The 119,864-nt window shown below is 35.7% G+C and overlaps 8 protein-coding genes and 1 long non-coding RNA gene across 10 annotated transcripts; 8 read left to right on the forward strand and 1 right to left on the reverse strand.

Moving 5' to 3' along the window:
- Positions 1-2,053: 2,053 nt before the first annotated feature.
- On the forward strand, positions 2,054-4,442 carry LOC108996691 (L-type lectin-domain containing receptor kinase IV.1-like). Its single transcript, XM_018972716.2, has one exon. It carries the CDS (start codon positions 2,093-2,095, stop codon positions 4,127-4,129), a length of 2,037 nt encoding a protein of 678 aa, XP_018828261.2. The 5' UTR covers positions 2,054-2,092; the 3' UTR covers positions 4,130-4,442.
- Positions 4,443-15,892: 11,450 nt separating this feature from the next.
- On the reverse strand, positions 15,893-23,831 carry LOC109017778. The gene is made up of 4 exons (XR_002000440.2): positions 23,746-23,831; positions 23,488-23,531; positions 23,261-23,385; positions 15,893-16,131 (listed from the first exon to the last, which is right to left on the reverse strand). It is a non-coding gene; the product is annotated as an uncharacterized LOC109017778 (long non-coding RNA).
- Positions 23,832-31,740: 7,909 nt separating this feature from the next.
- Positions 31,741-37,191, forward strand: LOC109006812 (L-type lectin-domain containing receptor kinase IV.1-like). The gene is made up of 2 exons (XM_035689794.1): positions 31,741-32,206; positions 36,664-37,191. Exons 1-2 carry the CDS (start codon positions 31,876-31,878, stop codon positions 37,152-37,154), a joined length of 822 nt encoding a protein of 273 aa, XP_035545687.1. The 5' UTR covers positions 31,741-31,875; the 3' UTR covers positions 37,155-37,191.
- A 2,596-nt stretch (positions 37,192-39,787) lies between these two features.
- LOC109006760 (light-harvesting complex-like protein OHP1, chloroplastic) lies at positions 39,788-40,689 on the forward strand. The gene is made up of 3 exons (XM_018986135.2): positions 39,788-40,032; positions 40,145-40,267; positions 40,394-40,689. The coding sequence occupies exons 1-3, from the start codon at positions 39,868-39,870 to the stop codon at positions 40,460-40,462; spliced, it is 357 nt and encodes a 118-aa protein (XP_018841680.2). The 5' UTR covers positions 39,788-39,867; the 3' UTR covers positions 40,463-40,689.
- Positions 40,690-51,448: 10,759 nt separating this feature from the next.
- Positions 51,449-57,693, forward strand: LOC109006810 (amino acid transporter AVT1D-like). The gene is made up of 12 exons (XM_018986205.2): positions 51,449-51,580; positions 51,710-51,926; positions 53,091-53,383; positions 55,141-55,355; positions 55,516-55,539; positions 55,643-55,823; positions 55,903-56,122; positions 56,356-56,491; positions 56,572-56,737; positions 56,957-57,000; positions 57,099-57,161; positions 57,272-57,693. The coding sequence occupies exons 2-12, from the start codon at positions 51,736-51,738 to the stop codon at positions 57,365-57,367; spliced, it is 1,629 nt and encodes a 542-aa protein (XP_018841750.1). The 5' UTR covers positions 51,449-51,580; positions 51,710-51,735; the 3' UTR covers positions 57,368-57,693.
- Positions 57,694-61,119: 3,426 nt separating this feature from the next.
- Positions 61,120-63,275, forward strand: LOC109006811 (protein FAR-RED-ELONGATED HYPOCOTYL 1-LIKE-like). Of its 2 annotated transcripts, none has more exons than XM_018986210.2 (4): positions 61,120-61,249; positions 62,431-62,742; positions 62,835-63,079; positions 63,168-63,275. In XM_018986210.2, exons 1-4 carry the CDS (start codon positions 61,212-61,214, stop codon positions 63,239-63,241), a joined length of 669 nt encoding a protein of 222 aa, XP_018841755.1. In that variant the 5' UTR covers positions 61,120-61,211; the 3' UTR covers positions 63,242-63,275. The 2 variants fall into 2 exon arrangements, with proteins under 2 accessions (XP_018841755.1, XP_018841753.1); XM_018986208.2 differs by lacking the exon at positions 61,120-61,249 and adding an exon at positions 62,007-62,311.
- A 4,867-nt stretch (positions 63,276-68,142) lies between these two features.
- Positions 68,143-70,733, forward strand: LOC109006768 (probable WRKY transcription factor 49). Its single transcript, XM_018986143.2, has 3 exons — positions 68,143-68,480; positions 68,606-68,752; positions 70,142-70,733. Exons 1-3 carry the CDS (start codon positions 68,230-68,232, stop codon positions 70,650-70,652), a joined length of 909 nt encoding a protein of 302 aa, XP_018841688.1. The 5' UTR covers positions 68,143-68,229; the 3' UTR covers positions 70,653-70,733.
- Positions 70,734-83,153: 12,420 nt separating this feature from the next.
- On the forward strand, positions 83,154-89,817 carry LOC109006807 (ATP-dependent zinc metalloprotease FTSH 10, mitochondrial-like). Its single transcript, XM_035689508.1, has 8 exons — positions 83,154-83,387; positions 83,508-83,739; positions 83,859-83,930; positions 84,223-84,356; positions 85,436-85,915; positions 86,035-86,802; positions 87,824-88,051; positions 89,089-89,817. Exons 1-8 carry the CDS (start codon positions 83,328-83,330, stop codon positions 89,575-89,577), a joined length of 2,463 nt encoding a protein of 820 aa, XP_035545401.1. The 5' UTR covers positions 83,154-83,327; the 3' UTR covers positions 89,578-89,817.
- A 21,653-nt stretch (positions 89,818-111,470) lies between these two features.
- LOC109006806 lies at positions 111,471-114,752 on the forward strand. The gene is made up of 9 exons (XM_035689314.1): positions 111,471-111,608; positions 112,525-112,602; positions 112,685-112,750; positions 113,210-113,307; positions 113,393-113,430; positions 113,581-113,668; positions 113,763-114,101; positions 114,216-114,281; positions 114,373-114,752. The coding sequence occupies exons 2-9, from the start codon at positions 112,542-112,544 to the stop codon at positions 114,523-114,525; spliced, it is 909 nt and encodes a 302-aa protein (XP_035545207.1). The 5' UTR covers positions 111,471-111,608; positions 112,525-112,541; the 3' UTR covers positions 114,526-114,752.
- Positions 114,753-119,864: the final 5,112 nt, after the last annotated feature.

Here is a 119,864-nt window from a genome sequence, read left to right on the forward strand (position 1 = left end):
ATTTTTTATTTTTGGGTAAACATTGCTAGTATTTGCATGTGGTATGTATGGTAGCTAATACTTGGCAGTTTTTTTATTTGATACTAGAACTGGACAGTTTTGTATTTAGATGGAACAACTAGACAAAGTTGAGTTCATTGAAATCAGAGGGTTAAAACCTTAAGTAAGGCATGTAAGCTTGTTGGGTTTTTGTGCTCCCTTCAGACAATCATATAGTTCACTATGACCAGTTCTTAGAGAGATTCAGATTTTGAGGAACAACTCAAATAACCCCAGTAGAGAAGTAAATAAAATCAGATGTTAAATATTAAGTAACCATGCCAAAAAGTTTAATATATAAACTGGACTAATAGCTTTGTAATGTCATATTTTCAATGACATTACCATTTACATGTACACTTGTTGCAAGCTAAATTTGAAACTCATTTGTCAATGTATATGTGATAGTTGATGTTATTCAACGCATAAAGTCATATATGCAGTATATTAGTAAGTGATAATTGAACATCACTTATTAAATTCCAATGCTATTCACATTTTCACCCTCACTACCTCTACTCCTTTATGGTTTCTTCCCACATAATTCTTTTTTATGTTACTATCTTGTGTAAATGTTCTTATTTTCTTTTTCATGCCTGAATCTTTAACTTATATCTTCATTTGAGTATTTATTTTTGTTGATAATCCAGCTTGGGTATAGTTCATCTCTGTTTTTGTGCTTTTTTTTTTTTTTTCGTTTTTGAAAAAGTATTTCCGGCGAGTAAAGGTCGTCGGAAATACTTTTATTTCGCCGATATTTTTTGTTCTGGCGAATTTTAATCGCCGCAAATAATGTATTTAGCTTAGCGACGATAATTTTTAATCGTTGGGAAAAATAATGAGACTTTGTGGCGATTTTATCACAGTTTGCGGCGATATATATCACCGCAATTACTTTTTCTCAACGATTTAATAAGCGAACTGAATGGCTATTTTCGTCGATCTTTTGGACAATTGCGACGTAGAAAAATCGCTGGAAATAGTAGTCTTTGTGACGATTTTTGCCTATCGCTGAAATTGATAAAAAAAGGCACTTTAATTTCATCGAAGATGCAGGAAATTAAAAATCGCCGAAAATGTTCAAATGCAACGATTAACAGTGGTATTTGCAACAATTTTAAACGCTGAGAAAAACCTGATTTCTTATAGTGCGTAAACCGAACGGCAAAATTCATTGAGTAATGACATCACATAATATATTTTATAATATATTTCCCAAAATATATTTTATAATATATTTTATAATGCATTCTTAACATAAACTATTAGGATAATACTACTCTTGCCATTCAATTTTATCTCTCTACTCTACCACTTTTATTTTTTAATTCTTTTTTAGTTAATGATTAAGAAAATATTTTTTAATAATATTATAATTTTTTTAGTTTTTAAAAAATATTTAAAAGTATTAAAAAATACATGTATAAAAAAAAATATAATAAAATTCTATAACTAACGGTAGCTTCCATCAATAGTTGAGAGCAATGACTATAACATTGTCCAAAATATTTTTATAAAATAATATTAATTTAATAAGACATTTTACAAACATGTGTTTATTATATAAAATATTGTAAAAAATAATATGTGTTTATCATTTATAATTTAGTTGTCTAATCCTGCTTCAGCATTTACAAAATTTTCAAAATTAGTGTGAATCAATTCGATTCTAAAAAATATACAAAATCGAATCAAACCGAACGGATTACATTACTAATGCGGAGAGAGTGTTCGGACGGCCGGACGGGTGCTTTCTAATTTTCTACCATAATTATATTATAACTTTTTGTTTTGTTATTTTGTTATTAATTATATTTTATTCCAACGTATGCAAATTTTTACGATTAAATCATACAAAATTTAAATTAGATAAAATAATTAAATTATTTGTTTTTAAAAAACTCATTAACCTTTTTCCCGTCGGTCAAGTTGCATAAGTTGACTGATTGTTGGTCTCCAATGGCGGCTACCATCAATATGTTTCTCTGCCAAGCTTGCGAAAATGGAACTGAGAAAATTAAGAGTGAGATCAGGAGAGAGGTGCATCCAAAATATGGCCGTCTCCCCCAACCTAATAATGGCGCTGCCTCTAATACTGATACTTAGTTTAGTAGCCTCTCAAGATACCAGTTTCAGCTACCATGGGTTTAGATCGGCGAATCTAAGCCTAGACGGCATGGCCAATATCACTTCTGATGGTCTTTTGGAGCTCACCAATACGTCCACGTTCCAAACTGGTCATGCTTTCTATCCCAGTCCAATAAGCCTCAAGAACTCTTCAAATGGCAATGCTTTCTCCTTCTCCTCCACTTTTGTCTTTGCCATCATTCCTAATCCTGACTATTCCATTCCAATCGGTCATGGGCTTGCTTTAGTGATTGCTCCAACAAGAGGGCTCCCAGGAGGAGCTTCTGCCCAGTACCTTGGCCTTTTCAATTTTACCAATAATGGTAATTCCAGTAATCATGTGGTTGCCATAGAGCTCGATACATTCCACAACCAGGAGTTTGGAGACATCAATAATAACCATGTTGGGATTGATATAAATGGGTTGAGGTCCAATATATCTGCTCCAGTAGAGTATTACGTTGACGACAATAGTCGAGTGAGGAGTTCTTTAGACCTTGTCAGTGGCCAACAAATGCAAGTTTGGGTGGAATATGATGGTGTCAAGAAGGAAATCACTGTTACTTTAGCTCCAATTAATGCCACAAAACCCGAAAATCCGCTGTTGTATTTATACTGTGATCTTTCGCCAATACTTCACCAGAACATGTATATTGGCTTCTCCGCCTCAACTGGAAGATTGGTTTCAAACCATTATATTGTGGGATGGAGCTTTAGAATCAATGGCCAGGCTCCAGAACTTGTCCGCTCTCGGCTTCCCGTCTCTCCACTTCTCGGTACTGTGCCTCAGTCAGGAGGTAAAAAGAGATTAAAGTTTTTTACAATTGGGTTGCCCGTGATTATAGTTAGTTTAGCCGTGGGAGCAATTTCAAGTTTAGTTTATGTCGTAAGAAGGAAGAGGCAGTTTGCAGAATTGCAAGAAGATTGGGAGCTTGACTATGGAGCTCACAGATTCACATACAAAGATCTTTATATGGCCACAGGTGGATTTAGGGAAAAAGAGCTATTGGGAAGTGGTGGATTTGGTAGAGTCTATAGAGGGATACTACCTACTTCAAAAATTGAGATTGCAGTGAAAAGGGTTTCCCATGAATCAAGGCAGGGCATGAGAGAATTTGTAGCAGAAATTGTGAGCATTGGTCGGCTTCGCCACAGGAATTTAGTTCCGCTATTGGGCTATTGCCGGCGCAAGGAAGAGCTGCTTTTGGTGTACGAATACATGCCCAATGGAAGCCTGGACAAGTACCTATTTGGCCAACCAAAAGTCACCCTGGGCTGGGGCCAGAGATTTCGAGCGGTAAAAGGTGTAGCAACGGGGCTGTTTTATCTACACGAACAATGGGAACAAGTAGTTGTTCACAGAGATGTTAAGGCAAGTAATGTCTTGCTCGATGGTGAGCTGAATGGTAGATTAGGAGACTTCGGCCTTGCAAGATTATATGACCATGGAACAGATCCTCAGACTACCCATCTGGCAGGAACTATCGGGTATCTTGCGCCAGAAAATTTTAGAGGCGGCAAGGCCACAACAAACACTGATGTGTTTGCTTTTGGGGCCTTTTTGCTTGAGGTTGCTTGTGGAAGAAGACCAATAGAACAAAATAGGCCAACGGAGGATGTGCTTTTGGTTAATTGGGTATTTTCTCATTGGAAACGAGGCGATATTCTTGGGGCAAGGGATCCAAATTTGGGGGAAGAGTATGTGGCGGAGGAAGTAGAGCTGGTATTGAAACTTGGGTTGTTATGCTCTCATTCGGCACCAGCAGCTAGGCCTAGCATGCGCCAAATCTTGCAGTACTTGGAGGCCGATGTTCCTCCTCCTCCAGAGTTTTGTGCCAGCAGCTTAGCATTTGCACATTGCGAAGCTTTCGATGATTTTTACTTGGCATATCAGGCTTCTGTGGACAATGCAGCTGTTCGTTCCTCTTTTGTTGCAGAATCAGTTCTATCCGGAGGTCGCTGATTCCGAATGCTTTTGTTTGAGAACGTAGATCGTGGCCTTTTGTGCAAGATCTTAGATAGAGTTGTGGTACTAGAATACAGTTGCTTTTTGAGGTTTTGCAGTATAGGGATTATTATAGATTGATATAATTCAAAGAAAATAAACACGTATAATTCAATTTGTATTAGTGGACATGGCTCTCTGTGGCTGGTTGGGGCTTTCTCTCATGGTCGGCAACTAGAGTATATCATTGAGTTGATAAAATTCGTCATGTAAATTCAAAGTATTGATTGTTATTTCTACAATATGAAGAAATTAGTAGCACTATGTTCCATGATTTTTTTCCACCACTTAAAATGACTTGCATACACGATGCACTTCCATTGTTGTGATCTCTGCAAGAGTAATGCTATATACAATTATAGAGTGCGCAAGAGCCATGCAGTCGCTTTGAAAAAAGAGTGGTGTCCATTATTAAAAATTTAATTTTTTTTCATGTGGGTTTCGTATTTATTCACTTTTTTCAAAATAATTGCACAATACTTGCATACTTACGACTGTAACTATCATTTCTCTTTTTGAGTCTCTAATATCCTTTTGGGTTCCTCCAGTAAATACGACTATTGATTTCTAACTAGAGACCCTGCTGCATAAATGGTCGAATATGATTAGTTGGCTAATCAATATAATTAGGGGTGAACAAAAAGACCGAATACTCGACCCGACCGAATTACCGACACGACCCGAATTACCCGACCCGGTTGTGTTTTAAAGCGGAAACGGAATACCCATTACCTGATTCGTTTTTAAACGGGTATTACCCGTTTTCCCGATTTCATCTAAAATCTCATGGAATACCCGCTCGAGTCGACACTCTCCCTCGCAGCCGCTCTCCTCCTCGCAAGCTCACTCTCTCCATCGCAGCTGACTCTCGCAGATCTCACTCTCTCCATCGCAACTCAGAATCAAGGTTAGTGGGTTAAACCCATTAATTCTTCTACTTTGCTGTCGTAGATTTCAGCTTTCTCGAAATTTTTGTTCTATTATGCTCGTGGTAAAATTTGGTATTTGGTTTAGGGTTTTCTTCTCCTTTTCTTTTCGTAGCAATGCATAAAGATAAATGATTTTGTGTTTAGGGTTTTAGTTGTGAGATTTGAGATCTGTTTTATTTTAATGATTGTGTCGATTTTGTTTTGTTTGTTCTTATATTTTTGGTTGAGTTTTCAGTGTGATAATGAACCCAATCACACACTGTTTTGGTACTCTGGTACTTCAAGAATTTGATTACCAGTTTCGTAGTCTGGGTTTATGTTAGAACATATTCCTGAGCATGAAATGTGTCTCTGTAGAGGCAGAGTCGCTATGATGGAGGTTGTAATGTGTCTAAACATGGGAAAGCCGTGGATTTGGTTTGAGTTTCACTTCAGTTTAGAGCATGCATGTATAATGGGAGAAGTGGTGGGGGAGAATCATGATCATAGCAAATTGAAAAAAGGCATATATGCTTAAGTTCACAGATTGCTTGACTAACAGTAACAATTAGAACTGATGATTAAATAAATTAGTTAAAGCAACGTTCCTAACATCTGGTTTGGTTTGTAGTTGAGTTAGAGTTGAAACAAGATTCTTTATATTAGGCTGCTCTCTAGGTTCATATTGCAGTCACTGAGAGGCAAGATTAACCACAACTGTTGCTTCTTCTATGTAAAATTTTCCCTCCAAATGTGAATACATTAAGCTAATGATATTTTTTTCCCATATAATGTCAAGAGCCTGCACATATTAGTGGAGAAATTATCCTTTTGGGCCATCATGGTTTTTAAGCTTTTAAGACCCCACTCCCACTCTTAGTGGCATCATTACAAATTTACAGTTGAGGTGCCACCTTAAAAAGGATAATTTGTCTATCCTCTTATCCTCAGAGGTGGTGGACCAATTATGGCCCGTTTCCTATACATCCCAAATAGGGGAACTATGGAATTTATGGCCTGTTTCCTAGCACTTTTGATCAGTTGGATGCTAAATGAGGCCAGTTACCTAGAATTGGGTCCCATCTAACTGGGTCCTAGTTTAGAGACCAATGCTACACTTTAACATTTTTGCACAAAGTGACTGTTGTAAGACTCAAACCTGTGCACTCATGCTTGAGGGCCCAAAACCCGACCACTGCAACAAACAATGGCCCTAACGATGGATAAGTAAAATGTTTTACAAAGGGAGATTTGTTAATATACAGATATCTCCTTCATTTGTTAATCCATAAAACTGTCCATATTCTGTTCAAAAGCAACTGCGTATGTCAGCAGGAACTGCTGCTTGCATATATAATTTGCTTTAATGTAAATGCTTAACAAAGGGCAAATAGGCAGCATCTTCATACCTCTTCAGCTCCAAATCCATGATACAATCCCAATGTTCATTTGATTCTATGTAACTGAATCATGTCCAGTGTAGGATATACAGAAAAAGTACTTGGGCTTCTACTTATAGCAAATCCACCTTCTTCCCTCTAACCAGTGTTGGAACTGAATCTGATCTTTTGCTCTGAAATGACCTCTGAGCACTAGCACTCATCGATTGGGGCATTTGATCTGATGGTGGAGTTCCTTTATGCCCGAACCCCCTGAAAGAATTTTCCAAAATGGTCATTTCTTTTGTGTACATGTAATCTAGGGAAGTTCTGTTGCTTCTATTCAACAATTTCTCCCTTTGTATAACCTTAAATGCAAAAGATGATTTTCCTATCAGCTCTTAGATCAGTGCTACTCTTCGATCCCTTTCTCCCCACTTTCAATGGCAAGAATGTCAGAACCTCTATGTAACTTATATGAGCATGATTCAGTTAACATATTCAGTGGCATTCTCCACTGCCACTGAATATGATCTGAATTAGGATAATTATATATATGGCATATATATCCTCTCTTTTTGGATTTGATCAATGAAAAAGGAGTTGAAACGGATCAATTTTTTGGATAGTTATTATGTGCTTGAGTCTCTCTTTGCATCCTTTTAAGGGAATATGTTTTCTTTAATTTGCAGGTATCTTACTCTATTTTTTTTTTCTTTAATTTGCAGGGAATATGCCTTCATCTGGGTCTGAATCAGTGCTCAATGTGATTCATTTGGATAGTACTCAACCTCCAACTTTGGATAGCTCTCTCCCAACAACTAGTCCTCAAGTTCGCTCTCCTATCACAAGAAAACGGAGAAGATCAGATGTATGACAACACTTTATGAGAATTGAGAATGTTGAGGATCCCAATGAGCCCAAAGCCACGTGCGATTATTGTGGTAAGGTTTTGTTATGTCATCCTAAAAAACAAGGTACTTCATCTTTGAAGTACCATCATCAGACATGTAAAGTCTTTAATGCTAGTGGAGTTGGAAAGGATAACCCCCAATAAAAAATGACCGGGACTAGGAAGACGGGGGAGGATGGTACAACTAGCAGTCCTAGTGTTGGACTTGCTAATTACAATGAACAGAAAATACGATCGGCGGTAGCTAAAATGATAATCATGGATGAGCTACCATTTAGATTTGTAGAAAAACAAGGTTTTAAAGACTTTATGGCCGTAGTTGAGCCTAGATTTCCAATCCCCTCTCGCATTACTATTATGCGAGATTGTATGAAGATGTACATGTTAGAAAAAGATAAGTTGAAGAACATGTTCATGGCATCTGATTATAAGATTTGCATCACTACTGACATGTGGACATCAATTCAAAATCTTAACTATATGTGCATAACAGCCCATTTTATTGATGATGATTGGATCTTGCATAAGAGGATTATAGATTTTAAGAAAGTTCCTGATCACAAAGGAATAACAATAGGAAAAGAGATTGAGTCATCTGTACTTGGATGGGGCATAAAGAAGATATTTACAATCACAGTCGACAATGCATCCTCTAATACTACGGCCATTGATTATCTGAGGAAAATTGCCAAACTTAGGGATTGTATGGTATTAGAGAATAAACTTATGCATATAAGATGTTGTGCACATATTTTGAATCTCATTGTTCAAGATGGATTGAAAGAAGTTGATAAATCAATTGTCAAGATTCGAAATGCAGTAAAATATGTGAAATCTTCCCCTGCAAGACTTAATAAGTTCAAGTCATGTGTAGAGAAGCAAAATATTTTGGGTGGTGGGCTTTTTTGTCTTGATGTTCCAACTAGGTGGAACTCAACATATCTAATGTTGAGTGCGGCTCTCAAATATTATGCGGCGTTTGAGGTGATGCAAGATGAAGACAATGAGTTTGGCCCATATTTACGTGAGGTTGGACAAGGAATACCAACTTTACATGATTGGGAAACTATTAAGGTTTTTGTAAAATTTTTGAAGCTTTTTTATGATACGACTTCGCGGGTTTCAGTCTCAATTTATGCAACTTCAAATTTGTTAATTAGAGAAGTATTTACAGTCTATAATTATTTGAACAAATTTTCTGAGTGAGAGTAATATGTTGAAAACCATGTCGGAGAGGATGTTGTTGAAATATGACAAGTATTGGGGGGATTTTGAGAAATTGAACAAAATGTTGTTTATTGTATCTATGCTTGATCCGCGCTTCAAGTTAGAAGTTTTAGAATTTTGTTTTAGAAATTTTCTTGAGAATGAGCGAGCGTCTGAACTTGTTGATTGGTTAAGGAGGATCATTGAGCGGATGTATAAGCAATATTCAAAATCTAGTGTAGGTTCAAGTAGGAGCCAATCAAGTGTTGGTGAGACCCAAAGCAATACTTCTTTTGATATTATATAATGCATAATAACACAGGCACCACTTCTAAGATATAGTAACACTTAACATATTCCGGAATGTCATGGTAATCCATAATTGATAGAAGACCTGAGGTCTTCCATGTGAATCATTAAAATACGAATACAAGAAGGTCAAGCTCGGAGAGTTGGTATGTACAAGGCGGTCACCTTGAACATGGCTATCCATGTGGCACCTTGAACATGGTCATTTTTTTTAAAGAAAGTGGGGTATCTTGTACATGTCAAGCTAAATAAATGGATGAAGCTGCTACTGAGTTCATTGAGAAATGAGAACAACTGTCTAGTGGTTTCTTTCTCCACTTGCCTTTTCAATTGTTGCATGAGACTTTATAATTGCATGCATCACCATATTCACCTGATTGATAATTTGTTGTCATAAATGCATAGTTCATCTTCTTTCGTTGCAACAGCCATAAATTAAAGCTTCCCAACTTTTCATAATTTGCTCTTTGTTTCAGTCTTCTTTTTCCCAGTATTATACAGACATGAATGTTCTGTCACAGAAAACATGTTAAATTCATGAATGTCTTCAAACCAGTCTTAAAAGAAAAAAACAAAAACATAGACTTTTCAAAAAGAAGGAAAAGCCTTGTGCATTTCAATACACGTGGGATAGAACTAAAAAAGCTGGGCCGTTAGCTTACGGCATTAAATTCATACTTTTTAATATTGAAAAGTATGTTTGGACCTTTTCTACCCTTCTGGATGCTTGAAGACGGCGTTTTGAAAAAATAAGTTGAGTGGAGTTGAGTTGAGTTGAGTTGAATTGAGATGATAAAATATTATTAGAATATTATTTTTTTATAATATTATTATTATTTTAAAATTTAAAAAAATTGAATTATTTATTATATTTTATATTTAAATTTAAAAAAATTATAATAATAAATTGAGATAAATTAAGATAACAAACGTTAGTCTGAATTGGATGTGATCGATGAACGTGTATCAAAATGGGACAGGAAAAAAAGAAAGATAAAAAAAAAAAACAGAGATAAAGGCTTCTTTGATTTAGATGGAAATGAATGAAAATAAAAAATAAAAATAGAATAAAATATTTTAAAATATATTTTTTTAATATTATTTTTATTTTAACATTTATAAAAGTTAAATTATTCCTTTTATTTTATATAAAAATTTAAAAAAATTATATTAATAAAATGAGATGAAAATAATTATGAAACAATCGATACCAAATCACATCAACACAATATCAATCTGTACATATAAGATAAGGTGGCCGAAAAACAAATCGAAAAAAGAAAGATAAGGTGGATGAAGAAGCAACGGTTACGGTCGTAGAACCAAAACAATAGCAACTTCTTCTTCCACATTACCGTCCCCTCTCCTCCCTTCCGCAGCTCCGATAAACCGTCAGAACCAGCAACTCGCACTTTTCTGTAATCGTAAGCTGAATGGTGCAACCTTTAAGAAGCACGTATCCTTTAGGATCCATGCTGCAAAGCTTCCTGCTGGAGTATGTTCTTGTTTCAGCGCTTGCTTTTCATTTTAAATCTTCTTTTTTTTTGTTTGTTTGTCTAGAAATTCTAGTTAGGAAAATGAAATGGGTTTGGGAAATTTCAGTTGGAAGTGCCGAAAACAGAGCCTAAATTCAGCGCCACTTTTCTTGGTTTCACAAGGACGACTGAAATTTGGAATTCTAGAGCATGTATGATTGGTTTCATAAACTGGAAATGGAAAGAATGTAAAGCAGAAAAATATCATACGTTGACTATCTGAAATGGAAAGTATTGAATGAATCAAGTAGTTCTATTTATACTAAAAATAGAAAATAACTAACTAATGTATACCATCTACATTAGCCTTCTAATTAATGTATATTGTCTACTTTAACCTTGGCCTTTCCTTTTTTAGATTTTAACTCCATGTTTTTCTATATAGGATGCTATACTCCAACACCCCTCTCAAGATGAACATGAATATTGAGAATGTTCATCTTGCGTTGAGTGTGATGAAATGGAAATGAATCCAGTGGCTTGGTGAGTATGTCTACCAACTGTAACCAAGAGGGAATGTAAAACAGCTTAATAAGCTTCTCTTGCAATTTCTCTCGAACCAAGTGACAATCAATTTGTATATGCTTAGTTCTTTCATGCCGAATTGGGTTGGTGGCAATAGACATTGCTGATTTCCTATCTGTGTATAGAGCTGTTGATGATCAATCTGCAAGTCCAACAAGGCATAGACTAACCATTGCACCTCACATGTTGCAGCTGCAAGAGCTAGATACTTTGCTTCAGCAAATGATCTACTAATTGTGGCTTGCTTTTTGGACTTTCAAGAAATTAGTGAATTGTCCAAAAATATTGCAAAACCTGTTATGCTTCTGTTGGTGTCGAGGCAGCCTATCCAATCATTATCTGAGAAGGCTTTGAGTTGAAGTTCTGATGATGATGAGAAAAACAAACCCTGCCTTGGTGTAGCTTTCAGATATCTGAGGACCCTCATTGCTGCTTTGTGATGGCTGACAACTGGTTTTGCTAGAAAATGACTTAACACTTGGACAGAATAGGCAAGATCTGTTCTGGTGATTGTCAAAATATAACAATCTACCGACTTTTCTCCTATATTCTGATGGATCTTCATAAAACACTGGATCATCAGCAGTGAGTTTGAGATTTGATTCCATTGGAAAAGCAGCAGGCTTTGAGCCTAGGTTACCAGTGTCTTGTAATATGTCCAAGGCATATATTCGTTGGCAAAGTGAAATTCCAGTTTTAGATCTTGCTATTTCTAGGCCAAGAAAATATTTCAATGGTCCCAAGTCTTGAATTATAAATTGATCATGTAAGAACTTCTTCAAGAGCTTAATTTGTTCCAAATCATCACTTACTAGCAACACATCTTCAACATAAACAAGCAATGCCACAAAAGAGGTTGCTGACTTTTTGATAAACAATGAGTAGTTAGATTTTCCTTGAGTGAAACCATAGGTGATAAGAGAGTTAGACAATTTCTCAAACCATTGTCTAGATGCCCGTTTAAGTCTACGGAGACTTTTTAAAAGTCTGCAAACTTTGTTGTTCTGATTAGGCAGTCCAGGGGGCAAGTCCATGTAAACATCTTCATATAATTCACCATGTAAAAATGCATTATTTACATCTAGTTGGTGATTGTGCCAATTTTTAATAGCAACAACAACAAGTAGAAGTCGAATGGAAGTAATCTTGGCAACAGGTGAGAAGGTATCAAAAAAATCTAACCCTTCTTGTTGAGTGTAACCTTTTGCCACTAACCTTGCTTTGTGTCTTTCTATGGTTTCATCAGATTTGTATTTGATTCTGAATACCAATTTACAACCAATTGTTTGTTTATTTTTAGGTAAAGTTACAAGCTCCCATGTTTTACTTAACTGTAAAGCATGTAATTCATTTTTCATAACTTGTTGACATACTGGAAATTGGACAACTTGTTTATATGTGTTGGGTTCATATGAAGTTGTTATTGAGGCAAGAAAAGCTTTATGAGAAGATGATAATTTGCTGGAAGAAAGAAAAGGAGAAATGGGATAGAAGTTACCTTTAGTAGAACCATCATTAGAAGAAGTTGAATGGGCTGCATTAGAGGTAACTTGACTGCAATAGTAATCTTGCAGAAGAATAGATGGTTTTCGTACTCTAGTGGATTTTCTAAGTTGTGGTAGATCATTGGAAATTGTATTATTCTGAGACATAGACACATCTTGGTCAGTGTATGAATGAAGGTTATCATCATGAGAAGTTGATGATATAGATTGATTACGAAGAGCAGTAGGATTGGTGGAAAAATAATGGTTGTTTTCTGGTGGTGGGAATATGAATGTATGACTTCGTAAATTAGAATGTGTCTGTAAAAGGGAGAATATTTTCATGGAATATGACATTTATGGAGATGAACACTTTATTAGTGTTGAGATCTATGACTTTATAACCCTTTACATCAGAGGGGTACCCGACGAATAAGCATTTGACAGCTCTGGGATCAAACTTATGTCTGTGATTTTGAAGTGTAGAGGCAAAGCAAAGACAACCAAACACCTTTAAATGAGATAGTTTTGGTGTTTTGTTGAAAAGCATTTCATAAGGGGTTTTATTATTAAGAAGAGGGGTAGGTATTCTGTTGATTATATGAGCTGCTGTAAGAACACAGTCACTCCAAAAAGACAACAGAATATTTGATTGAAATGTTAGTGCTCTAGCTGTACTAAGTAAATGTTGATGCTTTCTTTCAACTGTTCCATTTTGCTGTGGGGTTTCAACACAGCTTTTTTGATGTAAAATTCCATTTTTACTATAAAAATCTGTGAGAAAAAATCCAGGTCCATTATCTGACTTTATGGTTTTGACAGCAACATTAAATTGAGTTTTTATCATTATACAAAAGGTTTTTAGCAGAAATGGAACTTCAGACTTAGCTTTAAGCATGTAAACCCAAGTGTATCGTGTGAAATCATCAACAATTGTCAAGAAATATTTATAACCTGAATAAGAAATAGTAGCAAATGGACCCCATATGTCACAGTGCACCAAATCAAAAATTTTATTAGATTTTGTATGTGATACAGGAAAAGGTAATCTTCTTTGCTTTGCCAAAGGACATATATCATATATCACATGTATGTTGACAATCCATAGAGATGGAAGAGTAAGTGTTTGAGGGAAGAAATTCTAGAAAAAGATACATGGCCTAATCTATAGTGCCATAGGTCTAAGGGTTTTTGAGAAATAGCAGAAAATTGAATTGAATTGGATTTAGAGATTGTGCAGGAAGGTACAAAACAATATAGTCCTTGTTTCTCAAATGCAATCCCAATCATCCTCCTCTTTGATTGGTCCTGCAAAAGACAATGAGTTCTAAAGAAAGACAAAGAAAGATTAGACTATTGTGTTAGCTTAGAAACAGATAAAAGGTTAAAAGAGAATGAGGGTACACACAAGACATTTTGCAAGAAAAGATTATTGGAAATGCAAATTGTACCAATGTGTGGCTGGTATAATTTGTCCATTAGGTAGGTTTATAGATATGTTGATTGGTTTAGGAGGAGAACAATAGAAATATGGTGAACAGATCATGTGATCTATTGCACCAGTATCTAATATCCAAGAGTGATCTGGTATAGCAGAAACAGAATTGCAGAAAAAATTACCCGAGAACTGGGCAGAAGTAACAAGTTATAGGCTAAGGAATTCTTGATATTTGAAGAAGGCTAAGAAGATTGTGAAGAATTGGCAAGAGCTAAAAGTTTATTAAATTCTTCATAGGTTAAAGAAACCATGTGAGACTCGTCTGTATTTTGATCACAAACTTCATTGGTTGAAATGGCAGCATGAATAGAAGAATAGTTTCTTTTTCCTTTTGGTCCAGTCCAGCCTGGAGGATATCCATGAAGTTGGAAGCACTTGTCAATAGTGTGTCCATAATACCCACAATGTGTACAATGGAGTGAAGACTTCATGGCCTTTTCTTTTGAGAACTTATACTGGTTTGCTGCTGGAGTAGAAAACTGTTTTACCATCAATGCATGAGTTTCAGTTGAGACTGAGTTGGCCAGTTGCCTTTGGCTCTCTTCTTGAAGTAGCAAAGAAAAAACCTTTGCCATAGTTGGTAATGGTATGGAAAGAAGCAATTGACTTCTGATAGATGCATAAGACTCCTTTAAACCAATAAGGAATTTCAAAACATAATCTGACTGCTGCCTCTGTAACAGAAAATGAAAAATATCACATGTGCAACTTGACATTTTTCCACAAGTGCAGTTGGGAAAGGATGAAAACTAACATATTCATCCCATAATGCTTTGAAGATACTAAAATACTCAGTAATGGATGAAGAACCTTGGTTTATTGAACTCAAAGATTTTTCAATGGAAAACTCTTGGTCCATCACTTCTTAAGTAACGTGTGTTCAATTCATTCCAAAGATCAAGAGCTGAATAAACATACAACAAGCTATTCGAATAGCTTTGGAAATTGAATTTATCAACCAAGAAAGTACCAAATTATTGGCCCTCATCCATGTTGTGTAAAGAACTGACTGAGAAAGCTTTGGAGGTCGAATTGAGCCATCAATGAATGCTACTTTATTCTTGACAGATAAAGCAATGATGATCAAGCGGCTCCAAGCAACATAGTTATCACCACTAAAAATTTTTGAGACAAGAAGGGCACCAGGCTTTTCACTCGGAGGCAGATAATATGGACTTGATGAATCTTCTGATGGATTATTTTGTGGAATGGAAGGACTTTGGCAGTTTGATGGATTAGTTTGTGGAACTGAATTGACAGAATCTATAGAGCTGATAGAAGCCATTTCAAGAAAAGCAAGAATAGCAAAGAATCAAAAGAACAACAGAGGAATCACTATAAAATTAAATGTAGTGCATAAAATCTTGAAGAAAGAACAAGAAAGAATCAATTTCTAGTAGAGAAAATGAGTTGCGAAATTTTACTAATATGATACCATGTCAAGAGTTTCATAAATTGGTAATGAAAATGATGAAAAGCAGAAAAATATCATATGTAGACTATCTGAAATGGAAAGAATTGAATGAATCAAGTAGTTGATCATTTGTGTTTATATCTATTTATACTAAAAATAGAAAATAACTAACTAATGTATATTGTCTACTTTAACCTTCTAATTAATGTATATTGTCTACTTTAGCTTTGGCCTTTCTATTTTTGGATTTTAACTCCATGTTTTCTATATGGGATGCTATACTCCGACAGCCTCATTGGAAATTTTGTAGTAGAATTGGTGAGTTCTTCTCCTCCTTTTTTTTTTTCTCCCCTGAATTTCAATGTTCTGCTCTTCTTCTTATTGTAAACCAAAAATCCTTTTGTGCAAGTATTCATCCCTGGAGTTGTGATTTTTTAGATTTTGAACAATTTTTCAGATTTTGAACAAGTTAAAATGATAGCTTGTGCTACCAACCCAGTTTCATCAACATAAATTGAAAATTGTTTCAAATTAGTTCAATATACAAAACGTTGTCTACAATACAAATTTCATGTATCAAAATCAACGTCATTCCATTCCATTACATTACATTAATGTATATGTAATCAATTTCAGAAAGCTGTCCTTTTTTATCAATGTCATTCCAAGCTACCAGCATACAAGCAACAACCAACCAGCAGTTCCAACCATCAATCAGCTTCCAGCAAACAATAAAACTCCTCTCGCATACAACAAGCAACCAGCTTCCAGGTTCCAAGCAGCAACCAGCTTCCAAGCAGCAACCAAGCAGCAATTCCATTAAGTCCAGTACAATAAAAAACCAATAAGTCTAGCACAATAAAAAAAAACCTAGTCGACCCACAAGCAAGTCAAAAAACATATCACCACACAATGAAAAAACAACTACAAAATCACCCAACAACATATGCACCAGCAAGTCTACCACCAATCAAAATAAACCAAAACCAAGCATACAACTATGTACAAGATATGACCTTATTCGTTTGCTCCTCAATGATTTCCATTTAAAAATTATAGAAATACTCTTATTGCACAGAATTCATGGAATCAATATCCAATTTCAAAATTTTTATATGAATTTTCCTCTTCTTAAGAATTATTAAATCCAATCTATCATTGTTAGCCTTAATTTCTATATCAAGTTTTCTCTTCCTAAGAAGTATAACTCAAATCTATCATTGCCAACCTTGATTATTGCTTATCTTCTTTCCATCATACAAGTCTTCTTATAATCACTCATGTGCCTTAAGGCTTCATTAAACTCATTAACTTGTGATTCCTTACCTTTTCTTCGTCTCTCTCTTTCTTTTTCAGCCTTATTGCCTGGAGGTTTCTCACATCCACAGGCACATTTTCCATGTCTTCCCCTAATCGTATTGAGTTTGGAGTAATACCTAAACGTGACACATTATCTTTTCTTCTTATGGGTTCCATGTGCGCTTGCTATATCGGTTGTTACCTCAAAAGATTCCAACAATATTTCATGTTGAAGTTGGTTTTTTGGATCTCTCAGTACAAAATTCTCACCTTATTAGTCTACAAAATTGCTCCACAATTAGTATACTCTATCAGTGCAAAGACTTAAAAATTGCAACAATAATAATGGAAAAAAACATTATACCTTGTCTAGCTCAGTCGCACCGCTTGGATGCATTCCTTCAACTTGAGGCATGGAACTATAAAATTTATTGTTACATTTTTGAATGCTTGACCACTGATTGATCAAAGAGGGTACAAATTGTTCTGGACTGTTAAGTTTTTTATAGGTGTTATAGTAATCATAAATCCTACTCCATAATTATGTGGAGGTTTGGTCAGTCCCCCATATGGATTATGTACTAATGTTAAGCCAAACTGAAACGAGGAGAGTATCTTCCTCTGCAGTAAATGACACACTCCGTTGAAATTTTTTAATAGGTGCCCTTGTTTTCTGTTGGGGTTGTATCGTTTGGACATCAACATTTGCACTATCCATAAGAGATTGTTAATATCACCCTCACCACTTTGCAATTATGTGGTGAAGAAGGGATCATCATCAACTAAAGTATTCATCCTTTAACAAAATATTGAAAGACAAAATGTTGCTAAACAGTTCAGAAATATATGCTTCATCGTTATCAAGATGAAGCATATGAAATCATAAAATCACATGCTTACTCATACTCCCATTGTTTGTACTATTGTATTATTCATAGTCATATTGGAAATGACAACAGCAAATTATAACAGGGAATTAGCAAAACAAACAGCAAAGTTGAAGCATAAATCATTAGAACAAAGACAATTTGTATCCCAAGCATCCATTTTTTACAATACATTTAATATACTTATCCCAAGAATCCAAGAATTGATTTATACATTTTTTCATATACAAAACATTTAATATACAAACATCCATTTTTTACAGCCACCTTAAAAGCAAGAACAATACATATCATTTACAAGCATTATACATATCCCAAGCATCCAACCCACCTTAATAGCAAGAACAGAAAATCGAAACCTAATCTAAATTAAGCAAAACTAGAATACCACCCTCTTGCTCCTACATGTTTACAAAAATCAAGGGACCCATTAAAAACAAAAAATTGAAATCCTAAATTCATCCCTAAAATCACCCTTGAAATCAAAACCCTAATCTAGATTAAGCAAAGCATCCAAACAACAATTACAACAAGCTGAAATCTATGTAATAAAAATCCCTAGGCGAAACAAAGAGTGTTTCATTTACCCTAGCTAAGTCGATAGTAAGAACACCAATTAAGTGAAGCGGCAATGGTGATGAATAGTGACAACGATGAAGGAAATGTAGCGTCCTCGTGGGAGACCGAAAACCTAGAAATCATCACATGATCAAGAGCTTTGGGAGGGAGAAATAGCAAACTGTCACTTGGCTAGAGCGAGAGAGAATGAAGAAATAGAGAATAGAGGGAAAAAATCATTCATGAACTGTCGCGAGATCCATTGAGACCCGTCGAGAGAGAGAGAGAGAGAGTTGCGATGGTTTTTTTTCTAGAGAAAGGGTTCTGTCGAGGGAGGAAAGGAAATGATTCGAGTGAGAGAAAAAAATAAAGACATTGTGTTGAGAGAGAGTGAGAATGGGAGGAGAGAGAAAAAAGTAATAAAATAAAATTTAAAAGGTGACTAGTCCATCTGGAAGTATGTAGTAACACTGTTCATAGTAAGGAAAACATTTACATATGGCTTATCCAATTTAGTTAATTTAATGGTGTAACTAGCTAAATATGTGTTTGCATTTGCATTTGGCTACACCATTGTCAATGCTCAAAATGGCTAGGTTTTGCACTGATCAAAAGATCTTGATTCACCATCCTGGCCATCAGGACTCCTATCATGTGTCCTATGGAAGTGTTTCATGCCATTATCTCAAGGCCACTTGATTTAATTTGTTGGTCTCCTACGTGTGTGGAGCCTGGTTATATGTTTGTGTGTAGCTTGATTTGATGAATCGATCCGATATAGATTCGTTGTGGTTTTGACCTGTTTGACTCTTAAACCGATCTAACCTGACCCGTTAATTAAGATTTACTATATATTGTATTAAACCATGTCCGGCCGCCATATTGCCTCATTGCATCTTTATTTTTCATCTGCATCAAATATTTTGCAACTCCGGTGGACATATGCATATTGCCGAACTACATGAACCTTATGTCATGTGTTGATTGATTCCACTTTTTATTTGACTTTTTTTTTACTACTCCTAACATAATTAATAGAGAAGTGTTTTAGCCACAAAAAGATCACATAAAAGTAAACCTGCAAATTGACATGGCTTAATGTGGTACATTAGGATATAAAATTACTTTTATTGTAAAGTAGGTATGACAAATCATATAAAATCATGTCAGTTTGTAGATTTACTTTTGTAGGATCTCTTTGTAGAGTAATTTAGGTAATTATATTTCAATCTTAAGAAGATCTTCTCATACCAATATTTTGGAGTAATTATTATTATATTTTAAGTTGAAACCAACTACATATCCAAACGGGGCCTAAGTATTTTTTCAAAGGAGTTATAAAATTAATTTTCCCTATAAAATGATTATTCTAATGATTGAAGAAAAATTCAGAGATTAAATTAGATTTTACATGAAGTGGAGAAAAATGAAATCACATTAGATGAAACCTTTATATGTCGCGATTTCAAAAGTAATGGCGTGATTGACACGTGGCATCTGCATACCATATGTCAATCTCTAAATGGTTGGCATGGATATTAATGCCACGTATTAGTCAATCAGAGGCTAACACGTGATTTGCATTGAATTTTCTAACAGAGAATTGACAAAGATATTGAATTTTTCAATTTCTTAAAATCGAAGTATCAATTTTATAGAAGTTAAAAACTGAGGTCTTGAATTGCAAAAAAAAAACTTAAAAAATCAGCTACTAATTTTGCAATTCATTATTATAATAATTTAAATGATAATTGTATATAAAATGCCATGTGACCTATTATGATTTAGGAAATTGATCATTTTTAAAAAAAAAATTGTCATCATTGATTTATCAAAGAAACTTACATCAATAACCGTATACATTCGGGGGTGTTCACATATTAAACATGATATCATAAACTATAATAATGCATTTTGAGCTCCACTAGTACACTACTTTCTTTTGTAATTGGTTTGATTTTCATTATTACTGATATTCTCTACAAACAAGCGTCCAAGATACAACACTCTCTACCTGGGTAGACTCTGATATTTAAATCAGTAACAATATAAGGATAAGTGTATATGAAAATGAAGATGGAGATATTTGTTATCTGTAGCAAATTATTTATAGAAGAATGTGACATGATGGCGATTAACTCTGATCCTTCATGATCCCTTACTAACTAGAGAAGTTATCTCCTGTTTTGTAGGAGTCATCTTGCTTAAGATAATGGTATCCAATTGTAAGCCTATCTCCAGCTCTTTGGAGTTATCTTGTCTCATGATTGTGGTTACGAACCCTTGTCGGTGAGGCTCCTAATCCTAAGTATCGTGCTAACCTTCTTAATTTTAGTATGGGCTTAGTCTTAGAGATAGGCTCGAAGTCCAAGGGGTCTAAATGTCTCCAGTGAAGTTCCTATTGAATACCTATTATTCTATTATGAGATAAAGCATCTTTATCTTGTTCTCACTTAATCCATGGTCATTGATCTGCATTTGGTCTCAATTTAATTATGATCAGGTTCTCGATAAGCATTGATCAGTTTAATGCTCTCTGTTTCAAGTGGACTTGGAACTTTGTCACGAAGAAAATTCGAAGGGGTGGGTCCGTTTTTAATTTTTTTTATTTTATTTTGACGTACATTGTGCATTCACTTTAAAAAAGAGTGGGATCCACTATTAAGAAATTAATTTCTTTTCATACGAGTCCCATATTTATTTACTTTTTTTAAAGCGACTGCATGATACTTGCACACTCACGACTATAAGTATTATTTCTCCTTTTTTTTTTTTTATTTCCCTTTAAGAAAGCAATAGTTCTATAGACAGTCGTCTCGTGCAGTTGGTTGTGCAGTCGGCTGATATTTAAAAAAAAAAGGAGGAGAAATACGAAAGAGACGACACACTACAAGAAAAGTCATTTTTACCGGTGAATTTATAATCGCTACAACAAAAATCGCCGCTAATGTTACTTTTTCGCAGCGAGTTTGGAATCGTCGCAAGTTTTTAACACCATGTGCCGAATTCTACCCCTGACTTTTTTATTCCATTCTTTGCAGCGATTATGTATGTAATAGCGTCAATATTTTTCGCCACTATAGGTTTTAGTCTGTTGCAACGATGTAATTTGCGTCGTAACACTATGTGCGGGCGCCAAAACACAAAACTTTGTCTTAATTTCCCCCCAATCTTTTTTCCCCCACCATGCTTCTCCTCTTTGACAAAGCCCAGACCAAAACCAGAAAACCCATTTCCCCACTAGCCATTGCCGACAGTCACCGCATTTTTGGACGGACGGAAGGCGACTTTAAGGCTTTACTTCGGTAACTATGCCGTTCAGCTTCGGAGTCCCTTCTTCCCACACCCTTCTCCCCCTAGTTCGTGTTTCTCCATGAACAGCCCACCTGTAAATCCACATTCCTCCTAGAATGAATACTTTTTTCGTGCCTTTCATTTGATGGTGGCATCACTTCATTTTCGAGTCATTTCCTGCCCCTAGAAAGTCGCCACACACCTCCATATTCGGCTTGGAGCTAAGTTTTTGGGATTCATTTTCCAGTCAATCGAGTCTGCTTTTCAGGGAATATATTCCCTTTCGGGTATATTTTATTGTCTAATTTGTCTATTACATTGCAGCGAATGCATATCTTTTTGGGCTTCATTCCCATGTTCTTCCTTTCAGATTTATTTTTGCTTGTACAAGAATTTTTTTACACTGTCAATCTCATTCCCATGTTCTTCCTTTAGGTTTAATTTTTGTATATCTGCGCATTGTCTGTTTGTGGTGGTCTAAGCTGTGTAATAAGTAGCAGTTGGCAAAATTTGTGGGTGATACAGAAATTCTGAAACAGAGTCTTATTGCTTGTAGCGTTTATGGCAAATTTTGGTACCTTCTAATATGTAGTTAACTGATTTCTGTGAATTCTGTTGCTTTGTTTGAATGTGCATATAAAATTGTTTAAAAACTAGGAATTTTTGTCACTGATCATTATTTAAACCATTGAACTAGTTATTTGGTACCCTCTACAACATGATTTTTCCTGGACATGAAGAAGCCATAGCAAATATTGCTAAAAGCATAAATCATACCTACTTTACATGAAGTTATGCCTATTTCATCAATAAAGTTCTCGTTTACTGATAAAAAAACACCTACTTTACAAGTTAGGACTTTACAGTGTCATAAATCAATGCATAAGCTCAGCACAATGTAATATACCACATGTAAATTAATTGACCCCCAGTCCCCTAGTCTTACACAACCTGGTCACTTTACAACCACAAACTAGATTTCTTCACAAAAATGTAGTAAAAGCCCCCTAAAACAACTGATTTTCAAGATTCAAGAGTCCCTGGTCCACAATCTCAATGGTCCACACTCACAGTTTACCTTAGAACAAAAAAAAAATAGAGGCACAACTCTCTACCTGCTTTAGGCAGAAATATTGTCTCTATAGCAAATCATAATGATAATCAATCAACTGAATCAAGCCACAGATAAAGAAGGGTTGTGGTAGGTTGATAGACAACATAAATCTTGAAAATCTCTTTTTTTTTTTACAAGAATGTTTTATTGATTTAAAAGCGGCATTGCCCAAGTGCCATTGTGGTGTATACACGCATTACACATTGCAGCAACTAGGAACTAGAAAAGGATTCTTTGTCAATATCTCCCAAACTACTGACCTTAATTAGATGGGATTAAAGTATAGTTGAATTTAGAATGTTAACCTTGTTATGACCATTTCCCCTTTCGAAGAAAATCAACTGTATTAACATGAAATGGATATATCCATATAGTATAAGATATACGAAATCATTGTTACAAGGCAACTTATACCAAGAATTGAATCATGTAGGGATGTGCATTTTGGTTTACACGAGAATGAGCGCTTAAGCTCTATTTTTAGTGCACTTAGTATGAGAATGTTAAGATCAATTTCAGGAACCTGGAGAATATAATGCCAATTAAAAAGTGATAATTGAATTCAATCAATTATTAACTAATTGCTATGCCAATGCGAAACTCAAAAACCCAACCTAGTGTGCGAAATCCCTTTAATTTTGAGTAGGTTTCATGATTCACATACCTGTGCAACTATGGAACCCAAAAGAACAAATGCTCTATATAAGGAAATTAAGATTTAAAAGATAACAAAAATACATCTTGAGCAAGAGCAAGAGCCTCTGACCTTTTCCTTAAGTCTATCTAGTTGCTTCATCTGCGCTCTCGCTTGAGTCCTAGATTTAGAAGTCGTGCTCCTACCGGTTTCTTCTTCCTCTTGTTCATCATTCAGCTCAGGTTCCAAACTCTTCACTGAGATCACAAAAAGGAGAAAAGATGAACAACAAATTCAAGCAGAACATTCAATGAAAACTGCTTGAATAAACAAATTTGGAATGGGAAAAAAGAAAAAACCTGCGCCTTTCGCACCCATGTTGAGAATGGTCAGTAAGTTATTCCTGAAAAGGAGAAAGAAATTACAATAAACGGTCAAGAGATGTATCTGTAAGAAGTGCTAACCTTGCTATCTTAACACCCAGATTTTCGGGGGAACGAAACAGAAAATTACAAATTTGCGAGGAAATATGAGTATGGATATCAAGCACATGAAAGTAGGATATAAATTAAGAAAGAGTGGGTATAGAGTTCCAAAAAGTGGGAAAATTGACGTACCTCTGAGACCCATTGACATGAAACCCCTAACCCAGGGCGCTTCAGTTTTTAGGGTTTAACCCCTTTTTTATTTTTATTTTTATTTTTATTTTTATTTTTATTTTGGGGGGACAACTTTTAGAGCATTTGAGGAACAGTACTGCTTCATACAGGCACAAGTTGTGCTTGCACGCCGTCAGCATTAATATTATTAAAAAAAACACCTGAGGCTTGTTAGGTTGAACTGAATAAACTTCTAACTACTTCGCAGTTATATCATACTAAAAAGCGTGTTGATGCCAGTATAAATATGGACCACAATATTGTGAAGGATCCAGAGGGATGGGATGGCAGAACAAGAAGGAAACAACCAGCAACATTGACACAAAATACATTCATTCTTCATTCGAAAATAAGCATTTTGGATGGGGGATTGCTTAACAACACCCTCAAATTCAGTGGTAGAGCAATAAGAATGAGAAAAAAAAAACAAAGAGGTGGGATTTGGGAAGAAGCGTGAGAACTAGAACTGCCAAAGAACCTGTATAGGGAAAACTACCAATAATAACAATTTATGTGATTTAAAATTCAATAGTAAACGCAACTGGTAAGTTCAGAAGGATTCCCCACTAAAAGGTGGGATTTATGTGATTTTTTCGATAGCTAAGAACCTATTCTTCAATAAATTTTGGCGAAAGCCTTTGAAGAACGTGGATCTTTGCTCCACAAACATCCATACATTGATGTTCCTATCTACGAGAACAAGCATTGCATATAATAGAAGGTGAATATAATTTTCTGTCAAATTGTATCTCATGAACCTACCAAGCTATTTGACAACGTAGATGAGAGGCATATAGTAGGTCTGTCCTGTGTTATTGCTTTGTTTGGTGCTTTTCTTTTAGAAGTTAAGAGGTCATACTTTATTAAGTAAGAGTATATCTAGGTGCATTTTCTCAAGGTGCAAGCACATGTACACTTATTTTACAGTTAGATTAGTAACCAATATTTCCTCTATCGTTGTTACGAGGAGCTTATACCTTGCTATTTATGCCATATATATGAGGTACGTAAGCAGCCGGCTGACCATGTGATATATATATATATGCAAATTGTCGCTCTTTATTTTGTTCTTATCCACATTTTGCCTTTTCTTATTCAAGGCCTTGCATGATTGACGATCCCCATCCTTTGTCGGGGTCATCTTCCTCACTCTCATGTCACTTCATCCTTTGCAAAATACTAATTTTCTTGTTTCATGTCCTATTAGTTTCTCTTTCAAGAAATAGAAAATAAAAAAAACATTTTAACCCAATTTTATACATGTGACAGTGGTGCTGTCCATTAACACCACACATATATAGATAGCAAGAACTGGGATCTTGCTGTTTGATACCTAGGAATATATAATAGCCAATCTCTACTTGGTTTTTGCATGCCCAGGAATGTAAACATCTATATACTCAAACAATATTTCCAATACGGATGGTACGTACACCACAAACAATTAATGTTGATGACTGAGCCCAGATGTTGAACGCAACACTAGAAGAAAATTGGTCTTTACCTGTGAGTTTTTAGTCGCTGCAATTTAAACCCCTAAAAGCGAATATTTTTGCCAACTTCAGGTGAGGCTATCTCATATAAGTGATACATTTAGGAAGCTTAAAAACTGTTTCAGCTTTATTATACGTCTATAATCATATTTGGTCTATTTTTATAAGATCATAATAGTTAATTCCTAGTTACAAAGTTAGGAGCAAGTTTAAATATATCATAATGTTATTAGTGTGTATAAGTCTTGCATAGTCTCACTGAAAACCATAAGATTCATTATTAGAAAAATAAAAAACTTCTTATAATAGCAATTCCCTTGAGGAGAACATGAATGGAAATCTCTAGACAAACTCTAGAGAATATGATTGATCCAGATATTTTCCCAAATCTGTTATTATTATAAAAAAAAAGGGAAAAACTTGAAACTTCTACGAAACCCAACTCTTTAACACATAAATGCTGTGACCTAATAACTTAAAATAAAAAAAAGCAAAGGCAAACAACATATGTAGTTTACTGGAACTCTCTGCTCATCTATTGGCACTACAAGAAAATAGAGTTTTCCCTTTATATTAGTTATAATCGATCTGCAATCTTAGCTATGGTTATGGTATATATAAAGCCTAATTTGCACAAAGTGGACGTTGAATGTTAATCTGTAAAATTAACATGTAGGATATTCATGAGACAGACTTAGGCTGTCAGTTTCTGTATAAATATGGCTATATATTTATATTATATCCTTGCTATCTAGCTCTCTCTCTCTCTCTCTCTCTCTCTCTCTCTCTCTCTCCCCTATATATATATATATATATATATTACATGCATGCATGGTTAATTAAATCAACTATTAGATAATGCACTTCGATCTTCCCATTTGCTGATCATGTTTTCTGGATGGAGTATTGGTTTCTGATATAACAATATGTAGCATGCTGTATATCTAATTTAAGATTCTAGCCAAACAACTTTACATGTAATGTCAATATATGTATATATATGTATGTATATATACATATATGCTATAAATCACCTAGAAACAGATTATATGCCTTCTGAATACATAAGATCATCCCTTACAACTTGATGTGGGCTATATGTTCGTCTATGCCTTCCATATCTCCCTCATTCATCACATTTGTTGGGGATATCAATTCCCAGGTAGCCTTCTAGTAACATATATATTAGCCCCGAAGCAATCAATAGCTGAGTACTACTTATCCAGGTAGATAAAGCCGTGATATGCATAAATGGAGGCTGGTCATATATCATTTTTACTTGACCATTAATTTTCATTTTTTTTTTATTATAAACCCATGCAATCACATGGGTTTAGTGTAATTATTTAAATAAATGGAATACACTAAATACTTACTTATATTCTAATATATATATATTATCTCATGGATATATATATACTACTTATCCATGCTAGTCACATATTAATTGAAGAATATAATTAACTCTACCCAACATATTAGATATTGGTATTACGCAATAATACCAAGTTCTTTCTACTGCAATGGATGATATAGCCAAAAATGGCATATATTTAGCTCCAAAAAAAAAAAAAGCAAAAAAAAATATTTATAGAATAACTACTCAGAAAACACATATCCAGCATATACAACACATATTGAATGAACATTCTGGGACTGCTCATATTCCAGGATGATACTAAGTATGCCCCTTTGAGCCTTCAACAAGTGCCTCCCCTCAACCATCCCATTCTACGTACATAAACCTTCATAAGCCTCTTCATACACAACAAGTTTCCATCAATCTAGTTCAAGGGCTTTTGCTTGACTGTTTTTACAGTTAAAATGCAGAAAGCTAACATCTTCAAGGTATGTAATAGCCATATAAGATTTAATCTCTGTATGGAGTTCAAATAACTAAATTCAATTCCAGCTATTCTTCAAAAGGTCCAACTCGAGTTGAACCCTAAAATCATTTTTCCATTATGCATAGGAAGAAAATATACCTATAGCACTAAACCTACAAAAATTAAAATGCATTTGTCTATATATGCTATTAATGTTTGTAATACCAACAAACATTAAATCATAGCATGCTAACTTGAAAGCAGTTTCACCCAATTTCTTTATCATAATGTCGTGTGGTTGATATTTGGTAAAAGTTATTTGTGTTTTGGGAACTTTTAAATCGAACTTATAAAAAATTGATATTTAGCCCTTGGTATTTTTTGTAGCCTATGAGCCGAGTTCAAGCTTATAACTAGCTAGCCTACTTTGTTTCATCTAAACATTTGCTTCCAAATTGCTATTTTAGTTAAAATGAAACTACACTACATAAATCATTCAATACAATACTACATCAATTTAATGAAAGGGAGGAAGTCAACCCAATAGTGTCTTCCAAGTATGTATCTTTCATGTAGATAACTCACTAGGATTTATTGGACAGCAAACATGCAAATGCATTCATTTTCAGTACTATATTTATAATGCTTGAATACTGTTAATTTTTCAATGTTTGGCTTAGTGCTAAGTATGGATAGAAGTTAAATGGTTTGATGTTGTGTTTTGTAGTTGACTTTCCCTAATTGAAGAGGATGTAAGGAAAATGCCTTGTACTTTAAATGGTTTAGTCGGTTTATGCAGTTAATATTGTGATTAAAATCATTACTCCTATAACTCAATGCTTTTATTTGTATAATTTTTTTTGTATTGATTTTGTTTCATATATATTCTGGTATTGAGATTTAAAGGTTTTGAAAATAAATTGGATTGTTGGGTGCAAATTGTAGCTTCTGGAATCGAGTGCCTTTGATTGGGCAGCACGTGACTGAGGCCGGCGGGCTTGTTAGTGAGCCATTTCAAGGTTGTGGTTAGCTGAAACTCTTTCAGCTGGGGATTGAAGGTAATGAATACCCATACCCAGCTGCAGTATGCTTTTTTCCATTTCATTAATGCTCAAAACAAAGATGATTGTTTTGTTTTGTCTGTGTTATTATATATGCTAGACCTTCTGAGTTTGAAAGAAATATGGATTATTATTAGATAATCACTCTTAAGTCAAGTGTCTTCTACTTACCATATTCTACTGGAGTTGGTTTTTTGTTTTAGGTGATGTTGTTCGTTTGTAAGTCTATACCGTTGGTCTATACTGTTCGTTTGTAAGTCTATACTGTAAGTCTATACTGTTTTGGGTTATTATATATATATATATATATATATATAATTATATATTACACGGGAGCAATGTGCAAAGAGAAATGGTCTAGTTGGGTTAAACAGGTCTTTTACAAACAGCCAATACTGCACAACTGTACAACCATCATGAAAACACATTTAATGTGAAGTGCACATTTATTAACAAAAAAGGCTAAAAAAAAAAAGCCTTGCTGCAATTAAACCTCTGGAAAAAGAAAAAAATCCAAAGTGTATATAGTGGCAAAGACATCATAATTTCATGTTGAATCAATTACATGAGTCAATATGTTTATCTTTATGCCTCTTCGATAATATAATGGAATTTCAATTTGAAGCTACCTATTTCTTGCAAGTCCTTGAATAAGATAACAAATTATTTCAAATCTCCAAGAATTATGATTGCCTACATGCCAAGACACGAATTAAAGAAATGTACTTCATCAATTCTATGCGTCTCTATTTAAACAAAGCTAACCCCTCAAACACAAAGCAACCCATAGATAGATATGTTGGCTTAACACCTAAGGTTTATTCGATTGTATGCATAGGTTGATTTAGAAATAACCACCCAGTAACATTTATTTGGTATGCAAACACCCACATAAACATTTCAGCAAAACAATATGATCATATATACACATTTGCACGTGAGGATGCTTAAATATTACCTGTTCAAATAAACTTTTAAGCAGATAAGGATAACTAGTTGTGCCCGCATAAGAGATTCTCAACAACATAAACACACAAATAAATAACAAATTATTATCATTCAACAGGGTATACTCAACTTGAAAATATTAATTATGTATATATTATTTTTGGTAAGTTCTCAACTTGAAAACAATATACAAACTGAATCAAAAAATGTGAGTTTCTATTTACAAACCTCAAAGCATGTGAAACTGCAAACCTTGTATAGGATACTGACTGCAAGCTGAAACAAACCAATACAACAGATCAATTAAGACGGGTGTAAATAATAAGTGTGCAATGCGGTTAGATGTAAGTAAAAAAAAAAAAAAAAGAAGAAAAACTTCTATTTCAAAATCTGTCTCTACCACAAAAGAGTTAAAAAATATCAAAAAAAAGAAACATGCACCAAGAAAAGAAACTGAGAGTAACACACAGAAGGGAAAAAATCGAAAAATAAACGTATACTGCCTTAAAAGAAACAAAGAGAAACATAATAATAAAATGCCATAGTTAAGAAACTAATCACCTAGAACAAAAATAAAACAAACAGTAAAACTTCAAACAAGCACGAATCCATTTAAAAGAAAGAGTCATTAATCACTCAACCCTGCATAAATATATTTTTTTGAAGTTTAAAGGTCTAGACGATTGCTGTCTTCAAACCTGATAATATTAAATCATAGCATTTAAAGCTTCATTTTCTTTCCATTCCTTCCCTTTTGGAGCAGCCAAATTACCCATAGTTTATTTTCATTTTTCTTTACGATAACCTTTACTCTAAAGACAGACTAACATTAACTCTCTCTAACACCTAATGAGTAAACGTACAAGCGATTAAAATTCTGGTTCTCAAACACGACCATATGATAATATGGTCGAAGGATTTTTCATCTTCGTCACCTGAAACAGAAAAAAAACCTGTTTAATATATATATATATATATATATGAATATTTTCATAATATTCAATTTCAAGTACTCTCCTCTTCAACCAAACAACTTATAAAGAACGAAAAAACAGCAAATGCACTCACCCAGTCGTGATCAACGGTTTCCTCCAAACAACAAGATCCCTGACTGAAATGAATAGTACCAGAACAAGTAAGGTAGGGAGGCGCTACCTCCCTCCATTCGATGACAGCTACAGGCTTCTTTCCTTCGGGATCCAGTACATGTAGGCTAGACTTACTCATAATTTCATAAAAGGTTTCCACCGCAGAGACACCCTGGAACATAATAGGGCAGATTTGGAATTATCTGAATGCATATTGGCTACGAGAAACAAAAAACCATCAGGAAAGGAAAGTTACTAATTAAGTCTCTGCATATATATATATATATATATATATATATATATGTATATCTATTCTTGTGCATGTATCAACCAAGTGGGATCATCTTGTTCAACCCTACAATATCAGTGCATTGTATAAACCTTGGCAAACAAACTGCAATGTATAAACCATTATGACATTTTTTATCATCTGAAAGCTGAGGGATAATGTAAATGAGTGCTACTTTTTTTTACATATGGCTCCTCCTGAGATTCAGGAAAAAGAACAGTTGACGTTAAATAGCCATTTATATAACAGTAGAGATATGAGAATAAAGCCCGTGGACATGCAGTGTGCCATCGACGGTTAATATGATCACAATCAAACATTATATATGTGTCAATAAATACATATATTTCAATACACATCAGATATTTTGTAGAACGGATGAATGCATGGTCATATCAAGTTTTCCCCCTATACTTGACGTGTGATGAATTATGTTAATTTAGCATAATTAACATCTGTGTTGTCATTTGTTAGTGCTAAATTCAGTATTACTAATTACTATATAGGGATTTTTATTTATTTATGTTAAATTACTATATGGACAACTAGGACTACGTACCTAGCGTCATCATCGAACTTGAGTTGGGTTAATTCAGATGACAACTGGTTCACAAAGCAATTCTTGGAGAATATGGAGTCACATGATGTCATAAACAAGACATCATTTAAATTGATGTCAGCCAAGTATCGTTGAAAATATTTTCAAATAGAGACCTTCTATGATACCTACCTAGCCACATTCAAAAAAACTATAAATGTTGCACGCAACATTTATTCTCCTATCAACACATTTGGTTGAATGTGAGTTTTTCATTGAACTTATATACTTGCAGTCTCTGCTTAACTAACTTTCTTCCTCACCATATCTTTGTTTAGATGGACAAAAGTTGGATGAATTACCCCGATAGGCTTGTATCACCTGCATACGCTGAAGGCGTTAAATATTTCCTCACACAAGCATGAAACCATGTAAGTGGAAGGGATCGCATTCGGTGTCCATGTCGTGGATGCCTTAACAATCTTTGGCTGCCTATATTTGAGGTGGAAACCTATTTGTTTATTAAAGGGATCAACCCAGATTACACCCATTGGATATTTCATGGGGAGGAGGAGACAACATTGTACGTCAGTGATGATGAGGAGTATGACGATATCATCCAAGGAGACGATTACATAGATGACATGCAGCATATGTTGGATGACATCCAGGCAAGCACCTTTGTTGATAGAACGATTGGGTTGCCCGTGATTATAGTTAGTTTAGCCGTGGGAGCAATTTCAAGTTTAGTTTATGTCGTACGAAGGAAGAGGCAGTTTGCAGATTTGCAAGAAGATTGGGAGCTTGACTATGGGGCTCACAGGTTCACATACAAAGATCTTTATATGGCCACAGGTGGATTTAGGGAAAAAGAGCTATTGGGAAGTGGTGGATTTGGTAGAGTCTATAGAGGGATACTACCTACTTCAAAAATTGAGATTGCAGTGAAAAGGGTTTCCCATGAATCAAGGCAGGGCATGAGAGAATTTGTAGCAGAAATTGTGAGCATTGGTCGGCTTCGCCACAGGAATTTAGTTCCGCTATTGGGCAATTTCCGGCGCAAGGAAGAGCTGCTTTTGGTGTACGAATGCATGCCCAATGGAAGGCTGGACAAGTACCTATTTGGCCAACCAAAAGTCACCCTTGGCTGGAGCCAGAGATTTCGAGCGGTAAAAGGTGTTAAGAGGTGGCTTGAATTCAGATGGAACACTGCATGTGTCGTAGGTTTGCTGGAGCGGAGGTTCACTCAGCTCGAGCGAAATCAGACAGAGAGCCTCGCTCAAGCATCGCTCAAGATTCAGCTTGAGCAATATGAAGACAGAGAGCTTTAGCTCGACATTCGCTCGACATCCAGTTCGAGCGAATTCAGATAGAGAGCTTCGCTCGATATCCGCTCAACACCCAGCTCAAGCGAGTTCAGGCAGAGAGCTTCGCTCGACTCTCACTCGACATGCAGCTAGAGAGGTATCCAAGTCAGAGAGCTTCGCTCGACCCTCGCTCGACACCCAGCTCGAGCGAGTTCAGGCATAGAGCTTCGCTTGACTCTCGCTCAACTGTTGGCTTGAGCGAAGTGCAGAAAACCTACGTTCGCTCGACACTCGCTCGAGTGTTCGCTCGAGCTAATGTTCACAGAAGTGAATTTTACTGTTCCTATAAATACCAAACGGCGCCCACTTCTTCAAAAGACTTCAGAAATCACTTTTTGTGTTGTTTTTAGTGTTTTCTTGAAAGAGAAGTCTAGAGTGAGTTTGAGAGATAACTTCCTTGTGAAGTTTTGTTGTATTCATCTGTACTCCATCACTGTTGATAGTGAAATCTTCGATACCGACCCCACCAGTGGACGTAGGCTCATTTTGAGTCGAACCACTTAATTCTTGGTGTTCTTTCTGTGTGATTGTCATCAATTTCTTTCGTTTATTTCCGCTACTATACTTCGAGTTAGTCTTAGATCTACAGTTATTTCCAACAAACTGGTATCAGAGCTTGGCTCAGGGTGATCTGGAGGGATGGCTATGGCTAAGTTCGAAGTGGAGAAATTTGACGGTCAGAACAGTTTCAGTTTATGACGCATCAAGATGAAGGCTTTACTGCGATAACAGAGCTTTCCAAAAGTATTAGAAGTGTCGGTATCTGACGATTCTCCGGCTCCTTCAAAAGAAGAAGAAGAAAAGGTACACAGTACTATTCTTTTGTCACTATCTGATGGAGTTTTAAGAGAGGTTGCTGACGAGAAGACTGCAACTGGTCTCTGGTCGGCACTTGAGAATCTGTACATGAAGAGATCTCTCACCAACCGTTTGTATTTGAAACAACAGTTATACACTCTCAAAATGAAGGAAGGTACTCTTATTTCTGAACACCTAGATGAATTTAATAAAATCATTATGGATCTGAGGAACATAGATATTAAGCTTGAAGAAGAAGATCAAGCGTTAATTATTTTATGTTCATTACCCACATCTTTTGAGAACTTTGTGAATTCCATGTTTTATGGTAGAAATACAATTTCCTTGGTAGATGTAAAATATGCTTTGAATTCTAAAGAGTTGAGGATTAAATTGAGTGTGAAGAACACTAATGAACAAACTAGTGGCTTGTTTGTTAAGGGGTCCTCAAGCAGGGGTAGATCGAATGACAGGGGTTCAGAGAAGAATAAGGGGAAATCCAGGGGCAGTTCACAAACAACGTTTAGTAAGAAAAACGTCAAATGTCATTACTGCCATAAGTTTGGTCACTACAAGAATGAGTGTCCAAAATTGAAAGACAGAGAGGACGGCACTAGTTCCTCTAATGTCGTTAGTGTTGCTGATGATAGGTCTAACGACTCAGATCTGGTTCTAACAATTAGCGACTCCAGTAGTCGCTTTAGTGACAAGTGGGTCATGGACTCAGCTTGCACCTTTCATATGTGTCCCAAGAGGGACTAGTTCATTAACTATAAATCAATCAATAGAGGCTCCGTTCTGTTAGGGAATGATATGGCTTGTAGAATTGCTGGAATTGGTTCAGTCAGAATTAAGATGTTTGATGGAATTGTGATGACATTGTCTAATGTTCGACACATTCCAGAAAAAGAATCTTATTTCTTTGGGTACACTTGATTCCTTGGATTACAAGTACACTGGTGAAGGTGGAGCTATCAGAGTCAGTAAGGGCTCTATGGTTGTGATGAAAGGAGATAAGACAAATGGTCTTTATTTCCTTCAGGGCTCTACAGTGACAGGTGCAGCTGCAGTGTCTGTTTCAGATGATCCAGATTCAGATGTCACCCATTTGTGGCATATGCGTTTGGGTCATATGAGTGAGAATGGGATGTCAATTTTGAGTAAGCAAGGTTTGCTATGTAATCAGAAGATAGGGAAACTGGATTTCTGTGAACACTGTGTGTTTGGAAAACAGTGCAGAGTTCAGTTCTCTACAAGGGTTCACAGAACCAAAAGTTCTGTGGACTATATTCATTCTGATCTTTGGGGCCCATCTTCCGTTCCGTCAAAAGGTGGAGCTCAGTATTTGCTTACGTTCATTGATGATTTCTTACGGAAGGTTTGGGTTTACTTTCTGAAGCAGAAAAGCGATGTATTTGTTAACTTCAAACAGTGGAAAGCTTTGATTGAAAAGCAGACGGGCAAGAAAATCAAGCGACTTCGCACTGATAATGGTATGGAGTTTTGCGGAGGTGAGTTTGATGAATTCTACATAAATGAGGGTATTGCCAGACATCGTACAGTTAGACATACTCCACAGCAAAATGGGGTAGCTGAACGGATGAACAGGACTCTCTTGGAGAGAGCTCGCAGCATGCTTTCTAATGCAGGTTTGGGTAAGGATTTCTGGGCTGAAGCAATCAACACAGCCTGTTTCTTGGTCAATCGTTCTCCAGCCACAGCGATTGGTTTGAAGACTCCGAATGAGGTATGGTCTGATACTCCTACTGGTTATTCAAATTTGAAAATTTTTGGTTGTCCTGCATATTTCCATGTTAATGATGGAAAACTTGAGCCAAGGGCAAAGAATGGCATATTCATTGGGTATGCCAGTGGGGTGAAGGGATTCAGGTTGTGGTGTACTGATCCTAAATCACCCAAGTTTGTAATCAGTAGGGATGTCACTTTTGATGAAAAATCCATGCTTAGTCCAAGAAAGGAGATTACTGAGTCTACAGGACAAGAACAGGATGTTAGAAAGTAGGTGGAGTTTCAGGTGGAAGCACCACAAGGGCTGCCCAGTGGCGCCCAAGATCATGCTATTGCAGATGAGCATGATTCTGATTCGAGTAGCGGGGCACAAGGTGAGCAAGACTACAATATAGCGACTGGTAGACAGAAGAGGCAGATTAGACCACCTCAGAGATATGCTCATGCAGATATGGTGATGTATGCTCTTACTACCGCAGAGAATATTGTTGGTTAGGAGCCTTCCAGTTATTCAGAAGCTGTCAAGAGCATAGAATCTGCACAGTGGTGCGCAACTATAACTGAAGAGATTGAGTCTCTTCACAAAAACCAAACATGGGATTTGGTTCTGTTGCCAAAGAAAGTGAAGACTGTTGGCTGCAAATGGGTCTTCAAAAGAAAAGAGGGAATCCAGGGTGATACAGATGCAAGATACAAGGCACGCTTAGTTGCTAAGGGCTTCAGTCAGAGAGAAGGCATTGACTTCAATGAAGTCTTCTCTCTAGTGATGACTAAGCCAGTTGCAGTATACAAGTTCAAACTTTGTTTGGACTTGATTGGTGTTCGCATTTTGTTATTCCCGTAAGGGATTTGGTGGTGGGGATTGGTTTTGTGGTCAGAGGTTTTTTTTTGTGTTTTGGCAGAGTTCAAGCCAATGTGGAGATTTGTTAAGAGGTGGCTTGAATTCAGATGGAACAGTGCATGTGTCGTAGGTAACCTCGAGCGGAGGTTCACTTAGCTCGAGCAAAATCAGACAGAGAGCCTCGCTCAAGCATCGCTCGAGCTTCAGCTCGAAGCAATATGAAGATAGAGATCTTCGCTCGACATTCGTTCGACATCCAGCTCGAGCGAATTCAGACAGAGAGCTTCGCTCGATATCCGCTCGACACCCAGCTCGAGCGAGTTCAGGCAGAGAGCTTCGCTCGACTCTCGCTCGACATGCAGCTCGAGCGGTATCCAAGTCAGAGAGCTTCGCTCGACCCTCGCTCGACACCCAGCTCGAGCGAGTTCAGGCAGAGAGCTTCGCTCGACTCTCGCTCAACTGTTGGCTTGAGCGAAGTGCAGAAAACCTACGTTCGCTCGACACTCGCTCGAGTGTTCGCTCGAGCCAATGTTCACAGAAGTGAATTTTACTATTCCTATAAATACCAAACGGCGCCCACTTCTTCAAAAGACTTCAGAAATCACTTTTTGTGTTGTTTTTAGTGTTTTCTTGAGAGAGAAGTCTAGAGTGAGTTTGAGAGATAACTTCCTTGTGAAGTTTTGTTGTATTCATCTATACTCCATCTCTGTTGATAGTGAAATCTTCGATACCGACCCCACCAGTGGACGTAGGCTCATTTTGAGTCGAACCACTTAATTCTTGGTGTTCTTTCTGTGTGATTGTCATCAATTTCTTTCATTTATTTCCGCTACTATACTTCGAGTTAATCTTAAATCTACAGTTATTCCCAACAAAAGGTGTAGCAACGGGGCTGTTTTATCTATACGAACAATGGGAACAAGTAGTTGTTCATAGAGATGTTAAGTCAAGTAATGTCTTGCTCGATGGTGAGCTGAATGGTAGATTAGGAGACTTCGGCCTTGCAAGATTATATGACCATGGAACAGATCCTCATACTACCCATCTGGCAGGAACTATCGGGTATCTTGCGCCAGAAAATTTTAGAGGCGGCAAGGCCACAACAAGCACTGATGTGTTTGCTTTCGGGGCCTTTTTGCTTGAGGTTGCTTGTGGAAGAAGACCAATAGAACAAAATAGGCCAACAGAGGATGTGCTTTTGGTTAATTGGGTATTTTCTCATTGGAAACGAGGCGATATTCTTGAGGCAAGGGATCCAAATTTGGGGGAAGAGTATGTGGCAGAGGAAGCAGAACTGGTATTGAAACTTGGGTTGTTATGCTCTCATTCGGCACTCGCAGCTAGGCCTAGCATGCGCCAAATCGTGTAGTACTTGGAGGGCGATGTTCCTCCTCGTCCAGAGTTTTGTGCCAGCAACTTAGCATTTGCACATTCCGAAGCTTTCGATGATTTTTACTTGGCATATCAGGCTTCTGTGAACAATGCAGTTGTTCATTTCCTCTTTTGTTACAGAATCAATTCTATCCGGAGGTCGCTGATTCCGAAAGCTTTTGTTTGAGAACGTAGATTGTGGCCTTTTGTGCAAGATCTTAGATAGAATTGTGGTACTAGAATACAGTTGCTTTTTGAGGATTTGCAGTATAGGGATTATTATAGATTGATATGATTCAAAGCAAATAAACACGTATAATTCAATTTGTATTAGTGGACATGGCTCTCTGTGGCTGGTTGGGGCTTTCTCTCATGGTCGGCAACTAGAGTATATCATTGAGTTGATAAAATTCGTCATGTAAATTCAAAGTATTGATTGTTATTTCTACAATATGAAGAAATCAGTAGGACCATGTTCCATGATTTTTTTCCACCACTTAAAATGACTTGCATACACGATGCACTTCCATTGTTGTGATCTCTGCAAGAGTAATGCTATATACAATCGTAGAGTGTGCAAGAGCCATACAGTTGCTTTGAAAAAGAGTGGTATCTATTATTAAAAAATTAATTTTTTTTCATGTGGGTCTCGTATTTATTCACTTTTTTCAAAGTGATTGTACAATGCTTACATATTCACGACTGTAACTATTATTTCTCTTTTTGAGTCTCTAATATCCTTTTGGGTTCCTCCAGTAAATACGACTATTGATTTCTAACGAGAGACCCTGCTGCATAAATGGTCGAATATGATTAGTTGGCTAATCAATATAATGCATAATAACACAGGCACCACTTCTAAGATATAGTAACACTTAACATATTCCGGAATGTCATGGTAATCCATAATTGATAGAAGACCTGAGGTCTTCCATGTGAATCATTAAAATACGAATACAAGAAGGTCAAGCTCGGAGAGTTGGTATGTACAAGGCGGTCACCTTGAACATGGCTATCCATGTGGCACCATGGAATCTCTCTATCAGAATCAGTAATAACCTTTCTTTCTTTTTTTGTGTTTTTTCATCTTTATACTTGATGGTCATTTTTTTTAAAGAAAGTAGGGTATCCTGCAGATTTCTTTTAATTGCTGGCACTTGTCTTTTATTGGTGGCTCCATCGGTGGCTTCTATTATGATACAAATAGCAGGTATTACCTCCCCTTTTTATGTCGTCTTCTTCATATTATGGATTGCAGTATTTTCTCTAACCAAGCAGAAATTGCCACAATTGAGACCGGACTTGTAAATAAATTTATAAGAGCACAGAAATTCCAATGCCTGTTCGAGAATTTTATTGAAAAATTGACAAGTGATGTGTCTATACTGTCTGTGTTAGAGCATTAGTAATGGTCTAGTCATTATCAAGTCGAAAATTTGATTAAAAGTTGAGATTTTAGCTAAAGTCAAAACATTGGAGAGATTAATCCACATTGGATCTTCTATCCAAAAGTCAAAATGATAATATAATATTAGATATTTTAATAATAATTTTTTTTTTATATATTTTGCAAATACATACTATATATTAATTAATAATTTAATTTTTGTTTAAAATTATTATTTTCTAACTATTTTTTTCTTCAATCTAATTATCTAACAGTAGCCATTGAGAATACTTTTGGAGTAAAATATTATTTTGAAGATGAATAGTTTTGGCTAAATTTGGAGAAATAGATAGATTTACTGTTGCTTAAAAGTGTAGTGTTAGAATTTTGATTATTCCAATACAGATCACTTCTGAGCTACTTAACCAAAATTTGGCTAGACAATGTCAGTGCTTGACTACTGTTAGAACTCATAAAAATGTACGCAGCTGACGGAAAATATACCTCAAACTCAATCTCAACAGTTGTTCCACAATTACCTCCGGTGGTGTTACATCCCCTTGTAAGGGCTGAAGAGGAGGAGGGGTCTGCCCACATGGGCGCGCCCCTTCAGATTACAACTATATTTATGGAACACTTCTTACAGATGTTATTATTTGTGAATTCAAGCTAAATATGCATGTCAAAGGGATTCTTCCAACTACCTATAGCATGCAATTAACATCTGCAGCCGTTTATCCTATTCTCGTGATTTATGATGAGTTTGGATGTTAAATTGAATTGAGTTACATTGAGTTGAGTTGAGTTAAAATGATAAAATATTGTTAAAATATTATTATTATTATTATAAGATTTGAAAAAATTGAATTGTTTATTATATTTTATATTAGAATTTGAAAAAGTTATAATGATGAGTTGAGATGAATTTAGTTTCCAAATGAAGTCTTAAACTCATCTTATGTGAGTTCTACATAACTCATTCCACCATTTCAATTCACTATTATTCATAAAAAAATTCAATTCAACTTAACCCAACTCAATATCAATCGCAGCCTTAACAAAACTATGCAGTATGCACACTCTGAAGTCTGAACTGAATGTGATCGAGTCCTACGCATGCTGTGGCTGTGGGACACGAGACGACATTCACGGTCCATGCCCACTGGGGACCCAACCCAACACATCATTTGTGTCCAGTCCAGTGCAAGCTGAACGTGTATCAAAACCCACCACGGGAAAAAAGAAAAACAAAACAGAATATCAACCCGTACAAACAAGATAAGGTGGCTGAAGAAGCAACGGTTACGGTTGTAGAACCAAAACAATGGCAACTTCTTCTTCCACATTACCGTCCCCTCTCCTCCCATCGACAGCTCCGATAAACCGTCGGAACCAGCAACTCGCACTTTTCAATAATCGTAAGCTGAATGGTGCAACCCTTAAGAAACACGTATGCTTCAGGATCCATGCTGCAAAGCTTCCTGCTGGAGTATGTTCTTGTTTCTGCGCTTGCTTTTCGTTTTAAATCTTCTTCTTTTTTTTTTTGTTTGTTTATCTGGAAATTCTAGTTATGGAAATGAAATGGGTTTGGGAAATTTCAGGTGGAAGTGCCGAAAACAGAGCCGAAATTCAGCGCCCCTTTTCTTGGTTTCACAAGGACGGCTGAAATTTGGAATTCTAGAGCTTGTATGATTGGCCTCATTGGAACTTTCATAGTAGAATTGGTGAGTTTTTCTCCTTCTTTTATTTTTCCCCTCTGAATTTCAGTGTTCTGCTCTTCTTCTTATTCTTATTGTAACCCAAAAAGCCTTTTGTGCAAGTATTCATCCCTGGAGTTGTGATTTTTTCAGATTTTGAACAAGGGAATTCTACAGTTGATTGGGGTGGAAATAGGGAAAGGTCTCGATCTTCCACTTTGACCATTTTATTGCTAAATTCGCATTTATGTAAAACATTTCGTCTATTATTTGTTTCAAAAATCAGTCCTTTTTAACTATAATTGTAATTTAACGTTGTACCCAAAGTGAGTGTGCTTTTGATCGTTTAGCTGGATGTGTGTTCATCCTTCGATCTCTACTGTGCCAAGAGGCAGTCTCATGTTTGTCAGCACGGAACTTTCAATTGTAAGGTTTTTAAAGATGAGAAATTATTTGTACAATTTTTAAATAGATAAATTTTATACAAATTTTTGTAAAAAAAGTAGATTTTACTTTAAAAAAATATAAAAAAAAATTATTATTTATTAGTGAGACTTATTATTTTACAAAATGTTTGTATGAGATTTGTCTATTTGAGACTTTTATCTAATATTACTCTTTTTTTATAGATTATGGAGTATGTGTAGTTAATAATAACTGATGAAAAGAATTATTATTTTAAAATTACAGTTATATTATTTTGGAAATAGCCACTTTAAGAGGGTTTTTTCTTTTTTTTTATGGGTGCCAAAGGATGAAAGATCGCTTGAGCATTAAAGTATTAGAAAAGTCCTCTGTCGAATGTGTAAGACCATTGGTAATGGTGAAGCCAAATGCAAAAGGCAAAATCACATATTTTATTTTTTGTCTCTGTCATTTAAGAAAGTCCCTCATATTAGATTATTAGATTATGCATCTTTTAACTAAAATAATAATAAAATGTTACTTTTTTTATTATTTTTTTTCCTAAAATTAATTTTTTATATATTTTACAATTAAAACCCACTACATAAGATCTACAACAACATCTATATAAAGAAACCCAATACATAATGATTACCTGTGTTGTCTTAAAATTGAACTTCAACTAAATTTATATACACCAATTTCATCAACTTAAAATTGAACATCAACTAATTTCAGTAAGTTGTCTCAAATTAGTTCAATACACTGAAAGTTGTCTATAATATAAATTTCATGTATAAAAATCAATGTCATTTCATTACATTACATGAATACATATGTAATTCTTTTCCAAAAGTTGTCCTTTTTTGTTTTTTTGTTTTTTATCAATGTCATTCCAAGCAACCAGCATACAAGCAGCAACCAACCAGCAATTCCAACCATCAACCAACTTCTAGCTTCTAGCCACCAGCAAACAATAAAACTCCTCCAGCATACAACAAACAACCAGCTTCCAGCTTCTAAGCAGCAACCAACCAGCAACAATAAAACTCCTCCAGCAACCCCATCAATAATGTTGGGAAATATTCTGAAATGCTTTGTAAATTAGAGAATATGTAAAATAACAAGAACAAATTTGAAAGAGAGAACCCGGTGTTGAGGCACGTTGTGATAGACGCTTTCCTTAGAGTAGATTCCGCCGCCTCCAATATTAAACATGCACTAGGCTTCTTGACAGTCTACTCCCAAGATACAACAACGTTGGTTCCCGTTAATCTCCTCGTCGGTGCACACAAAAGGAGATCCTCGAATCCGATATAAAATAGCCAAAGCCCAAAGACAGAAAGACAAAGAGAATGAAGAGGTGTTTCTCTAAATTTTGTAAAGAATTTGGAGTTAATGAATTTGTGGATGGGGTTCCCTATTTATAGAGAATGAAAGAGTACTTATGAAAAGTCACAACTTATTTAAATGAAATGGTACATGTAAAAAGTCACATCACTTAAATGAAATGGTGTTTGTGAAAAGTCACAACTTAAATGAATGAACACTTTTGAGAAGTCACAACTTTTCAAATATTAGAGAATACATTGAAAAAGTTTCTAATTCACCAAAGGACACAACCCTTTGTTTGGTTGAGAAGCGGTTAAGGCTCATATCCCTAAGAGGCATACATTGGTTCAAGTACCAAGACACAAAATCTAGATAACCGAACCGATACATTGAACAATGGTAATGGTTCACATTATTTTTCACTTTATATCAAATATTTTAATCATTTCTATGATGAAAAACTAACAATCCCCCACCTGATTAAAATATTTTAAAGAACAGAATAGAATACAATTTTCTTTCTTTGGACTAAGTACTATGCATCAATAGAGGTAGCTTGCGGCTTTGAACGTTTACCTAGTGTTAGCGTGTTTCCATCTGAAAGATCCATGGTGAACCAAGTCTTGAACCAGAATCTTTAACTCAGGCTTCTCCACACCACACACATAGTACGGCATATATCAGGTTCCTTTCAAGGTGGTGCATAAAGGCCGTGCACCGTATATTGGATTCATGAGCGCTCTAGGAAATAGCCCAATTACCATAGACTGCGGCCCCACAGTCACACTCATATAGGTGAGTCCTCCCAGGGTACCTGCAATTCAATACCTCGCCTTAGTCTTGGACTCATTCAAAGCATTTCGCTTTTCCTTTGCCATTGCATTTGTAGCACTCACACCCTAGGGATGAACCTATAATAATATTTTAATAGTGCTATTCAGTCACTCAAATAGTTTGTTCTTCCCATTGAACCTTCTTCTTGGGATCTCCAGTCAGGAATGTTGGGTTGCCACTATTGGTGACCTAATTAATGGACTTCAGTCCCATCCCCCTTGATGTACGTATAACCTTCGACTTTGCCAGTCCTTTCGTCAAAGGATCTGCAAGGTTATCTTCTGACTTTACATATTCCAAAGTCAGGTATCCATTCTTTATCAGGTATCTTATCGTAGAATGCCTGATACTTAAATGTTTCCTCTTATGATTAAAGTGTTTATTATTACAAATACTTATCACAGTCTGATTGTCACAAAGAACAGAAATGGCTGGCATTGGTTTTTTAACTAGTGGAATTTTTTATAATAAATTTTTAAACCACTCTACCTCATGTCCGGTAGTATCTAAGGCTATTAATTCAGCTTCCATAGTAGATCGTGAAATCACAGTTTGTTTAGAAGATCTCCAAGCCACAACTGCTCCACTGAGAGTGAAAATATATCCACTTGTTCCCTTACAATCTACTGTGTCAGTTATCCAACTAGCATCACTATATGCTTCCAATATAGTGGGATACCCAGAATAATGGATACCATATGTCATGGTTCCTTTCAAATATTTAAGAATTCTTTCCAATGCCTTCCAATGAGAATTATCAGGCCTACTAGTATATCTGCTAAGTCTACTCACAGCATATGAAATATCAGGTCTAGTAGAATTAGCAATATACAGTAACGTACCAATAATCTGAGAATATCTCAGTTGTGACAGGATCTCCAAGATTCTTACTTAAATGCAAACAATGATCAAGATGAGTACTAACAGGTTTGCATTCGAATCTCTCAAACTTTTTAAGAATCTTTTCAATATAATGAGATTGATTTATGTTAATATCATCACGAGATCTCATTAATTTAATACCAAGAATTACCTGTGCCTCTCCCATATCTTTCATGTCAAAATTCTTAGATAAAAAATTTTTAACATCAAGAATAATATCTATATTGGTACCAAAGATGAGAATATCATCAACGTAAAGACATAGCATTACGCATGCACCATCAACTATTTTAGTGTATAAACACTTATCAGATTTATTTATCTTAAAATCATAAGATAAAATTATTTCATCAAACTTTTGGTGCCATTGTTTAGGAGCTTGCTTTAAATCATAGAGAGATTTAATAAGTTTACAAACTTTTCTTTCCTGTCCTGGAACCACAAACCCCTTTGGTTGATCCATGTATATCTCTTCTTCTAGATCGCCATTTAGAAATGCGGTCTTTACGTCCATTTGGTGGACTTCAAGTTTATGGATCGCTGTTAGAGCAATTAGAACACGAATTGTGGTTATTCTAGTAACAGGAGAATATGTATCAAAATAATCGATACCCTCTCTTTGTGTAAAGCCCTTTGCAACCAGCCTAGCTTTAAATTTATCAATAGTACCATCAGGTCTTAATTTCTTTTTAAAAATCCACTTACATCCAATGGTTTTACATCCAGGTGGAAGATCACATAAATTCCAAGTACCATTAATCTTAAGAGATTCTATCTCACTATTTACTGCTTCTTTCCAGAAAGTAGAATCAATAGAAAGCATGGCTTCCTTGAAAGTCAATGGGTCTTCCTCCATAGAATAAGTATAAAAGTCATGTCCAAAATCCTTTTCCTTTCTAACTCGTTTTCCTCTTCCAAGTTCATTTTCTAATCCAAATACACTATCAGGATTATTTATAATGGTAGGTTGACTACTGGTGTAAGGAAAACTTACTGTAAGTAAAGATCTTTCTACTTTATTTTTGAAAGGAAATAGATCTTTAAAAAATGTTGCATCTCTAGACTCCATGATGGTGTTGGGATCAATACCTTGGACTTCTGATTTGATTATCAAAAACCTATATGCAGAACTATGTCTAGCATACCCAATGAATACTGCATCTACTGTGTTGGGACCTAATTTTCTTTTCTTAATTTTTGGAACATTAACCTTTGCAAGACAACCCCAAACTCTAAAGAAATTAATATTGGGTATTCTACCATTCCAGAGTTAATACGGTGTCTTGTTAGATTCCTTAAATGGTACTCTATTCAAGATAAAACAAGATGCAAGTATTGCTTCCCCCCACCATTGCTCAGGTAGGCCGGAACTAGAGAGCATGCATTTGACCATATCCATCAAGGTTCTATTTTTTCTTTCAGAAACACCATTGGATTGAGAAGAATATGGAGCAGTTTCCTCATGTATAATACCATTCTCCTCACAGTATTGAGCTAATTGATTAGAGGAGTATTCACATCCTTTATCAGACCTGATAATTTTAATTTTTCTCTCCAATTGGTTTTCAACTTCAGTTTTATAGATGACAAATTTACTAAATGATTCATCTTTTGTTTTCATTAAGTAAACATAACAAAATTTAGACATATCATCTATAAAAGTAATGAAGTATTTATTACCACCTTTAGAGGAGACACAATTTAAATAACAACCATCACTATGAATTAATTCAAGTAGTGATGAGTTTCTTATAATAGATTTAAATGGCTTTCTAGGCTGTTTTGATTGAACACAAATTAAACATTTTTCATCCAAATCAACAGGAACTTTAGGAATAATCTCTAAATCCATCATTCTTTTGACATTATGATAATTAACATGGCCTAATCTAGCATGCCATATTGAAGAGGAACATGTAGAAAATACAAATTTATTATTAGAATCAAATTTGTCTACTACATTATTTTGAATATTTATTACAAACAAACCACCACTCACATAGCCTTTCCCCACAAATGACCCATATTTAGTTACAATAACTTTATTGGATTGAAATAATAATGTGTAGCCTGCCCCATTGAGTAAAGATCCACTGATTAGGTTTCTCCTCGCCTCTGGTACGTAAAATACTTCTTCTAAAGGAAGAGTATTTCCAGATGTTAATTTGAGTACAATTTTTCCTACTCCAAATACTTGTGCAGAGGTGGAGTTACCCATCGTCACTTTCATGCCGCTTGTATCCGTTCATCGGTTCCAACAGAGTCGGTCTCGGAAAGCACCATATGAGCCTGTGGGTTAGGCGATCTTGGTTGTTCATTGCCTTGATATTTCCTCTTCTTATAGCGACAATTTTTGGCCAAATGACCTGGTTTGTTACAGTTAAAACAAATGGGTCTTTTATCATCTTTGTCAATATAAGATTTTGGTTTCAAATTATTCCCATAATTAGTTTTACCCTTATTGAATTTGGATTTCTGATGTAGTGGGTTCTTATGAGTTTTATGGCCTTCTACAATATTTGCTTTAGACTGAAAATCAGAAACCAATGGTGGGATGAGATCATTTTCCAAGTGTTGTTCTTGGATCCTAATGGCAGAGATCAAAGTTTCCATGGTCATATTTTCAGTCTTATGTTTAAGAGATAGGCCAAAATTCTTCCATGAAGGAGGCAACTTGTCTATTGTACAAGCAACTTGGAGACGCTCGGTAATACCCATTCCCCGTTGGCCCAATTCATGGTAAAGAATAGTTAACTCATGGGCTTGCTCTACCACAGATTTGGAATCATCCATCTTGAAACCAAGAAATTGGCTTGCGGTGTACTTATCCATTCCGGCATCTTGTACACCATATTTCTTATCAAGAGCATTCCAAATATCTTTGGCAGATTTAATGTGTAGATAAACATCAAAAAGTGTGTCACTTAAATGATTTAAAATCCTACATCTACACAAATTATCTTTTTCTGCATATGTTTGCAATTCAATAGTACGTGCAGGCTTATGTAAATCATCAGAAGGAGGATCATTCTCAATAACAAAATATAATCCAAGCATTGTAAGAAAGATTTTCATCTTTTCTTACCAACGCTTAAAATTGATTTCTCCAAATTTCTCGGGTGCAATAGGTTCGTTTGAAGTCATGGTGGCAACCAATCAATTAAACACACATCTAGTTTAACAAAGAGAATTATCTACTCTAAGATTGTTGGGAAATATTCTGAAATGCTTTGTAAACTAGAGAATATGTAAAATAACAAGAACAAATTTGAAAGAGAGAACCCGGTGTTGAGGCACGTTGTGATTGATGCTTTTCTTAGAGTAGATTCCGCTGCCTCCAATATTAAACATGCACTAGGCTTCTTGACAGTCTACTCCCAAGATACAACAACGTTGGTTTCCTTTAATCTCCTCGTCGGTGCACACAAAAGAAGATCCTCGAACCCGATATAAAATAGCCAAAGCCCAAAGACAGAAAGACAAAAAGAAGGAGGAGGTGTTTCTCTAAGTTTTGTAGAGAATTTGGAGTTAATGAATTTGTGAGTGGGGTTCCCTATTTATAGAGAATGAAATGGTACTTATGAAAAGTCACAACTTATTTAAATGAAATGGTACATGTGAAAAGTCACATCACTTAAATGAAATGGTGTTTGTGAAAAGTCACAACTTAAATGAATGAACACTTTTGAGAAGTCACAACTTTTCAAATATTAGAGAATACATTGAAAATGTTTCTAATTCACCAAAGGACACAACCCTTTGTTTGGTTGAGAAGCGGTTAAGGCTCATATCCCTAAGAGGCATACATTGGTTCAAGTACCAAGACACAAAATCTAGATAACCGAATCGATACATTGAACAATGGTAATGGTTCACATTATTTTTCACTTTATATCAAATATTTTAATCATTTCTATGATGAAAAACCAACAATATCAACAATTCCATCAAGTTTAGTACAATTAAAAACCAGGAAGTCTAGTGCAATAAAAAAAAACCTAGCTGACCCACAAGCAAGTCAAAAAACATATTACCATACAGTAAAAAATAATTACAAAATACCCACAAATAAATGTACCAGCAAGTCCATCACCAATCAAAATAAACCAAAACCAAGCATACATCTATGTACGGGATATGGCCTTATTCCTTTGCCCCTCAATGATTTCCATTTGAAAATTATGAAAATACTCTTGCTGCACAGAATTCATAGAATCAATATCCAATTTCATAATTTTCATATCAGTTTTCCTCTTCTTAAGAACTATTAAATCAGATCTATCATTGTCAGTCTTAATTTCCATATTAAGTTCTCTCTTCCTAAGAAGTATTAACTCAAATCTATCATTATCAACCTTGATTATTGCTTCTCTTCTCTCCATCATACATGTCTTCCTATCATCACTCATGTGCCTTAAGACCTCATTAAACTCATTAACTTGTGATTCCTTACCTTTTCATTCTCTCTCTCTTTCTTTTTTATTTCTTTTTCATTTTCAGTCTTATTGCCTATAGGTCTCTCACCGTCCACGGACACATTTTTCATGTCTTCCCCTAATTATATTGAGTTTGGAGTAATACCTAAACGTACCACATTGTCTTTCCTTCCTACGAGTTCCATGTGTGTTTGCCATTTCGGTTGGTGCCTCAAAAGATTCCAACAATGTTCCATGTTGAAGTTGGTTTTTTGGGTTTCTCAATACAAATTTTTTGCCTTATCAATCTACAAAATAGTTCCAAAGTTAGTTTGTTATATCATTGCAAAGACTTAATAATTACAACAATAATAATTGGAAAAAACATTACACGTTGTATAGCTCAGTCGTACTGCTTGGATGCATTCCTTCAATTTAGGCTATGGAATCACAAAATTTATTGACACATTTTTAAATGCTTGACCACCGATTGGTCAAAGAGGGTACAGATCGTTATGGACCGTTAGGTTTTTTTATAGGTATTACAATAATTATAAATTCTACTCCACAATTATGTGAAGGTTTGGTTAGTCCACCGTGTAGAGTCTATACCAATGTTAAGCCAAGCTGAAACAAGGAGCGTATATTTCTCTGCAGTAAATGACACACCTAGCTGAAATTTTTTAATAGGTGCCCTTGTTTCCCATTGGGGTTGTGTCACTTGGACATCAACATTTGCACTATCCACAGGGGTTGTTAATACCACCCTCACCACTTTGCAACAGTGTGATAAAGAATAGATCCTTATTAATTAGAGTGTTCATCCTTCAACAAAATATTGAAAGAGAAAATGTTACTAAGTGATTCAGAAATATATGCTCTCTCATTATCAAGATAAAGCATATGAAATCATAAAATCCATGCTTACTCATAGTCCCATTGTTTTACTCATAGTCACATTGGCAATTAAAACAACAAATTATAACAGAGAATCAGCAAAACAAATAACAAAGTTGAAGCATAAATTATTATAACAAACATCCATTTGTATCCCAAGCATTTATTTAATATACAAACTAATACATATCTCAAGCATCCATTTAACATTATACATTTTTTAATATACAAACCTTGTACATATCCCAAACATCCATTTTTTACAATACATTTAATATGCATATCCCAAGCATCCAACAAATGATTTATACATTTTTTAATATACAAAACATTTAATATAAAAACATCCATTTTTTACCACCACCTTAAAAGCAAGAACAATATATATAATTCACAAGCATTATGCATATCCCAAGCATCCAAGCCACCTTAAAAACAAGAACAGAAAATTGAAACCTAATCTAGATTAAGCAAAACCAGAGGAAAAAGTAATAAAATACCACCCTCTTGCTCCTACATGTTTAGAAAAACCAGGGGACCTATTAAAAACAAAAAATTGAAATCCTAAATTCATCCCTAAAATCACTCCTGAAATGAAAACCCTAATCTAGATTAAGCAAAGCATCCAAACAACAATTACAGCAAGCTGAAATCTATGTAATAAAATCCCTAGGAAAAACAGAGAGAGAGTTTCATTTACCCTAGCTAAGTCTATAGTGAAAACACCAAGCAAGTGTAGCAGTAGTGGTGATGAATAGCGACATCGATGGAGGAAGGATACCGTCCTTGTGGGAGACCGAAAACCTGGAAATCATCACATGATTAAGAGTTTTGGGAGGGAGAAATAGAAAACCTTCACTCGGCCAGAGAGAGAGAATGAAGAAATAGAGTATAGAGGGAGAAAATCATACCTAAATTGTCGCTAGATCTCTCGAGAGCTGGTACTGTTCCGTTGAGAGCTGCAAGGGTTTTTTTTTTTCTAGAGAAAGGGTTCTGTCGAGGGAGAAAAGGAAAGGATTCAGGTGAGAAAAAAAAATAAAGATGTTGTGTTGAGAGATAAAGAGAGAATGGGAGGAGAGAGAAAAAAGTAATAAAATAAAATTTAAAAGGTGACTAGTCCATCTGAAAGTATGTAGTAATACTGTTCGTAGTAAGGAAAACATTTACAAATGGCTTATCCAATTTAGTTAATTTAATGATGTAACTAGCTAAATATGTGTTTGCATTTGCATTTGGCTACACTATTGCCAATGCTCAGGATGGCTAGGTTTTGCACTGATTAAAAGATCTTGATTCACCATCCTGGCCATCAGGACTCCTATTATGTGTCCTATGGAACTGTTTCATGCCATTATCTCAAGGCCACTTGATTTAATTTGTTGTTCTCCTGTGTGTGTGGAGCCTGGTTATATGTTTGTGTGCAGCTTGATTTGATGAATCAATCCAATACATATTCATTGTGGTTTTGACCCCTTTGGCTCTTAAACCGATCCAACCTGACCCGTTAATTAAGATTTACTATATATTGTATTAAACCATATATAGCTACCGGATTGTATCTTTTTTTTTCAACTAAATCAAATATTTTGCAACTCTATGGATGTATGCACGTTGTTGAATCACATAAATATTATGTCATGTGTTGATTGATTCCACTTATTTTACTTATTTTAACTCCTAACATAATTAATAGAGAAGTATTTTAGTCACAAAAAGATCACATAAAAATAAACTCACAAACTGACATGACTTAATATAGTACATTAGGATGTAAAATTACTTTTACTGTAAAATAAGTCTAAAATATCACATAAAATCATATTAGTTTATGGATTTATTTTTGTAGGATCTCTTTGTAGAGTAATTTAGGTAATTATATTTCAATCTTAAGAAGATCTTCTCATAACAATATTTTGGAGTAATTATTATTATATTTTAAGCTGTAACCAACTGCGTATTCAAAACGGAGCCTAAGTATTTATTTTTAAAAGGAGTTATAAAATTAATTTTCCCTATAAAACGATTATTCTAAGGATATAAGAAAAACTCAGAGATTAAATTAAGTTAAAAACTAAGTACTGACGAAGAATTGACGAAGATACTGAATTTTCAGTTTTTTAAAATGGAAGTATCAATTTCACAGAAGTTAAAAACTGAGGTCTTGAAATACAAAAAAAAAAAAAAAAAAAACTGAAAAAAATCAGCTACTAATTTTGTAATTAACCATTTTAATAATTTAAATGATAATTGTATATAAAATGTCACGTGACCTATTATGATTTACGGAATGACCATTTGGAAATGTCAAATTAATGCAGTACTAATTCTGAAATATTTAAATCCTATAAAAAATGCAAAACCTGAACAAACGAAACAACAGCACCAGCTTCGGATCATCTAGTAAATTTCCCATGCATGCATGGTTGATATATGTTTCAGGTGCGTGCGTGGTTGGTATTAATAGTCGGTCATCAACTCAGAAAAAAGTACATCTTATTCGCACCTCATCTATGATCTCCGATTACCTCGGCTTCTTGGACGCTTACTTCATGGCAAAACCCGACCAAACCAGCAGGTCTCATTCTAGTTTTTTTTTTCTGGTTTCTGTTAATTATGTAAAGCAAAAGTTAATGTGACTGGAAAGTTCAAAGCAGTCTCGAGAGAGAAACAGTAGAAATTATTCTGAGGTTATGTTTGTACGCAGAGTTTGAATCCAGGAGCAGAGTGGTAATGAAACTGGACGATGATTTGGGGCGGGAACGGGGGGATGATTTCCAAACCGATGATGAAGAAAACGAGGCGGAATTGGTTTATGGGGATGAGGAGGAGTACTATACTGAATCTGAAGGCACAGTTTCCTCACCAAGTCCATCTGTTAACAACGTTGACCTCAACGATTCCACTTGGCCTCAGAGCTACAGGTACTCCATGATCTACAGTTTTTTTTTTTTTTTTAAATAAAAAATATTGTTAATATATGTTTAGCAGATCATTAAGGTGGAGGTATTGTGAAATCACCATTTATCTCAAAATGTTAAGCTGATGGGAAGAGATAGATTACACTCTCCCTCACGTGGGCCAGATTCCTCTTTAATGAGTGGACCCAACACGTAAAGTATTTAACTAAATGGGTAGAGTGTATCATTAGGGTTCGAATTCAAGACTTCTGTTTTGATACAATGTGATATCATCATTCATCCCAAAAGATTAAACTGATGGGAAGAGGTAGATTAGAAATTATTTAAAAAAAATATATTGTTGTGTCAATTTTTATTGCTTATGTGGCAATGTTGTTATAGCTAACACACTAATGATGTTATAAGAATATTACCTCATGTTATTAATAGGGACTTTGTATAATCTGAATGCAAATTTCAAACTAAAGTGAATCTGGAAAGATAGTTTGGAGTAGGGATATGAAATAGACTAAGAAACGAGTTCGACAAAAAAATGTGTGCCTGTACAGACCAGGAATGTTTTTTTTTTTTTTTGGCTGCTAGCTGCTGGAACACTACATTTTGAGGGGTTGCAAAGGAAAAATTGGCCAGACCCCATCATCTTTGGCATCGGCATGCCTTCTTGTTATTAGCATGACTATGAACATATAATAAAGAAAAACGCTTGTTGCAAGTGCCTGGTGCAAATGGTGTGCAAACGTGGCTGACGTGGAGACACTTAATGAGAGAGAGACTGAGCTGATGAGAGAGAGCTGAGGAGAGGGAGAGACCGAGCTGTTGGAGCTGATGAGAGAGTGAGAGCTGATGAGAGAAAGACCGAGATGATGAGAGAGAGAGCTGATGAAAGAGGAAGAATTCATTTTAAATTTGACGTGGCATGGAGGACTGCAAGCCGGTTGTATTTACTGACTGTATATAGAAGAACTGTATAATAAATACCAATTATCCAGTATGCTGTAGCAGAAAAATAGTGATTATGCCGGGTGAATGATGTTATGCCTAATGATTTGTTTGGAAGTGATCATATGGGGAATATAAGCAAAATAAATAATGAATACATAAATAAATTGAAAAGACTACGCAAATAATATTCTGAATTCTTCATCTCACTTGGTTGAATACGTGCAGGCAGTCAATTAGCAGGTTTACAACTGTGGCCCCACCCTCACTCAAATTTTTAAGGAAAACTAGCCTGACAGGAATAAGCAGCTTTTTTTCCACGGCACAAGAGACCCCAGAAGCGTCTGAGCATGATTCTTTGCTGAGAAAGCCTCTTATTTCTGAAAAAAGTATAGACAAAGAAGAAGTGCCTACTTCCATACTACCTGTGAAGATATCTGGATCTGCCTGCTCAAAGTTTTCTACAAGAAAATCACCCCCACCACAGGAGCAGTGTTCATTGGCTCAAGCAGTCATGAATGGTAAAAACAGGATCTTCTCCTGATTACTTTACTTTTTTATTCATCACTTTGTCCAAAAAAAATTGTGTCAAATACTTGAGCTGCTAGAACCACCACATTGCCAAAGCATTTCAATGGAAAACTATGCAGAGCTATAATTCCCACCCTTCTCTATGTTGCCAATAACCAGCACTCCTCAAGCATTTGTTTTTATACATCCAATCAAGATGCAGTAATAATCCATGGACTCCCCACTAGTGCTAGTTCAAGGCTCCTTATCAACATCAAATTTTCTTCAAACAATATTTTTGTGCTCTCTCTGTTTCTCTCTATTTTTCAAAGCTTTTCAAGGGTACATCCTTCGGATATGACATTTAAATGGGCAATACTTGTCAATCCTTTGACCATACCTTGGTAGACAGAAGCTTTAAGCCATTAAAACTCAAAGTGTCCATCTCGCAGATGCCACAACCAAGACTGATCTTTCACTTTTGCGTGAAAACACATTACAGTTACTGCTTTCATGTTCAGAGCAAACATCCGATTCTTTGAAATTTGTACTTTAGTAATGACATTTGCATGTTGATCTTTTAATGTGAGCATCAAATCCTCCATAAGAAGGGCCTAGCCTTTCTCCAACAATTGCCCATTCGTATTTTAATTCTAGCACACAATACACAATAGAAATAGAGAAATGTTTTAGCCACAAAGAAATTTCACAAAAGTAAACCCATAAACTGGCATGACTTGATGTGGTATGTTAGATTGTAAAGCTACTTTTATTGTAAAATAGATCTAATATATCATATGAAGCCATGTCAGTTTGTGAATTTATTTTTGTGAGATCTCTCTGTGGCTGTAGCACTTCTCTTAGAAATATGCTTGTGCTCATCATTCTTAAGTTGCACCGTATATAATTTTCCCCTTTCTTTTTACTGAAACTTTACAAGAATCGCCAAATTAAAAATCACCAAATTTAGTGTCTCCTTGCTCTTGATTACTCAATGCAATAAACAACACTTTTCTACCACACGTGGTTTGTTGAACTAGAGTCTAAAAACCATATGTATTGTGGATCCTTGTCATCTTCTTCACATGAAAGTAGTAGAGTTTCCTCCTCTCCTCGACTAGTTCTCTTAGTGTAATTGTTTCGATCTCCAACCCTTTTACTCCAACATTCATTACTATAATGTCTATACTTTTGGCAATTATAACATTGAATGCTAAATTTGAAACCTCCATGTTTGCTAGTGTTTCTTCCGCATTATCATATAGAAGGATTTCCATCACCAGTAAGATTTCCATGTTCTCTACTTTGGGCTTCATTATTGCTGCGCCTATGGTCGTTGTTATTATTTCCTCAATCCTTTTATCACACTTTCTGGTTTTTACCATTTTGAATCTTCAAGTCTGCCTTTGATTCCAGCATTGGTTCACTTAAATTAAATTCTATCTTCTTTTGCAATCTTTTCTCACAAAGTTAAAGTTACCAGTCAATTGAGAGTGACTTGACATCTTTCAATTCTAATATGGCCACGATAATATGTTTATGGAGTGCATAATTTCTTAATTACACAAACATCATTGAGTTTCTCCCCATAATTTCTTTGTGATGAGACATTTTCGTGCGAGAAAACCCAAGACAGCACTACACTACAATAACAAACAAACTGACAGACAACACTTCATCAACTCACCTGTTCATTAACACATCCCTTCATGAGCAGGTTTACACACCAAAAATTACTCAACAAAGATCCTCATTTCTTTTTAAGCAGGAATCAATGTTCTGTGTGGCATAGGACTCCTTACAACTCCGTATGCAGTCAAAGAAGGAGGATGGTTTAGCCTCATCATACTTGTGATGATGGGTCTCCTTTCTTGCTATACGGCATTTTTATTGAAGCGATGTTTAGAAAGCTCCCCAGAACTCCAAACTTACCCAGATATTGGAGAGGCTGCTTTTGGGTTAGCTGGTCGCTTTGGAATAGCTGTAAGTCCAACTTGAATATGAAATGTCCAATTTTTTTCACAAGCATGCTTGTATGTATAAGAATATAACCAACTAAATCATGGCTGCTGTTGAGTTTGCAACTACAAGCTGATACCTCCTGTTTGAAAGCCAAACTGACACTTGTTCTGGTCTAATGCAGATAGTTTTGTACATAGAACTATATGTAAGTGCAAAAAAATCTCTCCTATATCTATGCGTAGCTCTCTACCTTTTGTGGTGCCTTGCTTTGTACCATACTTAATAAGGTGAAGAGCTCTGGTTTGTAGGCTTCTTGCGTGGAGTACATCATTATGATGAGCGATAACCTGGCATCATTATACCCAGACACACAAATCCGTTTTGCTGGAACTTATCTTGGTTCTCGTCAAGTTTTCTCCATCACAGCTACTCTTATTGTTCTTCCAACCGTTTGGCTTCGAAATCTGAGTTTGCTCTCATACCTTTCAGGTTCCTATCCTTTTTCTTTTCTTGAAATCTCAAAATTTTTTAAGTTGCAAATACAGCTTATCTTAAAAGTTGTGTTCAGGTGGAGGAGTAGTTGCATCAATTCTGGTGGCACTTTGCTTATTATGGGTTGGGGTGGTGGACCAAGTTGGATTTCATCCATGTGGAACGGCTTTAGACCTTGCAAACATATCTGTCTCAATTGGTATCTTTGGTTACAGTTTCTCAGGCCATCCAGTTTTTCCAAATATCTATACTTCCATGAAAGAACCGTCACAATTCCCATCTGTTTTAATAGCCAGGTGACAAAACTAGTCAGTATACAGTTTGAAAATATTCACTTGTGTTGCCTTGATTCACCTTTCTCTACTTGTTTATGTTTAGACATTTATTTTTAACTTCCTGAAGAGGAGACATTTTTTTAATGTTAAAATTTACATTATTTAAAAGATTACTTCCCTGTTTTTCTTGATGGTCTTTCTTTTTCCACTACTTACATTATAAGCTTTGCTAATATATATCTCATGTGCCACAGCTTTGTTTTCTGTTTCTTTATGTACATTGGGGTAGCAATTTGCGGCTTTCTAATGTTTGGTGACTCGGTCAAATCTCAGTTCACTTTAAACATGCCCAGAGAATATGTTGCTTCTAATGTTGCAATCTGGACTGTGGTATGATAGGAAACTTGAATTTAGTTTTCTGATTTTATCTGCTTTGCATGGTACATCAAGTGACTGATGTGGTTTCATAGGTGGCGAACCCACTGACCAAGTATGCGTTGACACTTACACCCATCTCATTGAGTTTAGAGGAACTCCTGCCATCAGCTCAGCTTAGATCTTTTAGTGTAGTGCTTCTCGTCAGAACGATTTTAGTATTTTCGACTTTGGTGGTGGCACTGACTCTTCCATTCTTTGGTGAGCATTTCCTGCATTGCTTATGCACATTGAATTTCAAGTGTTTGGTTCTTCACAAAGGAAAAAAAAAAAGGATTGTTTGATATATATACGTCCTGAATGTGCTTTTTGAGCATGCAAAGACAACAAATAACAAGTAAGATTCAAAATAAAATGGGATAAAAAAAAAAGGAGACTGTTTTCTGCTAATTAAGCTGTTTTTTGTCAAATGGACTGCAGCTTCTGTAATGGCGTTAATGGGATCTTTACTCACAATGTTAGTTGTAAGTTCTCTCTTCATATACACACCTCGATTGTAGTTCATCACAGCTAGAGATTTGAGGAAGTTTGAATTAATTCTCTATCTATTGTTTCATGACAGACATTTATCTTTCCATGCGCATGTTATCTCCGCATACTCAAAGGAAAATTGACGAAGTTGCAGGTAAGAATTCTATGTCACTAAGTACTTATTCCACATCATATATACTTTATCAGAAGGCAAGTGCTATAAACCGATCCAATACTAAACCAGTTCTTGATATTCTGTTTCAGATTGCAAATTCCATAATAATTTTAAGTGTGGCTTTGGTCTGTTTATGCATTGGTACATATTCAGCAGTCATAAGAATATCTGAAAAAATAGCCTGATTGAAGGAAATGGATAGCAAGCCTCAAGCTCACACTTCTTTTGCTAAATGCACCAACATGCTTTCCGAGGAGATTCTCAACTATAGATACTAAACAACAATAGCAGTGTAATGCTACGTACAGTCATAGAGTATTCAAACGCCACGTAATTATTTTGAAACAGAGTGAGATCTACTATTAAAAAATTAATTTTTTTCATGTGGGTCTCGTATATACTCATTTCTTTCAAAGAGATTGTGCGGCGCTTGTGCACTCACGACTGCAGATATCATTTCTATTTTTCTTTTATGTATGATCATAGAATTCATTATTTGGTGTATGGCCAATCCGTGGCTTTTTTTTTTTTTTTTTTTTGAAGTGTCAAAGTTATATACAAAGTTTACACTATAACTATCATTTCTCTATGTAGATTAGTGGTACATTTGACCTGATTCATCAGGCTTCTTTGAGTCTGTAGGGTTATATGTTGATAATTCGCAGCTCTATGTATACTTCATTAGCATTCAAGTAACATAGTGTCCTACTTAATTACGGTCCATATATATTTCTTATGCTAAATTATTAATACCCTTTTATTCAAACCCTTCAAATTTTATGTTACCATCTTTAGAATATATATATATATATATATATATATTTTCCATTTTTGAATCTAAAGGATGAAAAACGTTGGGTTAGTAAAATCTTAACCATTTAAGTCTAGAAATATTGTTAGAATATTAACTATTTTACAAATTACAATGGACTTGACTGCTATGTTTTTTTTTTTTAATTTTTTAGTTTTTTATATATATATATATATATAGTAGAAGTTTATCCCCTTCTTATACTGTTGGATTGAAACTTTAATTGTTTATATCTTTTGATGAAGTGGCAAAAAAAAAAAAAAAAAAAACATGTGGATGGCAGATCAAAAATTGGTGGTAATTTATAGCTAGGTTCAACATTGAAGAGTAACAAGAGTTGTTGAATGGCCTTTAATTTACTGGATTTGTAGATGTAGAGTTTAAGCGACTGTTTTTCAGGTGATAAAAAGTATGTATATTTCTTAATAGAAATATTACATATATAAATGGATTATATAAAATTAAAATTAAAAAAAATAAATTTACAATTTGACATACTACATCAAATATGTTATGAGATTATTTTTGTTTAATTTTTTTTGTTGTTAAAAGTATTTCTTATTTACTTATAAAAAAAAGGGTCCTTCTACTGTTACCGAAGAAATCTCCCGAAGATGTGTCCCGAACAGTGCATTTCTTTTTTTATTTTTATTTTTATTTTTTTCATGTATTTTTTTAATTATCATAAACATTTTTTTAAAAAAATAAATAATTTACAATATCATTAAAAAATACTTCCTTGATCATTAAATAAAAATAAATAAAAAATTCGGGACAGAGTTTCGAGACCCAACTTTTGGTGGGTTTAGCATTTCTGTAAAAAAAAAACTCTAAATCAGATTTGTATAAAGTTGTGAGAATCAGAATTCCGGATAACATATTCAAGTTAATGTATGGTGTCGGCGAAACAATTTTAGTTCCATGTAAGAGCATTAGTAATGGCCTAGCCAAATGCCAATGCAAGTCTATAATTTAGTTATATGTAAAAATAAACATCTACATTGGACTAGCTAAAAGTCCAAAGTTAAAGACTTCAGCTACAGTAAAATTCTACTCCTCTCGAAACATAGCGAGTTACTGTTCTTGGTCTAAATTTTAGCTATTGCCAAGTCCAAATTTTAGCTAGAAGTTCAAGTTTTGACTATAGTTTTAACTTTTGGTTAGGTGAATCCAGATTAGACTAGCTATTTTAAAGTCAAAATAATAATATAATATTATATATTTTAATAATATTTTACAATTTTTTTTTTATATTTTACAAATACACTTCTTATATTAATTAATAATTTATATGTACTTAAAATTATTATTTCCTAACTATTTGTTTCCTCAACTTATTATTAACGTTTCATACTAATATTAACCGAGGTATTTAACCACATCCATTAGAATACTATAATGTTAATATACAAACAGATGCATGGATGAACCACCCATATTACTATATAATATCACTTCCAATAAATGTGCAAGTGTAATCAAATCTCACAATAAATCATGCAGATATGGACATCAAAATTGTGTGAGAGAGATAGAGACTTGTTACAAGACTTTCTCGCTCAAATACCCAAATCAGAAATCAAAATACCCAAATCTCAAATTAGATTCCAGCACAAAAATAACCAAATCACAAACCAAATTACTGAAATCTCAAAGCAAAATACTGAAATCATTCAACACTATGCATGACCACAGACAAATACCCAAATCACAAACCAAAATACCGAAATCTTAAATCAGTTACACGGAAATACCCCAATCGTGATTTTCAAGTTCAATTTATAGAGGAAATGTGCAACCTTTTAGATGAGGATTCACGGGCAAGGCAACCTTGTGACAGAGTTCGGGACGCGCAAACCCTAAACACAGATTCAATCACTTGATGAAATGGGAGAAAATAGAAATAGAAGATAGAGAGGAAATCTAAGCAGAGAAGAAGGAGAGAGGAGCGAGGAAGAGAAATTACCATTTGGGCTTGAAGACAACGGCTACACGACGGAGAGAAAGCGTCTTGCGGTTGAAGAAGATGCAAATCTCTTTGGCACTCGCGGTTGAAGAAGACGAAGGGTTATGGAGTGGGGGTTTCGGGGATGAAGAAATGAATACGAGGGAAATAGATGAAGAAAGAGAAAATAACATGGGAAAGTAGATGAAATAATAAAATATTACTTTAGGCCATGAACAGTAACTCGTTATGTTTGGAGAGGAGTAGAATTTTACTGTAGCTGAAGTCTTTAATTTTGGACTTTTAGCTAGTCTAATATAGATGTTTATTTTTACGTATAGCTAAATTATGGACTTGCATTGGCATTTGGCTAGGCCATTGCCAATTCTCTTATACCTGCATAGCACGATTTAGTCCACTTGCGCTCTTGGTTCTCACGCCCTGTTAAGGCTACGTTTGGGTAGCCAACATACCTCAATACTTTTCAAGTATTTTCGTACTATTGGAAATACTCCACATGCCAAACGCAATGAACCATCTTCGTATCAAAGTCTTTTCAAAAATTACTATAATATTTATCATTATTATATATAAATAAAAATAAAAATCAATAATATTTATCACTATTATATATAAATAAAAAATAAAATCACTATAATATATAAATAAAAAATAAAATTACTATAATATATATATATATATATAAAATAAAATCACTATAATATTTATCACTATTATATATAAATAAAAAATAAAATCACAATAATATTTATCACTATTAAATAAAAATAAAAAATAAAATCACTATAATATTTATCACTATTATATATATAAAAATAAAATTATTATAATATTTATCACTATTATATACAAATTAAAAATAAAATCATTATAATATTTATCATTATTATATATAAAAATAAAATAAAATCATTACAATATTTATTAATATTAAAAAATCATTATAATAAAACCATTATAATATTTATTACTAAAAATAAAATTACTATAATATTTATGAAATCCACATATTTTTCAACTAGTTATCTAAAAATTAACAATTCAACAAATTTTACAATATTTTTAATAAGATCTACAAACTCATTCTAATCACTATTCATAACTATTCCTAAATATTTTTAATACTATTTTCACTGCCAAACGTAGCCGACTAGAGGGGTGCGAGTGGCGAGTGATAATATGATATGAGATAGTGGAATATCCACTCTGCTCCGAAGCTCGTTGATCATTCTCTCTCCTTTTCTGGGTTTAGATGAGAGAAGATGAGGAGAACCCATTTGAAGTTTACAGGCTAGATTTCCGGGTTCTTGATTTTTCTTAACTCTTTTCTTTATGGGTTTTTTTTTTTTTCTTTTTAATTTTTTTTTTTTTTATCATTAATTTTCTTCTTTTTGTCTGAGCTAGTGAATTTCTTGAGTTTCTGGATTTGCTTTCAGACGCGGCTCCAGCTTTTATGTCTATATATATTGGTTAAAATCAGCTTAAAGTTGTTAGGTTCAGAGTGAATAATTTCCTTAGTTTTGTCTGATGCAGAATTAGACAGTAACCAATTGGATGTTGAGGAAATAAATGTTTAGAAAATGTTGGATCTCATCTACTACTTTATATTACTCCTGAAACTTCGTAAGTTTTGCTAGATATTTGATTCTTTTTAATTATTGAAGAAAATTATATCCAAGACTTTTATTAGAACCATCCTGATTTAGCATTCGTGTTTTAGACACAATTAAGTGAGACTGTAACTGCCAGCTCATGGATATTGTCCATGATTCAATGTTATGTTTGGGCCAATATAGGAAAACCACAATCAAATGCCTTGGGAATCATGACCACTAGTAAATACTAGAAGGAGTAGTTTGATTGCTTATATGCCTGCCCAAATGTTCATCTGGTGGTTTGTGATCTATAGCAGCTTCTGGGTTGATTAATGGACTTTAACGTTTTCTTTAAAAGCTGTCAATGGAGGAACCTTTTTAGGTCAGAGTACTAACATGGCTAATAGACTAATAGATTACTGAGAGGAGTTTTTTTTTTTTTGGGGGGGGGGGGGGAGGAGGGGGAATGCCTTGACCAGATGATCTGAATATGTAGCTGTTAAGATTTGTCTTCATAACTTGAATTTTCTACCAATGATCTTCTATTTCCTCTGCAAAATAAAGCTGTTGTTCCTTTTAAGATAAAAAGATTAGTGCTTGTAACTGAAGGTTCTTCACTAAAAAGATTATCTTAATTAGACCATGGTCATTGTTTTTCCTTAGTGATTTTTTCAGGCCTTAGGTTTTTGTGCAATTCCCAAACTAAGTATGGGATGAACATGAAGATTAAGAAAGGCTGTGCTAGGAAACATGGAAGGTGGTTCTGTTATGTGCATTATTGCCTTAAAATTGTTTTGACAAAATTGTTGCAATATTTAGCCTTCCTCACAGCCCTTTGTTATTTCCTCTTACATATATATCAATTTTACTTTCCAGCTTCCATGACAATAAAGGACTCGAGAATAACACTGTTGACTTGAACAAGAAAAGGAAATTACAGGCAGGGCAATCGGATTTGCCTATACCAAAGCATAAATGCTGGGATCGCAGCTTTGCTTCTGAACCGGTCTTTGTGTTTGAAAAAAATCCTGAGGTGGAAAGCATATTTCCAAACATAATAAATGGGAAAACAGAAAGAGCAGCCATGGATTATGAGGCAGAACCTGAATCAGGGAAAGACAGCAATAGTTTTGGTGGAGATTCCAACTCTGCAACGTCTTCATACGATGAAGCTAAAGTCCAATTAGAGTATGTAAAACAAACTTCAATAGGTCCTCAACTTCATCTGTTAAATGTGACAGCAATGGTTTTAAATATGCCAACTACTCTTCTGGTTTCAGAAAAGACAAACTTGCATTTCTGAGTGGAGAGCATCCTAGCCATCATGATGAATTACAAGCATTTCAGACTCTTGAGGAGCACCTCGTAGATTTGTGTGATCAAGTAGATTACACTAGCTCTGTATATGGAAATGACTGCATTGAACAGCCTACAGATAACGAACTTGAAGATATTCTCGACTCCCATGGGGTTAACCCAACAAATATGTACGTTCTTTCATCCGAAAGATGGACTGTAGGCCAAGGTAATTTAGGGATTAATATATTTGAGGTGTACATGTGAGAATAATTTAACTGGGTGGGTGGAGAAATAACTTCATTGTTTGTATGCAGATGCTCAACCAGGCACTAGGAAACAAACCATCGATCAAGAATTCGAGCAGTTCTTTTCCAATCTTATGTTGTAGCAATAGTTTAACTGGAAGCGTGTATATTTCTAAATATTTTTGTTGCATATGCATGCGAGTCTTATGATTGTTATCATGAAGATCATGTAAAACAACTTGTTATTTGTAATCATCCCATTCCAACGTACGATCCTCTGCAAAGCAGAATGTGAGGCTAACATGATAGACCCCAAAGCTTTTGGAAATGTGTGGACATGGAGAATGGGAGTTATTGTGTAATAGAGGACAGTTATTTGCATGCCCAAGATCAGTTCTTCTAAGTACAAGCAATCTTGTGTACCAATTGTGCACCGATTGCTGACGTGGCTTATTATATTAAAAAAAAAACCCGAAACTCACAGGAGAAGAAGACATACACGAAGGCCAGACCAAAGGATGTTTTCTAAAGAAAATAGGCCACGCCCAAGTCGCCATTATGTGAAGAACCAATAAACGGAATCCCCTTCGTCAAAATCAGATCTCCTTCGTCTGTCCCAAAATACCACCATGGTCTCTCTGGCTGAAAAATCGTCCTCGGCCATGGTCGAGTCCAAGAATGGAAAACAAAAACAATCTTCTTTCATGAGAGTCAACGATTTTTCGCTTGCACCGTTAGTATATAGGAAAGATTCACTCCAGTTGTTTACTTAAATAAAAAGCTTCTCTGAACGGTGGGAGAGTGGGGCAGAGTAATTTCAGGTTTATATTTTTATTCACATATGTAGCCTGAGTTTTGCTCTTTCCAATAGGAATCGTTAGCATTTTTTCGTGTGTACAATAAATAGATGCTTTCAATATTAAACACTTGCATTATACTTAAAATCATTTTTGTGAGAAAGACCAAAGCTTTCAGTTTCTATGCTTCCATAGTATTTTCTCAGCAACCAAACACATTTTTTTTTTTAAATCCATCAATATCAATGGTATCCTCGGAACCAATTAATGGGTGTGTGGTCAAAGAAAGAAAATGCTAAAGCTTTGAAAAAGAAAAGTACTGGAGGAGAGACTTTGTAGAGAGTGGCTGATTGTAGGATGGACAAGATTGAGATGGAGGTTGAGCTTGTTGAAGAAGCTGAAGCACGGCGATTCGCGAAGAGCCATTGATGGGTTAAAGAGCTTTGCTACACAACCTCCACCACACTCCACACTCTACACTTTTTTAAATTTTTTAAATTTTTAATATTTTTTTTAAATTTTTTTTTAAGTTTATTCTTTTTAAATTATTTTAAATTTTTTATTCATTATTTATATAATAAATATTTAATAAAAAAAAATAATAAAAATTAAAAATAATGTGGAGTGTGGAGGTTGTACGAATAGTAGGAGGTTGAGTAGATTTTTTGTTTCATTAAATACCATTCCATGTCAGTTTTGGTGCGCAAAAATGCTTGAAAAAAGAGTTTTCTAAATAGTCATTATCTGGTAATTTGTAAATTGTTCATACTGTGACTGTGGTTTCCTTCGCACCCCAAGTGGAGAATGATCTATTTTCTATCATTTGTTTTCATCCATATTGATCTCAATACCGGGACCTATCATAACTCTAGTTAGCTTTTTCCCTTTCTCTTTTCTTGCTTTTTCTCTCTCTACAAGTGATAATTTATCATTATATTAGAGCATAGAATTAAAACTATAATATAAAAAAATGGAGAAGATCTTGATGAAAGAGAATAAGCGAAAATTGTAACATGATTTATAACAAATTAATGGATGAAATAAGCGTGACAAACAATATTATTTAGAAGGAAAGAGAGAAAATTGTGTGGCCGTCTATATTCGAAGATGCCAAAGGAAGATGATGGCGAAGAATTAGGTCCCGACACTTTTGCCCTTACGACCGGGTTATTTAGACTCTATAAAATAAATAATTTAATTTTTTTAAATTTTAAAATAAAAATAATATTAAAAAAATATATTTTAATAATATTTTATTTAAAATAAACGATATTAAACCGTCACTTCTTGTGCATTTATAGGGCCGGAGCTCTCTGATGCAGTAGCAGGCAGCACGGACATGGACAGCTCGAACCGCTCCATCCTCCACACACGTGGTTCTGGACACGTGGGACCTAATCCTCACACGAGCCCACCTCACCACCACATGCAATTGTGTTGACTTTTTTTTCTTCTTCTTCTTCTTATCAAGATTTGGTCTTTCAACATGCCCCCACTTAGCTAAACGACGCCACAGCTGACAACTGATCAAGGCCATATATAATAATTCCGACAGTCAACTCCATTGTCCTTTTAAGCATAGGGTCGGTCGCGGTGCCCTGCTATTGGTTCTCTTGGATTCACAAAGTCAAAGCCGAGATGTAAAGGAATTTTGATGGATACTTACCGATCATGTAATTCCCATTTGCAGAGACTTATAAAACCGATATAATGCTGTCTTGATTAATTAGATGCAAGTATATATGTATTTATATTGAGGACTCCAGCATTCCATGGATTTTCTTGATCATTTCATTCCCTGCAATGCAAGTCAGTTTTTGTTCATGGAAATTAATTTCTTTTACAGCAGCTTTGATATTTTTTTTTTTCCCAACCTTCCCTTTTTCCTTGTTCTGATCCTCAGATGCCATGCATGTTTGTTTATATATGTCGTTGGTCATGCATGAAGAGGTTCACTTCAAATAAGCTGTCAAATGTTGGAGAGAGAGAGAGAGAGAGAGAGAGAGATGGGAAAGTAGGTATCTTTTGGTAAAATAAGATTGCAGCAACAATACCTTGTCGATCACCTTTGGTTAATAGATAGGGTTAAGAATCGATCTACTTTCATAACTCTATCATCAATTGTTAAGGAGTCTCGTTTGGTTACACGGATCGATAAAATGTGATGAGATTAGAAATCTGTAAATAATAGTGAGATAATTTGTAAATAATAATAAAATTGTTTAAATTAAGATTTATTTGGAGTTTTGAAAAATGAGAGAGAAAAAATTGAATAAAAAGCTATAAAGTTAAAAGAAGGTTAAAATATAATTTTTTAATATAATTTTTATTTTGAAATTTGAAAATGTTGAATTTTTTTTTTGTGTTGATTGTAAGTTTGAGAAAATTACAATGTTTAAGTAATGATTAGATGAAAAAATTAAAAATTTAAAAACTTGAATTTGAAAAATATTTGTGTTTGAATGGTGTTTGGATGTTGAAATAAGAAGAGATAAAATGAAATGGTTTCAAAAGTTTGCGTAACCAAACAAGGCTTGAATCTAATAATAATAACAATCCAAAAGCTTGCAACACTATGAGCGACCCACTTGATCTCTGCACCTAGGCAACTCCGGACCACTTACCTTTTTATAGTTTCACCATGAGAACCATCTCGATCTCTACATCAACAGCAACTCCAGAATCTATTCCGGCCAAAGAAAATACAGACCAATGGACTCAACAGTACTGACCTCAAGCACAGTAAGATGGAGATTTGATTTTCGGGAGAAAATGAACCTTGGGTGTAAAATGGGATCTTAGTCACTTTCTCTCAATAACTTAGCTCAAGGCGCTCTCTCTATGCCTCCTGGGAATGAAGTGCAGCATTCTATTCATAGAAACTTTTGAACACGGCTCGTAAACCTAGTCAAAATCAAATTTCTAGACACTTGCTAGAGCGAGTGTTGCACGAAGTATTGAGTAACATTTTGTTCATGCATCGCTTGAGCCATGAGTCGAGCACACGTAGAGCGATTTCTCTGTCTAATCTTTAGCTCAAGTGAATGGTCGAGTAGGTGTCGAGCGAATTCTCTGTGCACATGTCAAACGAACTTTCTATCTAGCGTTCGCTTGAGTCACTTATGAGTGAATGTTGAGCTAGTGCCATTTCCTTGTCTTTTTGTCAGTTTTCTTCAATCAATCATCACCCAAGAAAGTTACAACTCAATTGAACTATGTTTGTCACATGCATATGTGTTAAGATATAAAATAATAATAAAATCTATATCTTCCCATCAATTTAAACTTTTGGAATAAATAATGATTTTATATGATATCAGAGCAGAAATTCTGAGTTCGGACCTTACTCTACACTCTACCCTATTTAATTAAATATTCCACATGTGGGCCAGACATTGAGGGAGAGTCTGGTCCACACGTGAGAATGAACGTTAAGATATATAATAAATAATAAAATATATATCTTCCAATCAGTTTAAGCGTTTGGGACAAGTGACAATTTCATAATATGCACACCCATTTTATATTAGCAATAACATATTTGAAAAAGCTGATTATTAAAAGAACTTCATATGTATACCTACCATTCTCCCTCAAGTGTGTTTTTGAAGCTTGGTTTGATAATTGAAGGTTCATACTTCCTTTACTTGATTCAACGGCTCAGTAAATCATCTGATATCCCATATAACTTCAATCCCAAATCCAAGTTTTTTTTTTTTTTTCTTTTTCCGAATTATCTTAAAAAATCTCAAGCTGAAGGGAGAAGATAATTTGAAGCAATCTATCGTTAATTCTTTAGTGGCTGACTTAGGCTATGGTCCACGTTAATGCATCGAGCTATCCCATATCAGAACACAATAAGAAGACAAAGACAGAAAGATACCATATGTAAATACAGAGTATGCAACAAAGTCAAAGACAGTGAGACACCATATGAAAATACAGAGTATGCAACAAAGTCACAGATATGTAGTACAAAACATTGATGACATGAGTTATAGCTCTAGTATTTCAGCGTTCATATATATCACCAACGTATGGACTCCAGCCTTTAAATAACCTAAGTCGATTCTGAACCATCAATTTGACAAAGATCTTACTAAATTTCAGTCAATTTACCTTTCTGTGCAAGTAACTCTAAAGTCAACGCCGAATACAGACGAAACAGAAACATATCAACTCTTACTTTTAAAGTCAAGAGGCAACCACGTAGACAGCACAATGTCCTGTCCTCCTCTCTCTCTCTCTCTCTCTCTCAAGATCTTCTTCTTCTTCTTTGGTTCCTATTCTTAAGGCACGGCTGGGATATTTAATTATCCTAGATAGGGATAACAATGGAGGAACTAAGAGCGACGTGGCCGGATGGTTTGGAAGATGAACTCATTAGAGAGCTTCTCGACAATCAGTCTCCTTTCTTTCTGCTACCGGAGATGACCACCGAACCCGCGGAAGATGCTATTATGAACAGGCTCATCTCCAGTACTAGTACTGTCTACTCCGAGCCAACAATATCTGAAGATCTTGAGGATGCATTTTCTACGACGACCTCAAAGGATCACCAACACCAAGAACTTTCACAACCCAGGTTTGAAGTTTGAACTCGATCCCTTCAAATTTCAAAACATTTTTTTAAAAAAATTGTAAAACGTAAGATTATGGAGAATTCGAGTCTCGTCTGATCATGACATGTTTACATAATTTCTGTTGCAGAATTTCTGCGTTAATGGAAAGAGGTCTGAACAAGGTTGAGAATAAGAACACACTGAAAATCAAGAGCTACAGTAATGCGATGGCTGATGACGGATATAAATGGAGGAAATACGGACAGAAAGCCATTAAGAATAGTCCACATCCTAGGTATGATCTTTCTCCTCCGTCTTTATTTTCCCTCCGATCATCACTTTCTTGACCACCAAAAGGGCCCAAAATTCCCTCTGATCATCACTTTCTTGACCACCAAAAGGGCCCAAAAAAGGTGTTTGAGGACCAAAGAGCAAGAGCTTGGTATGATACATAGCATGCAAACTCTGTTTCTAGTTGTTGTCTTTATTATTTTTGCGCTGTAAAAAGTAAAAACTGCCATAGATTATCTCTCGGGATTGTACTCTTTCTGCTTTTTATATTGTTATTATATTTCATTTATGGACGTATTATCGTCACGATAGAATAGATTTTTCTTGATTCAAATATACGTTACTGTATAATTCGGCTTGTACCTCGGTAAACGAGCTAGATGTTGTCTTTGCTGTTGGAAGCCAAACACGTGATATGCCGTTAAAATTTTATGAATTAATCTAGATTGGCTCTGGTACAAACAAATTAAGGAAATTATTTCTGCCATGTTCATTATCAAATGATTCAAACTACTGTCTCTTTCTGCATTATCTCTTTAGCACGTACCTGCAATAATTGGAAGAACTCTGTGGTAGTCTGGTAGATACTGGAGACTAGAATGGCCTCGTTTTAGTTTTTTCCTCCAAATATGGCAGTACGTCATTTTAATTGTTGCTTGAAGTAAGCTTTACCTTTACTTGTTAAAACAAAACCAAAAAACAAAAATAATAAGAAGAGTTTCGTATGTCTTCTTGTCATCCTGTTTGTCATCTTTTCTGTGTGGCATTGAACTTCTTGATTTGGAGTGAGAAATACTTTCAACCCATTTTATATCATCTCATTTCACCATTATAATTTTTACAAATTACTATATAAAATATAATAAATAATTATACTTTTTCAAATCTCAAAACAATAATAATATTGAAAAATAATATTCTAATAATATTTTATTTAACTTTTAACTTTTATCTCAACTCATTCCATCTTAACTCACTATTCAAACCTAACAGGTTTTTTTTTATTTCTATTTAAGATGCGGTTTGGATACCTAGATGAAAGGAGATGATTTTAAATGAAAGTTAAAAGTTGAATATAATATTATTAGAATATTATTTTTTAATATTATTATTATTTTGAGATTTGAAAAAAGTTTAATTGTTTATTATGCGAAAATTTAAAAAAATTGTAATAATGAGATGAAATAAAATAAAACACTTTTACTATTCAAACATGGTCTTATTTGTCAATGTTTAACGTAGGTCCAAGTCACGTATATATAAACTTATATTTTATTTTATTTGATAGATATAAACTTATATTTTAAAAAGACTATATAAACGATGAATGTTCTCATTTAACAGGTTTTCTAATTCTCATTTTTCTTAATATGTGAGTTTTGATGGCATACAGGAGCTATTACAGGTGTACCAACCCGAGGTGCAATGCAAAGAAGCAGGTAGAGAGGTCGAGCGAGGACCCACAGACACTCCTCATCACCTATGAAGGACTCCACTTACACTTTGCCTACCCACACAGCTTCATACCTGCTGAATCCCAGCCTATTAATCCAACCATCAAGAAGGCCAAGAAGACACATGATCAAACCCAGCAAATATTGCAGGAACTCCAAGAAAGCTCAGCAGATCTTACTACTCCTCCTGATCTGCAGCAGCAGCAGCAGCTGTTCTTAAGAACATCTTTGGACTATCCACAGGAATGGGACCCAGAAGGAATGGTCGTCCCACAAGGGTTGCTTGAAGATGTGGTCATGCCATTCATGATTCCAAATCCTCTCAACAATAATACATCCCCAAATTACTCTTCTTGCTCGTCTTACCCTTCTCCTCCTCCTTCACCTCCTTTGTTTTGGTCATGTGCTACTCATTCTTCTGCATGTTTTGATATAGGCATCGAGCATTAGATATTATTGTATGGGTGAAAATCCAGTAAGCATTTATGGTTGATCTGTTTCTAATATGGATCTAATAATGTGATCTAAGAACAAGACGTTATTTTAGGATCATTTATATGTACCTTTCAAAGAGAATTATATATAAAGAATCGTACATTATGAGGTGAGGTTCCCAATAGTTACTCCAAATTAAACGGTAGATACAAACAATGCGTGAAATAAAAATATTCGGGCAATAATACCGACAGATAGTTTGGTCCCATAAATTAATGACCGCCAGTCATTTGAAGCAATCAAACTATATATTGGATTGCTTTGAATCGGCCACTGGGAGGGATTCTTGCAATAAGAGGTTGAAGATCTCCAATTTCATATCCTGCGCCTTTCCAAATATTGTAACTAGAAAGAAATAGCCACTTCCCGACAAAAACAAAAAATAAAAAAGCACACACGGACTTTTGGAAAGTGAAGAGAGAGGCAAACACTTCAAAGAACTTGATACAAGAAGCCTAAAAGGTTCAAAATACTTACACAAAATAATAATAATAATAATAAAGCAACCCAAATCTGGTCATGCCTACGGTGATTGGACTAGTTTTGACGAGTAGGTGACTGTGAGTAGGTTATATGGAGGAGCATGGGTACTGGCGGTGTGTGGTGGTTGTTGGTTTTTTCATTAGCACCATGTGCATAAGTGGGTCAAGAGTTGGTTAGCTAGGCGACGGGGAGGAGAAGTAGCTGGGCAAGCCCATGATAAGTGGTTTAATGTGGATGGGTGGCCGTTTGGGGTAATTTGGGGGAAAAGGAGGTGATGGTAGGCTTGCACAACGAGCCACCTAAACTAGATTTAGGACCGACCCGACAGTAGGGAAAAGCCCACCAACCCGACCCAATCCGACATGTAACTTTTGGATTGGGTCAAACCCATTCTTCTTCTCTGCTTTGGATCCTTCACCTTCATTTGCAGACTCAAGTGTCCCAACCAGATTTCTCTCCCAACCAGAAAAGTCTTTCATTTTTCACGACGACTCTGATTCCATAAACCAACCAAATGCACTCTTGCATCGTCTCCTTGGCGTCCTATGAGATCTTTGCGTTCACCGGCAGTGCCTTCTTCATGATTTGACTCACGCTCTCATTCGGCAAGAACCGGCCTGCTCTCGTGGTGACAGCTCATTGGTCGACGTGTTCCCAACTCTTTCACCACCTCCTTCAGACTCGTTGTCTGAGTCTTCCGTTGAACCTGAATATTGTTATTGCTGCAGTGCTCTGTAACTCTTGTGAGGCACATACTCTCTCTGCTCGAAATAGAGGAAGAGGAACCCACTCAATGTTATTTAACAATGTTATTTATGTGATGCCCATTATAGAACGTGCTCGGTTATAGCCATTTTGGGATGAAAGAAATTGGGGGGGGGGGGGTTTGGTTTGTAATATTGAGATCTTGCGAAAGCTTTCAGATTGAGAGTGTACTACACCATAGAAGCCATTAAAAATGACGTCGAGATTGCATTTCCTCGGCTTCGTGCCACTGCGGGATTACGAGACCCACCAGCACCATTTCAGGATGAAAGCAATTGGGGGGTTTGGTTTGTAATTTAAGGTTTTGAGAGCTGAAGTCTGAAGGTAAGAAAGTTGGTCAGTTTAATGCTTGAAATCCAAACCCGTCATTTATCGGGTTGGTGAACCGAGCATTTAACAACCCGAAAAAAGTCAATTTGGGTCGGGTCGGGTCACTCGGGCTACCGGGTCAAATGCACAGGCCTAGGTGATGGCATGTGAGATCCACTCACACCAAAGGTAGCATGAATCACACACACATCAGTTTGAGACAGGGTAGGCATTGTCAAAACAAAGACGAAGGTGAAAAGCTGGCACATGGCTATGTTTATGTGGGTCGTAGGTCAACAAATCATGGGTACAAGTATCATCCTACAAAAGCAAAAGCCTAACCTAAAGATGCATAAAAAGAGCAAGAAACTGAAGGAAGTTGGCCAGAAAGTTAGGCTTTTAGTGTCCTCCCTCCACCTTAGAGGTGGTCTTCATTGAAGGGTAGTAGCTTTAGGAGAGGAAGGGTTACGATTTTGAAGAGAAAATCACTTCTAGGTCGGCTAACAGTTTGTTACTTTATTCACATGTTTGGGGATATCTACCAATATTGCTGAAGAAGTTTATATGTTTCACCTAAATATACCTTTGAGTATCCATAAAGGTTTGTACATAAATTCACATATACATACATACATATACACACACACACACACTTGGTACAAAATAACACTAGCCTTTAGATTTAACAACTGTACCGATTAGTCTCATATAAATGGTGCACAGGTTTCACACTTTTAGCTTAAGTTCATTATGATAAGGCGCATTCCTCTCCAATCGCTAAGATAAAATCAATACTAATCAACAATGGAAGGAATGCTCTGCTCATCTTTATTTCTCATGACTAGTTACCATGGCACCCGTCCACCCCTTTTGTCTCTTCTGTTCAAAATGGTAATGTCTTTCTCCTATTCTTACTAGTGAATTGTCTATGGAAGTGAAGACATTATTGAGTGAAAGAGAAGCCGGGTTGGTCAATTTGTATCCCATTCTTCAGGTATAGTTTTACTTGATCACTAATCGGTTGGTTATCCATCATTTGTCCTCCCATTCGTTAGTCATATTGATTCGCTTGAGGCTCTTGAGTATCCTACACAGAACAAAACCCTCTCTATTGTCAATGAAATTGATAGTATTCATTTAGCACAGAGCATGTGATACTTTTATGATTTCACATTATCACGTTGACTAGTGAATGACTATGATATCTCATGTTTTATACTAAATGGATGGTAACTTGAAATTTAGATGATCAATGTGTCCACCCAAGGATGAAGCTTATGGGCACCAAAGGTTACACATGCCTCATAACCTAACATTTAAGAAGCTACTGTTGTAACGCTCGGAGTAGACCGCTCAAACTTACTGCTCGATATGGCATGCCACGTCACATAGTTATTTAAAAAAAAAAGAAGGAAAGAAATGGCAAGTCTGGTTATTACATTGTCTTTAAATATTCATGCAAGTAATGAAATAAAACAAGAAGTTATAGTTATCTTAATTGTTTGGAGGTTGATTACTTCGAATCAACCACTCTCTTATTTCTTTTATCTTCTTAATTAGCATTACTCTGAACAGTGGTATTAGAGCCGGTCGTTCCATGGCCAATAACAATCGTACACGGTATTTCCATTTGGCTGAATCATTGAATGCAGTCAAGCAGATACAGGAGATGGAACAAAAGAGCTAGGAATCATTGCAGCAGGTGATTGACAACTTGGCTTAGCAATTGCAAGTGGTAGCCACCGATGTTGACACGTTGGTGCATCAAGTTGGGAAAAGAAATGAGGAACCACCTAAAGGTTCCATGACCAAGTCAGGCAATCCCCTTTTTGAAGCTGCTAGTGGCATATAAACGAGGTTAGTTCAGTTGAACTTTCCCTAATCTGATGGAGAGGATCCAAATGGATGGCTTTGCTGTACCAACTAATTTTTCTGTTATCACCCTATTAACCCTCATCAATGGATCTTGTTGGCATCCTTTCTTATGCAGGGCAAAGGGTTAATATGGTTCCAAGACTTGAAAGCTTTAGGAGGGATTTCTGGCTAGGATAATTTCATGAGAGCATTGATTACAAGTTTTGGACCAACCGTGAATGATGATTTGATGGAGGCTTTGACAAAGTTGCAACAAACCACAATAGTTGAGGCCTATAAATGTTAGTTCGAGTTACACTCCCAACCAACCTCGTGGGTTAGTATAGCCCTACAAGCTCAACTATTTTCTTGGTAGATTACGTGATGACATTCATTACATGGTGCGGATGTTGCAACCTCAAACTCTTTTAAGTGCATTTGCATAGCCAAAATGAATGAGGAAAATGTGGCTACACTTAAGGCAAGTTGCAAGATTGGGTCTGAGTTCTATTAAGGCACCATTAGCCCTTCCGGCAGTTGAACCTAAAGTTATCATACCTATTCAGAAACTTTCAACAACTCAGATGAAAGAACGACTTGAAAAAGAACTTTCCTACAATTGCGATGACAAGTGGGCTTCGGGGCATAAATGTCATGCAACAAAATTATTTATCATGGAATGTGAAGACTCGGATGATGAAGACGAGGCTAAATCAACTACCATGGTGATTAAAGAAGGGGCAACACATTCAAAGCCAATTAAAGAAGAAGCCCAAGTGACAAAATTTGGAATTTCCATCCATGCCATCACAGGGTCACCAAGCCCACAAACTATACGATTGTTGGGCTAGATTCAAAGTGTTGGAGTTTTCATTCTTTTTTTTTATACTAAGAGTACTAACAATTGTTTGGATTCCTAAATTATATCCAAGGCCTGATTATTTGTTCATCGCAAATTGGGGTTATTGATAAAGGTGGCTAATGGTGAAGCTTTTTGTAGTGATGGGATCACAAAGCAAGTTTTCCAAATGCAAGGTATCAATTTTCATGCTAATTTTCATGTGCTAACATTGGATGGATGTGATGTGGTTTTAGGTGTACAATGGTTAAAAATTATGAGACTAATTTTATGGGACTTTTCTTGACTCTCAATGACCTTTTCATTTAATGGTAGAAACATCACGCTTCAAGGCCTAGCACCTACTGCATTTTCAATTGTGGAGGGTAAGGAATTTGGGCATGCTACTAAAACTGAAAAAAAAAAGGGACTGGTAAAACAGCTACTTGAAGTTCCAAATTCTTTAAATTTTGTTATTGATTCTAATCCTCAAATTAAAGCCTTATTAGATCAATTCCATTCTTTGTGTATACTCCTATTGGTTTACCTCTTATAAGAACTCAAGATCATCACATTGAGTTTCAAGCGGTGCTAATGCCCAAAAATCACACAACAGGCAAGAAGGGAAAAAAGAGTCATCTCGGCCCGCTATGACAATTCAGGCCTCGATCGATGTAGTGTGAAGCCTCCAGTAGTGGTCTGGTCTTGTTGTACGACAGTGAACAAGAAATATGCAATCGAAATAGTCCACCAAAATCCATAGAGAAATAAATTTCGAGGGTGGATTCCTGGTTATCCGTTTCACTTGCGTTACGCAATGATGATTTTCAAGTGCGAGGCTAGGTAGGAGATGGGCTCAACCGTGTTAGTTTCGAGCGTGGACCTCGTCTTGGCGAGATAAGGGGGATGCTAACTCCACCGCGTTAGGCACGAGCGCAGAGCTCTTCTTTTATGTGCAAAAGAGAGGTCGGATAATCAAGTGACTTGCCCGCCTATTTGGGTGTAAAGGAGGCCGAGCAGTCCCTGACCTTTCCTGCCTATTAACTCATTATGAAGGTGATGGTAAGTCGGGTAACCAAAAGGCTGGACCCGCACTTCATCATGAGGGAGGTCAGGTAATTGAAAGACTGGACCCACGTTTCACCTTGTGGAAGGTCAAGCAATCAAAAGGCTAGACTTGCGCTCGTTCATGAAAGAGGTCGAGTAGCCTAAAGACTAAACTCTCCCCTTTGAGCCTTATAGGGAGGTAAGATGTCAGACAGTCCTTGATCTTTTCCGCGCCTCACCGTGAGGGAGGTCGGGTCACCAAGAGGCTGGACTTGCCTGTTGACTCTCACGGGAGGGTATGCAGTCGGGCATTCCCTGACCTTTCCCGTGCCTCACTATGAGGGAGGTTAGGCTACAACAGGGGTTGGACCCACCTGTTGACTCTCATGGGGAGGGTAAATAAACTTTGAGTTCATTTCGTATGAATGTTTATCGTTATCAAACAACGTTTATTCTTCCAATGTTTTTGTTTTCGTTGGTGTTAGTAGATTTTTCCCTTTCAATTTGAATCGTGTTAGTGTTTCCACTTTGCTATTAGCATTAGTGTTTGTTTGTGCTAATCCACACTAAGTGATCAAAGAGCCCATCGACCCCATGGATCCATCTTAGGAAGTTGCTAATCCCGTCGACTTGTTCCCAAAGGTAACCTGCGTGAGGCAGTTATGGAGCTCAGATGCCCTGTTAACTTAAAGGCTCGTTCCCAAAGGTAACCCGCTAGCAGTGGTTATGGCACAATCACTCGACATTTGCTAGTGGAGATGTCATCCCGAGAGTAATGTTAGGTAGCACAGACCCGCGCTCCGCTGTGAGAGAGGTTGAGTAACCTAGAGACTAGACTCACTGTTTGAGCCTCACAGGGAGGTAAAGTAGTTGGGCAGTTATCCCGCACCTCGTCGTGAGGGAGATCGGGCAGTCGAAAGACTATACCTGCCTATTGACCCTCATGGGGAGGGTAAATAGCCTGGTAGCTGAAAGGCTCGACCCGTGCTTCGCCATGAAGGAGGTCGGGCTGCCGGTGGGCTGAAAGGAAAAATTGTGTGGCTAATGCAATCTCTAGACAACCAGTAGGGGAAAGTTTTGCACTAAGCAAGCCTATGGCTACTTGGCTGACACAATTAAAAGCTGACTATGCCACTTCACTAGACTTAATTTCATTATTCAAGCAGTTTGACAAAGGCTAGCTTGACGTCAACAAATCCTTTAGGAAAGATGACATTCTTTTTTACAAGGGAAAGATTTATGTTGCTGCTAATACTTCCTTAAAGGAGTAGATCATTCAGTTGTTGCATTGTAGTCCCTAAGGATGGTTCTCTGGTTTTCACAAGACCTTCCATAGTGCACAATCAAAATCTTTTGGAAGGGGATGAGTAGGGATATTAGAAACTTCATACAAGAATGTAACAATTGCCAAAAGGACAAAAGTGAAAATATTGACTCTAAGCCTACTAAAACCCTTACCTATTCTAACCAAGGTATGACAAGACATTTTTATGGATTTTATTGAATGGTTACCTATTTCTAATGGCTACAGTATTATTATGCTGGTCGTTGATTGTCTCACTAAATATGGTCGTTTTGTAGCTTTTCATCATCCTTACACAGCGTCTAAAATAGCCCATATTGTCATGGATAATGTCTTTAAATATCATGGTATGCCATATTCAATAGTCACTGATAAAGACCTTATGTTCACTAGCATATTTTGGAAAGAGTTATTCATGCTACAAGGAACTTCGTTACAATTTAGTTTGGCTTATCACCCATAATTGGAAGACCAAACTGAAATTGTAAACAAATGTGTTGGAACAATACCTTTGAAGTTTCACTGCCACATGATTGGGCAAAATGGCTTTCTTTGGCTGAGTGGTGGTACAATACCAACATTCACTCTTCCACTATGCTAACACATTTTGAGTTCCTTTATGATTACCCTCTCACTCGATTGCTTCCCTACTCTCCAGGAACAACTCAAGTACAAGCAGTAGATGAGACTTTGCGAACTAGAGATGAACTTAGTCGCCTACTTAGACAAAACTTGACATTTGCACAAGAAAGAATGAAGAAATTTGCAGACTTGAAGCAAACAGAGAGGGAGTTCGAAATTGGGAATTTTGTTTACTTGCGTATACAACCTTATCGGCAATTGACCATTGTCACTCATCATAGTTCAAAGCTCTCACCCCGATTTTATGGCCCTTTCAAGATATTGGAACAAATTGACATCGTGGCTTACCAATTGGACCTCCCATCTGAAGTTAGGGTTCACTCAGTTTTCCATATCTCATGTTTGAAAAAGTCATTGCCACCTATCACTGCCAACATAATTTTTAAGCCAGACCCAGAGCTGATACTAGATCGTTATATGGTGCAACAGCGAACTCAAGCTAGGGCAAAGGTGTTGATCAAATGGAAGGGACTTGCTGAAGGAGACGCTTTGTGGGTCAATTATCACAACGAGAAAATCTATTCATCATCATTTTTCTCATCATCCTCTAATCATTCTACGATGTGGCATTAGATAATAGGTTCACAAATGAAATATAATAAATAATCTTCAATCATTTAATGCCACATTATAAGATGATGATAACTGAGATGATGAGTAGCCTTACTCTTATCACAAGTTGCTTCAAGAGTTTCCTATAAGGGGGAGGGGAATTGTTATGGGCCTAGCTGAGTTGCTGTGTTAGTGTTTTGTTCATATAATTATTTTTGGGTTAAGTGTTGTTCTAGTTAGGTCCAGTATTGAGTTCTGTCCAAGATAGGAAATGTTCTATTTATTCCATTTTGTAGTGTGTTTTGGTTTAATTGTCTTATGAATGAGTCTACGGTAAAGTTGTAATCATTGTTTAGTGGTCTGTTGGTAGTTCACTCAGTTAATTCATGATCAACCATGATCCGCTTGGTTAGTCATGATTATGGCAAGTCTGGTTGTTACGTTGTCTTTAAATATGCATACAAGTAATGAAATGGCACAAGAAGTTGCACTTATCTTAATTTTCTGGAGGCTACTTACGGGATATTCGACATACTCGATGATTTGGGTAGCAAGCCTTTAAAACTTCTATGGTCATTTTTTTCAAATCAAGTATTTAACTGAAGAGGAGAAAGAAAATAGGCATGGAAGAGCTATAGATAATTGCTCCCAGAGATCATGAGCAATCAATCATACTTGTCTCACTACAAGAAATAACGCATTTTCCAGCGATTTTACTATTGTCGCCAAAAAAATCGCTGCAATTAACCCTTATTTGCTGCGATTTTCTTATCGTCGCTGAAATTTAAAGCAATATATACGAAAATCTGGTATTGCAATTACTGTTCACTCATTTGCGGTGACTATTTGATCTTTTGCGGCGATTTTTTATCGCCGCAAATAATATTAGAACTGTAGCCATATTTTAATTGTGACAAATGGGAAAATCGCCATAATAGCTAGTTTTGCAGCGAATAAAAAACGCTGGAAATAGTCTTCTAGAAAATTTAGGCCTTTCCCAACGATTTTAATATTGTTGCAACAAAAATACCACTAATAAACATTATTTCCAACGATTTCTAAGTCGCCGCTTGCTTTCCTTCTCGAATTTTTGAGCTAATGGAAAAGAAATTACTTTTACTTTTTGCAGCGATTTTAATATCGTTGCAAATTGAACAACAGATACTATTTGTGACGAAAATATTCGCCGTATTTTCGCCGCAAGAGCATATCTAGTAAATTATATACTATTAGCGGCAAATCCAAATCGCCGGAACTTTGAAATTAAATTTAAACGACCTGCATTACCATTTCCCCTCATTTCTTTCCCTCTCCCACTCTGCCTTCCCAATCCCTCTTCTCCTTCAACCCACGCCACCGCGCACAACCTACAAACCATCGAATGCTCCCACGCCTTCTTCCCCCCACCGACTCTTCAACAGCTTCGATAATGGTCTCTTCGACCTGCAAACCATCGAATGCTCCCATGCACCCCTGTTGCTTCACGGTTGTGTTCCTCCATCAAAAACGACCACTAACTCGCTGCCTCCTCCCATTTGGCGCCCGTGCAAGGAATTTGCTACATTTCCTCTTAGCACGGTAAATACCAGTCATAATGATTTTCCTGTTCTTCTACGATTTATTCGACAAAAATCTCTCCTTTTTCGTTTTCCTAATCCGCTATTTTATTGTTGTAGCACGACCCTTTTCCTGGTGGCAAAGGGTTTTGGGTATCACCTCTTCCTCGTCCTTTTCTCCACTCGGTTGTGACGATTGTTCTATGGTAAGAACCTCTTTTTTTTCTAATTATATAAAACCTTTTAGGTCAAGTAGAACGAGGGTGTATGCTTAACATTTTACTCATTTTGTGTTGGCTAAAGTAGTTAACAAATTCCTATTAACGAAACAGTGGTGCTTTTCTCTTTCATTTTACTCAATTACTATTTACTGTTACCACTATCTCCCTACAGCATTTTTTTCCCTTAAATTGTAGATATGAAGGGCATGCCAAGTTATAGTGATAGTTAAAGTAATCAGTGCTATAACCTCTGCATTGCATACGCACCACAATGGAACTTAATTTTATAACAAAGTTGATAATGCAAATGTAATATGATAGGAGACTGCATTTTTGGATATTGAGTCGAAATTGCTGGTCTATGACACTGAACGTACGTAGTCATACCCGTTTGGTTAGACTACTAATCCATTAATGGTGATTATTGCTTTTTGGGCCAGACTCAGGTTGTAAATTAAGGGATAAAGTAGAGCTTGGGTAGATTTGAAAAAAAAAAGGTGGTTTTTGCGTAGGGCAACTACAGTTAATATGGAGCTTGTTAGGATACCTTAAGCAAATACATGAAAAGTGAGATGGGTCATGTTTATAAAATTGAATTTCTAGATGAGTCATGTTTATGAAATTGCATTTCTAGACCAAGTGTTATATAACTTACTAATGACAAGATTAAAAAAAAAAAAAAAAAGTTAATGATTAATGATTAGTCCTTTTAAAGTCTATAGGTCATGTAGCTTTTAAAGTCTATAGTCCTTTTATTTGAGATATATTCAGGTAAAGAAAATGCACTTCTCATATGCAATCATAGGAGCAACATTGATTGGCTTGTTGGATGGGTCTTGGCTCAGTTGCTTACACTTGAGAACTAGAATCTAGATGCAACTCTTCCACAATACTGTGTCCATAGCTTCCTAATACTTACAAATTTAGAGAGGTTAATTGTAAGAACCAAAATAGTAATATAGGATATTTTACCCTTCTATATACATATATATATATACATGTGTGTATGTATTGGTGTATTTAGAAGCACTAATGCCTTTTTACAAGCAATCTGTTGGAGTTTATTAATGTTATGCATTTGTTTTTACGTCTGAATCTATCTTATGCATTGCTTATAAATTCTCAGCCAAAATATTTATTTATATGTATTAATATTTCTCTTTGAATATCTTTCACGTCATGCTTTCATTCTTTCTTATTTCCATAAATTTCATATGACTAAATTTTTTTAAAGCATGACTTGCACAAATTACTTTTCATTTCATATTAATCCATTTTATATCTTGAACATTGCACTTTATAAATGCATTTTTGGATTTTCTGAATTTTGTAATTGATCAATGATCACTAATCACTATTAAAGATGCCAAGAAATCTATTCTTAGTATTTTATCTTATGCAAAATTACAACAAAGATTTTCTCTAATTCCTAATTGAAACTGTTGCTTTTCTTTTCTTTTTTTAATAAGGGGGTAGGGGTTTCAGCTTATAGATTTTTTTGATAGTGCATGGATTCCAGCCTATAGATAATATATATAATATCACATGCATAGATACATATATATCAGCTATATATCTTTCAACTCATTCACCCGTTTTACCATTGTCTATATTGATGATGTCCTCATATTTTTCAAGTCTATTGATAACCACTTGCTATTATTTATCGGATTTATTATCGTCTTTTAAAAATGAATTTAAATCCAAAAGTTATTTCAAAACCAACTGCAGGAGTAGGGTTCCTTCATAATGTTGATGATGAACTAGATTCAACTGATCACATTTATTTAGATTCGTATGAATTTTTCTGCGATGATATTGTGGACAAGATGATACCTTCCTTCTTGGAGAAAGCTTATATGATATTTTATCATCTCAATGCACCAGACTTTCCATCTAATGATTCTAACAAGAAAGACCTCGAGCTTAAGGACAAAAACTTCTTTTGCTGCTCTTCAGTTAATAGAGCACACCCTCATGCTAATGTGTGTGCTAGCGAAACATTGGAATTCTTGGGTTAAATCCATGAAAGAGATGGATTCGCAGCTGAGAGAGAAAAGCATTCACCTATTGGCGTTTATTAGCTGGGGAACTCAACGCCATGGAGAGGCTTCCAGTAGGTGCAGCAAGATATAATGATGTTGTTTCTAAAACCTACTTCTCAGATGCTATTCCCTTACAGATCTGCAGAATTGAATTTTGAAAATTTTGAAATTTCTAGGTTTCATACAAATCATCACATAATCTGTGTTTTTGTTTTTGACTTTCTGAGGCATGAGTTCGAAAAGGGAAGGGAAAGAATTCAGAGAAAAAAAAAAATGGGTGAAGGGAAATAAGAAGATGAGGTAAATTATAGATATCCCATGGGATTCAAAATAATGACAAAAAAACCATGAGTTAGATTTCTGATCGAAATAATCATCCCGGCCGGAATGACCCGAAACAAATTGAAATTGTCGGAATTGAATCCGATATGAATTATTCAGCCACACCATTCTGGTTACTGTTTTGGAATGGCAAATTTCATCTGTTTTGGCCAAAACGAAACAATTTTCAAAACTTTGGTTTCAAATCCAAAATTTTCATTTAGAGAATGATTTTCAAAATTTGCTTGGAAGAGATTGATATAAAATTAAATGCTCATATAATTTGCCATCAAAATTATTATACAAAGAATGGAGTGGGCCGTTCTTACAAAACTAAGAGCTCATGTCAAAGCAATTTCATTGCCCAGGCCCATTTAGTTGAAATTTCTGTCCGGTGTACCAATGGTATAATGACCAGAATAACCACATTAAAAAGCAAAATCTAATTACCATGATAAGGTTATTTGCGTTATTTACATCCAAACATAGGCGGTCTCCCATTCCGGTTAGTACAGTACTTCCTTTTCCCCCGTCTCTGCTTCCTCGTATCTATTTCGTGTTAAGCGCATTCCATTTACATTTCAATAGCCGGAGCGTTGCCCTGGTGACTGAAGAATTTTCTCAGCAACCAAACAGGTTCCAATACTCTTTCTTTCACTAGCATCAACCAATTCATGTCCCCATCTTCGATACAATGATTTTCTCAAGAATCGGACGCTCTCTGTGTCGGTCGGCTCGGTCCTCATCCCAAAGAGTAACCTCCTTTATTTGTTTTTATTATTTTATTTTTCAATTTGGACCAGTTTTTATATCTCTTCTGATGATTAATTATGTGTATTTATTTATTTATTTATTTATTTTTGTTGATGTGCAGCATTTAATTTCCAGTGGGAGGACTGTGTTACCGAATGATTCGCTCTTGGCCTCGACCGGCAATGCTTGCATTTCACGCGTCGATGGCGGTTTAGGGCTTGTGAGGGGTTATATAACATCCGTTGGAGCTGGGAAGCAGCTCGTTTCGAATTCGTTCTTATCGAATTTCAATTCCGTCCTCGCAAACCCTAGGGTTCGGCGCCTTTTCTCCAGCGACGCGCCCAAGAAGAAAAGTAAGACAATAACTTCCGTTTTTTGTGTTTCAATTTTGTTCTATTGTATTTTCGCTATTATTTTTATTTTTGAATGATTACACATCTGTATTTTAATTTTGTATAAATTTTTAATTTAGAGTATGAGAATTACTATCCCAAGGAAAAGAAGGAAATTCCAAAAGCGAATGAACAGAAATCCGAGTCTAAAGGTATGCTGCCATTATTTGGCCTTGTTTTCACTAATTTAATTTGTCAAACTGAAGCTGTGCGATGTGTGATATCCTATATATGACGGTGATGGTTACTAAATGTGATATCTGGACTGAAAATTTAAGCCTCTTTTGGTTATGCAGTTCAAATGAGATGAGATGAGATGTTTTGTTGAATGCTCTCTATTTGCTTCCGGTCCTCTTCTTTTATTTTTCACATTTTTAATTTTAATTTTGATGCTAAATTTTCATTGCAGTCTGAAGATGTTTTTTTTTTTCCTTAATTTTCCAGGGGACTCAAATACTGGTGATCATGGCAATTCCCAGGAGAACTTGGGGAGGATGCTCCTAAATGCTCTTGGGCCATTAGGGATCATTGCCTTTATGTTTTCATCACTTTTTGCTGGTCCTCATGATCAGAAGCAGGTCCTAATTTTTCAGTATTGTTGCAGCGGTTGATTTATTGGTTTCTAATAGATATGTAGGTCATCTCAAGTTGCTGCCTTTGGTTAATTACCATTATTTGAAATCAATTGCTACAGTAAATTGTGACTCATATTACATGACACTTATTTGCTATTGTAACACCCAGAATATCTATGCCTCTGTCAATGTAACATTCAGACTGAAATTTTATAGGCTTTATAAGTTCGGACCACGGGCCCAATTTTGTTAAAGCTAGAAAGGAATATTATTTTATTGGGCCCATTAGCCCGTTTGTGTTATTTGAGGAGATCGGATTGGAGATGAAATTATGGACCAAGATTAAAAATCGAGTAGATTTTGCCCATAAGCCCATAAATGGATGGATTGGCCCAAGAATTTTCTGGACAAAGCCCATTTGATTTTTGGCTGTTAAATTCGTGATAATTTGCATTTGGATAAATCCAATGCAGACAATTTTATGTAAAATGAATTAAATTTTGCGTTTAACTAGCATTTGGGTAATCCAATGCCAGTGCTTGAACCCCTTTTCAAAAGAAACTGAGATAAATCTGTACAGCCCTATTATTAGGTTTTTCAGGTCCTGTTAAAAGGACTGTGTGGCCTGAAAACTAGAAAACAGAGGCTGCTGTAAGTCTAGAATTTTTTCGTAGCAATCCCTTGTGATGTTCTTCAAGAAAACCAATCCCTAACCCTAGATAACTGCTGCAAATACCAATCAGCATTGTTTTCTTGAAGTCCTTGCTTGATTTTTCGAAGAAAACCCTAGGAAAGTTCCTGCAATTCCAGGAGATTTAAAAACCAACCTCACCCTATCAAATCCAACCCCTTTTTCAGCAACTTTGAGCAGGTGATTATTGACGCGCTTGTTATCGCTAGAAGCAAAGAGGTAAGTGGCATGATCATACCCTTTAGGGGTGAAAATAGAAACTTTTTGATCTTGAATCTTGTTTGTTTTTCCCTTATTAAATAAAATAAAATAATTCTTGATGTGTATTTCGGTTACATTTTATTATTTTATACGTTGTAATTTTTTTTTCACTTGTTGATGTTTTCCTCAGATTAGTTTTCAAGAGTTCAAAAATAAGCTACTTGAACCTGGTTTAGTGGATCGTATTGTTGTTGAAAACAAATCAGTGGCTAAAGTATACGTGAGGAGCTCGCCACGTACTAAAGATCAAACCAATGAAGATGTCCAGATTCCAATTAATGGTAATCCTGCTAGAGGAAACTTAAGCCGGTCTAAATATTACTTCAACATTGGAAGTGTTGAATCTTTTGAGGAGAAGCTGGAGGAAGCGCAGGAAGCATTAGGAATGGACCCACATGATTATGTTCCTGTTACATATGTATCTCAGGTGAATTGGTTCCAAGAATTGTTGAGGTTAGCACCAACAGTATTGCTTTTAGGAACCCTCTGGTTCATGGGGAAAAGAATGCAAAGTGGACTGGGTGGTGGTCCTGGTGGAAAAGGCGGCCGTGGAATTTTCAACATAGGGAAAGCTCATATAACAAAACTGGATAAGAATGCAAAAAACAAGGTTAGCCCTGGTTTCATTACTCTGCTCTGTGTTACATACTGCTTTTATCTTATTTCTTTTGTCACAGTAATATCAACATTCAATTCACTCACTTTGATGTCCTCCTATATGGTGTCCAGGTGTATTTCAATGATGTAGCTGGATGCGATGAGGCAAAGCAGGAAATCATGGAATTTGTTCACTTCCTCAAGAATCCAAAGAAATATGAGGAGTTGGGAGCGAAAATTCCAAAAGGTGCACTTCTTGTCGGCCCTCCAGGCACTGGGAAGACGCTTCTTGCAAAGGCAACTGCAGGTGAATCTGGAGTTCCTTTCCTGTCCATTTCTGGGTCAGATTTTATGGAGATGTTTGTTGGTGTCGGGCCATCAAGGGTTAGAAGCTTATTTCAAGAGGCAAGGCAATGTGCACCAAGTATAATATTTATTGATGAGATTGATGCAATTGGTCGAGCTAGGGGCCGTGGAGGTTTTTCAGGTGGCAATGATGAGCGTGAAAGTACTCTCAATCAATTGCTTGTGGAAATGGATGGTTTTGGAACAACTTCTGGGGTGGTTGTACTTGCTGGCACTAATAGGCCTGACATTTTGGACAAAGCCCTGCTGAGGCCTGGTCGGTTCGATCGTCAAATTACAATTGATAAACCTGATATTAAAGGTCGTCATCAGATTTTTCAAATTTATCTGAAGAAGCTAAAACTGGATCATGAGCCATCATTTTACTCTCAAAGACTTGCTGCTCTTACTCCTGGATTTGCTGGAGCAGACATTGCAAATGTTTGCAATGAAGCTGCTTTGATTGCTGCAAGGAATGAGAGCATAGAGATCACTATGGAACATTTTGAGGCAGCTATAGACCGTGTCATAGGTGGTTTGGAGAAGAAGAACAAGGTAAACTTTATCCCACTCCTGCACTTTTTTATTTAGAACACTACTATTTTTTTTTTTTTGCATATGCTTGGTGTGATTGATGTATGCTGAATAAAAAGAGCAGTTGATTTTGGGTGCAAATGTTTCTCTAATCTCCAAATGGATATTTTAAATTGCTTTAATGTTATCCTGACTTTATATGTTAGGAGTCTTCCCAATTAGTTTGTCACTTTAAGCCATACCTTGTAAAATCTGCCCTTGAACCCAGAACTCATAAGTATAGTTTAATGGAAAAGACACCTTTGTGGGAATTTGAAGTCACTGCAGAATCTTATTTACTTATTTCAAAGTGCAAATGAAATTTAAATGGAAGAAGACCATATCTCTTTGTTTCACTTAATTTCTTTGGATTTAGTTCATTAAAATTTTGCAACAATCATAAGTGTTAGGATCCATTGAATGGGTTTTGGCAACGAAACTATTACCTATAAAAGACTGGCCTTCCTGCACATATTAGAAACACAAACTTAATTTTGACAGTTACCAAAAAAAACCTTATAATTCATGAATTTGTTTATGTACTCTTTCAGTTGTGGAAATCAGATGCCAAGGATAAAAGCAATTTTTTTCTCTCTTAAACTTTTTATTGAAACAACACCAAACTATGATAAAAGCAATTTTTTCTCTCTTAAATTTGTTATTGAAACAACACCAAACTATGGTCGAGCATTAAAGCAGTCTGCAGGAATTTTAACCTGGTTGGTTGGCGTTTACTTGTTGTAAATGGTATCTACATTTTTCTTTGCCAGTGTTGGAATTTTGCTTTTAGGATTTATGGCCGAGCATTAAAGCAGTTTGCGGGGATTTTAATATAGGATAATTCATTAACTGCCAAAAGCATCAATTAATTTGGGCATGGACTATATAAATTCTGTGTGCAAACAATCTTGTTAATTTGACATTTGACTCTAAATTCTAAGAATGGAGCAATTGCCAAGTTCATTTATCAAGATATGTGAACCATTTCTTCATTCTTCTGCAGGTAATAAGCAAGTTGGAACGTCGTACTGTTGCCTACCATGAGTCGGGTCATGCTGTTGCTGGTTGGTTCTTGGAACACGCAGAACCCTTGCTTAAAGTTACTATTGTTCCCCGTGGTACTGCGGCCCTGGGGTTTGCACAGTATGTTCCCAATGAAAATCTATTGATGACAAAAGAGCAGCTCTTTGACGTGACTTGCATGACCCTTGGTGGTCGAGCTGCTGAGCAGGTGATTTTACAGATCCCCTTTCCATACTTTCCACCTCGTTATGGATGAGTGAATAGGGACTTGCTTAGAAATGGTAAATATTGATCTATTCATGACATTGCTTCTATGTTTTTTCTTTTAAATTTCTCTTATTCAAGATTTTCAAATGCGAGTTTAGCTTCAACTCTTCCATGGACAGCAGGAACATGTGGTGCTTATTTACCAATAGATACTGATCATTTTCATTGCTTAGAAGGCACAAGTAATGTGGACTTCAATTGCTGGAAATATACAAGATTGTAATTTTTCTCCTTTTTTCCAGTGACGTCTCAATAGACACTGCATAGAACTTGACATGCGCGACTCCGTGTGTCTGTGTCAAGAGTAGAAAGTTGATGCTACCACTAGCAGATAGCAGTTTGAATTAATGTTCAATTATTTTTGGAAGAAATCATAATTTTATCTTTAAATGAATATTGTTTTGCAATTGATTTACCAGTTTGAAAATGATGGATCATGATTCTTTAGAGAGACTCGACCCTTGAGGTTTACATCTAAACACTAGGGAATGTTAATACCTGGTTTCTCAATTTCTCTGTCAGAGCTAGATCGTGCTCTGAAACAGATTTTTCCTTGCAGAGTGGCAAGGGGACGACAGTTCTTTTTCCTGAATTTTATGTTTCCTTGCAGGTTAAAACTGATGGCGTGTCCATTTTGTGAGTAACTATAATATTGTGATTGCCACAACATTTAATTAACTCTAATATTGGAATGCAATTTTGGACAATGGTCTACCTTAGAACTGCAAACACCTATGAGCATTGTGAAATGCGGCAAATCTTGCCCCAAATACACGTGTTTTTCCATCACGAAAGATAAAACTAATTGAAAAATCTATTCATTATCCATTTTCTCATCCTCCTCTCACTAGTGAACCTATTATCTAATGTCACATCATGGGATGATGAGAATTGGGATAATTAGTATACTTTATAAACTGCTGATTGATTGAATTAATGGTGGTACTCTGTCTTTTTGTTTTTATTCACATGGATCAGGTTTTGTTGGGAAAGATCTCAACTGGAGCACAGAATGACTTGGAGAAAGTGACCAAGATGACCTACGCTCAAGTTGCAGTGTACGGTTTCAGTGACAAGGTGGGTCTTCTTTCTTTCCCTCAAAGGGAGGATACATTTGAGATGGCCAAGCCCTATAGCAGCAAGACTGGTGCAATCATAGATGGTGAAGTTAGAGAGTGGGTGGCTAAGGCCTATGAACGCACTGTCGAGCTGATAGAGAAGCATAAGGAGCATGTTGCACAGATTGCGGAGCTTCTGCTTGAAAAGGAGGTCCTTCATCAAGATGACTTGATTCAAGTATTAGGAGAGCGGCCATTCCAGTCAAACGAGCCCACAAATTATGATAGGTTTAAGCAAGGGTTCCAAGAAGAAGATAAGGAGGGTAAAGAGACCGCCACCACAGAGGGCGGGACAGTGGACGATGGCAGATCACCACCACCTTTGGAACCAGACGTGGTGCCTGCATAGCCTTGGAGAGGTTTGCAGTTGTATAAATAATAATATATATATATATATATATTTTTTTTTTTTCTGGAAGTTAAAATCGATAGTTAGCCACTTTCTGAGAATTGGAACTAACTCGTAAGATTCTTGTTTGAATTAATTAGAGGGAGGAAAGTGGCCTGCTTTTGAATCTTCTGAATATAATTGGCAAAGACCAAATAGAAATGATTTGAATGATAATTTTTTACAATTTTCCCTCGTAAACATGTTTCACAACTATCAGAGACAATGCGTGGATCCCATAATAGTATTAAATGTTGACTGTGTGCAGTGTGAATTATAGCTTTAAATATTGTGGGATTCACATATTTTTTTTTTTTTGATAATAAAGGATCACATTCCATTTATAAAAAAGGACATACAACTTTGACTTAAAAAGTCAGTTACAAACGTTAATAGCACCTCAGCACACTTTCGTGGCTGACATGGTCTAGCCCAGACGACAGAACTCTAAAGACCGAAGTCTAAGAGATTCGTCGTACACATCTCTGTCCCCGACAGAATAAAAAAACCCCATACCCCGACTACGTGAGGTAGGGTACACCAATCCCATACACCGCCAAAGCGGAGATGGGGACATACCACCAGTTCGGACCACGGTCCGCGGGGACTAAATTTTTGATTTTTGATTTTTTTTTTTTTTATAAAACAGAACACAAGAAAATACATAGGAACACAACTAAACCCAACAGCAGACAAAAAGCTCCAAACGGCTGCGGAGGCGCGTGCAGAACACGCGCCACCCTGGGAGAAAACCGTCGACCGATCCTGGAAGTTCCGGGCTCACAGACCCCAGCGGCGCCGCGCGTCGCGACGGTAGAGGGCCTCTCGGCGTCGCGAGAAGGCCACTCGCCGAACGCCTACGAGTTTTTTGGCCGCGCGTGTGAGCAACTCGCCACTCCGGATGGCATCGCCTTCAGTAGACTTGAAGTTCGGCGGCTGGGCAACACCATGGGGAGACGCGTGCTGATCTATTGTCGCCGGAAAGACCAGATCCGGTGTTCCCCCTTATTTAGCCTACAAAACAAAAAAACACAAAAACGGAGCGGCTGTGTGCACAGAGCGGACGGAGGAGGGAGAGGTGGGGAGAGGGGGAGGGAGCCGAAGCTCCCACCCCCTCGAGAGAGACGGGTTCGAGGCGCTGAGGGAGGCGGGCGGGTTCGGGAGAGACGAGAGAGACTAGTGGGATTCACATATTGGAGGAAGTGTTTGGGACAATGATTATTCTTGTGAATATTCAGAGTGGACTACTTTTTCAGGGGCTTGTGAAGGAATTGGTGGATGCCGTGGTACCCTTTTTATTTCTGAATTATTTTTTTTGGAACATTGGCTTTGACTGTTGCGTTCTCTAATCCTAAGGCCTGGTTTAAATAGTGAATTCATCTAATCATTATAATTTTTTTAAATTTTCAAACAAAATATAAGATACAATTCAATTTTTTTCAATTTTAAAATAAAAATAATATTCTAATAATATTTTATTTGTTGTAAAACTAAAGAAAAGTAATAAGAGAATTGAAAGGATTACAATATATGAAACTAGCTCTTCAGGAGCTCAATTATATTTCTCTCAACATTCTTATTGTCTATCTACAACAAATCTTCCTCAAGACTTCCTTTTATAGACATGAGAGGATACATTACATTAACAAAAATACTTGCTGTAACTGCTTGGTGCAACTGGTACCCCATTTAATAAAAACTTTCATTTCTTTCTCCCTCTCTATCTCTCTCTCCATTTCATTTCTTCTCTCTATCAATTTTATCTGTTATAATCATTCCCTCTCTTTTTCTAATCAAGTCCAAGTGTTTATTTTATGCACGAGCATGGATTGAACGGTTAGTTTAAAACATCCTAAAAACATGTCACCAACGGCTAGATATTATTAATGATGCTTAACAAAACAAAAACAATTAATGTTGCAATTGGGTGAAGTTGGGGTTCTTGATGGAGACATTGAGAGCTAGGTTGTAGTGGAGAGTGTTGTTGTTGGCCATGAAGTTGAATTGGATGAGCCAGGCATCGATGACGTGGAACTTGATTCCATTAAGGTGAAAGATGAAGCCCACGAGGGCCACGATGACGAGCACGATGAAAAAGATCTAAAGAACAAGGCTTGTAAGGCAACTGATCAAGAGGCACCCACAAAGCTGGCAGCTGCAATAGCTACACCCATCTTTTGCTCCCTTGGCGTAACGGCTCAGACTCAGTGAGAAAAAACTGAGAGAGAGAGAGAGAGAGTTGCTTGCGATAAAAGCACGGGCTAGTATACGAAGAAGGAAAAAAAAAAAAAAGGAACTTATCCAGGAAAAAAAAAAAGGAAAAAAGAGAGATGAATAAAGAAGAAAAGGAAGAAAAAAGAGAAAGATAGAGCTTTATATTCACAAGAATAATCACCGTCACATTTGCACATCCCGGTTGTACTTACCAAAACTCTTACATTAAATAGATACATGAACTTAAGGAATGTCAATACATGAATGAAGAGGATACATGAATATTGAAAATAAGAATACATAAATAAGTCAATTCTAACGGATATCCATCAAATACATGGAACCTATTTTACTACATTCAAGTATTTACAACACTCCTCCTTGGATGATCATACACAAAGAACATGTCTCGTTAAAATATTGCTAAGGAAAAACCCGATGGGAAAAGAACCAATGGCGAAGGAAAAAGAGTACAATATTCTTGTATACCTTGGAATGCTTTAGGATTGCCTCTTTAAAAGCTTGCAAAGGAAAACCCAGTGAAAAAACCTTAGCGGAAAAAGAGTACAATTTGTATTATCATTTTCTCCACCTCAAAAGTATGTAGAGCTTTATTGTTTATAATGAAAGACTTTTGAGTTGACGTATTTCAATTCGTAAACCAACTTTTTAAATGTTGCATTTGGTAATGCTTTAATGAATAAATCTGCCAAATTTTCACATGATCATATTTTATTGACATCAATATCACCGTTCTTTTAGAGCTCGTGTGTAAAATAATTTTGGTGAAATATGCTTGGTTCTATCACCTTTGTTATAGCCTCTTTTGATTTGTGGATGATTCACACTTATCTTGAATGCGTTGAATTACTGAACTCAACCAAATACATTCCTTGTTTGCATAATGCACTGCAATAATCTTTGAATGGTTGGAAAAAGTAGCAACTAATGATTGCTTAACAGATCTCCATGAAATAGATGTACCTCCTCAAGTGAACATATATCCTGTTTTTTATCTTCCTTTATGCGGATCAGAAAGATAATCCTAGTCTGCATAACCAATTAATTGAATATTTGACCCTTTTGGATTAAACAATTTTATGTCAACCACTCCACGAAGATAATGTAGTATATGTTTGACCACATTCCATTTGCCTTTGAGTTGGTAAAACTATATTTTGCTAGTAAGTTAACTGAGAGTGCAATATCTGGCCATGTGCAAATTGTAAGATACATCAAAATACCAATTGCACTTAGATATGGTGCTTCAAAACCAAGAATTTCTTTATCATCTTCTCGAGAGCGAAATTGATCTTTTTTCACATCAAATGATCGGACAACCATTAGAGTACTCAAATAATGAATTTTATCCAGGTAAAAGTGTTTCATGACTTCTTCTGAATATGTTGGCTGATGGACAATAACTCAGTTTGAAAAGTACTCAATTTGTAGACTAAGACAAATTTTATTTTTCCAATGTCTTTCATTTCAACTATTTTTTAAATAATTTGAGGATTTTATCAATTCTTCTAGAGTTCTAACCAGATTTAAATCATCTACATATACCGCAATAATAGCAAATCTGAAACTTGCTTTTTCTAAAAACACATGAGTAAATTGAATTATTCTCAAATCATTCTTTTATTAAACATTTACTTAGACGATTATACCACCTGCGTTTGAATTGTTTTAATCCATATAAATATCTTTGTAGCTTGATAGAATGAATATTTCAAAACTTTGAATTATATGCTTCATGTATTTTATATCCTTCAAAGATTTTCATATAAATATCATTATCTAGTGATCCATATAAATATGTTGTAACAACATCCATTAAATGCATATCCAAACTTTCTGTGACTACCAAGTTAATAAAAAATCTGAATATAATTGCATCCACTACAGAGGAATACGTTTCTTCATAATCAATACAGGTTTCTGCGAGAAACCTTATGCAACAAGTTGTGTTTTGTATCTCACAATTTTATTTTTTTTTCATTACGTTTACATACAAATATCCACTTATATCTAACATGCATCACACTCTTAGCTGTTTGGACTATAGGTCCAAATACTTCATGTTTTACTAGCAACATCAATTTTGCATTGATTGATTATTTACTTTTTGGTCAATTATTTCTATGTCGACATTCATCGACAGTTTTTTGTTCATTTTCATTATCACTTCTGGTGATATCAAGAGCAACTTTAAATAAAAATATGTTGTCGACAACAATTTTATTTTTATCAAATAATTCTCCTGTATTTATATAATATATTGAGATCTCGTTATTTTAAGATACATTTTCTCTTCAGGAGATAAGTCTTCAGGAGATTCCTCTTCAGGGGGTTCTACTTCAAGGGATTATGTTCTTGGAGAATTTTGTATAGAAAGACAGAAAGTTTGGATGAATCTATAATTATTGTTGCCTGTTTTGTGGATATGACCTATTTAGGAGGACCGATTTTTTTTCTTTGTGCTTTTCTCTTCTAGGGAGTGTTATATTTTGCACCAATAGGTCTTCCATGTTTCAGGCTTATTTTAGACTCATTAACTATTGCATTATTTGATTGTCTTACCAGGATATCGATCTTTGCTGAAGTATTAGCAGTTGGAATGTGAGACTTTATTATTTTCTTGTTGTCAGTATAGACATCTGATAATTAATTTACAATAGTTTGCAAATGAATAATCTTTGAACTTCTAGTTCACATTAATTTGTATGTGGATCATGATAAAAAAGCATCAAAGTGTTCTATATTATTTATTTTTATTCTTCTGACAATGTTTCTCTCCTTAATGGTAGGAAGACTATTTCATCAAAAACACAATCTTCAAAACGAGCCTTAAAATCTCCAGTTAAAGGTATCTAATAATAGAGGGTGAATAAAAACTAATATAAATTCAAAGTCTACATTAAGAACTTATCTTAGTGCGTGGGGATGTGCAATTGGAACATAAACAACACAACAAAAAATACGATGTTAAAAAATGTTTGATGGTTGGTCAAATGCAAGTTGCAATGGAACATATGTATTATAGGCAGTTGGTCTTATTCAAAATAATGATGCAGCATGCAAAATTGCATATCCCCAAGTAGAGACAGGTAGTTTTATTTTCAGAAGTAATGATCTAACAATTAATTGCAGACATTTAATAAATGACTTATCTAAACCATTATGAGTATGTACATGTGCAACAAAATATTCAATATTAATCCTAACTGACATGCAATAATCATCAAGATTTTAAATTTAATTCTCCTATATTATCCAATCGAATAGACTGAATTGGATAATCAAAAAATTAAACCCGTAATCTAATAATTTCTTCAATAAGTCTAACATATGCAACATTTTCAACGAAAAGTAGACAAACATATAACCATCTAGTTTATGCATATATTAAAACTATAAAATATCTAAATGACCCACATGGTGGATGTATACCATGGATTCTTTGTAAAAATGATGGAGATTAAAAAATTACCTTTGAATGAGATATTTTGACAATTAGCTTTCTTTTAGAACATGTTACATATGGATAATTAGTTAATAAAATAATATTATGATTCTTTAAAGGATGTTCATATGAATTATCAATTATTCCATGCATCATGATTAATCCTGAATGACCAAGACAATCATACCAAAGCATACAGATTCTTGGATTAGAGCACTTCTAGTGCATTACAACATGTAAGGGTGTAACCAGTCCGATTCGGTTCGGTTTTGAACAAAATCTAGGACTAAACCAGTATGTACCGGTTTTACATTTTCCAAAACCGATTATGCACCGGTTACCATCCTAAACCGGTACTTCCGATTTTACTGATTTTCAGTCCGGTCCGATCTGGTTTTCCAGTTTTTTAAAAATGAAATTTAGACAGTTTATCATTAAAAATCTATTTATAAGAAAAAAAAACTGGTTTAATTATTGAGCCTTCACAGTTTATTCAAATCCTTAATCCCAATTGATAAACATTAAACGGGACAGATGTTATTCAAGTAGAAAAGTTACAAAACCCTATCAATGTAATTTCACAAACCCAATCATAAAACACAATTTTACAAAACCAATCACAAAACCCAATCAAAGTAAATTTCGGATTCAAAAAATCCTAATATCACAAATATCGTCTATCATAATTTCAAAGTAATTTTACAATCTCAATCACAAAACCCTAATATCACAAACAGAATAATAAACACAATTACAAAAAATCCTAAATTTCGGATTCAAAAACCCTAATATCACAAAACACAATACAAAAATCTCAATATCATAAAACCCTAATATCACAAAACTCAATCACAAAAAGCCTAGTATGTAATTTAAAAAAAAAAAAATTACCTTTGAGGGGGCACTGGGCAAACTCGGCAAGAGACAAAGTGAGGCCGAAAGAGTTGAGACTTGAGAGAAGAGAGAGTGAGGGACAAAAGAGTTGAGAGAAGAGAGAGTGAGAGACGAGAGATGAGAGAGTAAGAATGGGTGAGGCCGCAAGGCAGAGACGCAGACGAGAGAGTGAGCGGACGAGAGAGTTGAGAGTTGAGAGTTGAGAGTTGAGAGATGAGAGATGAGAGAGTGAGAAGGGGCGAGGCCGCGAGGCAGAGACGCAGACGAAGAGTGAGCCATGAGCAAACGAGAGAGAGAATGACGTAGAACGAGATGGGAGGGAGAATAAGACTTTAGGAATTAGGGTTTAGTTATGGGGGAAACGACGCCGTTTCTTATTGAGTTAATATTTTCAAGTTGTTTTTTTTTTAAATGGTAATTAAAATTTTTTTTGATGGTTTGGAAAATTGATTTAATATACTATAGTCTAATATATTAGACTATATAATAGTATTAACTATTAATATCAGACTATTAGTATAGTTATATATTAGTATTAGTTATAATGATTTAGTATAACTATATTACTATAAGTATAATTATAATCAATAATAAACTATTAGTCTATTAGTATTAGTTAAATAATTATAGACTTATATATTAGTATAGCTATATAATATATTAGAATATATAATAGTATTAATATTAGATTATTAGTATAGTAACTATAGTTATATATTAGTATTAGTTATAAACTATATATTAGTATTAGTTATAAACTTTTAGTGATTTAGTATAACTATATTAGTATAAGTATAACTATAGTCTATATTAAAATATTGGTATTTGTTAAATAGTTGTAGACTTATATATTAGTGTGGCTATATAATATATTAGACTAAATAATAGTATTAATATTAGACTATTAGTATAGTTATATATTAGTATTAGTTATAAACTTTTAGTGATTTAGTATAACTATATTAATTATAAGTATAACTATAGTCTATATTATATTTGTAATATATATATATAGACTATATAATATATATATATATTGAATCATTGATATATATATTTGTAATACATTTAATATACTATAGTCTAATATATTAGACCATATAATATTACTAATATTAGACTATTAGTATAGTTATATATTAGTATTATTGATAGTGATTTAGTATAACTATAGTCTATATTAAACTATTAGTATTAGTTAAATAGTTGTTGACTTATATATTAGTATAGCTATATAATATATTAGACTATATAATAGTATTAATATTAGACTATTAGCGTAGTTATATATTAGTATTAGTTATAAACTTTTAGTGATTTAGTATAACTATATTAGTATAAGTATAACTATGGTCTATATTAAAATATTAGTATTAGTTAAATAGTTGTAGACTTATATATTAGTATGGCTATATAATATAATAGACTAAATAATAGTATTAATATTAGACTATTAGTATAGTTATATATTAGTATTAGTTATAAACTATATATTAGTATTAGTTATAAACTTATATATTAGTATAGCTATATAAATTATTAGACTATATAATAGTATTAATATTAGACTATTAGTATAGTTATATATTAGTATTAGTTATAAACTTATATATTAGTATAGCTATATAAATTATTAGACTATATAATAGTATTAATATTAGACTATTATTATAGTTATATATTAGTATTAGTTATAAACTATATATTAGTATAGTTATATAATATATGATCAATTAAATTTTTATTTTTAAGATTAAACATTTATTTTATAATAATATATCTTATATATAATTATATTAATACCGTATGATCAAACAAATTACAAATGTTCACATTTAAGATTAACATTTTATGTTAAAATTTATAAATTATAATATGAAATTATTTCATATATGATATATAATTATATATATTATATATAAAAATTTCACATATAATTATACATTATATATAAAACTTATATATATATATATATATAATATTTTGTATAATATTAATTTTGTATCAACTCAGCCAAAAAATTCCATAGATACCAAGCCGTGCACCTTTGATTTTTTAACCAAGTAACCATAAAACTAGAGTCACATTCGATCGTAACCTGTGAGAAACCCATCTCTTTGCAAACTCCAACACCCATTATTAAGACTCGTAGTTCCGCTTCATTGTTAGTACATGCCCAAAATGAGTAGAGAAAGCACTTATAAAATTTCCTCCATGGTCTTGTAAAATTCCCCCACCACCACAATTACTTGGATTACTACAAAAACTTCCATCGACATTTAATTTGATCCACCCCTGTATAGGTTTATTCCAAAAAATAAGCCTCGGACTTCTTTTTGGGTGATTAATAAAAGGCACCTCGAGTGAAGAATGGCTTCATCCGTGGAGGAAATAAACCATTTTTTAACCATAAGTGAAGAGAGTTTACACAGCCATACATTCACCGCCACCCACACTCCCATAGCCGATTCTTGCACTCCCTCCATCCGAGCTTTGCATCTCCTTAACCATAATTGCCAAGTGACGAGTGAAGGTAATATGCCAATTAAACTTCCACGGTGACTTGGTTTTTTAGCATAAGAAAACCACCCCCGCACTGTCGCCCACCATGTTGATCCCTCCAAACTTAGGAACACCAAGTGCAATTGAGGCCAATGCCCACACTTGGGATGCAATATTTCCAAACCGTAGCATGTGTTCCATGACTCTTCTTCCCTTTCTAAATAGCAATCGCTACGTGAAGCCATTGGAATGCCCAATGCTTGGACCCGTGTATCAACCGCTAGAGCACTAAACTTTGCTTTCCACATACAAATGGCAATTTGCTTCGGCAACAACGGATGCCAAATCCAATCCATACCTAGCTATTCAGCTCCCTTTATGCAAATTAGCTCCCAAGCACTTTTAGATGAAAATATCCCATCAACTTCCGGCTTCCAGACGGTTATATCCTCTCCCTCTCTGCCGGCAACTATTTCTAGCATAATTTCCCTGGCCTTTTCTAGACCAACTAGCTCCACAAGTTTGTTTTCGTCCCAGGATCCATCAGCCCAAACATCTTTAATTTTGAGCCCTTCACCTCTTAGCTCAGAATAACTGCATAGAGGTCCACTCTTCAACCACCTATCATACCAGAAAGATAAGCCTTCGTTCTTCACTTTCACTAAAATGTTGTCAACCACATCTGCCAGCACACAAAGAACAACTTTCCAGAAACGTGAAGCATTATTTCTAGGTTCAGCATTCACCACATGGCCTTGTTTGACATATTTAGCCTGGAAGAAATTAGTCCACAAATTATCCACCGTCAAAAGTCGCCAAGCGAATTTCATATGTAAGGACCTTTGAACCTCCAAGAAATTTCTCAGCCCCAGGCCACCCTCTTTGAAAGGTTTGCATAAACGGTCCCAGGTGCACCATTTCCTTTTTGGTTTAGCTCCAAATTCCTCCCAAAGAAAAGTGGACAATACAACATTGATTTCGTTTAAGATCACCATAGGAACATGAAGCACAACCAAGAGATGTGTAGCCATGCTAGAGAGAACGTGCTTAAGAAGTACAAGTCTAGCACCTTGAGAAAGCAACCTTAATTTCCAGCCGGCCACTTTATTTCGAATCTTTATTACTAGAGGCTCTAAATCGCGGGAGGTGAGTCGGCTTGACACTAGGGGAACTCCCAAATAAGTCACTGGAAATTTGCCCTCCACAAACCCCGTGAATCTCATTAAACTTTGCCGTCTAGAGATATCAATTTTCTTCGAAAAGGAAAAAGCAGACTTGTCTTTATTTATTAACTGGTCTGACCATTCATAGCATTGATATGATAATATTATACTCTATATAATATCACATAGATTATATCAAAATCTTATAGAATATTTTTATCGCAATAAACATATATCAATATTTATAGAATAAAAATTCACAATAGTCGAGAAATGGTTCACAAATATCTTACCAAAGATCAAAAGAATACACTGGTTGGCTAGAGTCTCGTACTGATAATGTGTTGCAAAACTAAAGAAAAGTAACAAGAGAATTGAAGGATTACAATATATGAAACTAGTTCTTCATGATCTCAATATTATTTTTCTCAACATTCTTACTATTTGTCTACAAAAAATCCTCTTCAAGACTCCATTTTATATACATGAGAAGATACATTACATTAGATAGATATATGAACTTAGGGAATAATAATATATGAATCAAGAGGATACATGAACATTGAAAAATAGGAATACATTAATGGGTTGGAATTCTAATAGTCATCTATCAAATACATAGAATATATTTTACTACACATTCATGTATTTACAATATTATTTAACTAATATTCATTTCATCTTATTTTAACTCACTATCCAAACTAGGTCTTATGAACACTGCCCACGTGTGCTTTTGTTGCTGCTTTACGATCATATGCCATAATACTAAGGTCACTTACTATTGGGTGGCTGCTGTCATTAAATTAAATTGGACCGTCCTGAATGTGATTCTAACGTTGAAACAAACTAGCTAGTGGTGTACGTGCAACTCCCCCTTAAAATTAAACAAATGTATGTGTGCTGTGTGGGAGCATGATGTGGTGTGCGGTATGATTCGGGTTCCATAGGGGTCTTTGTCAAAGCAAAGGGCCTAAAAGCTTTGGTTTTCTGCTGAAATCCAACAAAACCCAAACTGCTTGGAAGGTCTCTCAACCTCATAAATTAGTAATATTGTATTTCGCTGTAGAATTGAATTATCAATAGTTTGATGACGTGATAGCATATGACTCGATTTTTTAAATAAAAAACTTGAATTCGAAACTCCCCACTTCTATTATATATAAAAAAAAAAATTATATACATACATACATACATACATATATATATATATATATATTTATATATGGTTGAACCTATCCTCTACACACTCCATGATATGATATACGTGATAATATATCCTACTCATCACGAAAGGCTGCAAATGAAGTCGATGACTGTACTTAGCTGTTGCAACCTTTAATCTCATGATAGATATGCCACGGGGATAAGCATTGCTATTATTATTGTTGGGTCATCGAACACTTTTCTTTTTCCTTCTTTTTTTCTCCTTTTTTAGGCGAAAGCATATTGTCCATATCCACAAGTACTTAGCATGATCATTATAATTTTTAATTTAAATTTTGAGAAATGATAGATCATGTCCTACTGGGGCTACCGTTGGTAATTCCCGCTTCTAATTTTTTAATTATTTTATTTTATATTTTTTCTTAATCATTAAAGATGAATTTTTTAATTTTTTTAAAAAATATTAAAAAATACATATATGAGAAGAAAAAAAAATAATTCTAAGATTAACGGTAGCTCCAAGCTAGAGTCGGAGAGGTGACTGTAAAATCATCCTTAAATTTTATAAGAATGTTATTTTTCATCTTCAATTTTGCAATTTCCAATCATGCATACTGATTTGACAGCCGATAAAATCTAAAATGAAAAGAAAAAAAATTCTCTGGAGTTCTATTATCGACACGTCACAGGAAACATAAGTGCATATCTTTTAAATTAGCACACAACAATTGGTTGGATGCTGACTCCATATATATTTGTGATTGGACTTGGTTTTGTTAGGCTGCTGTATTGATAATGGGGGGTCAGTGTGGGCTACCAGCTGGAAATCATTCTGGGCAAATTTCAGTTGCTTTTGAGAGCAAAAAGCTTGCTCACAAAACCAAGCATTATTGGCCTCCTTGTTGGAAAGCAGACACAAGACAAGGGATTACTCTCCCACACCACCACTAACTACTGGACAATCATTTGTGGGATTCTTGAAGTTTTCATTCATATATGTATAATGCTTAACAACATTTCGAATAGTTTCCTTTGCTTTATTTAGTAGATGCTTATTTCATCAATGTCGAAACATACTAGAAAATTCTATAATTAAGAAATCAATTGTCTAAGTTTGACTAAGGCTATTATTATTAACATAAGTATTTGCAATCATGGGCATTTTATTCATAGTATTGAGAATTTTTTGTTTAAATAATTCATCAATATTCCATTAATAAAATTTGTCAAAAGAAACAGAAAATTATGTTTGAAAAATATAGTAATGCTCTAATAGAATGTCCAAATCACATGACCAATATTATAAAATGAATAGTCAATGATACAATTGGAACCATATTGAAATATTATAACGAGCAAGAACTTTTTCTAATCTCATACATTACTTACTCTTATTACTTGTCAAAATGGGGAATCACAATATATATATATTTGTGAGTGGCTAACTATGCTCGAGGAGAAATTATGGTGGGGAGAAAATAAATTGAATATTTTTCATACACAATTGGTATATTATATATTGTTAAACCAAGCCAAGTTTCAAAAGCTGCTAATTACGATACTTCTCTTAACCATGATTACCGGATTAAATTAGTGAGGATGTCCGTTTCTCTAGACTTTTCATCTTCAATTGATGTTTGTTTAGTTGAGTCATAATTGTTTTCTGCTTTATTCAATTGTAGACTTAATTGACAAAATTTGAATGTTAAATTAGTTTTAAAATAGAGAAAAGATATTTACAATTATGTCTTATATAACCGTCGTTTGATCGCTTTAAAAAAATAAAATAAAATATGGGATCTACATGAAAAAAATTAATTTTTTAATAGTGGACCTCACTATTTTTCAAAGTGATTACACGACATTTACGCACTTTATGATTATATGTAGAATTACTCTTTAAAATATAAACTATAACATATATACCCCTCATCTTAATCGACGTGGATATCACATTTAAAATTATTATAGAGCAAAGCAACTTTCAATGTTACTAATGATAAGTACTCTTGACCATGGTCAATGGACCTACTTTTGAATTAGTTGAGTCATTGTTTCCTCATTTTTCTAGGTTTTTATGATTGAAATTAATCTTTCTTTTTGTAATATTTAGCAATTATTTTATATAAAATTCAAAAAACACCCGACTTTCTACGTACCAATAACTTGTATACGCAACTCTTATCTATATCATTAAGATAATATCATTATTTGCATTATTGTCCAGGTGCTTTGTATAGACATATATAAACAAGAGAATTTTGTACAAACGGATGCCGGTCTTTTAATTATGTTTTCACTTTTTCTAACCGATGATCGATTTTGAGGAAGGGAATACGGTTCTCATTAAAAATATTTTAAGACAACAAACTACATTACACCTTCAGCTTCTACTGCCTCCAATGGTGACTCCACAGTTCGTACAACTGCATAAACTACAAAATATCATTATTTAAGATGGCGCCCTCTTTGCAACGTATGAGTGAAGACCAAATATTTGGCTCTAAGACCCACTTTTTTTCTTCACTTTAGCTTTATAGTTGTTGTAATGGGATGTTTGTTGGAGAATCCCAGCCACTCTTCATGTATCTTATTTTTTATTATCTAATTGATATATTTGGACAATCTAAAAAATATAAAAATAAAAAATAAAAAAAAAAGACCCTTGAGGAAACAAAAAAATCCCAGCAATTTAATAACTAACCAGGTACACCGAATTCAAAAGAAGCAGGAATTTCCCCCACTATTTTAAAGCCAACCTGAAAGTAAAAGATACCTGAAAAATAACATTATAGCAGGTTCTATGACTTGTCAGCCAGATCACAGAATGCTACAATCTCCGTTGCTGTAGCTTTCCCAGTGAACCAACCCCCACTCATGAAGCCAAGGGCAAGGATCAAGGGGAGGCCCCATCGACAATCATGGAATTGTATTAATAATTGTATCTAATGGCAATATGATAAAATATGGGTCATATTCAAGGCGAGCCACCCCACCCCCCCTCATATGATTGAGAGAAAGAGTTAGAAATGGTGCTTTCCCAAGTCCCCAACTGTGCTAACCCACCTATATAAATTAAGGTTCTGTGAACAAGAAAGAATGCTTAAACAAAGATCTCCTTGATCACTACTTTCTTCTGCCACCCCCCTTTTAAATCTATTTCCTTTGTACTTTTCTCACTCTGTGATCTTAGGGCTCCAATTATTTCCTCCAAGTACATTAAATAATGAGCATCCAGTTGTGCTCTTGTCTACCTTAGGTTAGTTAGTCATTTTCACCCTAATGGTGGCAGCAGTACTACTCATGGTTCCCATTATGTATGTTTGTTGAGTTGTGTCGTAGACGATACTCTCATCTTGTTTTCATCTCACTGTATTGATATGGCAATACCTATTAAACATTAGACCGACTGTTGTTTTTAAAATGACAAAATTAAAGGATCAACGACAAACAATAACATCATCGCTGTAGTATATACCATTTTTCATGTTTGTTCACACGAGGCTTGCAGTACATCACATATATAGTACTAATGGATACAACAACCACAACATTGAAAAGAGTGGTCTTGCATGTACACATATATATTTTATTTGGTGCAAGCGATGGCTAAGTATTAATATGCATATTGCATTGGCAAGTTGCATGCTTAGGTACTGATATATAAAGTTTTCCAACTTTTAGCAATTTTCTCCTGTTCATGTGTGGCACATTGGTACGGCCTATGTTAATAATCTAAGTTGAAATGACATCTTTAATGTGTAATTTGTTCTCTACAAGTTGGCTTTTATATGGTATATGGAATGACCTATGAGTTTTGTTACGTACAGTCACTTTTGCATATTCTTTGTACATTTCACTGATGTGATTAGTCAAAACAGTTATTTTATATTAGAAAAAAGTGACACAGTTAATCACATTAGTGGAGTGTGTAAAGAGTACGTAAAAATGATTGCACATAAAATTTATATATATATATATATTATAGTCATAATATATTTCAAGATTTTTGTGGGTGTAAATGATTATTCTAAAACTGGGGGAATTTAAATTTTGATGGCATATTCCTTTCAATGGAAAGAAAATAATTCAATGCATAAACCTAGGAAGAAAACACAAACAACAAAAAATCTAGTTATTCCAAATAATAATAATAATAAGAGTAATGCTAGATATATTTTTAGGGTGTATGCAAGTCTTGTGCATTCATATGAGTCATATTTTATCTATTTTTTTCAAAAGAGAATATATGAAACTTGTATGGCATAGAGTTGCAAATATCATTTTTCTAATGATAACAATAATAAAAAGAGAATCGTATCAATGCATTGAATAGTTAGTATTAACACCGTGTTTCGTACGCCTTTGGGCCAAGTTTTAGCAACTCGGGTCTTTAAAGTTGGGCCTATGAAAATGAAGAAGAAAGAAACTGCGAGAGAGAGTCTTGGGGCCAGGGAGTCTCCAATGCTAAATCCAGTAGAGTATTTTGAAAGTTTGTAAATAATGAGTGTCTAAAGATCTTTTCTCGTACCTAGGGATCACTATTTATACTGGGAGTTTTGGGGGGGGGGGGATCGTACCTACTGTTCCCTTTGTCAAGGTCATTTAATGCGGCGGGCCTTTACAATGGTGTCATTAATGTAGTGTGTTGATCGGATAGTGGTGCCATTAATGCAGGTGGCTTCCTGATCATTTTATTCTGTAGGCCCTGTTGGCCGTCCGTTGATGTTCCATTGTCATAAGATCAAAGGTTTTTCGTCTTTCCCGTTCTGCCCTGTATGAGTCCCCATGAGCTGGATGCAATCGAGTGGCATCAGGCCTGTCCGTGCCATCAGCCATCATTGCTTACTTTCTCTTGCAGGCGAGTTGCTTCGTGGGCAAATTTGGGCCTTGGGGTCAGGTATCGAGGCGAAACCATTACTCTTAGCCGAGCGCCTAGTAGGCTTATAAATGAAGGGGAAATCTCCTTACAGTTATCCTACCAATTCATATCGAACTCTGATGGAAATTCTTCCTTTCCTTCCTTGATTTATCAATTTTTGCAACTGCAGCTATGCGACTTCATGCTGTAACTTATTGCTTCACGTTGTAACTTGTTCATTGTAAGCTTACGGCTTCATGTGGTAACTTGTCGCTTCACGTTATAACTTGTTCATTGTAAGGTTGAGGTTTCATGTTGTCAATGACATTATCCTTTTTGCTTTCTATTTATCTTCTGTGGTCATTTGCTTTCGGGGTCTTCCCTTTATTTTTTCTCTCTTTTTTACAGCCGTCTTGGGGTTTTGAAGCAAGGAATTATGGGATCCGCATTGGGCAGGGGGATTACCGTCATCCAGAGCTTTACGATTCACCCCACCAGCGCCGAACCCATCCCTGATGACCCCATTGACTGACGGCTCCCTGCTTATATTGGTCCTTGTTTGCTTTCGTTAGTTAGTTATCCTTTTGGTGCCTTTAGAGATATCGTTAACGAGGCAGATGTCTCTCCACTTGTTCTTTGAGCCAATTTCATTCTTTTTGCTGTCAACCTCTCGGACGCGCTTTACCCCACCTAATCCTTTAGTTATTTTATTTTGCGTTGTCGTGCTTTATTTTGATATGAAACTGGAAAAAAAAAAAAAAAAAAGTGTCATCAGCATATGTCAACCCTCATCCTCTGTCGTCGGCTTGGAGGGGATGGGAATCCCTCTAAGAGTTAAGCCGCGTCAGGGAGACTCCGACTGCCTCCTTGGGGGGGAGGTAGGGGAAGCGTTTTGCAAACCCACCTCTATGTCCCTCCAAGTAGCACCGTGGCCGTAAAGTCAAATTAAATAATCCGGACTGCTCCTTCCTACAAAGGGGGTCGGTCTGGGTAAGTATTCGGGTGATTGGGAGGTCAGATCCGCTCTCCATCACGGGAGGGACAAGGCGGCCTCTGGCTCGACCCATCCCTTTTGTCCTCATAGGAGGTAGGTTGTTCGTGCAATTTAGGACTAGACCCGCTTCCACACCCGCCCGTGACATTGCGTATTTAATTCTTGACTGAAAAATAAGTAAGCTATTATAACTTTATCCTTAACTTCATAGGAGTTAGAATTCGTAAACCTGGGCCATTTGGCCTATTATGTGATGTGCTTGCCACTTTTTACCATGTTGTTGATGTCCACATTCCTTGGTGCAATATTTGGGATGTCGAAGGACCCTGCTCGCACTTTATCGGGGAGACGTCAAGATGCCTCAGGCCAACCCTTTAACCCCTCGAGGAGGTAATTTGGATAGTAATGTGGTTACTCCGCTCCTTCGTCAAGATAGGGGTCGGGGTAAGCTTTCAGGCAGCCTCAGGGCTGGACCTGCTCTCCGTCTCGGGTGGGACAAGGTGGCATCTGGCTCAACATATCACTTTCATCCCATAGGAGGTAGGTTGTTCAGATAGTTTGTAACTAGACCTGTTCTCGCCCTTTGACATTGCAGGGAATGGTAAGTTTGGGTCAAGCTGGCGCTGATCCCACACTTCGTCGTAGCGGAGGTAGGGGTAAGTTATTTGGGTAGCCAGGGGTTGATCCCGCTCTCAGCCATTGGGAGACAAGGTGGCCTCTGGCTCGACTAGTCTCCTTGGTTCGTGGTGAGGTAAATTGTTCGGTCACTCTGTAACTGGACCCTCTCTCGCCTATTGACACTTATGGGAAAAGTAAGCCTTTGTCCTCGAGTAGCTGAGGACTACTCGCACTCCGTTGGGGAGGGGTTGGAATGCCTCAAGCCAAACCTCCGAGGAGGTAATTCAGACAATAATGTGGCTGGTCCGCTCCTTCGCCACGTTGGGGGTTCGGGATACGTTTTCTGGCAGCCTCGGGGCTGGACCCACTCTCCATCACTAGAGGGACAGGGTGGCCTCTGGCTCAACCCGTCCCTTTGTTTCTCACTGGAGCTAGGTTGTTCGGGCAGTCCTCTGGTGAACCCGATCTTGCCTGTTGACATCGCATGGAAAGGTAAATTTTGGGTCAAGTTGGCGGAGGTCAAGGTAATTTATTTGAGTAGTTGTGGGGCTGGTCCCACTCTCCAAGCAAGGAGACAAGGCGGCCTCTGGCTCGACCTGTTTCCTTAGTCTGCGGGGAAGTAGGATGTTCGGGCATTCTACTAGTGGACCTGCACTCCTCCACAGCAAGGAGAAGGCAACCTTTTAGCCTACCTTTCTTTCTGGTATCCCGCGGGAGAGGTAATTCAAACAGCGATGTGGTTGGTCTATTCCTTCACCGCAATGGGGGTCAGGGTAAGTTTTTCTAGCTATTGGGGGAGTTGGTCCCGCTTTCCTGGACGAGAAGCTTAAGCCTCCTGCTCACCTCTCATCCTTCGTGGGGAGTTAGGCTTTTCGGGCAGTTTGAGACTAGACCCACTCCCACACGTTGACATTGTAGGAAAGGGTAAGTTTGGGTCAGGCTCGCGCTGATCCCACACTTAGTTATGGTGGAGGTCAAGGTAAGTTTTTCGGGTCGCCTCAGGGTCGGACCCGCTCTTCGTCGCGGGAAGGCAAGGTGGCATTTGGCTCAACTCTTTCTTTTGGCCCCGTGGGAGGTATGTTGTTCTAACAGTCTGTAACTGAACCCGCTCCCACCTATTGACGTCCATGAGGAAGATAAGTTTTTGTCTTCAAGTGGCCAAGGGCTGACCTGCACTCCTCCGCAGGAGGGATAGAGTAGCCTCTGGTGTGACTTGTCTCTTTGGTGTCCCGCGATAAGGTAAACAGTCGATTAAAACTTTGTTGATGCTGATTACATTGATGGAGATTTTGTTACGTTCCTGAAACTCGACATTAAAGCACACACATTTTCTATTAGGATTTGTAGTGTATGCAAGAAAACATAAATTTACAATAATTAAGCTAGCTTCAGCAATAAAGTTTTCGTAAGTGTTCAGCATCCCAGCGAGTAGCAGCTCGTTTCCTTGGGAGTCTGGGAGTTTGTAGGAGCCCGGGCGATTGGTGGCAGTGACCACGTAGGGGCCTTCCCATCAGGGGCTATTCTAGGCATGTCCTCGTGACTTCAAGTTAATACATCCTGGTGTTCAGTGGTGTGGAGTTGTTGCATGGCGCTTCGCACCTCAAGCATCATCTCGCTACCAATTCTTGTAGTGACTTCTGGTCGACTTGAGTTTAAGGGACTGAACTCGAACGGCTCGTTTGGTTCCACCTTTTTTAATCTTTGCTCATCTCGAATTTCACCTTCTGCTGGGGCATAGATGGGGACAGTGGTAAGGTGCAATCATCCACCATAGGGCATACCGCGTTCACCCCACCCACGGAGGCACCCCTTCTTGGGTATGTTCTCGCCTTTCTTCCGCGGCGCCTCCTCTTCCAATTCTGGGAGCTTTGCTTCCTTGTTGGTGAGCTTCCATGTTCGTCAGCACTATCATTCTTTGAAGACCCGAGCTGTTTGGAAGGAGTTGTTGCAGGCATAAGAAGTACACATAAGATCTACAAGGATCTCATAGATGGTGCCACTGTTAACGTCGTGTTCCGTACGCCTTTGGGTTAGATTCCAACAACTCGAGTATTCAAAATTGGGCTTACGAAAATGAAGAAGAAAGAAGTTGGGAGAGGGCGGTCCTTGGGCTGGGGAGTCTTTGATGCTAAAGTCAGTAGAGTATTTTGAATGTTTGTAAATAATGAGGGAGTCTAGAGAGCTTTTCTTGTACCTGAGATCGCTATTTATATCGGAAGTTTGGGAAGGGGGGAAATCGTGCCTACCCCCGTGGGACCTACGTCCTCATCATCGTTCCTTTTGTCAGGATCTTTTAATGCGACGTGCATTTACAACGGCGTCATTAATGTGGCATGTTGCTCGGGTAATGGTATCATTAAAGCGGCGTGGCTTCTTGATTGCTTTATTCTACAGGCCCTATTGGTTGTCCATCGATGTTCTCTTGTTAGAATATCAAAGATTCTCCATCTTCCTCATTCTGCCCTATACGAACCCCCATAAGCAGGATGCGGCCGAGTGGCATTAGGCCTATTCGTCCTATCAACCATTTACTTTCCATGCAAGCGAGTTGCTTCGTGTGCAAGTTTGGGCCTTGGTGCCGGATATCGGGGCGAAGTTCATTACTCTCGACTGAGCACCTAGTGGGCTTATAAGTTAAAGGAAAATCTCTTTACAGTTAGGATCATACGTACAAAGGTTTACAAGTGTAAAATATTCATCACTGAGTTTGATCAATGATAAAAACTTGATTTTAACACAATTGGTGATTTAGCTGTTAATAATTTCATTGGATAATTCCTTCGTTGGTTCTGGGTTTGATACTCAGTAAAAAAAAATTAAAAAAAAAATAAAACAATATAATGGACTGCCAGTTAATGAAATAATACTCAATCATCTATTCTAAAAGTAAATTCAATGTTGACACGTTACCACTTCCACATTATATGTTTACCAGTATGTTTGGTAAACTTCAACTAATTAATCAAATTCTTCTCACTTTTTTCTTCCTCAATCACAGAATCCACTAAGTCACCTCTGTCTTCAGGCACGTTAATTCTGATTTTTGTCTAATAAAGTAATTAAAGATCATGCTTCATCCCTATCAAGATCCACCATGTGTCCAGACTCTCCAGAAGTATCCAGATGGTTTGGCTATAGAACCAAGAGTTTAAGCTTCCTACAATTGTCTTCTCCGCCAAAGGAAGATAATTATCTAATCTCTAATTCTCTACTAAATAAACCCAATTCCATATTCATCTAATTGTTTGTTGAGCGTTATCTAATGATACATTTAAATGTTGAGATGATCTCGATAATCTGGCTTGATCTATAAATAGTAACGTATTTAAATATAAATAGGTAGATATATGTATTTAAATGTATGAATTAATTTTTTATGAATTTAATTTTTTATGAGAAATTAAAAAAATAATAAATTTTATTAATAATTAAATTAAGATGAATTGAGATGAGATGATTTCAAAACACAGCCAAATTTAGAATAATTTTACCCATAGCTTGTTTAGTTCTTCCATTCACCATTTCATTTTTTTAAAATATGAAAATGTAATTTATCGTCTTTTAATTAAAAAAGTTTTATTATTTTTTGATAGAATTATTAAACATCACATCGAAGATTCGAAAAGATGATAACAGATAAAGATTAAAATAGTGATTAGCATTTTTTTTCAAAAATAAAAAATCATTATACTCGGACCTTGTCAAATTAATTGTCCTTGATTAGCAGATCTAAGCCCAATCAAATTAATAAAATAGAATTCAGCAACTTAAAATATAATAAAATAACAGATATTATTAACCTGATAGAATCTGGAAAAAAGTTGAAGAATTTAATGAAAAATTAGAGGCCTTTCCTGTTTCCTTCCTTCCCAGTCACTTTCTTAAATTATTGAGTTCGTTAAACGTGTTTAATGCAAATAAGTAAAGTTTATTAATTTTAAAACCAAGGACCTCAGGCAAAGAAGCAACGGTTTTCTGCCTATTTAAACCCACCTCTCTACCTCTTCTTCCTCCTCCCACTTCTTCCTTCCTTGTTCACATTCTTTTGTCATTGCTCTCCATCTTTGCAAATTCTCGATTTTCCTTTTCCTTTCATTGCGCATTTTGAGTTTGGTAAGAAGTTTCTTCCGGCTTCATGCTTTTTGTATTTTCTTGCATTTCAGTTTTCATTGTCACAAAGCTTCGAAGCTTAGTCATTTTCGTTCTGGGTCTTTGGGTCCAATTACTACTCATAAAGCTTCGAAGCTTATTCATAAGTTTTCAGCAACGAATGGTTGTCCAGGGCATATTATCTTTTGTTGACTCCGGTTTTCCCGTGTCCTTTTGGTTTATAAGTGTTTCTTGTTCTTGTATTACTGTTGGGGTTCCAACGCTTTCAACTTTTGTTAATGTTGGGTTATGTCTCATCAAAGAGCAAAAGTCTTTGTTTTTTTCTGTTTTGCTGCAAAGTGAGCTTCACTTTTGATTTGCTTTACAACGAACTCGTTTTTAATTTATTCTATGTAATCAAGAGTGGATTTTTTTCGATCTAATATACAATCTTCTCTAGTTAAGCTGGAAAAGTTTGTGTCTTGTGAGTTGTATTTGATTCTTATAGGTGGAAAGGGTTTGCTAAATCATATGAACTTTGTTTAGAGAATTCTGATGATGCCCCCCCTTTTTTATATGCCTTTGCGGCTGTGTCTTTGTATATTTCTTGCCAGCAAGTTGTGTAATAATGGAACTTTTGAGATTTTAGATGTTTTATTTTGGTTTTCTAACTACATAAAGTCGCTGGTCCACCTGTTCTTCATTCAATATGTGATGGTGGTTGTGGATTATCCCTTCAGAAACTTAACAAAGCCTTATCCTAAGTAGACCTTTCTTCTTTTGGTGGTAATCTGAGTCAAAAAGGGCCTTTAATTTTTTGGCAGCCATGAAAGTTCGTCTTTTGAAATTCAAAATGAATTTGCATTTAAAACTTTGTTATTGGTGGGTTCAAGTTATTGTGGAGCCTAGTGTTCATTTGTTTTCATTCTTTGATCAACAGTTCTTTCTGATAAAAAAATGGAATTCGACGACCGCTACAGGCAGGTTCAGAGGCCTAAATATGAATGCCTGCTGTTTGGTGAGCCATTTTATGACTCATTTTTCACGCTAATCTGAATTTCTCTCAAGAATGATTTTAACTGTGTGTTTTGAACTTGCAGATCTGGATGATACTCTGTATCCTCTTAGTACTGGTATTGCCACAGCATGCCTCAAGAATATTAAAGGTAAGTCCGAAAAGGCCGTTTATGTTGATGAATAATCTCACATTGCCTGTAAACAAGATCTTGGTATGTTTATAAGCAATGATCAATCATTTCTTGTTGAACCGGTTTTATGAGATGAGTTAAGTCCATGAATTTCTTCATAGTATCAGAGTTTGCCACAGGACAAATGGAAGCCCACACTACTTACTCTGTGACAAGGATCAGAAAAAAATACTAGTCTGCACATGAGGGAGGGTGTTGAGGAATAATCTTGCATTGTCTGTAGACAATATCTTAGGCGTGTTTTTAAGGAATGGGCAATCATCTCTTGTAGAATCGGTTTTATGAGATGAGTTAGGCCTATAAATTTCTTCAATTTATTTGTAAGATTTCTCTCTTATACGATCAATTCTGCATTTCTGATATATATATATATATATATATATATATATATATATATGGATGATACCCTTGTTGTAGATTATATGGTCGACAAGCTTGGCATAGATAAGAGCAAAATCCCCGACTTGTGCAACCTTCTGTACAAGAATTATGGAACAACGATGGCCGGTCTTAGGGTATGGTTTTGATTGATTGTTTTGTTTATTGTTGGAATAACATGTGGACACTGATAATTACGTTTTATGGGATTCTCCTATGCAGGGAATTGGCTATGACTTTGACTATGATGAATACCACAGGTATGGAAATTAGTCTCGTTGGGTTTTTTCTTGTCCCCTTCATTTTCCCTTCCTGTCTTTTGTGGTATTGATCCTGAAGGATTGTCATCTTTCACTATGCTGGTGTGCATTCTTCTAAAAGTGATTGGCCTTTCACTTTTTGTGTAACAGTTTCGTTCATGGGAGATTGCCATATGAGAACTTAAAACCCGACCCAGTTTTGAGAAAACGTTTGCTGAGCCTGCCTTACCGTAAAGTTGTAAGTTACTAAATTACCAGATGGATAGCCTAGTAAAGGCAATAAGTATCATGTGACTGTATTCTTAGGATCTTTCTTTCTGCTTTGCAAATAGATTTTCACAAACGCAGACAAGGTCCATGCAGCCAAAGCACTTAGCAGGCTTGGAATAGAAGACTGTTTCGAGGGAATTATCTGCTTTGAGACACTGAATCCAACTCACAAAAGCACTGTTTCAGATGATGAAGATGACGTTGAGTTTGTGGGATTATGCAATACACCTGATATTCCTGCCACAAACACAAGTGCTAGTACTGAAATATTTGACATCATCGGGCACTTTGCTCGGCCTGATCTTGGTTTGGCATTACCAAAGTCACCAATTGTCTGCAAACCATCAGTTGACGCCATAGAAAAGGCTCTCAAAATAGCGAAAATAAATCCTCAGAGAACCGTAAGATGATCATCTTTTTAGAACTTGAACTTGCTATCATCTTTTGGTTTTCCTTCTGTCAATTTTTTTTTTTACTGACATTTCTTTTATAATTTTATATTCTTGTTCTTTCAGTTGTTCTTTGAGGACAGTGTCCGCAACATACAAGCTGGAAAACGTGTGGGTCTCCACACTGTTTTGGTAAGCCATTGGAAAATCTTGTACCCTTGAAAATGGGTCATTGGTTACAACAACTCACCCCATATTCTATTGTGCCTATTCTGCAATGCAGGTTGGCAGTTCCCAGAGAGTTAAAGGTGCAGATTTTGCCTTAGAAAGCATCCACAACATCAGGGAAGCAATACCAGAGCTCTTGGAGGATGACATGAAATCAGAAGTTGCTTACTCTGGCAAGGTTGCAGTTGAGACTTCTGTGACAGCTTAAATTTATATGTTACCACCAATTGCCATCGAAAAAAGAAAAAGAAAGAAAAAGAAAATCATGTATTTGGGATCTTAGCATCCCCATGGCCCATCTCATTGTGCAGATGATGTAGATGTCTCTTTCTGATTAGTTATTTTGTCCCAAAAGTTGTCGTTTTCTCTTGGCTCCAACATAGTCAGCATGCAACCACAAACCAAACATTGGAGTGTCATGCTAATTGTGAGTAATACTTCGAATAAATTTATAGGCCTAATTCATCTTATAAAATCAATTCTACGGAGAGGATTATTCATTTCTTATAAACATATCCAAAACTTTGTCCACAGGCAATGCGGGATTATTCCTCAACATCTTCTTTCACGTGCAGATCAGTATTTTTTTCTAATCTTTATCACGGGGTAAGTAGTGTAGGCATCCATTCATCAGGTGACAGACTTTGATACTATGAAGAAATTCATGGACTTAACTCATTTCATAAAATCGATTTTACAATAGCAGACTATTCATTCCTTATAAACATGTCCAAAATCTCTCCATATATGACGTAAAATTATTTCTCAACATACTTGACAAATAAGTAAAACCGAGTATATTTTGATCATTATTAATGTGAAAGCGATGTATATCATTGCACTCAAAGGGAGAAGAGGGGAGAAAAAAAAGGTATATTTATCGATCTGAAGCGGATTTGACGGACCGTGTAGGTAGGAGGAATATGTATTGACTTGTTTACTCATTTTTATTTTTCGTAGATAGCATGTGAATAAAATACAATCAATAGAGTAGAATGCATCATCAACAATCAACATGGAATATAAAATTGAAGGTTTGGAGTGTCGTGCTAATCGCATGCTATATTTAATATGCATGTGGAAAAGATGCAGAGAGAGAGAGAGAGAGAGAGAGAGAGAGAGAGAGATGCACCAAGTCTAATGCCTGGTGAAATATAAACCAAATCTATACCGGATTTGATGGGAGGAATTGAGTTGTTTAATCATTTTATTGACCTAGATTACAAGTGTACAAAATGTACTTTAGGCCTGTTTTTCTAAGCAACACAGAGAAGATTACATAATGCCTAAGCATCACTCTTTTGATAAACATGGTGGTTGTCCTTTTTCGTTTTCTTTTGAATCGGCCTACATGAATATTGCCTTCACAATTTCCTCTAAACTTCTCCTTTTCTCTCGGTAAATGCAGAACATATTGCTAATGAAAAATTCTACTATATAACGCACCATACATGATTTTTTTGTTTTTATTTTTTTCTGTACTAAATATGTGGTGTATGAATTATAAGTAAAATAATTCTTTTAGTTTAGCAAGAATAAAACAAAAATAAATAAAAAATTAAGTGCGGTGTGTAGTATGTGATGTAGGAATGATGAGTAGAATGACTCAATGTTAATTAATCCGTTTAAAATACGATTTGAGGCTTTCCTACCTTAGCATATTAGCACCCTATTTGGTGAAAACAAGTAAGAAATTCAATGAGTTTTTAAGTTGCTAATACAATAATCTAAAGTGAATTCATATTCAAATTCGAACTCAGAATCTATTTTCATTCTCATTCGAATACAGTTGTCCAAATCTCATCCTTAATTGGACTTGTTTTCGCTATTATGTTGTAAAGAAAAATATCTTGTCACCTTTGCAATCGTTCCCATTTGTTGCAAAATGGAAAATTTGATTTGAAGTTAACATCGAAATGAATTTCCTTTGACCATTCAGGAGGTGGCGCCCATTGTTGGTTTGTTTCAACCAGAATCTTATCTCTGAAGAAATTCATGAGTCTAACTCATCTTATAAAACTAGTTCTATAAGAGATGATTGTTCATTTCTTATAAACATGCTCAAGACCTTGTTCACAGGTAATATGTGATTATTCTTCAACACCCTCCTCACGTGCAGGCCAGTATTTTTTTCTGGTCATTGTCACGGGATAAGTAGTGTCAGTTCCCATCCGTCATGTGGTAGGCTCTGATACCATAAAGAAATTCATGGGCCTAACTCATCTCATAAAACCGTTCATACAAGAAAATATTGTTCGTTTCTTATAAATATGTCAAATACATTGTCCACAAGCAATGTAAGATTATTCCTCAACAATCTTATGCGAACTTGTGCTTATCAAAGAGTTTTCTAGTGTACAAGTGCCCATATATATATATCTTTTATTCTTTGAATTTTGTTCAATCTGATTTCTTTCAAACCAAAGAGAATCCATCAAAGCATATAATATCACAAAGAGCCTAAAATCCATCCTAACTTGGTTTCTTTAAAATGTATATTATGCTAACCAATGCGATAATATTATGATTATATAAGATTTTAGGTGATGGGGGCCTAGAGTCGAGTCCCCACCGTTTGCATCACTGAGGCAAGAAACTGGTCCATCCTTCACGTGATGTTGCAATTATATAAAGAAGATTTCACAAAAGCCCTTAAACCATTCCTTTTTTTTAATCAACATATAATGCATCAATCAATACCATAGGAAAGAAGTTGGACAATAATCAACTTATTGGGTTATTTGTTTTACAATAATGATTTATACAAGTTCTATGCGTACAAGGCTCGTACATGATCTTTTAAAAAAGCAGTATCCTATAAATCCAAAAAGACACACCTCTTCTTTTAAAGAACTTGTTCAAGACTTGCACAGTGTTAGGAATTCAATTATTGATGATTGAATTCTCTAAACAAGGATGTGATTCGTGGCAAATCTAACCTCCAGTTTATTCACAAACACTTTCCAGATAATGAACATTGCACCACCCCTTCCCTTTTATATCCCAACACATACAACGCAGCGTTTTATGCATACAAAAAACACCTTTTTATTAATTACACAAAACACACCCTTTTATTAATTCCTTCGTACATACCATTTCACACACTAAACGCACCGTATTATTAAAACTAAAAGCCGCATTTTCACTCCACAATCAATTAACTCGACCATTGGCCTGAATCTACCATTTTTCTTTAGGAACGCTTCAAGTTGTGACACGTAAGCCTTCCATGGCATGTTAACGTGGAGACGCATACGGGTAAGCTTCTCTCTCCTTTGTTCTCGATTTCTCCCAGAATTCATAAAGGCCTCTCTCTCTCTCTCTGCTATTTCGGAAACGCCTCTCTCTCTCTCTCTCTCTCTCTCTCTCGACTCTCCCTCTCTCTCCTTCGATCTTGATGTCATGTTAGGGTTCAGTCACAAGAGAGACGGAGATGGAGTTTTCGGATTGAGAGAGGCACGTAAGAGACCCAAGTTGAATTTAATGAGAGATCGAGAGAGTTGAATCTCAGGTTCGGTCACAAGAGAGCAGGTGAGAGACGGCCTGAACTTTTCGATGAGAGGCTGAGGCGTGGTGGATCTCTTGAACGGGTTTTCTCTGGATCCAAAGAGAGATCGAGGGCGCAAAGAGATCGAGAGATCGAGGGTAGAGAGGGGGAGGTCATGAGAGAAATGAGTCGAATCCAATGAGAGAGCAGAGAGAGAGGGGGAGTGGGAGTAGATGTGCACTCGCTACGTGTCGTTTTCCTATTGGTCTCCGATATTCTATCATTATAGGAGTCACCGATCTGAAGATTTTCTCTTCTTTTTTTTTCTTGCTTTCATGACATCCTCCCTCCCTTGAAAGAGCCTTGACCACAAGGCTACAGATTTTGCCCCCTCTCACGGGACCTTGCCCACAAGGTGAGGATACTGTTTCCGTAACTTCCATAGTGATTCCCATGAACTATCCTCAGATGGTGCACCTTTTCATTTATGTTGCATTTGAATATTGAATTGAGTTGAGTTGAGTTGAGTTGATAAAATATTGTTAGAATATTATTTTTTAATATTATTATTATTTTGAAATTTGAAAAAGTTGAATTGTTTATTATATTTTGTATTGAAATTTGAAAAGGTTATAATGATGAGTTGATATGGATTTAGGAATCAAACGAAGACAAAACCTTTGTTCTGGCCTAAGTGTTCAACTTCTTCATTCTCATTCCCAAAATTAATTCAGTTTTTGGCTTAATAGTCCCCGCACAATCAACTGGTGGCAAAGTGGGTAAATGAACTATATGTTTCCCAACTTTCTTTTTGTGACAAGAAATGTGAAAAACTGGGTGTATTCTAGATGAAGTTCGCAGATCCAACTTGTAACTCCCCTTTCCAGCAAGTTAAGGATGTGACGTATTTTCATAAAAATAGCCCGGCAAGAGATTTTTATAACAAAATAAATATTTAATTTATAAAAATAATTATTAAATAAAACATGTTTTAAAAATATAATCGAAGTCTGAATAAAATTAACCAAAAATCCTAGAATTAAATCAAACTGCTCTTTCTAAGCCTGGGCCGCCTGCTCGTATTTATCATCCTCACCTAAGTGGTAAAAGAAATATAAAACAACTAAAATGAGTCGATGACTCAATAAGAAACTCATCATAACATAAACCTACTTAAAATAAAATTTTTCATAAAATATTTCGTACTAAGAATTTAAAATCATGATTGTTCATAAATATGCTTATAACATGCATGACTAAGAAATATTTCTGGTATATTGACTAATCCTACTTATTTGGATTAACTGACTTATCTGATTAATCAACATAATTAACCATATGTGCAAGGTTTTGCACCGGTCCCACATCCTGTGAATGTCTGTTTAAGCCTTGCCAAGGCTTCCATGAGATCGTCATAGGCTGTATGTCCAAATCTTGATAGTAAAGCCTTGACAAAGAAATCCCAACCAGAAAAATGCCCCCATCTACTGCATCGTGATATCAAATCAGAGCCTTATCCTCTATATGATACAAGGCCATTAACAACCTCTGATTGGGGGTAGTCTGGTGGAACTCAAAATGGAGAAAATTCAAATTAACTTCTCTAGGCAAGAGAGGCCTTTCCTCTTGAAACACTACTCTTTGATCCTGAGTGCCCTCCCCAAAAGGAAGAACTTGATGATGCTCAATTAAAGTACGAATCATGTCATGCATATAATCTAACCTGTCAGTAAGCATTTGGATAGTTTGTTGCTAGCCATAAAGTTGGATCTGGATGGCTTCTTGCTGGCATTGGTTGTTGTCTTGATGGGCCTTCAAAGTTGTCGACCGTGTCCCTTCTGCCATGAGAGGATCGTCCTTTTTAATACCAACTGTTAGGAGGGTACATAGAAAGGAGAAGACATAGAAACGAGAATGAGTCAAGAAAAATTCTTGATTGAGTTCTCTAAGCAACAAGGATCTTATTCGAGGCAAATCCAACCTCTAGTGTATTCACAAACACTTCCTAGATAATGAACATTGCACTGACTCTTCTTTTTTATATCCCAACACATACA

Source organism: Juglans regia, chromosome 4 (genome assembly GCF_001411555.2).
Source record: "Juglans regia cultivar Chandler chromosome 4, Walnut 2.0, whole genome shotgun sequence".
NCBI lineage: Eukaryota > Viridiplantae > Streptophyta > Magnoliopsida > Fagales > Juglandaceae > Juglans > Juglans regia.

Bases quoted from the DNA above. Each gene is read 5' to 3' on its own strand.
- LOC109006811 (XM_018986208.2), top strand. From the start codon at position 62,268: ATGAACATGAAGATTAAGAAAGGCTGTGCTAGGAAACATGGAAG. The intron at 62,743-62,834 runs GTATGTAAAACA...TTCTGGTTTCAG, and splicing joins GAAGCTAAAGTCCAATTAGA to AAAAGACAAACTTGCATTTC. The intron at 63,080-63,167 runs GTAATTTAGGGA...GTTTGTATGCAG, and splicing joins AAGATGGACTGTAGGCCAAG to ATGCTCAACCAGGCACTAGG.
- LOC109006812 (XM_035689794.1), top strand. From the start codon at position 31,876: ATGGCCACAGGTGGATTTAGGGAAAAAGAGCTATTGGGAAGTGGTGGA. The intron at 32,207-36,663 runs GTGTTAAGAGGT...TCCCAACAAAAG, and splicing joins GAGATTTCGAGCGGTAAAAG to GTGTAGCAACGGGGCTGTTT.
- LOC108996691 (XM_018972716.2), top strand. From the start codon at position 2,093: ATGGCCGTCTCCCCCAACCTAATAATGGCGCTGCCTCTAATACTGATA.
- LOC109006760 (XM_018986135.2), top strand. From the start codon at position 39,868: ATGGCAACTTCTTCTTCCACATTACCGTCCCCTCTCCTCCCATCGACA. The intron at 40,033-40,144 runs GTATGTTCTTGT...GGGAAATTTCAG, and splicing joins CTGCAAAGCTTCCTGCTGGA to GTGGAAGTGCCGAAAACAGA. The intron at 40,268-40,393 runs GTGAGTTTTTCT...TGATTTTTTCAG, and splicing joins GAACTTTCATAGTAGAATTG to ATTTTGAACAAGGGAATTCT.
- LOC109006810 (XM_018986205.2), top strand. From the start codon at position 51,736: ATGAAACTGGACGATGATTTGGGGCGGGAACGGGGGGATGATTTCCAA. The intron at 51,927-53,090 runs GTACTCCATGAT...GAATACGTGCAG, and splicing joins ACTTGGCCTCAGAGCTACAG to GCAGTCAATTAGCAGGTTTA. The intron at 56,738-56,956 runs GTGAGCATTTCC...AATGGACTGCAG, and splicing joins ACTGACTCTTCCATTCTTTG to CTTCTGTAATGGCGTTAATG.
- LOC109006768 (XM_018986143.2), top strand. From the start codon at position 68,230: ATGGAGGAACTAAGAGCGACGTGGCCGGATGGTTTGGAAGATGAACTC. The intron at 68,481-68,605 runs GTTTGAAGTTTG...TTTCTGTTGCAG, and splicing joins CAAGAACTTTCACAACCCAG to AATTTCTGCGTTAATGGAAA. The intron at 68,753-70,141 runs GTATGATCTTTC...GATGGCATACAG, and splicing joins AAGAATAGTCCACATCCTAG to GAGCTATTACAGGTGTACCA.
- LOC109006806 (XM_035689314.1), top strand. From the start codon at position 112,542: ATGGAATTCGACGACCGCTACAGGCAGGTTCAGAGGCCTAAATATGAA. The intron at 113,669-113,762 runs GTAAGTTACTAA...CTTTGCAAATAG, and splicing joins GCCTGCCTTACCGTAAAGTT to ATTTTCACAAACGCAGACAA. The intron at 114,102-114,215 runs GTAAGATGATCA...TTGTTCTTTCAG, and splicing joins AAATAAATCCTCAGAGAACC to TTGTTCTTTGAGGACAGTGT.
- LOC109006807 (XM_035689508.1), top strand. From the start codon at position 83,328: ATGATTTTCTCAAGAATCGGACGCTCTCTGTGTCGGTCGGCTCGGTCC. The intron at 83,931-84,222 runs GTATGCTGCCAT...TTAATTTTCCAG, and splicing joins ACAGAAATCCGAGTCTAAAG to GGGACTCAAATACTGGTGAT. The intron at 84,357-85,435 runs GTCCTAATTTTT...TGTTTTCCTCAG, and splicing joins GTCCTCATGATCAGAAGCAG to ATTAGTTTTCAAGAGTTCAA.